Consider the following 144,179-nt stretch of genomic DNA (forward strand, 5'->3'; position numbering starts at 1 on the left):
AGTCAGTGGCAAAACTCCCATTGACTTCAGTGGGGTCAGGGTATCAACCAATACCTCTACACCCACACTAAAGCCAGTTATCTGAATGGAGGAAATAGCTCAAAAAGTTGAATTGAAAATAAGTATTGCTCTATTGTTTGAAAGACTCTGATGCACGCTGGCAGGCTTTTTATTAAAAACAACAACAACAAAACTAAAAATTCAGCTCAGCTTCATGTACTTTTTATTTATACTTTCCCATTGTTGCTGCTGAACAATTTATGGGTAAACATGGGAATTTTCACACTGGATTAGACTAGTCTAGTATCCTGCCTCAAACAGAGGTAAGCATCACATGCTTCAGAGAAAGGTACAAGAAGTCCTATAATGGGACTATTATGTAAAAATCTGCCCAGGAGGAAAGTTCGTCTGAACCCCTGGTTAGCTTATGCCACAAAGCAGGAGGGTTGATGTCCCTTATAATTTTTTATCATGATGTGAGTGTTCATATTGTCCATATAAATCAGTGTTTTTCAAAATTTGTTAATTTGCAGACCCCTAAAAATTTTTGAATGGAGGTGAAGACCCCTTTGGAAATGACTCCATGGGATCATGTCTTCCCGAAATGAGGCTGTTAGGCATTACCATGGTTACATCAATACATAAATAATAATTAATAGTAATAAATAATAAATACTATCTTGTGGCAGTAAATTCCACATGTTAATTATGTACAGTGTAATAATCCTTTGAGCAGTTTTGAATTTGTTGCCTTAAATTTCATTGTATGTCCCTTTGCCCTTATAAGAAAGATAAAAAGGTCTGCCCAAAAGATCTCCTGTATGTCATATTAATTATTTTATGTATCTTGGTCATGTATACTCTTATTCATCTTTTCTCTGATTAGTCTTAATCTTTCATCCTCTCTACATATGGAAGACGAAATAGGGTAACCAGACCTGGACCCATTGTTCAAACGGAGGATATACAAATAACCTATACAATGGCATTATATTCTTTCAGTTTTAATTTTCTGTGTAATTAGAAGCTTTCCTCTTCAGTAATTAGCTTTCCAGCTGATTCATTCAATGATGTCATAATCCAATGTTCCTGATATCAGAATTCAGTACAAGGAAAGAAGTCCTGACATCAGGAGCCCTATAGTGGCATTACTGAAGGAAGAGAACTCTGGGTATGAAAGAGAGAGCTTCCATTTACACACACACTTTTTGGAAAGTAGCAATAACAGGACAGGAAATAGAGGAAAAAACAAATGACAGTTTAATAGAGGTTCAGTGAAATATATATTCCTTAAATGTGTATTATTAACTTATTTAGAGGCTATAAACTATAATGAATATAAAGAATAATCCTGGGCCCTTCTCTTTTCTCACTATAGCTTAATGATAAGAGCAGCTATATACCTACTTGTTAGCCCTATATATATGAACGCGGCTTCGTCAAATTAGCTTTATTAAGAAGATGCAAATCATAAAACCCTTGTAGTTTTTGTCCTGCTTTAGACTTGTACTGACTGGGAGGGTGAAGTGGAGTTAAATGCATATTGTCAGTGTATTTTATCTCGATACAGATGAAGGCAGATAGAAATCCTAGTGGTTGAACTACTGAGGCAATATAGGTGGATAAACCAGTGTGCAACAGTAGACTCTGGGAGCTGGAGTTTCATTTCTGACATACTCTGTTAACATACAGGAAACACGTTTTTTTTGGTGTCACCAATATTCCTTCCCCAGACTGCACGTTTACAGTGCCAGGTTAACGTTACCTGTTTCCTAAATAAAAACAAAGAAATGATACAAAGTAATCTTGAAGCATCAGAAAAAAAAAACATTAGTCCAGTGTTTATGGTTTTGAAAGGAGATCCAGTGGGCCTTACTCAAGTCTTTCTTCACTTTGAGTTTTGCCTGTGAAAGGACTGCAGACGTCTTAATATGGAACAGAATGTTGCAGCGCAATGACATCTATTAGTATCATTTCCAGTTCACCTAGTTATATTAGGCCAAGGGCCGTATTGATGTTTCCTTGCTATTCAGAGAGATGATGGAAAGTGCTGATTGCCTACAGTATCTCCAGGCAGTGAAAAAAAAAAATCCTCAAAAAGCAGTGCTAAATTTGTGCCAGGACTGAGTCCCAGCACCTCTAGATTTGGCAGTTCATAGCCCTGCACCCATGGGTTTGCTGCATCAGGTCTGAATGTAAAAACATTTCTTGAGTCCTGGCACCTACTGTAATTGTTTGAGCCCTTGCACCTCTTTCCGTACAAATTAAGCACTGTCAAAAAACTTGGTGAAATATTACAATCTAGCCCCCGGGTATCCAACTAACCTGATTTTAAATAAATATACTATAATATACTATAATAAGGCCTCTCCTGTAAGTCTCAGAATTAGAGTCCCAACAGTCAGTTTCATAAGAATGGGAAAGTACCTGGAAAAGATGAATAGTGTACCAGGTACTTTTGAAGAGCTCCAATAGCAACCCCACTATTTCCATCTTGAAAAGGGTTCTGGACACAATTAATAGCACACCTGACCCACAAGACAAACTTGCGCTTGCCATGAGAGAGTGGGAAAACTTGTTTACCAGAACACATCTCGTGACTACACCAGTCCCGGACTGTCTCTATGCTAAAAACAAAACCAAACAAAACCCGATTTTTAAAATACTATTTCAAACATTGGGCCGTATAATAGTCTATTGTCTACTTTCCAATCAAGTCACTTACCAGCGTAAGGTATCTATTGATGCTAGATGTATAGATAATAAATATTTGTTCCAAGGTTTTTTCCACCGTTATGCAGTCGCCCCGCACCTGCAGTTAAGAGTTCTTAGAGTTCTTAATTCTAACATAATGATAAATATCCCTTTCGCCGTTCACTGTTTTTTAAAAAAATCTTGAACAATCATTATTTTATTACGTGCTTTTTTTTTTTTTTTTTTTTTGTAAATTGCAGCTACACTCAGGAGTTCTTTTGAAGCCCCCTCCCTCTTTACTTTTCTAAGCTTTTTTTTTAAAAGGCCATTTACGTTATGATTAAATACCGTCTTGGATAAGCAGAACGAAAGTCGTTAATCTATATAGATCTTCAAAGAATCAATATATTCTGAACTTTTGTAGGATTTGTTACACTCCATTTTGTTACAGTAGGCGAGCTCGTCTGGGTCTGGGCACATGTGTTTCTCCCCCTCCCCCTAAGAGTGAAAATAAAGTAAAAGGTCTTTCATGGTAAACAAAACCAGCTTATTCTCCACATAGAACACATGAATAGCTGGAAAAAAACTTACAATAAATGGTGCATTTTTTTCTCTGCTGGGTATAGCATTCAAGATCAGTCCAGTATTCAAGAAGCAGTCCATTTTTTGCTCAGCAAGAGAGTTTAGAAAAGAAGCGTGGGGTCTATTCAAGGATCTTTTCCCCCTTCACAATTGCTGGGCTTTATGAAACCTATCTTCCATGCCTTGTCAGAGTTTTTCTGGGGACCAATTAGTGCTTTGTTGCAAGGCTTCTTTGCTGAATCTTTGAGCAGCAAGAAAAAGCTCTCTTGAGTCTCCCCTTATTTTGACTATTTCAGTCATTACTCAGTGTAATAATTAATATGACAACTGGACGCTGAAGTTTGTATAGAAACACCTCGGCTGCAGGAGAGAGCGTGCAGTGGGTGGTAACAAGCTACAGATCAGACCGAGAAGCCACACACACAAAAAAGAGAAAGGAATGAATGAAAAGAAAGAAAGAGAAGGAATAAAGATAAATAAATAGTTGGCACAACCCGAAGAAACATAAAACAGACTGGAAAGAAAAAACACAATCAGGAGGGAGGGGGGACAGAGAGAGGTTAACTTATTTTGAAACAGTTTTCTGGATCAGACACTATGTGCATCTAGTTTCCAAATTTTGTTAGTCTCATAACATAGAAAAGAGAGATTTCTTATGATCGGTCATGTTTAAGGCGTATTTCTATACACGTTGGAGGTGTAGTTTAAGATTCCTTTTAGTAACAGTTTAACCCTATGGAAGGAGGTTTGCTGGCTTTGAGCTTTAAAGAACTGGCCATGCCAAACCACGTTAGAGGCTAATGCCCCATACTGCAGGTTTCAAGAGTCCTCTCCTGTAAAAACTGCCAGAAGAGGAATAAAGTGTATGCACTCTGCTCGTTTAAAGTAAGGAACGACAAGGATGTTTGAGTCTAGGGCCGTTATTGGGATCTTCTAGGAATATTTACTGGAACGGACCCTTCTCCACTTCAGAGACATTTCTTGAGCTGCCAATTAAAAAAAGTCTCCGTGTTTCTTGAACCATTAGGGCATAATAAATAATTAGAGGTTTTAAGCATATTAGATACAGCTCATGCTAATGAGCTACATCAGATATCATGCTAACCTGAAGTGACAGTTTGCATATAAGGCGGGGGGGGGGGGGAGCACTACAACTTTTTTCTAGTCTTCTCTCCTATGAAACCACAAGCACTGTGGATGTCTGCATTGCAGTTTTTCAACAACCCTCCCTTTTAATTTTGTTTTAATTTTTGCAAATTTGGGGGTGTTTTTAGTTCATAAAACCGCGTTATTATATCACAAACATCCAGCTCCCCCCGCAATCGCCATGTGTGGTATGTAAGGACATGAAGTGCAAGGTTGCTCACTGAAGGCACCGAGGTGAGGATGAGACATGCCATTAGATATTATTGCCTGTGCGTTTTCCTTTCTCCTGGCTTGAAAATATTGCAACTTCTTCTTGATCCGTCAGTTCCCAGTCACGCTTGAAGTCACTGGCACAAAACAGCTGGGGGTGGGGGGCTATATTCAGCCCCTGATTTCGTTGCCCTCCCACTACACACACACTCTCTCTCTCTCCACATTTCCGAGGACATGGAAAAGGGTAGGGGCAGTTTGCCGAATTAGCTGAGGTCAGTCGTGTGTCTCCATTGTGTGGCCACGTGTCCCGTGTCCATCAGGAGCTCCCGAAGTCCAAAGCAGCCCGACTCCTTGCCGCACAGAACGGGAGCATAAATCAATCCCCCAGGTTCTCCCTGTTATTCCCCAGATGTCAGCGACTGATGCGGAAATATTTACTCTCCCTGCAGGTTGGAAGCAACTGTGCACAAACTAACACTTAACCTCTGTACCTTGGGCTGAGTTCAGTCCAGCTGAGAGCTCGTTAACCCTTCCCTATGTGAAGGTCACGCTATACTCCCTTTCAGCACGATGTAGGTGAATAATGGGTGGAAGGGGTTTATTTCAAGGTACAGGATTCTATTGGGTCTCAACCTGTACTCAGGTAAAACTGCCCTTGAAGTCAGTGGGAGGAGTTTTGCCTGGCCCCACTGTATGTATGTGTGCAAAATGGTTTGTGGTGATGGCCTATTATACATTCATATAGAATAGGAGTTATATTGCCACACTTAACCTTAGATATAAGGGGCCAATTCCATGCCCATCTATGGCACCGCCTCAGCAATCAGTAATGGCGTTAATGAGGAATAAATCATACATTTGCCCCTTGAGTGGGTCCGTTGACGCCAATGGAATTGCACAATGAGTGACTTTGGCTCACTGGTTCTAATTCACCTTTAAAAGGCTGATACTTTAGTTAAGATGAAGCCCTATGCAAGCTCGAAGGAGGAAGGCAGGCAGGCAGGTTCCTTTAGCTCCTAGGGTACTGTGGTTGTCCAGGGGAGGGCATCTTCTCAGCATTTCAGATGCGCCGATAGAGCATGTGTTTTATAACTTCCTCAACAGCTAATGATCTTTGCCTGCTCTGAGCATTGCATTGATTCGTCTTCTTAGTCAGGTTGTTTAAAACGATTACATCTCTTTAAAAGAGAGTCATCAGTAAGTGGTAAAGACAGAATAATGTGTGTATTGACCAAATACCTGGAGAGAGACAGCGCTAAGACGTTGCTATGCACCAATCTCTCCGTTTATTGACTCAATTAACTAGAGTGGAGAGAGGGGCAGGTGCTGATCCAGGTGCCGAGGAACTGAAATTCCCTGTAGTAACTGCTAACCTTCCATTGATTAATTGGGTTGCTGGAGTTTGAGCCCCTCCCCCCTCTCTCCAGTTGTAATGATTTTTAAATCTTGAATAAAAAATTCAAATATGCAAAGTCAGTGATCTTGTGTGGACAGAGCGCCACCTACCGACCAGCTGTAGCATTGTGAGAGGCAAAAAGGTAAGTTGACAGAGAAATACTCAGACACTGCTTTTGCAGAGGGCTTATCTTGGGACTGAAACTTGATTCAGATACATGATAGGAATTTCTTCAGTGTTTACTTAGTTTAAAGACTTGGTTTGGCTTGTTCCATCACCTAGTTACTGTAGCAGAGGATGGGACATGCATGATGTAACAGTCTTAAGCTACACTAAATCGGCAAGGAGTTTCCAAGTAAAGGCAGACAGATTATTTGTGGTGGGGAATTAGGAGAGTTTGAACATTTTGGAGGGGAGTCAGCTAAGGAAAGGGGTGGAGTAGTTCTGTGAAGGGTGTCAGGAATTCAGCTGAGGGCCCTTCTCAGAGAACAGCAGGAAGATAGTGGTGTTACATCTCCAAGAAAGGGACTTAGTTTTCTTGGAAGATATTTTAATTTATCTTAATGGAACTTTTCAGAATTTTTTTTTGCCACTAGGGGAATCTTTCTCTCCTTCTCACTGATTCTTCAAACTGTCTGGGATGTATTGAATAGTCAAGGAAAGGGGGAGACTCTTGGAGATTTTGTCAGATATATCCCATGTCCTGCAAGTTGGAGTGATTCCTGGGTAAATTCCTGCCTCCACAAAGGCACTAGGAGGGATCTTTATCCCAAGATAAGGGGGGAGTCTGAAATCCACTACTGTCAAGGGGACCCCCTCCCCTTGATACCTATTACCTGTTTTCTCCTATAAATTGTTTTTTGCGACCATACCACCTTTGAAGGTCCGGCTGACTTAGCAGACAGATAGATCCAGAGGGCTGGTGGCAACAGGCTGATGATACTAATATTATGATTTATATTATGGTAGGTACTAAAGGCCCCAAAGGACACAGAGGCCACTTTATACTAGGTAATAATAATAATTAATAAGTAATAAATAATAAATAATATCTAGTTTTTACATAGAGAGAGTTTTTACTTTTCATCAGTTGATCTCAAAGTGTTTTACAAGGGAGGTCAGTATTATTTTCACCACATGGTATATATACATATACAGCATCTCTGTTTCAAAGAGCTTAGGGTATACATATACAAAATAGACAAAGAGTGGGAGGGGATACAAAAGTAATTACAAAGATTCTGAATGAATGATTTTTAGCCTTACTAGTGCTGTATGGGTAGAATAAGAGGAAGGCCTAAGAAAGAAGGAAAGATAGGATAAGAGAATAGAAGTAGGACAAGACTGAAGGCATACAGGAACACAAAAGAGAAGGAAAGGGACAGGACAAAAGAAGGCAAAGAATCATAGGTGGCTGGTGAAAATATTCTATTTTGGGGCCGAGTCTGCCCCTCACTCACCCTACACTGGTGGATTGTGTCCCATGGACCAGGACTGACTCCCTGCTCGGGCCCGTTGGCTCTCAAGGCCTCAGAAGATGTGTGCATCCACGCACAGTCAGAGACTTCCCTCCTTGACACTCCCCCTTCCTGCCTCTGACACCACTGGAGGTGGTTCCTCAGCATACCCTCTTCTCAGGGACCCCTTCTTCTCCCAAACCCCTCAGGATCTTCCCCTTCCCCAGGATTCCCCATCTTCTCCCCACAATCCCCCCAAGATCTTTCCCCTTCCAAGGGACTCCCTTCCCCTAATCTCCTCAGGATCCTTCCTCCCCTGGTACTCTCCTTTCTCCAAATCACCTCAGGATCTCCCCCAACCCCCAGGATTCCCCTTTTCTTCCATAACAATCCCTTAAGCATTCCCCCTTCAATGGGATTCTCCTCCCCCCCCCCAATCCCTTCAGGATCTTCTCTCTTCCATGGGAATCCCCTTCCCCACAATCTCCTCATGATCCATCCTCCTTTGGGACTCCCTTTCTCTCCCCCACAATCCCCTTAGGATACCCACTCTGCCAAGACTCCTCCTTTCCCTCCACAATCACCTCAGGATCCCTCCTCCCCATGACTTCCTCTTCTCCCCCAACACTCCCCTCAGGATCCCCCGGGATACCTCTTTTCCCCATCATCTCAGGATTTCCCTTGTGCCTGTGCTGACCACAGCTGTGGTGGTATCACATGGTGAGAGGGGCACTCTATTCAACCCTGATCCTGCAGGTTGCTGCCCATTGGTAGAGTCCCACTGTCTTCACTGAGGCTCTTTTTGGGTGCAGGGGCATGTAACAAATTGCAGAATCAGGGCCTCAGATCATTTAGGTATATAGGTCAAAATCAGCGTAATGAAAATGCACCTGAATATTGCTCCTGTTTTCTTGAATAGGGCCCTGGCTCTGCAGCATTCCCTCATCCCCCATTCTCATTCTTTCCCAGCTTGGTCCTGTGCTGTTCTATGCAGATCCCATTACCAATCACAGCCCTCCTCCATGATTCTCTTGTCATATTGATCCATCTCACATAGTCTCTTCTCAGTACTGCAACACCCTCGCACCCTGATACTCCTGTGCCCTTCTTGTCAGCTTTCACAGTTCTCTTCCTATATCCTCTCTTTGTGGCCTTTCTCTATGTTCAGGGTATCTCCCTAGACACACTTGCTTACTAAAGTAGATCCAACTGTAAACAGAAAATGCTGTAAATCCCATGTAATGTCAAACAGTGTCTAATGCTCACACAAGCCAGGGATCATTAATGTATGGATCAGACACTGCTTAAGAAAAGATGAAGCCCTTTGCACAACTAAAATGAACATAGCATACAATATTAACCAAAAGGAAGGGATTTTAATTCAAACCATGCCATCTGTCCATGTTGGTCACAGATAGATACCATATGCTAGAGTGACTAACAAGACACTCCTGGAGAGGCTTGAATTCTGCTGCTCTCTCTGCACACATATGAATTGTTTGAGACTCTGGTGCCAGAATTCGGCAGGGGGTGGAGAGGGGCGTGTAGGGATGACGCCCCCTCTAACCACACACAGCTGGAGAAGGAGAGGGAGGGGGAAAGCGTGAGGAGGGGTTGGACCTGCCTTTCATGCTAAACTTTAAATACCTTTGCACCGCACAGATCTGTCAAACCTAGTAAGGTCAGAAGGCTTTCTCTACAGAGAGAAGAGTGCATTGCAGCCTGAGTATTACTAGCTTTAAAGCCTGGACACAGAGGTTTGCAAAATGAATGGAGATCCTTTTCAGGTAAGTAGTGTGGTATAGGCAGGTGTATCTCGTCTGGCAGGTGAAATGATGCTGCTCTTTGGGGAGGATGGATGGCTTTTGCTCCTCTGATTTTGTACTGTGTATGTGAGACATGGCATATTATTATTCACTTATGGTATGTGAGGAAACAAGGCTACTGTATCAGTAGTTGTGGTGCCCAGTCTGCTCCCTTTTGGACAGTGAATGCACTTTTCTGCTGTAAATTATATTTATATGTGTGCAGTAGTAACAAAAATCAAACAGTAAAACAGAGATGAAGGAGAGCCATTATAGCAACATCATAAGACCACTGCCAATGTATTTATGTATATATGGCAAATAGAATAAGAAAAGTGACCAGAAAGAAACTGGAGATCTAAAAACATGTGTTAGAAGAAGACAGGGCCTATTATGATAGCCAATTTCTTTACTGGTTTTGAGGGATTATTTTATTAAATTCTGGGTTTTTATTGTCTCTTGCTACTTTTTGTAAAGCTCTGATTGTTGCAGCTATTTTGAATCCGTTGCTTCCAAAAGTAGATGACAATCGGCTGAAGCATATGCCATTAAGCTGTGGGCAATATTTTTACTGTAGGGACAAGTGAGAGAAGTAGTCCATGATCAGTGGTATAGGTACATTATTTGGGCCAAATTCTGTACTCATTTGCCCTAGTGCAACTGTATCAAGATCAGAGTGGAACTGCAAAGAAAATGAAAAGGTGCAGCAATTTAAAAACGGAAATTCACAGAAGATCAAGGCAGGGTACAATTTTCAATAGTACTCAAGTGACTTAAAAGTCTAACTCCCATTTTTTTTTTTCAAAAGTGCTTGAGGAGCAGAAGTGTGTGTCTACACTGCAATTAAACACTCCTGGCTAGCAGGGCCGGCTCCAGGTACCAGCTGAGAAAGCTGGTGCTTGGGGCGGCAGATTGTTGGAGGCGGCATTCTGCCCAATCCTAGGGCGGCACGGCCACTTTTTTTGTTGTTCTTGTTCCGCTCTGGCCGCCCTGTAGGGGGCGGCGGCGCGGAGAACCAGAGCGCCCTGCAGGGCAGTCCTCTTCCTTCCCTCCCCGCCGACCAGAGCGGAGCCCTTGCGGCAGGCGGCAGGAGGCGGCGCAGCGGGAGGGGCCGCATGGCAGCGCCCCTGCTGTAGCCCTGGCTACCCCCTTCTCTCTCTCTCTCTCCCACCTGCTTTTCCCCCCGCCGGTCCCCCTGCACCTGTGCTCCAGCCGCGCAGCAGGTTTTTTTTTTTTTTGCTTGGGGCGGCCAAAAAGCCAGAGCCGGCCCTGCTGGCCAGCCTGTGCCAACTGACTTGGGCTGGCGGGGCTGTAAAATTGCAATGTAGACATTTGGGCTCTGGCTGGAGCATAGGCTCTGGGAACCTCTCCCTTGTGGGGTCTTAGAGCTCATGCTGCAGCCTGAATTCAAATATCTGCACTGCAAATTTACAGCCCCACGAGCCCAAGTCATCTGAGTCGGGCCAGCTGCAGGTGTTAGGTTTGTCAATACTGCAACTAAAGTCTCCTTGAAAGTCAATGGGATTTAGGCTCATGAGTGCCTGAGTCACTTTTGAAAATGAAACTTAGACTCCTAAGTCACTTAGGTATGTTTGGAAAAATTGAACTTGTCATGTTTTGAAGTAGGAATATATTTCCATTTATAAATATTCCAACTCTGGAGTTTAGTAACGTTGGGTGAAATCCTGGCCCCAGTGAAGTCAAAGGCAAAACTTCAATTGTGTTCCATAGGGCTGGGATTTTACTCTTCTTTCTTAATTTAATGAACTCTAAAATGTCTGATAATGAATGGCAGATTTCAAAATGAGTCATATTTTTCCTCCGAGATGTGCATTGTGGATCTCCAAATTTTGGAACATCATGTGTACCTGGGTAAATTCCTGCCTCCGCAAAGCATTCAACCTATTGGTATTACACTTTCTTGCAAAATACGTGGGTCCAAACAACAACATGCTGTCTGCATTAGGGGTGGTGGCTTGGTCCAAAATGGTATTTAAGCCAACCATCTTGTTTTTATTTTACTGTCTTAAAAGGACAGAATGGGGAGAAAATTGCTGAACTTAATTTATTCTAGAGCTCTTTTGGATTGTCCTTAGTCTCCACAGATGCAAATAAATTAGGACTGGTTACCTGTGGGGTGTGGTTTTTTTTTTTTTTTTTACACAGGTAACAATAATTTAAGGCTCCAAATGCAAAATCTTCTCCCCAGGACCATCCAGTGGATTTGTGGCATGCTCTTAAGGACTTGATCTCATAAGCCCATGAGGCATATAGACAGTCATTTGTGACAGGTTTAATATAATTCAACTATTATTCATATTAATTAAAGGAAAACAAAGTTGCTGTGCTTAGCTATCTGAGAATTCAAAAGATAGGAAATACTCTTCAACATGAATAAACTGTGCAAAGTATAAGAAAACGAAGTGCTCATACTTACATTAATACACACATTAATATATTTTTAGGAGCATCTTTCCTAATAGGACCCATTGGTGAGAGAGCAATATGGAACATAATTGTTTCACACTTACACCTAGAATGAGGAACAAGCTTTCTAGTTTTCAATCTTTCAGACACTTAATGTGCTTAACTTTATGTATGTGAATGGTTCCACTGAGTTCAGTTAGATGACTCATGTGCACAGAGTTAAGCATGTGCCAAAGTGGGCAACAAAATGGCAGATGAAAATCAGTGTTGATAAATGAAAATCAATAAACATTGGAAAACACAATCCCAACCATACATACAAAATGATGGGGATCTAAGTTAGCTGTTACCACTCAAGAAAGATCTTGGAGTCATTGTGGATAGTTTTTCTGAAAACATCCACTCAATGTGCAGTGGCAGTCAAAAAAAAGCTAACAGAATGTTAGCAACCATGAGGAAAGGGATCAATAATAAGACAGAAAATATCATATTGCCACTCTATAAATTCATGGTATGCCCACATCTTGAAAACTATATACAAATCTGGTCTCCCCATATCAAAGAAAGATATATTAGAATTGGAAAAGGTACACAGAAGGGCAACAAAAATCATTAAGGGTATGGAACAGCTTCCCTATGAGGAGAGATTAAAAAGACTGGAACATTCTGGGTTGGGTGGGTCTCCCTCTCTTTTTGATTTTAAAAACAAACCAAAACTTCAAAAGGTCTCCTTTTCTTCTGAGAGCAGAATGGGAAAACTTTTGAAATCACTAAAGGTTCCATGAAACAGGAAAACAGTTTCCCACCCAGCTGTAATGAGGTTAGACTGAGGGCAGGGGCATAGGCGCCAACTTTCCCCAGCGCCGGTGGGTGCTCGCACCCCCTGGCCCCACCCCAACTCCACCCTTTCCCTGCCCCTGCCCTGCCCCCATTTCAACCCCTTTCCCAAAGTCCCTGCCCTGACTCCGCCCCCTCCCTGCCCCTATTGGACTCCTTCCCCAAATCCCCACCCTGGCCCTGCCTCCTTCCCAAGTGTGCCGCATTTCCCCTCCTCTCCCCTCCCTCCCAGAGCTTGCCATGCAAATCAGCTGTTTCGCAGCACAAGCACAGGGAGCCGGGGGGGGAGGGGGAGTGGGCACGCAGTGCGCCCAGGGGAGGAGGCAGAGCGGAGGCAGAGGTGAGCTGGGATGGGGAGCACCAATTTTTCCTCGTGGGTGCTCCAGCCCCGGAGCACCCATGGAGTCGGCGCCTATGGGCGGGGGGGTCTGGCTGGGGTGCAGGGGTGTGTGTGTGTGTGTGTGAGAGATGTAAAAGGGTAGGAAGGCTCAGAAAGGAGGAGAGAAGCCTTGGCTAGAAGTGGAGCACCCAGCAGCTTCAATTTACTCTTGTTCCAAGGCTTCACTTTTCTGGTTCCCCACCACTTCTTCCTGAGCCAGGGAGCTCTGCCAGTCTCTGGCCTCGCTAGTGAGGCCTTTCCCACAGGTCTCCTCCTGGCCTGGTCTCTAGACTCGCAACTTGTTCCTCCGGGTTAAGGGAGTCCACAGCTGACCTTCCTGGGGCTGAGTTGTGATTGAAGCAGGCTTTTTCCAACCCACCAGAATCCAGGCCCTGGAAACAGCTACCCATCAGAATTTACTATTCGTAGCAGCTTCTGGTACTACACTCAGTTTTTGCTTCCACATCAGTATTAGTGACCTCCAAGCTTTCTCCCATAGGTACCTCCTTCTAACAGATGGGGACCTCCTCTGTCAGATTGAGCTACTCTTCTCTCTCTCTCTCCCCCCCTACACTTAACTTTAGCTGCACCCCCATGCACCCATTTTGTGCCATGGGTAGTTCATGGGGTATCTGAAATATGGATATATGTAACAGGATTTTTAAAAATATAAGATCCGGAATATATACACAAGTATATTACTTCATATGTCAGCATTAATTATAAACAAGCATACTTTTCTTTAAACAAGGGAACATAAGTTCATAGTTTGGGGCTAACTGCACTTCTGACCCCTCTCAATCTCCTTAAAGGCATCCTTTTTCGTTTTAGGCCTCTCGCTATTACCTCTCTATGGGTGGAGACCTCTTCCTCTTTCTCTAGGCTGGATGTGTAGGCTTGCAGACCCCGCAATTCATTGTGATTATCTCAGCAGATCAGATCACAGGCCAACATCTGCACTTTGCCCTTCTCTGCACCTATTCCAGTCTGAATTCATCTCACTTGAACTTGGTTGACTAGAATTGTATATATTATTCCAGATGAGATCTCACCAGTACCTTCTACAACAGCATTTTTTGAGTCTTCTCACATATGAACACTAAAATACAACTTCTATACATAGAGTATCATTTGTATTTTTAAGTGTGCAATTTCTTCAAAAGTGAAATATTTACCTTTACAAAATCTGGCTTCAGTAGGTATGGCTAACAAAGTAATTATCTGATTATTTCATTACATAACTCACTGTTTTTCTTCCATACTTTTGTTAGGGTGTCTTCTGTGGTTTCAACATTGCTACTATCTCCATCTTCCAGATACACTTATACAAACTAATAGTTTATAACTTATACATAATTAAGAACTAACAGTCAAAATTTGGCATTGCATACTTTGAGGATGAGTGCCCCACAGTTATGCCCATCCTGCTGTCTCTTGTGTAGAGGAACTTTTGTTGTCCAAACTTCCAGTTTCTTTATAGAGGAAGGATCTGAAATTCATAACACACATTAACTATCCAACCTCATATGTTGGTTTCATTACTGAGATGACTGGTAAAGATTTCAAAGCCTTGCCCCTTTTCTTAAATGAAGGGTTGTCCAAGAAATAACAAAATATTTAATGTTAAAAAAAACTTTATTGATTTTTAGCAGAACAAAAAGTAAACTTTCCAGAATGAAAACCACCACTGAAATGGATCATATTAGAACTTTCTAGTGCATAAGAAGGGTTTCAAATAAGATAGAGAAGTGTCCTTAGTGAATATGTGGGAAGTAAGATCTATGCATAAGTGATGAAATTAAAAAAAATATAGACCAAAATAACAGCTGAGAAAGGAACTTCTCATTGGAAAAATCAAAAGAAACTGAAGACAGAGTATCAGAGGGGTAGCCATATTAGTCTGGATCTGTAAAAAGCAACAGCGAGTCTGTGGCACCTTTAAGACTAACAGATGTATTGGAGCATAAGCTTTCGTGGGTGAATGCCCACTTCATCAGATGCATGACGAAGTGGGCATTCACCCACGAAAGCTTATGCTCCAATACATCTGTTAGTCTTAAAGGTGCCACAGACTCTCTTGCTTTTGAAGACAGAGTGAATTTATCATACAGGGAAAAATTAAAACTTTAGAAATAAAAATTGAAAATTACAATAACAAAGTGCTATGCTAACACTGAGATGTGATAATTTGAGAGAAGTCCAATTCAGGCAATCAGAATAAAGAGAAGACAAATTTGAGAAATGCTATAAAGCTATTTACAGACATGTTGCACTTATGAAAACTGACAAGGAATTCTTTGAAACATTAAAAAAAACATATGAAAATGATGAATGTTTGTGGGGTGCGTGTGTGTGTAAGTAAACTATTCCACTGAATCAAGTCTCCTAGATCTCAAATCCTCAAGGGTCTGGGCTCTAGGCTACACTATGCCTTTAACACCATACCTTTAACATCATGAGGAGGGGATGCTGATATTAGGTTGACCAGATAGCAAGTATGAAAAATCGGGACAGGTGGTGGGGTGTAATAGGAGACTATATAAAAAAAAGCCCCGAATATCGGGACTGTCCCTATAAAATTGGGACATCTGGTCACCCTAGCTGATATGACCATCCAGAGAGGAACACAAGCCCCTCTGCCCTCCAAATCCTTCTTTGGCAACCACTGCAGGTGGCTCACCCTATTTTCAGCAACCTTTAACCCCTCACTCTCCCAGAGTTTTCCCCTTGCCTGCCACTGTCTGGCAACACAACTCCTCCTGCTTAAACCTTGGCTCATTCATCCTGTCCCCAGTGTTGCCTATCTGCTCCTCTTCCTCCACTCCTTCCATCCCCTTTACCCTCCTCTGTTTGTTTGGCTGCTGCACAAATTCTGCCCATCCTTCCCCCATCCAATTTGCCTCCTTTCCCTCCCTCCCGCTTCCACCCCGGTACCTTTGTTTTCAACAAGTAGCAAATTCTGAGGGCAGTTAAGGGCAAAATGAGCACAAGGGATTCAGAAGATGTCACTGCGATGCTCAAACTGCTGGAGCAATGACATGCTCCGGAACATCAAGGTAGCTAATTCTGCTGGGTTAGCCAATGTAGTTAATTTTGACACAATAGCTCTCTTGTAATTCTCTTCTGCAGGCTATCTCCCTTCTCTCTCTTGGAGTCACTTAACAGCTGGGTTCGATTAAGTTAAGACAGTAGCTACCTGATGACTGAGACTCCTCTGGCTAATCTACTGCTCCCTTGAATACCTGTTTCCTTAAAGGAGCCTGTCCAGTCTTCACTACCCCTAAAAGGCACAGCCTACCCTCACCACAGTATACTCCTTCCCACAAGTTCATGTACCACCAGTGTTACATAAACCACAGTTTGGGAACCCCTGGTCTATTGCAACATGTCTGAGGTATAAAGACCTGCACACTGCAAAACAATTTTACCAATTTCCAAGAGTAGAAAAGCCTCGGTCCTTGGTTTGTGTTTGTGTTTTTTTTTTTTTTTTTTTAAAAGACTTGATTCAACACATTAAAGTTAAGGGCCAAAGGGAATTTATTAGGGTTTGAGTACATGGTTGAAGTCACATGATCTAAAACAATCAGTTTTTATAGCTACTGTGCAGGTTTTGCACCTCTGATTCTATACCATGCCAACTCACAACTTCCTCCTTTGTTCCTTCCTTCCTGTCCTCCTTCCTTAGACATATTAATCTGAGCCTATTACGGAGATCTGTACAGGGTTCTAAATATTATTTTAATTGCACTGTTGCCTGGAGTTGAAAATGTTTTAGAACACAGCCTTTTAAAGTTAAATGCCCTCTCCACTTGCCTGATGTTTGTGTAATGGATTTGTTTTTTCCCAAGAAAAGCTGACTTGCATACAGAACATCAAACTCATCTGGTGCTAATAGTTTAGAATTGTTTTCTCATTGTTAAAATTTTTCCTCATTAAATCGCGCAGAATATTGACATTTTTCTTACACAAGTGCTTCTTGTGTGAATGGCTTTCATTAGTCTGCTGCCATACTGTCTACTACTGCTGTTTCCCTCAGGCTTCACAAGCAAGTAGAGTTGGAAGGGGTCAGTATTTGTATGAGAAGGCTCCAGAAAACACACATGTTGTGGGAAGTGGTGTTGATGATTCAATAGATGGCAATCTTTCCTTTACGCTGTAGTCTTTTAGCCTGTCTCTCTACACATGGTTTTTACCCACACCTCCCCAAACCATCCAGACCCAGACCCCTCAATCACATGCTTATTTGCGCTTTGATCCCATGCTCATTTGCGCAACTGGGGGATGAGTTAAAGCTGGAACAGTTTGCCCTGGTACTGGTATTTTTCACATCCCATCCTAAACTATTACCTAATGTTGTTTGTTTGCTATGAAACAGCTGCTGGTTTACCCCCTAATGCTGTGGTGAAGTGACCTCTCTATATCCCTTACTTACCATGGAATAGTGTCGTAATCTAAAGTTAGTTAATGATTGTAAGGTGTTTTGAAAGCCTCATCCGAAAGGTGCTATATTATTTGTATTACTGTAGCACCTAGCAGCCCCAGTCCTGGACCAGGACCCCACTGTGCTGGGCACCATACAAACACAGAACAAAAAGACAGTCCCTGCTCCAAATAGCTTACAATCTATACCCACCCCTTTGCCCTCTGGAGACTCCCCATACTGGGAGAATCCTCTTTGTGCCATTTGAGCATTCCGAAGGGAGCGGCACCTGGCAGAAAATGTTCCCTCAGCCTCTGGTGATCAGTGCACAGTCTAACACAAGTACAAAAGCTGGTCTGGAGAAGTAACAATATTTTATTTTTAAAATGAACATTGTTCTGTGTATCACTGCACCAGAAAATATTGTCCCTCATGAGGCCTTCCCTTTTGACTTCAGGGGCAGTGTTGGAGGCCCAAGGAAAGCCAGATTCCCTTGCTGAACCAAAGGCTGCAGACTCTGTCTTTGCTATTAGCAAGGCCTCTATCCTGGCATTGTTTTTTCTCTTACACCGAACTCTCATTGATTTTTAGTAGAAGCTCTGCATGAGGAAAGATCTCTGGAGATGACCCCGAAAATACAGCTCTGAAGAATATCTTAGAGAGAAATGGAAGGGATGGTCTAGTGAATCAGGTGCTAGTCTGAGACTCCTGGGTTTATTTCCCTGCTCAGTCACAGGCTTCTTGTGTGTGCCCTTGAGCATGTCACTTAGTGTCAGATTTTTCCAAAGGCATTTAGGCACCTAAAGATACAGATAGGCACTTGGTTAGGTGCTTTCAAAAATCTCACTAAGTTAAGTGCTGAACTCCTATTTGATTTAAATACCTTTGAGGGTCTGGGCCTCTGTGCTTCAATTTCCCCCCTGTAAAATCAGGATAATATTACTTTCCTACCTCAGAGGCATTTTGTGAGGACAAATACATTAAAGATTGTGAGGTGCAATCTCCCCATGGTAATGGGGGCAAGGCACACCTTAGCTAGTGCATAGCAGAAATTGTGCTTAATTGTTTGAGGAAGAAAACTTAATATGTTATGAATGAATATAAATGAAAGCATATTTTACCATCTGTCACTATTCATTCAGCCTTTCATTGACTTTTTACATTTGCTGCACCATGTCTTTAATTTTGGTACCCACCCTGGGTGAAAGTCATCTCTGAAGTGCTATTTTGAGGGTGTAAGTGGTGCCTAGTCCTTGTGATGGCTCTATGCACTGCATGTGCATGTGTGTATGTAGTTCTGCTGAATCCAAAGGGGATGATTTAATGAAAGGAAAATCTAAAAGAAAGTCTTTTCACAATATATAAGAAAAAGAACGTTAAATCCTCAAGTGTGCATGAAGTGAGCTTGGTGTGTCTGAAAGGTGAAGTGGGACATTGTTGGGGACTTAATGACACCAATCGTGGTACTTCCTTGAAGGGGTGGCTCATCCTCAGCATATATCAGAGTAGCCACAATGCTGTTCTAATTTACATGAGCAGAAGCAGCTCCCTATGCTAACCCGGGATGGGAAGAGTACACTTTGGCTCTGCCATGGCACACCCCCTATGCTGGGGTAATGCTCAGATGTCTATTTAAGGCAGCAGTAAGTCCACTTTGAGTCGCTGGAGGAGGGCAAAGAGGACTTACTGCAGAGCAGAATAGGGCCCTACCTGTATAACTGAATTTAAAAGAGTTTGTTTATCTTTCAGGAGACTATGTACATTGAAGAAAACTCATATAAAAATGATATGATCTCTTTGATTTTCTCGCTGAAAGAAAAGGTTGGGGCGTTGGCTAAAGTTCTGCGCATATTTGAGGTAAATATTTTGCTTTTCTCGGTCTTTAAAATGTCAGGACTTTCAATGCTACCCCCTGTTTTCACATGATCCTGACTTAAGGGCTGGGGGCTGTTTCTTTTCTGGGATCAAATTTTCCTTGTTTAGTTTCAGCTGAGAGATGACTTTTTAAAAAAAAGACCCTCAAAACCAACTCTTCAATCACTTTTTAACTTGTGCAAGGGTTAAAAAAAAATCTGCTCCCCCCCCATTCTTAGAAAACGATTTAGCAAACAAAATATGTACCCTAGAAGTGGTTGCATTTGACGTGCCTGTGGATGTCTCCCTATATTTCATATCTATGAATGTATAGAGATTATAATAGGGCCTGATTCTTCACTTCCTTGCACCCTGTGTAGTCACTGAGTGCAGACTCTGTGTAAAATGTTATCGGATCAGAATGGCAGCATTTTACATCCACTTTGCACAGGTGTTTAGAGCTACACAAGATGTGAGGCAGTTGAGAATTGGGCCCAGGATATGTAAAAGCACTTTGGGATCCTCTGAGAAGAAAGGAGCTGCATTGCTGTTAAAACGTCATCCACACACATTTCCCCAAATGTCATGGACAATGTTTAAAAAAGCCCATGGAATTCGTGACACCTTTGACAGCCTTAGTTGTGACACAAGGGCTGTGGACATAATCCCAAGCAAATCCACTGGTTTCTTTGGTTTTTAGAACTTGAAACAATTGTTTCATATTATTCAAGCAATTGTTTAGGCAGATTACTGTAATGAACTGCAGACTACATATTTTCTATTAGAAAATTGAATTGACTGGTAAATGAAAGGGTACTGTAGTGGCATAGTACAAATGGAAACAAAACATGTCCCAAGACATCTTCAATTCATTAAGTGGAAGGGGCGTACATAGCTACAGAGCTAGTGTCAGTCTGTGGTTAGCAGTATGGCCCTTTGACGGTATTTCCACTTCTTAGGGACATGCACGTCTGAGGGGTTGTTTACACATATGGTTAACTCCATGTGTGGACATTCTCACAGAGATACAGTGACTCTGCACTGCTCCCAGGTGCCCATCTCAGCACACTTTGCCATGCTCCAGTTGATCCCTTCCATATTCCCGTCCTGTGGTAAGAATGGTAACAAGAGAATGATCAGCATGATCTTATATGAGGAAAGACTTGAGTCTGGAAGGGGGTGAGGCTATAATCAGCACTCTTCCCTCTCCCCTTCCCACCAAGGCCATGACCATTGAATACCAGAGAGACACAGTCTGGACAGAGGGGATTTGACAATGTCCGAGATGGGGGACATGATGACATTTACACTCGGCCTACCCAGCCCCCACTTTCAATTGGAAAACCTGCTCCTTTGGCTGAACTCCATTCTTTTCACCCCTTCCACCGGATGAAACAGAGGGATGAAAATGGCTTTGGTATTCAGGTTAGAAATGGCTCTGTTGGTCACATCTGTTTGACTCAATTGAGGGTGTACAGGGGACATATTTTCTTACTGGGGAGCCTGTCTGCAGGCACCATGTCTGGCCTGGTGGTGGTCCCTGGGCCCTTCTCAATGGAGACTGCACATGGAAGAAATCTATGGATTTCTGGTTGTCTATGAGCATGTTTAAGCCTCATTAATCTGTTCAAAACTATGCCACATTTGTGCATGAAATAGGACGGGGGGAAGCCAACACAAAGGCTACAAAATATGGTTCAAATGAAATTGTTCCGTGGAACAGAGTCTGCATTCTATGAGTCTGTTGCCTACTAAAGCCAAGCCCAGCCCCCCACAGAGTTCTTCATATTGTGGTTCGAGGACCAGTGTGACGCATTTGGAGCAGCTCTGTAATAATTTGACGACTACTGTGTGTTGGCCTGGCTGTAAGCATGTTTTCTGTGTGGCTATAGTGGGTTAAATCAACAGGAGAGAGAGTGGGGGGGGGGGGAGGGAGGGGAGGAGGGGAACAAACAGGAAAGAAAAGGATAACTCCCAAGAGTTTGTGGAGAGTGATAGCTTTGACATTGACCCTTATCTATTAGCTGTGGTGATTTTTGTCTCCTCTTCAGCCAACCTACAAAACCAGTTTGGACCAGGACAGGAAAAGGCCAACTGTCACAAGCTGATTAGCCCCTTTGAGAGGGAGCAGGGTTCAGTGCATCTCTGATTACCTGCTGGGCTTAAGGGAAGGCACCTGGGGGCTGTAATACTTTGGTCTAATTTTGGTTGTTGCGATTAGTGCATGGGTGCTGGTGGCCTGTGATATACAGAAGGTCAGGCTAGATGATGTGGCGGTCCCTTCTGGCCTTAAATTTTGTTTCACCTGGACCTTATAAAGGGAAAGACACCAGCAAGGAAAGGGCTGCCTGCTGACCCCTTCAGGCATAACATTAAAGAGACTGATTGGGGAGAAAAGGAAGAGAGTGAACCTGGCAAGAGGTAGCCAGACTCCTGAGCTTGAGAAGCTTGTCTCCAGGCGAGTCCTGAGAAGCATCTGGGGACAGGTGGCAGGATGTATAATATTAAGAAATGTGTTTTTTAATCATAAGAAGTCATAGAATTGTAGGGCTAGAAGGGGCCTGGAGAGATCATCTAATCCCTTTCTCCTGCACTGAGACAGGATGAAATAAACCTAGACCCCATTCCTGACAGGTGTTCCTTCTAACCTGTTCTTAATCTCCAATGGTGGGGATTGCACAACCTCCCTTGATAACCTGTTCCAGTACTTATCTGTTCTTCTACAGTTTTTCTTAATAGCTGACCTAAATCTTCCTTGCTGCAGATTAAGCAAATTATTTCTTGGCCTGCTTTCATTGGACATGGAGAACTGATCACCATCCTCTTTATAACAGCCTATAGCATGTAGGAAGACTGTTATCAGATCCCTGCTCAAGACAAATAAAACTGGACACGTGGAAACCTTTCCTCATAGGTCAGGTTTTCTCAACCTTTTATCATTTCTGTTGCTTTCCTCTGGATTCTCGCCAATTTGTTCACATTTCGTAAACTGTGGTGCCCAGAGCTGGACACAGTAGTCCAGCTGAGGCCTCACCAGTGTTGTGTGGAGCAGAAGAACTACCTCCTGTGGTCTACCCATGACATACCTGTTGATATACACCAGAATATTAACCTATTTTGCAACTACTTCACATTGTTGGCTCATGTTCCATGTGTGATCCATTATAACCCCCAGATCCTTTTCTGCAGTACAACTAGCTAGACAGTTATTTCCCACTTTGTAGTTTGTGCATTTGATTTCCTCCCCCCCCCCCCCCCACGCAAGTGCAATAATTTACACTTGTCTTTACTGAATTTCATCTTGTTGATTTCTCCAATTCTCCAGTTTATCCAGGTTACTTTGGAGACTAATTCTGTCCTCTGAAGTGCTTGCAAACCCTCCCAGTTGATGTCATCCACAAATTGTATGAGTATACTCTCCACTCCATTATCCAAGTCTTTAATGAAAATATTGACTAGTACTGGACCGAGGACAGATCACTGTAGGACCCAACTATGTATGTCCTCCCAGTTTGACAGCAAACCATTAATAATTACTCTTTGATTATGGTTTTTCAACCAGTTGGGCACCCACTTTACCATAATTTCATCCAGACCACAGGTCCCTCATTTAGAGAAGAGCTTGTTCCAGGGAGAGGGAGCAGTCAGCAGGCATCTGGGGAAAGGTGGCAGGGAACATAATATGCTGAGACAAGACATTTGTCTCCAAAAGGAGAGTCTGGAGAGAGCTCACCTGGCCACAAAGTTGGTGGGGGAAGTGGGATATTTAAGCATTGACCAATATGGCTTAAAACAGTTCAAGGAAGAAGCGCTCAGGAATGGGTGAACTGGAAGAATTTTAAGGTGAGAGAGCTATTTTTGCTGAACATAAGTTTAGAATAGGGTAAACTTTTCTGTTTTTGGGGGGGAAGGAATATGTGAGATTGTATTAATAAATAAGGCTGGCTTGGGCACAAACACAGGTAAGCCTGTTGTAATTCTTATATGGAGTCTGTAGTGCCCTGGCCACCACCTGCCTCTACTTCCCCTTCATCAGGGCCTTTAAGAATTCACAAAGTTGCTAGTCACTTTCTCAGCCCCAAATTCTTTAATTCACTCTCCACCAAGTTGGCAACAAAGCTTGTCAAAAACAGAACAAAGTCCAGAACAATCATCCATTGCAGAGCCACACAATCTCCTCTTAGGCTTCCGTAGCTTACTGGCAGGCTTCCTACCTCTGGTAGTCTCAGATACTTCTCTCAGTCACACTCTTCCCTTGCAGCTTCCTGCTGCCTTTTATATTTTAACGACCTGATTTTTCTCTGAGTCATTCATCTTGTAATCAGGGCTGGCTTGGCCCCAGGCTTTCTAGCCCACGGGCCAAGCCACCCTGTTATAGAGTCCCTAATCGGGGGTAGGAAGGGACACTGCAGAGCCACACTTTGTCAGAAGGATGAATGGCAGGGCAGGCATGTCCTATTATAGCCATGAACACAGCATATCAAAAGATCTTTGGCATGTTTAAAAAGAAACATTGCCTCAAGAGAGGGGAAAATTGTTTGGGGGAACCAGACTGCAACCCAGGCACCTGCTGGAGGTGTCAGAGGAATTAGGCCTGCCTAGGTTACTGGCAGGGGGTGGTAAAGCCATTAGGTAACACCAGCATTAGTGTAGATGATAGTTTTAAAATCTATTTTCTCAAAGCTTTGTTCCTACAGTTAAACAAATGAGACTTTGGTTTTAAGAAGGTGGCTTAGCCACTGTATACCCCACTGGCCAGATTCCTGAAGGGAAGAGCTACAGAGGCTGATCCTATTCAAACCTACTTGGTAAGCATGGTTGATACACAGGGTACTGAAGCCCAGAGCCCAGTCTAGGAATAGGAATATTGCAGAATTTCACCCCAGGGGAGGAAAGGGCATGAGGCCTGACACCTGAGGGGATGTTCTCAGAGCAACCCAAAAGGGGCTAGAGGTGCAGCTAGCCCTGCAACTGTGACACCAAGTTTAAGGGAATCTCAATGTGCTTTTGGGGGTGCACTATATTTATTGTATACAAAGAGCCCTCAAGGTCATGTCTGTGACTGAGGGACTGTCCATAGGTGCTGTTGTGTAATTCTGTGCTTTGAAACTGAGCTCTTGTTTTAGTACAATTCCCACTTGTCTCCAGAAGTGCACTGCACCCCTCCTATTGATAGGAATTGGTGTTTTATCTGCTAGAATGTTACCACCAGAGTTGAATCATTTCTATGGTAACTGCTTTGATGTGTTTGACTGCTTTAAATTCAAACCACGATTGGGTAGATCTGTTTTTGTCTTATGTTTATTCCTGATTTATATTCTTTCAATCAGTTTTCAGAGTCAGGTCTGTGACCCTGAGAAGTGCAATCAGCTGACATGGATAACCATTCTGGTCCACACCAAAGGATGGGGTACAAGGGCAGGGTGACCATGTATCCCTTTAAACTAGGAATCTCTCTCGGTTTTCAGCAACAGGCGTCGAGCCACGTTTTTAGAAGTGCTCAGCACGCACAACTGGGACCAGATTTTCCAAGAGAGTTCGCTCCCATTTAAGACCATCAGAAGACCTCAAGACATGGAGTGCAAGTGGGATGCTGAGCTCTCTTGAATATCTAGCTCTAGTGTTTTGTCCCATGCTTTGTAAGTTGTGGGACAAAACGTCAGGGCCAGATGGAACACTAGAATGGTGCCCTGAAGGAGTCATCAACCAGCTGAGCTGATGAACCAGGCAGCGGGCTGGCTGAGTGCATGTGTTCCTCAAGCATCATTTAGGACCCAGCCCCACCACTGTTTGCTACCCGGCTCTACGTCCACCCCCCAGAAGGCTTCCCAGTGAGCCCCCCAACCCATCCTCCCCTGCAGGGTGAGCCAAATCCTCATGGAGTCAGAGGCTCATTCTTAAACTGAGCTGTGACTCCAGCTCCACCGTTATAAGCAAGTGGTTACAAACCTATCCTGAGCCAGATTCGATGTATCCACCATCCCTACCCCAGAGGTGAGTACCAGACCATGGCAGTCCATTTGGGGGATGAAAGGAAGCCTGTTTCCCTGTCCTTATTTACTACAGTCCAAATCTAGTCTCCATTAAAGTAAAAGGGAGTATTTCCCTTAACTTCAATAAGCAGTGGATTGGTGATGAGATTATGCCTGTAAGAACTGTTATTCGCCAGAATGTTTGTGGAAAGAGAAGTGCTGCAAATGTGCATGCAAATCTTCTTCAGGAACTGATATGGCTTCCATTAGTGTAACATCAGAGCAGTTCACAATCTTTAATGTCCTCATAACACTGCTGTATTTTCCAGAAGGGGAAAGGAACTGAGGCACAGAAAGAGAGATTAAGTGACTTTTCCAAGATCACACAGGAAATCTCTGGCAGAGAACAGAGTCCAGACTTCCTGTGTCCTAGGCTAGCATCCTAACCACTGGACCATTCCTCTTCTGTGACACCCATGTGTCTGTTCTCAAGTACTCATGTCTCTCTCTCTTGGAAGTTGGGATCTGAAAGCTGTTTGTGGGTTTGGGAGTCAACCAGTCAGGTAGCAGAAGTAGTACCTTGTGAATAAGGTGACCAATCACATACCATCAATAGCAGCTGATTCTGCCAGCCTTAGTCATGGTGAATAAGTATTCATCCTGTTTTACTGATCTTAATGGGATTATGTGCAAAGCAAGGTACTGCCCATTGTAAGTAAGGGTGGCAGAATCTGCTTTTATGCTGTAAAGAAACATGTAGGATGTCACTAGTGGCTTTGACCACATGAATGATTTTACAGTATGGTAGACCCCCCCCCCCCCCCCCCAAAAAAAAAATCCCTGTGCAGAAAACCATGGATGGATTAAACACTGGCCATGTGAGGTAAGGAAAATCCTGCCCAGAGCCAGATGGATTAAAACACTTACCAGTAAAACAATTAAAAAAAAAATAATAATAAATGCTGACAGACCTGGTCGTCAGCAGGTTTGAACCTGGGTCTCTGGAACTTAGTGCATGAGCTAAAAGCCATATGCCTGTTAGCTAAGGCTGTAGGGAAGACTCATTAATTGCTTTCTCTCTCTCTGTGGTCTCGATGCCACTAGCTGGGACAGAACACCACATCCAGGAGGTGTGTGGGTTACAATATGATGCAAATTGTTACCTCGCTTTCAAATAGGAATCACTCTGATTTTGTTGCATAATGTTCTTTTCAAATAGCAGAACTTTGCCCTAAGGGCCAGGCTCTGATAGCCTTGCTTGCGCAGTGCAGCACCTTTGATTTACATGGCTGTACGCCTGCAGTAAGTTGTTACATCATGTGAGTAAAGATACTTGAACCTGGCCCAGAAGTAAATGGTAACATTGAGTCAGACCCTTTACCTTCTGAGCCAACAAAGATGACTGTGGTAATTTTTTTTTCTGTTTAGGGAGCTGACTTTGTGTTCAACAAATAATGACCACTTTGAAGTTTATCTCTTTGACCATCATGAATGTATTGGGCTTTTGCTGAATTTTGGATGTTTTCCAAAACAAGAGGAAAAGCATACAGGTTACGCAGGCACAGGCATGTTTTGCAAAGCAAAATTTGTCCCTAGAATTTAACTCAGTACATTAGTGGGATAAATAAGACCTCTCCCCCTTCAGTGCACACACAACTCCCTATGTATACCTATTTCCACTACAACATGCACCAGCTATAAACCCTTCCTTTGCTGCCCTGATTTGGACACTGCGGAGGGGTCATTTCATGTCTTTTAACTTCAAGACAGAAAGCACTGTTATGTACTGGGATAGCGCTAACGAGAGCTGTGCAAATTATTGAGGTTTTTTCCCCCAAAAAAATTTAAAAAAAAAGGGGGGAGGGTTCCTCAGTGATACAAAAGATGAAAAAATATTAATTTCTGGTAAGATGAAATGTTTCATTTCAATGTTGGGCATTTTTAATTGCTTTTTCATTTTATTAAAAGCAAAGGACATTTGGAAATACTATTCACAAAACCACAGGAGGACGAGGTAGGCTCAGTTGTGACCTTGCCCTAGGTCCTGAGCAAGGGGCAGTGGATAGTTCCTTTCTCTCAGGAGCAGACAAGGAACCAGACTGTGACTCAAAGGGCACATCTTCACTACCCGCCAGATCTGGCGGGTAGCAATCAATGTATTGGGGATCGACTTATCACGTCTAGTGAAGATGCGATAAAATTGATCCCTGATCGCTCTGCCGTCGACTCTGGAAATCCACTACGGCAAGAGGCGGAAACGGAGTCGACGGCGGCACGGCAGCGGTCGACTTGCCGCCGTCCTCACAGCCAGGTAAGTCGACCTAAAATATGCAACTTCAGCTTCGCTATTCACGTAGCTGAAGTTGCGTATCTTAGGTTAACCCCCCCCCTCCCCCCGTAGTGTAGACCTAGCCAAAGTAACTATCTGGTTCCTGGTTCTGCCTTGCTCCAAGGGGAGAGAAATCTGCACTAGCCTTACACAGAAGGCAGATTACTTCCCAGGACATGCCGGCTCAGTTTAGCTGGCTGCCACATGAATGGGCCGGGCAGTATAGAGAAGGGGCAGAGCCCTGTGTGCTTTGTACAAAGCTGCATGTTTCATGGTCATTTAATTTGTATTTAATACATTCAGCAAACTGATCTCATGGGCTTTGGCACTTAGACACTGCTGTGATAAGTGCCTGAGAACAGAGGTTCTCAAGATAGTTGTCACAACTCCCAAGAGGTGTCAGGAGGTTGTGACCACTCTGCCCTTCCCCCACTACTGAATGGAAGGGGTCCTGGCAGATCTCAGCTAGACAAGAGGGGTGTCATGGCGGGGTGGGGGTGAGGTCCCAGTATGGGAAAGGGGGTTGCAGTATAGAGACAATTGAGAATCCATGCCTTAAACAAACAGAGCCTAAATGAACTCTCCCTGACCTAAAAGAAAGTCTCTCTCCATTGACTTTGAGGAAGATATTCAAAGGCACTGGGCTCCTAACTCCCATTGACTTTCAATGGGAATCAACTGCTTAACTGTCATGTGTGGTTTTTTGAAAACCTTCCCTTTTAATGGGACTCAAATCTTGCCCACAGTTAGCCAGGGGTAAAAACTGCAGCACAAAATTGTATATAAAGTTGGTAAGACAGAGCATGGAAATGTTCACTCTGAGAGTTTTTACTCCGTGTTTGCCTGAAAATTCAGTAGTTATGCAGCCACATTGTAGGAATGTTGTGATAGGTCTGAGGTGGCTTAGTGACAAAGGCCATGGAAACAAGCTACAGATGGATTTTTATAGCTGTCTTTGGTTTTTAAGCATCGAGTACAGGGGCACGTAGCTCACAGAGGGAAGACACAAATGCACTGTTGGAAACAGTAGCCTAGAACTATCACTCCCCCTTAAGGCTTCCTAATATATTTGTGAAAAACACATGTGAAAATGTAACCTCTTCAATGGTCTTTTAACAAAAGACTTGTTAATGATGGGCCAACATCTACCAGTGACACCTGCAGTATTGCCAATTCCAATCATTCAAAAATCATGAGACTGATTTCCTCCCCCTCCCCCAAATCATGACTTTGTCTTCAAAATCATGAGACTTTAAAAAATCATAAATGTTGGGTTCTTTTCATTTGATGGTTTTGAACCCTTAGGCTACACCTGGGTCATGTTTTCAGGCTTTTTTTTTTTTTCTGCTACCATGAGACTAGATGCTTGCACTTTTTTTTTTTTTTTTTTTTTTCCCCCTCTCTCTGCAAAACAATAACTCTGAGACTCAGGCTAAAATAATGGGAACTGGCACCCCCACTGAAGACTGGAGGGTTACATAGCGCAAACTGAGAGCGATCATTGACCCTAATGGTGAAATCTGTTACCTCGTGATAATGATGAACTTTATAAATGGCAAGTGTGGTGCCTTTAAATAGATGCAAGGCAGACAGCTATATGCTTACAAGCATCTCTGCACCTGAGCAATTCTGACAGGGGACTCACTCGGGCTGAAGCCTCTTTCAGTTGGCCAAATAGTCACAAAGGTGCTGCAAAGGAGCCATAAATCCCCCTATGGAAGGCCTCTATGCAGCAGGTTTTCCACAGCAGGCTGAAGGCAGGAGGAGGGCCTGCTGAGGTAGGAGGGGGACTGGCCAGGATGTGCCCACCCCCTGGGGGATTCTGCACAGATGCAATAGGCGAGAGGAGCAATTGCAGTAAGGGAACAAGTTAAAGAAATAATACACCCCAGGAGGTGTGTTGTGGTGGTTGTTTGTTTTTTGCCTTCTGGTTTCTGAGCTTTTAGAGGACACTCATGTCGCATTTACAAGCATTCATCTGCAACCAGGAGGGCTAGAAACATACCTAAAAAAAAAACCCCACTAAACCCCAAATTCTCCTTTTGGCTCCAGGAGCTGGACCTTTAAGTAAAACATCAAATATCATGAGACTAACACTAAAATTGCAAGAACTGGCAACACAGACTGCATCCTACTGAGTGCTGAATCATATAAAATAGAATTACAATACCATCGGTAGACACCAGGTGGAGAAGTTGTACCAAAATGAAATTGGGTGCTGACTAGAAACTCAAGTAACAGAGCTGCTGTAAATATCTTGAAGTGAAGATGTTTATTACCAATACAAAACATCTGAAAACATAATTAGGCAAAACTATCAATTGGGAGGGGTCAATTTCTGTGACTGAATTTCTGTTTCTAAAACAGTGATTGTAACTTACATTTATATGGCTCCAAAGGGATCCCAAAGCACTCTTTACAAAATGACAACAATATATATTTATATAATAGACACATAATTTTCTTTGCCCATTGCTGAGATGCAGGCATCTCTTGAATGAAAGGCAAAAATTGTTTGAGAGCATATAACACTACATCCTAGAGTCTATTGTTTTGCATTATACAAGATTTTTAGGACAGGAAGTGAAGAATGCCCTCCACAGAGCTCTTCTTCAACTGGGGAAGCTTGTCTCTTTCACCAACAGAAGTTGGTCCAATAAAAGATATTACCTCCCCCAACTCTTCTTACTCAAACCTGGGGCCAACATGGTTACAACAACTATTGAAGAAACTGTCATATAAGGACAGTTTTTCTGTATTGTGTTCCTCTGCGCAAACTACTGCTTGTAATAGAAATGCACATAAGAAATACAGATCAATTCTGTTTACAATGTAATCAGTAAAGGATGTTTTTGTAGTTAAGAGCACTGGTTTTAATAGAAATGAAAATAAAATCGTGTGTGTGTGTGTGATGATCTATATATATCCCATATCATATATATATATATATATATCATCACACACACACATGATTTTATTTTCATTTCTATTAAAACCAGTGCTCTTAACTACAAAAACATCCTTTACTGATTACATTGTAAACAGAATTATATATATATTGCTAAGGATAGGTAAAGTTACATAATTCATGATGGGGATATATACAGTTCAAAAGCTACACATTCAATTCCCGCCCCCTGATGATGGTTTGAAATAAAGGCTTTGCTTTCTGCCTTCAGCTTGTAATTCAGGGTGAATTTTGACCCTGCGTAATTTAAGCACCATGAGCTTTTAATGCAGCAGAATTTCAGATCGTTTGGACCGCATTCACATTCTGCCCCAGATTCTCTGCTATGCCTAGTATCTGCTGGGCATGGAGCAGATTGGTGAAGAGAGGGCTACCAGACAGCTGGCTGCCCCTCTGTGTTTCTGAGGTTGGTTCATGGCTGACCCTGTACACTTTAGGGCCTTGTAGAGCCTGATTTAAACTCTGCCAGGTAAGCGTAATTACTGTTCCCCCTTCCATCACCTCTGAACAGACCGTATGTCAGGAACAGATGGGGAGTGGAGTAGGAGCTGGCTGTGCCAGATTTGCACAAGCCAAGGACTGAAGAATTATCAGATGGCCAAATATGACCAATTTCTGGCCTCTACTCCTGGATCAGTGGAGAAAGGGGAGAGAACCTGGTCTCACTTATACAGATGCAAATTCAGAATAGCTTCTCTGATTTCAGTGGAGTTATTCCAGAATTACATTGGTATAAAGGAGGTGGACATTTGACTTGTATACATCCTCTTTTAGTCTGACCAAAAGAAACCAGCAGGAGTCTCTTCTGCCTCCCCGGTGAACTAGAAACAACCTGCTGTACAACACGATAGCAAATCAATAGGTATTTCCTCTGTATTTGTGCATTTGTGGTGCAGCTGGATGAGTAGAACTTGACAGGACAGGTGACTATAATAAGCAAAATAGCTCCTTTTGCTTTTTACATCAGGCCAGCTTGCACCGGGACCAGTGTGGGTAGATAAAATAGTGAGAAGGTACAAAACAGCCCTCCCACCCTAGTCCTGCATGTTGGCACCAGGTCCCTTTGCATTTCAAGACCCTGCACCCCAGGCCCAAGACTTTCCAAAAGGAGTGAAGCAAGCATAGCAGAGCTGACCTGTCACAGAAGTGGCATGCATGCTGGCTGCCTGCTCCATTGTTTGTTCTCCAAGGTCTCCTGGACAAATCATTGCTGTTTGGCCCCCGTTGTAATCATTTAGAAGATGAAACATACAGGCCAAAGGTGTTAATGCAACCCAGTCACTGTTTAACATTGAACTTTGTTTAACATTGTTTAGGGTTTGGTATGCAGAGACCTCAGCCTGCTTAGCACCATGGCAAACCCACCATTAAACATCCTTTTTAACCTTTTATACAGAAAAGAAGGGGAGAACAGTTAAAGCATTTGAAATGTAAGGCTTTTATTTTAACAGCATCCCTTGTTCCCTTTCCCTTTTTAGAAGGACCCCCCCCCCCACATGTTTGACAGTCTCTTAAATGGTATCAAAGATGGTAATGACTGTCCTCTTGTGGGAGGTGGGGGAAGAGAAGAAGTTAGTTGACATGAGGTGAAGCTGCTGCCGTTGTTAAAGTCTGATCCCATTTCATCTCGGGTGGTGTTTGGGATTCAGCTGGAGTTGGTACAGGTGGTGATGTCATCTGGGTCTCTCTCTCTGGCCCGGTTTGCTTAGGACATCTCTCAGCATCAGGATGATGAAGATCCTGAGTCCCAGAAACAATGGGAGAGGCAGCCATGATCATGAAGCTTACTTGTAGCATACATCTGTTCTTCTCTTTTCCCTCCAAAGTCTCTTTAAGGACCTACAAGGTAATGGAGGGAATAGCCCATCCCTTCATTATTTTGTCCACCAATTAGGCCTAATATCTGACACCAATTTTGATTGATTAATTTTCAGTTCCACATCTTCTATTTTTACCAAGCATGATTTTAACTTAGTCCTTGAGTTTTAGCAGGAGTTTTTTAGACTAAATCAGTTTTTCTTCTACCTTTTGCACCTGTTCCCATCAACATTTATTACTATAGGCTATTGTGACATTTTGTGAACTTTTACATACTTTTTACAGTTAAGCCTACAATGAGGGTAAATTTGTAGTCCCAATTATTACAATATCCCTCTGTCCCTCCCCCCTGCCAATCAGTACAGTCTGTGGGCTTCATTCTCCACTCCCTTGTTCTTTGTTTTGTTATTTATTACAGTAGTATCTAGGACCTTCTCCCCTGTCCCCCAACATGGGCCTATTGTGCTAGTTGCTGTACAACCTCAGAACAACAAGTCCTTGTGCAATCATTTACACCTGTGCACAGTGAACGTAAAATGTTACTGTCAGTGTGAATAGAGCATTCTGGTTTGGTGGCATTTTACCGCCATTTTTGCACAGTTGTCTGTGACTACACAAGGTTCCAGGCAGTGAAGAATAAGGCCTAATGATCCAGATTCTGCCCCTAGTGTAAATCCTCAGTAGTTGCATTGACCTCATTGGATTTATTGTGGATTTACAATGGCCCAGCTGACAGCAAACTACAGCCTGCTGTTTCTGGTCTCTGTCAAAAAAAAATCTAGTTTCAAGTAATTTTAACTTCTAAGTCTTGAGCACTGTAATGATCTCTTACCATCTAGCTAAAAAGCAAATACAAAGTAAGGTCTGTGTGCTCCACAGAACTTTATGGCTCTAAAACAAATTGTCCCTAGGGCTTAGCACAGTTAAACACATTCTCTGCATTCAGACAGCACAACTGGGGAGTATCTTTCAGGAGCAGACGTTGGTGAATGTGCTTTTGAACTTTTCAACTTACTGTACTGGTATTTAGCAAAACAACTTAAGGTAATCAGTGGCTTGCAGACACAGACACAGAAGAGCACCATGCACACTTCTTCCTTTCCTACCAGATTCTGAACTGCCTTTTGTAGCAAGGTGAATGGGGTCATTTCTGTGTTGCTGATGGCCAGCTGCCTCACTGCACTATGCAGCGCAAAGCAAAACCAAGGAGCAGACAGGCCCAAACCTGAATTTTCTCTGTCTTCGTGGGTCTCAGCTTCCTTTTGGGAGGCAGAATTTCATTATGGGCCTCATCCTATAGCAACAATGGCTGCAGTGGGAGTATGTCTGAAGAAGAAATGCAGGCCTAGATCCTACATTTCGAGCTGGTTGACATTTTTTTGTTCAAAGGTTTTCTCAAGTAAACATGGTGCTGCTTCTTTTTTTTTTTTTTTTAAATCAAAATTTCATTGGGAGAGACCCTGCTTTTGACTACATTTTTCTGGTTTTCCTCAAGAAATCAAACCGTGCACATTCTGGGGTTTTGATGAAAACCAGAAGAGTTGTGGAGAAAAATGTGGTCCAAAACAAAAAATGTCTTCAAACTTTTTCCATGGGAGAGAACATTTTCTGACCAGCTCTACCTAAGATTCAGCCACCTCTCAGAGAGAGACAACAGTCCTGCTCACTGAATGGAGACACTGTGAATTGTTTCAAAAACACTTTGGAATGTGTATCTTGAATGTTATTAATCAGATATTGTATCTATTTAGCTTGTTAAGTCAGTGGTTCCCGATGTGCATTTTGTTGTTGGTGCTCCTCTAGTGTCGGACTGGCAAATAGGGGCCTTTTCCTGTGCTGTTTCCTAGGACAGTTGCTGTCTCTTCTCCTTTGTTTTCATTATTTTTTCTCTCTTTTCTCTTTTCCTTCTCATCTGTTTTTTCTTCTGTGATTTCTTTTTTTTGTTAATTTATGTATTTTTTTGGTGGGAGTGGCTTCCTCTTCTTTACTCTTTCCTGTTCTGTCTTGAGTTTTGTTACCCCTTCCAGTTTCCCCATTCACCTGAATGCTACATGCTGTTCTGGGTGGCTTGCAGTGGCACTTTGGAGCCATGCAACATGTGCTTCCAGGGCTGAGCTGAGTGTTGCAGGAACAGAGATGCTTGAGTTTGCAGCAGCTGACACTTGATCTGCTCCCCTGGCTGGCTGCAATGCAGGAGCAAAGAGAGTAGGTAGGCAGGTTTAAAGGAATTGTCCATTGCTTATCCCTACAGTCACAGCAGTAAGCTTGCAGTAGGGTCTGAGGCAAGGAAACTGCATGCACAGAACGAGGGCATATAATGGCTTTTCATTTTCCGCCCCTTGAGATACGGATCACAAGCTACCCCGCTTCTGGCTTTTCCAAACCTCATTTCATTGTCATCGCAAATAACTTAAATGTATTTGTTTATTCTCACTTCTTTATTCTTCATGGGAGGAATTCTTGAATCCTGTGTTGATTCTGAGTAAATGCTCTTCTCCACATAGGCATATTCAGAGCCTGTGTGCAGCTTTTTTACAAAGCCTATGCACCCAACTTAAGCCCTACTTTGAGGGAATTAGTTGTGCGCAGGCCCCGCATTGACTCTGCACAGTGGGTGAGTAGGCGGGGAGGGGGAGAAATTTCAGTTGTATGGGGTGAAATTCACCCCTATACAACTGCTCCATCTGGTGGAGATTATTGTGGTGTAGAGGGCCTTGTATGGACCATTCACCAACAGGTGAATTTCAGCATGCTGTGATTCCACTTACAGCATATAGTATCAAAATTCAACCTATTATCCCTTTCTCATAGGAAAAAAGTATAAACCTGACCCATATTGAGTCCAGACCTTCCCGAGTCAACAAAGATGAGTATGAATTCTTCATAAACCTGGATAGGAGGAATACTCCTCTTCTCACGGATATCATCAAGACTTTGAGAAACGAAATGGGAGTGACTGTTCATGAGCTTTCACGTAAAAAGAAGAAAGATGCTGGTAAGAAAATATTGATTGTGCTAATATTGACTATAAAATTGTTATCTGCCTAAACCACTCAGCCTTTTTGAACTACTTCTGTTCCCTTCAGTAAAGCAATTTTCTGGTTGACCTCTGTACCTGTGTTTCCCCTTCCACCCTTTATAGTCCTGTCTCCCATTCCAAAAAGTTGTAGGCATGCAAATGAACAGTGCCCTTGCTGTTCAAATAGGCTATATTTTCATACACCGCTTTCAGCAATCTACCAAATTCATCTAGTGTTATCTTTTGCTCCTTACACACACACACAAACAATACGAAGAGACCACCCGGGCACAGGCGAGTTCCAAATGACTGCGTTTGCTAAAGATACGCAAACATGCCAAGCCTAGCTACAGGCACACTGCCGCTGTGACCAGGGCCGGCTCCAGGCACCAGCAAAGGATGCAGGTGCCTGGGGCAGCCAATAGAAAGGGGCGGCACTCCGTCTGCTATTGGGGTGGCACATCCGTGTCTTTGGCGGCGGGTCCTTCACTCCCTCTCTTCCTCTTTGGTAGCACTTCAGCGGCAGCTCAATCAGCACTTGGGACGGCAAAAAAGCTGGAGCCTGCCCTGGCTGTGACTGATTTCCAGTGGCTTCTAGAACACAGCAAGCACCATTGGATAGCTCAAAAAGTATTTAAAGGGATATTACACTATTCCGATAAACATTATCTAGATTCAAACTTTTTTTTTTTAATGATGGTCTTTGCTTGACATGCACAATGGCTTTAGTCTTGTCAACCTCCAACAAGTTACGTAAAGCCCAGATTCAGCAAGCTACTTAAGCATATAACTAACTTTAAGCACATGAGTAATTCTATTGAAATCTATGGGACTATTCATGTGTTAAGCACATGATTCATTTTAAACTGCTTTGCTGGAGCAATGCCAGCATGCTCAGCACCTGATTGAATCGAGCCCTTAATGTGCATTTTTGGTAATGAATGCCATCTAGAGAAAGATGGTCTTTCACCTTCCTAAGGAGGGCTTTAGAACAGTGGCCTAGAGACATTTGCGACTGCCTGCCCTTTATGCTCCCTTGATGAAGAACTTGCATCACTTTCCAAAGCTGCCATGTCTTGATCACCCTTTCAGGGGAACAGTCAGGTGAAGACAGGCAATTTGTTAACATTGAAATAGGATAATGCAGATTGTTTGTTTGAATCCACAGTGGAGCTCTTCTTGGTCACCCTTCATAGTAAGGGTCCACTTAGAAATAGTTTATAAAGAGTTAATTACCATAAGAGGCGTTATGATTATCAGCATCTTACAGCTATGGATGGTTTATAAATCCATCAGTAGAAGATATGCCAGATGGTTATAAGCTACCAGTTGACCTATTGGACTCTATAACAATTGACTTACCAGTTCTTAGAACATCTGCTGGTCATTTATTAACTCTTTGTTAAATGGACCCTTCATGCAAAGTGTGATCATCTTCTCAATTGTGTTTAATGCATAAAAGTTGCTGATAAAGGACCAAGTAACAAAATAACGAATGAAGTGTTGATTGTTATGGCTAACTCCAATACTCATCATTGCCACCCTCAAAACACCCTAAAGCTTGATTAATAACAACGAACCAAATCCTGCAGCCCTTACTAAGGCCAATGAGGCACAGTCCAGCATTACACTTGGTGTGAAGCAATGTAACCCGTGGGGAAGTAGAGGGAGAAATTCTGCTTCAAGGAAGTAGATTTCTTCTCTGATTTCCCTGGCAGGGATCTATTACTGCACCCCTTCAGAGTGTGGAAATCGTTTCCCCATCTCTTCCACACTGGTCCTTCTCTGCAGGCTGATCAGCCTCCAATCTCTCTCCATCTCCTTCTGGAGCACTGTGCACCCCTTGGTGGATGGAGGGAGCAGGCTTCCTTCTTCCCTTCTTCAGGCTCAGGGGCAGCAGCTGTGTCTGACCCTTATGCAGGTTGGATGATGAGTGGGGAGGGGAGAGGAAGCCTTCTTGTGCACTTCCTCCCCCACAATGCACCTACATAAGAGTCAGGCACAATCTTGCCCCCATAATCTCACTCAAATCTTTTGGGTCCAATCGTACCCCTCCTCCAAGCCATGAAATCAGGGAGTTTTTTCTACCCATTTCAGTGGGAGCAGGCTCAACCTATTCTCACGCAGGCAAAACTCCCAGCAATGTTGATGGGAGTTTTGCCTTTTTAGGGAACTAGGGCACGATCCTGGGAGGTGCTGAGTACCCTCCATTCTTCTTATTGAAGTCAGTGAGAGTTGAGAGTGCTCAGCACCTCACAGGATTGGGGCCTGGGTAAAGACATGGCCCAGAAGATTCATGTAAAGAAACCACAACACCCACTTTATTAATACCTAAATACCTCTTCAGATACCAGATGTGATTTTAATAGGATTTCAGCTAGGATTGTCTTCAAATGCTTTTGGTCTGGTTCTTCCTCTTCCTTCCTTCCTTGGAACAACATAAAAGGGCATTAATATCTGCCCGAGATAAATCCTGGTAATCCTTTTACCATCTCCTTTGTGCCTGACCCATGACATTACATTTGGGGGAAAGAAACCTCCAACAAATACTCTCTGGGGTCAGTTTCCTCCATACAAGTGACAAGAGAGAAAGGGTTATGCCTGGGCAGGGAGCTATTAGCACTACTGTTGAGATTCCCTCAGAGACTTCTTTCCACTCGGCTTCCTAAGAACTCAGTTCGACTCCTGCCTTTGTCACTCGGGTATCTTTACTGGACACACAGCAGTGCTATGCTGAGCTGATCAGACTCAGATACAGGGTACATCACAGCTCCAAAGTTGCACAGAAACTTCCTCCCTTTCTATACATTACACATCTCATTGCATTTACTATACATTGCAGCGCACATTTTTGGATCGGCTTGGTTACTTTGCAGGAACCAATCTCTGTGCAGCATGCGCTGTCCACATGCTGACCACCATTCGACTTCCTCCTTACCTCCTCTCTATATTCTTAACTTCCCTTGTTATCTAGTTCATAGTAAACAGTCCCTGTGTGTTTCCCCTCTTATCTTAGTTGTCTCGGACATTCTGTCTTCTTAGCCTACTGACCTATTTACTTACTTTATTTTAGCACAAACATTCTGTTTTCAACCTTATGATTAATTTCCTTCCCTAATCTTCTCTTCCAAAAAAAGGGGCCTCCCTCCAGGAGTTCTTTACTCCAGGCCAGGCCTCAGCTACACTTACTATCACAGATGTTCTCTCTTTGTCACGCATCCTCTTTCTGAATTATATTTTCAGAAGAAAGCTACAGACCCTGGAAAGATTTTGCTGAGCAGCAGTGATTAAAGGTTGTGTAGGCACTGATTCGAGCACAGGGTAGAGCTCAAAATGTCAACAACAAAAAGACCACAGGAGAAATCATGGCTCCATTGAAGTCAATAGCAAAAATCCTATTGATTTAATCAGGGCTAGGATTTCACTTCATGTTTCCATGTTCATCAAAAGGTCTTCTTGAGCCAGATTAATCTCTATTGACTTCAGAGCAGCAGAGATTAATTCGATCCCTTCTGATTGAAGGAATGACTGTTTTTGTTTGTTAGTGGAAGCAATTTAACATCAGAGAGAGAGAAGATTAAATGAATCATTTTATTTTTATTTCTTCTGTCCTTGATTCCCTTTTCAGTTTCAATAGCTGCCATTAGTGGAAGGGCCCACCATGAGCTTAAATCTCAGAAGGGTTGTGCCCTAAAAGTCTGACTAAGGCAGGGGCGCTGGAACAATGTGTATAGTGGGGGTGCTGAGAGCCATTGAACCAAACTGTAAATCCTGTATCTGATGGAAACCACTTCAAGCCAGGGGGTGCAGCAGCACCCCTAGTTCTAGCACCTGTGGACTAAGGCTGCTATGTGAGCAAAGCATACACAGGTTCAGAGTGAAATGAGAGACCAAGCTGAAGACATAATGGCTGAATTTGTCCCTTAAACAAATATGACAGTGTTAATAAATAACTAGCATTGCCATGACAATGTCTACGTTGACTTGCCCTTTAAAATCATCACTGATAGATCTTAACATTGGAATCTTAACATCAGAATCTGCTGATTGTTCTTTTTTTAAAATATAAAACTAAACAAAATATCACACACGCACACTAGCAAGCCAACCTCCCCTATGTTGTATGTGGACACAGGCCTTTTTCATTGCCAAGGAAAATATTCTCCTTGTGAGACACATCTGTGTCAAGAAAGAAGCAACTTACTTAAGCTAAGGCAATAGTGCCAATTCCTTACCCATCATCTATAGATGGGATTTGATTTTTGTTTGCTAAGGATTATGGGTTCAGTTCATCTGTGCACTTTACATGAATTCAGTGCAGGGTCACAGGGGGTAGCAAAGGTGGTTTTATTTTATTTCCCTATGTTGCTTCTTGGTGACCAATGTGCCATCTAGGCTAGTGAAATCCTCTTTCCTCAATTGATCTAATTATGACAGGGCTGGGATTTTTATCGGCTTGCGCTTAAATAGTTTTTGTTCATTTTGCCTGATGTATGTTGAGTGCCACTAGGACTTGATCCAGCAAAGCACCTGAGCAATGAAGAGAAGGAAGAATCACAAGAACGATTTAAGGATTGGAAAATACGCTGTACAGTGAGCGCTCTATTTAGGCCAGGTCTACACTGAAAAATTAGATAAACCTAGCTACATCACTCAAGGCTGGGAAAAATTTTGTGCCCTGAGCACCGTAATTAGGTCAACCTAACTCCTGGTATAGACATGGCTAGGTTGATGGAAGGATTCTTGTGTCAGCCTAACTACTGCCTCTCAGAGAGGTGGATTTATTATATTGGACTGAATTTAAAAACTCCTTCTGTCAATGTAGGAAGCATCCAGTGGCTGTAGTGTAGACATACCCAAGGCATATTGAAGAAAAGGCCAAGAGGTGAATTGATCATAGTCTGTAAGTACAGGAAGAAGCCCTTGGATCTTTAGAGGAGTCTTTAATCTAACAGATGAAGGCATAACAAGATTGAATGGATGGAAGTTGAAAGTAGGTGAATTCAAACTAGAAATAAGCTCACACTTTGAACAGTGAGGGTGATTATCAATTGGAATGTGTAGTGGATTGACCATCACTTGAAATCTTTACATCAAGGCTGGATATCTGCCTAAAAAAGTAAGTTCTAGTTCAACCACAGGTTATTGGGATTGATGCAGGAATCACTGAGTGAAATTCTATGGTCTGTGCTATGCCAGAGGTCAGACTAGATGATCACAGTGGTCCCTTCTGGCCTTAAAATCTATGAACCCTGTGCTTAACTTGAAGCATGTTTTGATGCTTTACCAGGTCTGGGGCTTTAGCGTACTGATGATTTTTCATTTGGGCTCAGTTATCATTTTTACTCTTTTTGTTTTGTTTTGTTTTTGTTTTCCCCAAGCTCTCTTAATTGTAGGACAAAAGATATATTTTCCCCTATTCAAGCAATGAATAAAAGATTTAGATCAATAATATAACTGTAGCTTAGCAAATGCTAGCAAAATGTCATCATTCTGAAGGTAACTTTAGCTCTTCGCATGAGCGATGTGCTGAAGTGTTTCATCTGGCCAAATGCCTTTTGTGGAATTAGAGTTATTTGTTGCGAAAACACAGTGCATCTCTTCATGACTCTTTTGGGAAACAAGTTGAGTATTTGCAGACCCCTAGGAGCCCAGGAATAAAAGAATTAAATATTAGTCTATTTCAGTGGCGGGAAACAGAGACAATTTATTGCATTTCTGAGACCGGCTGGAGGCTGAGGTTCTGTAAGAGCCTTGTTTGCTAAACCCTGGGGCAGGCCAAAGCATTTGGATCTGTTTAAAAAGGTCTAAACCTGTGCCTCGAACAGCTATAAATTTAATAGACCTGGCTTTGACCCTCCTCACAATGGTCAGAATGTAGGAGCTCTGCAGAAACTCCTAACTGCTTCCGTTTTGTTGCCCCACATATAAATAGCTTATTAGCATCCTATTAAGCATTTGACCCCATGTTAATTTGGTCACCACTTGGGTGTCCAGTACATGCCCATAAATGCTGCTGTTTCACTTACAGACAAATCAATATTTATTACTGATCAGCCCATGTTCTCTCTTGAAGTCTTCTTCACAGAGGTTCCCTGTTGCAATAGCTTGCTCTGGCAATTCATTAACCGCAGTGCAGACAGCCAGCATGTCTGGTTAACTAGCCCCTGCGAAAACATGTCAGCAAACAAAATATTTGACAAATTCGTTGAGAGCCTAATTTGATTTGATATTTTTAAACTGTTGCTAGCATTGTTGGGGAAGGTCTTTCTGAACTGCATTGCCAGACAATATACCCCAGCAGCTCTCTCACATCACTAATTGCTCTGATTCCTACTGTATGTATAGGGCAGAGGGGCTAAATCCCATGCTGTGCTCAGCACCCTCAATTCCCATCGACTTGGATGCTGAGAACACTAAGCTCTCGACAGAAGACTAATAGGGCCCTGTTCAGCCTTCTGCTGCCACCCCTTTGTACCAGTGAGATCGGTGCAAATGGACCATAGGGCAGGTATAAAGCCTCTCTCATCAGGGATCTCCCCTACTACAGAGCCACTCCGCTAGCTCTGAGCTGAATCCACATGAGCCCCAGGCACAGAGGGTGTTCTGAGGTGGGGGGGGTGAAGTTAGGTCAGAGGAGGGAGCGGAGTAGTGGAAGGCAGTGTGACTAGGGTGGACTTGGGTCCTAGTGATTCTGGGGCCACTGATGCAAGGGTACAAGTTTGGGGAGCCCTGAGGGCTGCTCTAATCTTCAAAAAGCTCCACACTGGCCACGCCAGCAGCTCAAATAAGGGGAAAACAAACCACCTCCCTTCTGTCCCTATGCTGGTTCTAGCCCAGGAATGAATCTGCCCCCTGGTTTGTAAATCACCCGTTTGTCAAACTCTTCGGTAATAAAAGTTTATTGGATACTATTTTTTGTCTAATTCAGCCACATTTGGAACAGCCATTACTTGAACCCAAACCTTTCTAGTTCAGAGGAATACCTCTTCCTCTTCAAAATCCCTAACAGACCATCCTCTCAGCACACGCTGAAATCCATCACAGGGCATAGCAGGCTTCACAGTCACTAGTGGGCCTTCTGCTGTGTTCACATCCGATGAGTTTTAGAGCTTCCCTGGGAATGGCAATATGTTGTTGCAATAATTAATAATGTACATGTAGCTTCACAGTAGCACTTTTCCTCCCAAAATCTCAAAGCACTTTACAGACTGTTGTCACCCCAATTTTACAGATGGGGAAACTGAGGCATGGCATGGTGATGCGATTCACATGAAAGGTCACTGACAGAGCTGGGAACAGAACCCAGGTTTCTTGACCATAAAGCCACTAGCTTAGTTGCCTAAGCAATAGATGTAGAAGATAATGGCATCCTCCAGGGTTGTTGTATGAGGTTAGCCTTTTTTTAGTGTGTATGCTGACAGTGACTTTTGTATCAAGTAAAAACATTATTTCATAACCAAGTCCCATTTGCTTACTTAATCTGAGGGGGTGGAGATTACTGACAGAAACTAGTCAAATATTTCTAAAGAAACAATGGAGCTATGGATAAAAAATAAATCTATCCAGTCGTGAAAGATTTTGATGCTACTTCTGCTGCCATCTAGTGACTAACTTCTTAGGTCTGATTAAAGTTAGTAGCATGGGGCTCCAAAGACCGTTTCTTTCTGCAATACAAAGCCACATTCACTTTCATTAAAGGGGAAAAAAACAAAACAAAAAAACACTGCACTAAAAAGAGTCTGTTTTGATGTTTAGAAACTGTTTGCGGCAGGAATTCTAAAAGCACAAAGACAGTACACAACTCTCACATTAGTGTGCAGAACACTGCCCTGGCACAGATGGACATGTCACGGAAGCATGCCACCCAGTAGTCATAAATGCAGACTGCATTTCTGGGGCCTATGTGAAACAAGCTAGTGGTCTGACTCCAATTCTGATGTGCAGGTGTCCACATTACTTAAACCCTACCCATAAATGCCTTCTTTATTTTCAGTCTCAGCAGAGAGACCACGGGCTGAATAGGCCTGGAGACGGAATGATCCTCTCATTCCTTCGGTGATCCATGCAGCTCAGGGTTGGGGAACATCAGCGGGGCACCGTGGGAGGGATTGCGTTGCAGCTGGCTGTGCACCCTGGAGGATTTATACAGGACTTCTCTTTCCAGAGCTGTTGGTGCAGAACTTTTCGGGCAGCTGAGATTAACTAAAAACCAAAATGTTAAACAAAATAAAATTGATTCACTCAGCAGCAGTGTCCTCGTTAGGGCAGAAAGCAGGGCACGGGAAGCGTTTCAAGGCACTCGCTGGAGGAATGGTGCACCTTTATGACAAGAAAGAGGCTAAATTCATATAAGTCACGGTGCAGTTCAGCTGGAAGAGAGAACACGGAGAGCACTTGGGCTTGAACTCTCCACTTTAAACTCCGGGGCCCTCTGGGATGAGTGACCCCCATTGATATCAATGGCAGTTACTTGTACCCTACATGAAGAGAGTAAGGCGCATCAATGCAGAGTGCGAACCCCATGTGACATCCAAGCTGAGAGCAGTGCTGTTGTCACCACAAGAGCTGTAATGACCCCTCTCCTATTATAGTAGTTGCTCTCAAGAGAGATTTGGGTGCCATTTTCCCCTCTCTGATCCAAATAAAAAGAAATGGAGCCTGATTCTCTATTGCCCTGCACCTCATGTAGTTCTCACATTCATGCAGTGCGAGTACAAGCTGGGTACAAAATACTCTGAAATCAGTGTTGGTAGCTTTTTACACCTACTGTGCACCGATGCAAATGCATACAAGAGTCCCAGGGCAATGGACAATCAGACCTGTTCCTGCTGTTTGAAATGGCTCCTTATGCATTATTGCAATGTCTGCTATTTGATACAACACTAATCAGATGCATCAGAGTGCTGTTTAATTTGTATACTGCTTCATGTCTTAAGCCAGGCAAAGTGGCAGAGATTAGGAATTGAATGAGCTTTTCATGGAACTGATTATTCCATATCTACCTGCTGCAAGGTTTCTTGCCCCTTCCCCTGAAGTGGATGACTCTGGCTATTGTCAAAGACCAGATACTAGACTAGATGGAACTTGAGTCTGATCCAGTCTGGTAATTCCTATGTTCTGATAATTCAAGAAAAATCAATAATCAAGCAATAAATAATAACAATCACAAGCAAACTTAATGCCAGGAGCTGGATTTACTCCAGCTGCTTTGCATTGTTCCAACAATGCAAAACATCCATAAACCCAACTTAACTGGCTCATGAAACTGGGTTTACTGTTGTATTGCATCACTGGTGCAGTGCAACACTTCTGAAAAGTACCAGTGATTCTAGCCTGGTGTTTATCCTACTTTATATTTATATCAAAGAAATGGAAAGAGTTAGATGAGACCCCAAGATAAGCTAAAATGAAAAGAGGCTAATTTGTATTTTCTTTTCTGTTTTTTAGTGCCATGGTTCCCGAGAACTATCCAGGAGCTTGACAGATTTGCCAATCAGATCCTAAGCTATGGAGCTGAACTGGATGCAGACCACCCTGTAAGAAATGAGTCCTACCTTTAAACAAAGAACAACTTTATAGTAATTGGGATTCTCATGTACACGTGTTTTATAGCAGGGTAACTCTAGTGGTCCAGGGAGGCACAAAGGCAGTTCCCATAAATAGGGTTGTTTGAGAGTCAGTCCCTGACATAAATTAGATCAGTCTGGAGGCTGCTCTAACTTGTGCAAATGCCAGCAGCCCCAAGCATTATGGCAGCTGGGGATCTTCAGAGCACACAGTCATCACAGGCACACTCACTTTCTCCCAACTACACATATGCAAAGGATTCTGGGATACGGTGTCTTGATGAACAATTTTTTAGCCACAGAAAGTTGACAATCACCATATTCCAGCATGGGGATATTAAGAGCTTTTTTTCCTTTTATAATGAATGTATAGTTGATTGACACCTACATATTATTTGTTGAATGCCAATGTGGCATTTATGATGCAAGCCCCAATAAAAGAAATGGTCCCTGCTCCAAGGGGCTTGCAATTTAAATAATGAAAGTGCATTTGTTTGTGCTAGTGAGCACATGAATCCTTAAGTGTGTTAAAGACTTTTCTTGATGCAAAAATACTTTCTATCCCCACCCCCTCCCATACAAAAACTTATTTTCATGTCAAAACACATGGAGTTACATGCAGCACAACAAAAATTGCTGCTATTAGTTTAATTGAGACAGGCTGATTATAAATAAATTACACGCAGTGTAGCAAAAATTGCTGCTATTAGTTTAATTGAGATGGGGTGATTAGTCATTCACTACCTATTGCTTAATTCAAAGTCCGTTGTGTATCATGTACAATGATTCATGATATTCAGTGCGGTCATATGAAAAACAGAATGAAAGAAGATGCAATTACTTCAGCAAACTAAATCAATAGCCTTCTCATTTGTTGCACTGGCATACGAGCATGTCATAAAACAATGTTGTTCTTGAAAGCAAAAAAAAAAAAAAAAAAGAAAGAAAACTCAGGTATTGAAATGAATGAAGCATCTCAGTTCTAACTGGTAGAACTCATTAGTTAGTGATCAGTGTCCTCTATGTTCTCATAAAATCAAAGCACAACCAGGCATATGGTATAGTAAGAAAGGATAGTAGAATTTAGGATGCAGCCAGGAGGAAAAACTAGGAGTCACTCAGTCGTCATTTAAGTAGACGTGGGAGTTAAAAATAGGATAAATGTTCTATTATACCATTCTATTCTAGAACATATAACTTTTCAAATCACCTGACCCCTTTTTGTGTATAATACTTTGATCTAATACAACTATGTAGGATATCAGTTGTCCCCAGATCCAGTTTCATCTTGTACTGTGCTGGGGTTAACCAAATTACCATTATTATTTGTATATTGGAGTAGTAGTTGGAGGTCTCAACTGAAATAGGGGTCCCATTGTGCTAAGCACTGTACATACACATAGTGCGAGACAACCCCTGCCCTGAAGAGCTCACAGTCTAAATAGACAAGACAGAGAAAGGACAGAAGTATGCAGCATTGTAGCTGTGTCAGTCCCAGGATATGAGAGAGATGAGGGGGTGAGGAAATCCCTTTTATTCAACCCACTTCTGTTGGTGGGAGAGACAAGTTTTTGAGCTTCCGCAGAGCTCATCTTCAGGTGAGGCCTAATCCTCACTGGCTAGATGAACCTTGTGAGAAATAAGTGTATAAGAGGTGAGCTTTTTAGCTTAAATGTGTGGGGGAGCCATGCATCAGGGTGCACACCCCCAGTGTAGTAATGAGTGAAGCTCTACTCTTTGTGAGCCCCCTGCTGGGCAGCGTGCAGAGAACGGGAGGAGGCAGGACATGAGTAAGGCTGGGAAATTGTTGCTAAATGGATCCTCTTGTCTCTCTCCCACACACCCTCTGGTGGGAGGATGTGAACAGCCTGCATATGCTATTTCAGCAAAGCAGTCATTCAGCCTGGGAAGAATCGGTCTCTGCTTGCGCTTGGCGTCCACCCTGTGGGCTGGGGTCTCAATTTTAGCCTAAGATCACTTTCCTGCTTCCTCTGAATTCAGTGTCAAAGCTCCCAGTGTCTTCAGGGGGAGCAGGATTAAGGCCTGAACCCTGCATTGTTCCCACTAAGCAAGAGGAGTACATTTTAATTGTTTCCTCCTAGGGTTTCAAAGATCCTGTTTACCGGGCCCGCAGAAAGGAGTTTGCTGACATGGCCTACAACTACAGACAGTGAGTGTGCACCACACGGACAAGAGAGACAGCAGTCACACAAGTGAATGCTTCCCAACCTGTCCCTGCCCTTTCATCACAGTAACAACAAATTCTTGTCAGGGATTTCCTTTTTGCTGTTGGCTCCTTCTTTCTTGGCGTGTGTTTAAGTCTTCCTGTAAATGCATTTATCCCAAATTACAGCAAAACAAAAGTAAATTGCTCAAGGCAGACATTCAAATGAGGACATGTCTCCCCCCCCCCCACTCCAGCACCAAGCTTTGTTGTCTAATTGTACAACAGTATCACATGCTACTACAAAGACCAGAGCACTGAATAATGCAGCTTCTGGTATTCTCCATATTAAACAGTGGAGAGGGGGAGAGTGTATATAATTTACATTAAAGGAGCTGCACACACTATTAAAATAATGAATAACGTATGGTCCTCTTGTTAATCCAGTGCTTATTACTCTACTTTTATCATGTCTGATCCAGCTGCATTGAGCAATTTAGGTTCTCGTTTCACAAGCAAAATAAACAAATGAAGCAGATCCACTTCTCTAGGATGGACTTCATTTTGTTTTCTGCTTTTTATTTCTTTTTCTGTTCACGGTCAAATTTGAATGACAATAGGAACTAAAACTCTCCGCCAAAGTCATTCACGCTTTTATATTGTACCTAACGGGCCCAATCCTTCCAGTCAATGGTAAGTCTCTCTTTGACTTCAAAGGATCAGATCATGTCTTTCATGATTTTTAAACCATTATTATTATTTTATTATTTTATTTTATTAATTTTACTTTGGGCCCCACTGTGCAGGCTGATGTACAAACACAGAACAGAAAGACAGTGCCTGCCCCAAAGAGCTTACAATCTAAGTTACAAGACAAAAAGATCCAACTTGCCTGTTTAATTGCTTGAAAGGAGTCAAAGAAATCAGAGAGGAACCTGCTTGCTGGCTAGAAAGTTTGGGTGAGCCTCTATGGCCAGTTTCTGATCTTAGTTACAGAGGTGCATCCCCACTTACAGGAGTACGTGGAATTGCAGCCTTTGTAAATGACAGCAGAATTTGTCCCTTGTTTTGCAGACTTCAACCAAACTTTATATAAAAATAATAGAACAAGTATCAAGAATAGCCATTACCAAACCAGAAACAAGTTAGGAGGATGAGACCCCCAACAGTATTACTAAATTGTCCTTATCGGGAGATAGACCAGGCTGGGATTTTATGTGTTTACTTCGTATTCTATTAGGAGTTCATAAGCGCCATGCTTTCAAATAATAGAATAATAATAGAACAGTGACAAGTTGGCAAAGAAATTTAGCTTTTTTGGATTCTTCACAAAGTGGAAGGGGTACCGTGTAGAACCCTCTGGCACCACCCTGGGCCATCCATCCAGCCACCCAGTAGCTGCACCCTCAGACCTTGAGCCCTGCAGAGATGCCCTGTTGCAGGTTCTGCAGAGGGGTGAGACACAGTTCTATGGAGGCAGCTGAGTTCCCAGCTGTGTAAAAAGGGGCAGATCCAGGCACAGAGGATCCCCAGTGAACTTGGAGCTTGTTGGGGGTGATGGGAAGGTTGGGCCTTTAAAGGGTAACTATGAAATTCAGGTGCCATTACCTCTAAAAATCAGCTACAAGAAGTGGGACAGCCATGTAATGAGCAGATTCACACTCTCTTGTCCTCTTTTCCTTTGATCTCTTCCCCCGCCCGTCGCTTTCCCCTTGCACGTCTTTTCTGCCCATATCTGCTGCTTGTTTGGCTCTCTTCTCTCCTTTTTCTTTTTTCATTTTACTCTTATCCTTCCCCAGCGTGAATTCCTACTTCCCTGCCTTCTCTCTCCCTTGCTTTTGACTCCCTTTTCTCGTGCCTCCTTCCCTCGTCCCTGCCCTCTTGATCTCTGGGACTTTTGATGGATATTTGAAAGTGCGCTAAGCCTCGGCTTCCTTCTCCAGCCCTGTGAAAGTGGCCCAAAGATTAATTAGGACCAGTGAGTGCAGTAGGAACAGCAGTGGTCCCCCAGCATTCTTAATAATTCAAGAGCACATTTAAAGCTCCATAGATCAAGGAGGACTGATGCACACAGGCAGAAAATTACAGAGTTACTGGGGAGCTGCCCCCAGGCCGAAGTTAAAATGAGAGAGTGGGAGGCGGTGGGATATCACTGGAGTTTAACAATGAATCTCTGGGCTTGGAAAGCCCTAGCATTATTCCAGGAGTGCTACTAACCCTATTAAGTTGCTTAAAACCCTTTGATTTTTAAAAGCTGGGGATTCACCTATGGCCCTTTTCTTTATTGCTAAGGAATCTTCCTTCCTCCATTTAATTCCAAGGGAATAGGGAATGCAGGGCCAAAGTCATGGTTCATGGTGCCTATCTCTTGTTAACATCAGCATGAGCTGCATGAACACATGACTGAGGGGGAATTTGACCCGGGGGTTATTCATTTTTAAAAAAAAAATCAAATTTTCCAAAATCTGCATTTAGTGATAATTAGGAACATCTCCACGATACTTAAACCAGTAAGAGCTGTGCATCTTCAGAACTGAAGTTTTCCTGACCACAGTAGGAACGTCAAAAGAAATCAATAGGCGTGAAATGCAACAACCTTCTGCACATCAATAAAGGAAAATCAATGAAATTCAGCAGTCAGTGAATTTTACTAGCAGATCATCATCATCAGCAAAATAAACACGGTTTACTTTTGCGACAGTAGAACCAAAAGGCTGCAACTGAGATCAGGGCCCCATTGTGCCAGGCAGTGAACAAATACAGGGGAAGAGACAGCCTCTGCCCTTAAGAGTGTACAATCTAAATGACAGCATAGCTCAACTGAATTCAGTAGAGTTATCCCAGATGTACACAAATGCGAGTGAAAGGAGGATCAGGCCCCTTGTGCATCACAGTGTTTTCCCTCTTCTCATATACAGCAAGAGAGATTTTTGTCACCCGCACCAACTCCTGTCCAGCTCCGGGTGGGAGTACAAGCACAGATGCCTGTGACACAAGCTGCTTCTTTATATTGCTGGTTTAAGGTGTATGCATTTCACTGTGGATTAAAAATGCTCTTTGCTTTATAGCGGGCAGCCTATTCCTAAAGTGACTTACACAGAGGAAGAAAAGAAAACGTGGGGCACAGTCTTCAGGGAGCTGAAGACTCTCTATCCAACTCATGCTTGCTATGAACACAACCACGTGTTCCCGCTACTGGAAAAATACTGTGGCTACCAGGAGGATAATATTCCACAACTTGAAGATGTTTCAAAATTCTTGCAAAGTATGTTTGTGTTAAAATAGCCCAATAGAAAGGAAGGATGGTCCAGCTGTTAGGGTGTTAGCCTGAGACTTGAGAGCCCTAGGTGAAATTTCCTGCTCTGCCACAGACTTTGTGTGACCTTAGGAAAGTCACTTAGTTACTCCCTGCCTCAGTGCCCCACCTGCGAAATAGGGATAATAGCACTCCCTACCTTACAGGCGTGTGTCAAGGATGAATATATTAAAGAGTGTGAGGCGTAGAGATACTGTGGTGATGGTGGCCATGTAAGTACCTTAGGCAGATAGGGAGTTCTCCACTATTTGGTACCCAAGCTTATAATTAAGAGAGAAAACTGATGTGAAGTTCTGTCCAGTTCCCAGGACCCAAAGGAGAGGCATAAACCAAGTCCAATAGACATTTTAAAATGGAACCTTTTTCTCCCTAAAGCCTGCACTGGATTCCGCTTACGTCCTGTCGCTGGCCTGCTGTCTTCTCGGGATTTCCTGGCTGGTTTGGCATTCAGAGTGTTTCACTCTACACAGTACATCCGCCATGGATCTAAACCAATGTACACACCAGAACCGTAAGTACTTTGGCACTGAAGGGAGACAGGGCTGCATAAGCTGCAGAGGTTAACTATGCAGGTGGGTTAGTAAATAATAACTGCAGTTAATACTATTGTTAATAATTAGGGCCCTACCAAGTTCACGGTCCATTTTGGTCAATTTCACGCTCATGGGATTTAAGAAATCATAAATTTCATGGTTCCAGCTATTTAAATCTGAAATTCCACAGTGTTGTAATTATAGGAGTTGTGGTGAGGTCACAAGGTTATAGTAGGGGGGCTTGTGGTACTGCTACCCTTACTTCTGCGCTGCTGCTGGCGGCAGCACTGCCTTCAGAGCTGGGCGCCTGGCCAACAGCCGCTGCTATCCGGCCACCCAGTTCTGAAGGCAGTGCAGAAGTAAGGGTGGCAAAACCGTGACCCCTGCAACTCCCTTTTAGGTCAGGATCCCCAGTTTGAGAAACGCTGGTCTCCCCTGTGAAATCTGTATAGTATAGGGTAAAAGCACACAAAAGACCAGATTTCACGGCCCATGACACATTTTTCATGGCCATGAACTTGGTAGGGCCCTATTAATAATATACCCATCCTCATGGTAAAGCACTACACTGTACCATACCGAGGTATCCCCATTATATTGTTGCTCTCATCTGAACATTTTAGAAGGGATTTCTTGTCTCCTTAGCGAGAGAGTATAGCTCTGTCTCTGCAAGCTGTCCCTTCCTCTGCTAGCCCTTCTTGAACTGATCAGCTTCACTAACTGACTGTCATAGATCTCTTTTTCTTCCTTCTTGCCACATTTACGTTCTGTTATGCCTTTCTTTCCTCCTTTCATCTTCATCTTTAATTCTCTCTCTCTCCATTTTTCCTTTGATCTTGTTAACTCTACCTTGTGTTTATTTTCTTTCTCCTCTTTCTCTTTTTCTTTAAAATTAATCTGTTCTTTTTTCCATTTCTCCTTTTCCCCCTTATTTCTTTACTTCCTACCCCTCTCTTCACTTCCTCCTCTCCATCCATTTTTCCCTCACATCATTCTTCTTTCTTCCCTCTCTCTTGTTTCTTCTCATTCTAGGTGAAATTTGTTAAACCATTTTGTGCAGTGGGTGTTATCCTCCCACACAGCCCCATGTGCAAATTGAAGGCAAATTCACAGTCCCTCAAGAGCCATTATTCCAGTCCCTGGTCTGCAATAGTGGATGCGAACCTTGTGCTCCCATTTCACGGGGGCTTGGGGCCACTGACACATCATAACTGCAGACCCACTGGCCACCTCCCTGTCCCTAGCCTGCACTACTCCACTTCCCTCCATGCTGATCTATCTGGAGCCCTGCTCTGCTATGCACAACTTACCATGTTCCCCTGCATGTCCATTCTGTAGCTGCCCACCCTCTGCACAGCAGAGTTGTATTGAGCGTCTTCCGCAGCCCCTGTGCTGCCTGGAGAATCTCATCCTCCTCCCTCTTTCCTTGTTCCTTCCTATTCTATTTTTCTCCCCCACCCAATCCTTTATGCCAGGGATATGGCAAAGCTGCACAACCCCTCGCCACTTCCTCTCTGCCTTTCCAACTACCAGCAATCCCTTGCCCAGCTCTCCCTGAAACACATGCTCTGACCATCTGGGAGCTTTAAGCACAAGAATTGCTGCTTTGGCAAACCGCCATATCTGTGGGAGTGTGAAGGAGAGTCTGCCAGCGGGAGGCTGCAGCAGCCCAAGAAGTGAGTGGCACAGGTCAAAGCGGACTTGGCCAGGCAGATTCCAAAGTGCGGCCCCTCAACAGCCTGGTCAGCTTGCTTCCTGTGAGGCCACATGATAAACTAAAGCTGCCCCCTACTCCCACGGCTGAAAAGTCCACATGAGGGTAGCAGCTCCAACACAGCATCTTCTGCAGGGTGAATTCCCTCTGGGCTGCAGGGGCCCAGGGTGGTGCAGGAAGGTATAGTTTACACCTACAGGTGTTGGCTCCGGTGAACCTGGCCCAGGAATTCAAAGAGAGCTATGTTCCTCCTGTGCAAAGGGCTGGCACAAAGCCTCTGCACTTATTTTGTGGGACTTAAGTGGTGCTTAGGTCTTGAGCTGCTTCTCTCTGCAAGGCTGAATATACAGGGTATATTTGACTTAGGGCCAAAATTTGCTTTACTGTTCTCTTCTTCAGCTGTTAGCAGTGATGATTGTTAACAAAATGAAAAGGGAGAAGGGTCCTATGGTTACGGCACAAGCCTAGGGAGATCTGCTCCCAATTCTCTGCTCCGCCACAAAGTGCATGTGTGACCTTGGGCAAATCACTTAGTTTCCCTGGGCCTTAGTGCCTCTTCTGTGAAATATGGGAAACAGCATTTCCCTTCCTCACAGGGCTGTAGTGAGCATAAATTTGTTATAAATTGTGAAAGACCCAGATGGCACAGTGGTGTGGGCTCCAGAAGTGCCTGAGATAGAAATTCCTTTCCCTCTGGATCTTGGGCATTTCTCTCTAATGTGATTTCTCCTCTGTACACATGGAGAGACTCTGACACTAGTGTGTCTACACATGTTTCTGAAATAAAGTTAATTCATACAGCTTATTTTCTCTAGTGATGTTTGCCATGAGCTCCTAGGACATGTACCTCTGTTTGCTGACATTAGCTTTGCTCAGTTTTCCCAGGTAAGTGCATACATTACTCTATCATTGTAACTTAAGATGCCAGACACTGGATAATTCAGAAAATTAGTAAAGGGTTATGGAGCTTTCAACTTCTAGCTTATTGTTTGAAATCTAGTTCAGGTCAGGTGAGTCAGTTTCACATGTAAAAACAAGTATTTATTATCTGTCTCCTGTTCAGCAATCTGTGTGAAAAGGTCTAGTTCTTTATGGACAGGTAAACATAATATTAATTGGCAGCCGAATTGGCAGATTCAACAAAGTTGCTAAGAACTGAATGGGCATAGAAAACACACTCTCCTGTCTCCCGGAAGTGATCCCATCAGTCAGAGTTGAAGCACATTGGCCGATCTGTTATGCAAAGTATGCAATGTGATTTAAAATTTTGCTGTACATATATTTAAGTAGAACCTGTTTTATTTATTGTTTAAAAATTAGACTCAGTTCACGCAAAAAACCCTAATGTATACAAAATATAGATTTCATTTTTGTGTAGTTTTGGTTTTTTAATCCATATCCCTCGTAACAGGCTGATAGTGTTTGCCTAACACCCTCTTAGCAGGTGTTAATCCTGTTTAGAAAGGATTAGATGACATCTGAGTCAGATGACTTGTTACCCCACTCTGATATACAGGAGCTGGAGTGACTTGGGTGGAGAGTAGCTGAGGTGAGGTAAGATTGGAATCCTCAGAGCCGTCAAACCTGGTGGAGAAAATTTGAGCTGCTACTTCGTATTGTATGTTGTTAATTTTTAATTTCTCTGTTAATCACACCAAACCTCAGGAAGGGATTGAGCTTTTGGCTATGTCTTCACTGCACCAAAGGGTGTGTTTGTACATCGAGATAGCTACCCTGTTTCCCCGAAAATAAGACATCCTCCGAAAATAAGGCCTACTTACAGTTTTGCCTCTCGTTGTAATATAAGGCATCCCCCCGGTAATAAGACCTCCCCGATAATAAGGCATCCACCGATAATAAGGCATTTTTCATTTCAGAAAAATAAGACATCCCCTGAAAATAAGACCTAGCACATCTTTGGGAGCAAAAATTAATATAAGACACTGTCTTATTTTCGGGGAAACAGGGTAAGTCAGTGTAAATCCTAGTTGAAACAAGGCACAGATCGTCTTTATCTTGGTGTTGTAAGTGAAGATCAACCCTGTTACTCCCAACCCCCCAAATGTGCACACCCCCACACATCCCTGGGGTTTACCTCAACTAGCTACATCGAGGCAAAAGCAACCTCTGTCTTGTCTCCAGCTAGGGTTTTACATCAAGATGGCCCTCTTTTTTGCAGTGAGGACATAGCCTTTGACTCTGCAGCATGCAGTCTGTGTTTTAGAGCAAGTTAGCTATACACATTCTTGAGTTGGGCTTGTATTTTTTTTCCTGCACTTTGGGTATTTTACACTCATGTGGATGGCTTTGTAATTCATATTCACATTTAGCTCCTGAGATAAGAATATGTTCTTTTCACACTGTGCCCCTAGCTTCTGGAACCATTTCATATGAGCTTATGGGGAAGCACTTTTTAGGTGACAAATCTGAGGAACTGTCCCAGATTGAGGTGCCATTAGAGAAGGTTTTGGAACAAATTGATAAACTAAACAGTAGTAAGTCACCAGGACCAGATGGTATTCACTCCAGAGTTCTGAAGGAACTCAAATATGAAATTGCAGAACTACTAACTGTAGTCTGTAACCTATCATTTAAATCAGCTTCTCCAGTCATTTGGTACAGGATAGCTAATGTGACACCAATTTTTTAAAAGGGCTCCAGAGGTAACTCCAGGCAAACTGAAGCCTGACTTCAGTACCAGGCAAATTGGTTGAAAGTATAATAAAGAACAAAATTGTCAGATGCATAGATGAACATAATTTGTTGGGGAATTGTCAGCATGGTTTTTGTAAAGGGAAATCATGCCTCACCAATTTCTAGAATTCTTTGAGGGGGTCAACAAGCATGTGGACAAGGGGGATCCAGTGGATATAGTGTATTTAGATTTTCAGAAAGGCTTTGACAAGATCCCTCACCGAAGGCGCTTAAGCAAGGTAAGCAGTCATGGGATAAGAGGGAAGGTCCTCTCATGGATTGGTTACTGGTTAAAAGATAAAAAACAAAGGGTAGGAATAAATGGTCAGTTTTCAGAATGGAGAGAGACAAATAGTGGTGTCCCCAAGGGGTCTGTACTTGGCCCAGTCCTATTTAACATATTCATAAATGATCTGGAAAAAGGGGTAAACAGTGAGGTGGCAAAATTTGCAGATGATACAAAACTACTCAAGCTAGTTAAGTCCCAGGCAGCCTGCGAAGAGTTACAAAAGAATCTGTCAAAACTGGGTGACTGGGCAACAAAATGGCAGATGAAATTCACTGTTGATAAATGCAAAGCAATGCACATTGGAAAACATAATCCCAACTATACATATAAAATGATGGGGTCTAAATTAGCTGTTATCACTCAAGAAAGAGATCTTGGAGACATTGTGGATAGTTCTCTAAAAACATCCACTCAATGTGCAGTGGCAGTCAAAAAATCTAACAGAATGTTGGGAATCATTAAGAAAGGGATAGATAATAAGACAGAAAATAACATATTGCCTCTATATAAATCCATGGTATGTCCACATCTTGAATACTGTGTGCAGATGTGGTCACCCCATCTCAAAAAAGATATATTGGTATTGGAAAAGGTTCAGAAAAAGGCAACAAAAATGATTAGGGGTATGGAACGACTGCTCAATGAGGAGAGATTAATAAGACTGGGACTTTTCAGCTTGGAAAAGAAACGACTAAGGGGGGATATGATAGTGGTCTATAAAATCATGACTGGTGTGGAAAAGGTAAATAAGGAAGTGTTATTTACTCCTTCTCATAACACAAGAACTAGGGGCCACCAAATGAAATTAAAAGGCAGCAGGTTTAAAACTAACAAAAGGAATTATTTTTTCACACAGCGCACAGTCAACCTGTGGAACTCCTTGCCAGAGTATATTGTGAAGGCCAAGACTATAGCAGGGTTCAAAAAAGAACTAGATAATTCTTGGAGGTTAGGTCCATCATAACCAGGATGGGCAGTATCAATAACTATTAACCAAGATGGGCAGGAATGATGTCCATAGCCTCTGTTTGCCAGAAGCTAGGAATGGGCGACAGGCGATGAATCACTTGATGATTACCTGTTCTGTTCATTCCCTCTGGGGCACCTGGCATTGGCCACTGTTGGAAGACAGGATACTGGGCTAGATGAACCTTTGGTCTGACCCAGTATGGCCGTTCTTATGTTCACTTTCCATCAGGGTCCACCAGAACAATGATAAATATTTAAAGTATCTGCTTTGTGATTGACTTATCATCTTTTTATTGTAAGGCTCTGCTGATTGCTTACTATCGGCCTGATCCAAACCCTATTGAAGTCAGTGGAAATGGGCTACATGCCAGGTCCAATGGGTCACACCACACAAATGATATTTAGACAGAGCCCCTCATTAACTTCCATAGGGACTTCTGGTTAACAATTTCTGATGCACTAGGGTAAGGTGCTCTGTTAACACTTATGTGTGGTGGTACTAGATGGTAATTAAAAAGTGAACAATGAAATAACGCATATAAGAAGCAATGTTTGCACTAAACAGCTTGAAGAACAATGATTTATTGTTGCAGGAAATTGGACTTGCATCCTTGGGAGCGCCGGATGAATATATTGAGAAACTTGCTACGGTAATTTAATACATTAGGATGGGATTTTGCAAAGCTCTCAGGCCCGGATCTTAAAAAAATTATTTAGGCACCTGATTCCCATGGATTACAATGAGTGAAGTGCCTCAATACCTTTTGAAGATCTGGGGCTGGCCTAATTCTGCTTCCACTGAAGTCAGTGGTGGAATTCCCATTGACTTTAATGGAAGCAGAATTAGGCCAATGATAAGCACTTTGGAAAATCCCACCTGTAAACACTTGCCTTCATGGATAATAAGAATGCTTATCCTATCCGAGCCTTATTGACTTTACAGTTGTGATTAAACATGAAGGGCAAGAGTATAGTTGCTCTAGCTGGACCTTTTCTGGTAAGGAGATACTGCAGTTACTTCATTTCTCCTGCAAATGTGCAGCAAGAGGCAGTTTTGACAGCCGTTCTACCTGCCAAGGACTCTGCTCTTCCACCCTATGATACAAATAACTCCCTCTGATGTCAATGGGAGTTACTCATATCCTACTGTGGGAGAGCTGAGATGCAGAGCTTTATGAACTCCAGCTGAAAGTCAAGCTGTGTTCTTTCTAGCTCAGGTAGCATAAGTAAGTTTGGCAGAATTCCATTTTTATTTATTTTTTTATAAATTTGACTGCTAATATTCATGTTTGTTTTTAAGCATTTTAGACATTTAAATTTTCACAGTTGCACAAAGTTTTGTTTTTTAAACTTTTTCGTTTTTTATCTATTTAAATTTTCACAGATGTGGGAAATAATGAGGGCGGGCAGACAATATTTACTGAATGACAGTAGTAGCCATTAAGATTGAAAAATGTGAAGCTTCAGAACTGTTACAACACAAATTGTTAACATCACATGTCAAAATATACAAAGTAAATATTCTTAAATCAAACTCTAGTAAGTTCTCAGGAAGCATTTTTCTTACTTCACCAATCTGTAAATTTCAATTGTTACCTTTGAAAATATTTTTTCTTTGCTTTGTGCATGTACACTGAAATTGATGTTTACCAACATTTACTGATTAAAAATCTACTCCTTCCAAGGCTATCCATAAGCAATTGTCAGAGTTCTGCTAACAATTTAGTCTCTTTTGCTCTCCCTTGCCTCTGTGATACCTTGGTGCCCTACATGTGAAACAGGAAACATAATTTGTGTCACTAAGGGAAAAAAACTCAACCTCTGTCAATGATTGACAACCTGTATTACAATCCATTTCTCTCTCATGTAGCTTTATTGGCTCTGTTCTGCCAAAAAATATAAAGGCTGTAACAAATAACTATTCTGTCAGGAAAGTAAGCAGATCTAAATACACACATGGCTATTTTGATGGCTTAAGTAGGATGTAAGTGAAACATAGACCTACTGCTGACCCTCTTCAAAGGGGTGAATTTCACTGAACGAGAGCAGATCTGTTCAGTAAAAAGGAACCATTTTAAAACAGTCACTATTTAAACCATAGCTACACTTCTAAATAAAAACGTTCTCTAGCAAAGGTAAGTTCCAAATACTTAAAAATCAGTGCCACACGGTCAGATATTTTTTGCCTAGAGAATCATCTATTTCTGTCTAATTTTGATGTTAGGTCTATTGGTTTACGGTGGAATTTGGACTCTGTAAAGAAGGTGATGCAATAAAGGCCTATGGTGCTGGGCTGCTGTCTTCATTTGGCGAGTTGCAGGTTTGTTGCCAATAACACGTCATAATAGCTACATGATTTGTGTTCTTTTTTTTTTTAATTACGTGTTTCTTATGTAAATGTTACTGTATCTTCACCTAGTACTGTGCATCCAGATTGAATTAAATGGAGTACTATAATTCAATGCAGCCAAATGTTAAGACATACATCTAGAAAGAAAGAATGCAGGCCATACTTACAGGGTAGAGGACTGGGAAATGACTCTGAAAAAGACTTAAGGGGTTCATGGTGGACAGTCAGCTGAACATGAGCTCCCAGTATGATGCTGTGGACAAAAAGGCTAAAGCGATGCTTGGAGTCTTGAATAGGAGTAAGGAGATTATATTACCTCTGTGTTGGGCACTGGTGAAACTGTTAATGCAACGCTGTATTCAGTTCAATTCAAGAAGGATGTCGATAAATTGGGGAGGGTTCAGAGAAGAATCATGAGAATGATTAAAGTATTGTAAAACATGCTTTATAGTAGAGGGTCTCAAAGTGGGGGGCACCGGGGGAACATCTGGGGGCGTAGCAGGACCTGGGCCACCCCCCCCCCAGGAGGGAGTGTCACTCAGCCCCTCCCCACCCCCAGCTCTGCTCTGGTCCTGCCCCCAGCCACATCCCTGACTCCCGGCCCTGCACTTGGCCCCATCCCCAACCTCACTGTGGTTCTGCTCCTGCCCCGCGCCAGCCCCCAGTGTGAGCCTCTAGGCACAGCTCCATTCCTGGTCTGGGGCCAAGGCTGGGAGCAAGGCGAGGAGTGGAGCTGTACCTGGCCGCTGGCCTTTCTGCCGGCCCCCACCGCAGCCCAGCTGTGGCTCTAATCCTGCCCCCTTCCCCAGCCTCGGCCCCTGTCAGTGGCCCCACTCCTGGCCCCAGACCCACCCCCAGCTTGGCCCCAGCCTCGGTCCTCTTACCCCATCTGTGTCTCACCCTTCCTGGAGCTGTGGCCCCGCTCCTGGCTCCAGACCCACCCCCAGCTTGGCCCCAGCTTCAACCCTCTTACCCCATCTGTGTCTCCCCACTCCTGACCCCGGCGGGGGCGTAGAGGGTGCAGACGGGGCAAAGGGGGACATGACTCTGAAAGTTTGGGGACCACTGCTTTACAGTGATAGACTCAAGAAACTCAATCTATTTAGCTTATCAAAGAGATGGTTAAGGGGTGAGTTGACAGTCTTTAAGTATTGACAGGGAGAACAAATATTTGATAGTGGGCTGTTCAATCTAGCAGAGAAAGGTGTAACACAATCCAATGCCTGGAAATTGAAGTTAGACAAATTCAGACTGGAAATACGGCACAAAATTCAACAGTGAAGGTAGTTAACCATTGGAACAACTCACCAAGGACAGTGATGGATTCACCATCATTAGCAACTAGTATATCAAGATTGGATGTTTCTGCTAAATAAATCGGCTCTAATTCAAACAGATTTGGGGAAGTTCCATGGCCTGTGTTAAACGGGAAGGCTGGCCTTAAAATCTATGACTCTATTATTTTGCATAGAAGTCATATTTCATAAATGTATCATTATATTCATTTAGGGCCTGCTTCTCCTCACTTTGAACTCAATGGTCAAATTCCTTTTGTCTTCAATGGGAGGAAGAGCAGGTCCTGAATAACTGAATGTGTGCATGTCTAAATAACATTGTCCTCCTCCGTTATTCAAACAAGACCACTTTTTAATTGAAAGAAATCTCTCATTCTTTCCATGCAGTACTGTTTATCAGATAAGCCTGAAATTCAATCCCTTAACTTGGAGAAGACTGCAGTCCAGAAATACCCCGTCACTGAGTTCCAGCCTGTTTACTATGTTGCTGAAAGTTTTAAAAATGCAAAGGAAAAAGTAAGGTAAAATAATCCTCTCCATTATAGGCAATATCTTACACACACACACACACACACACACATACCTCCCCGAGGCCTTTGTGGACCCCTGCAGTTGAGGAACATGTTCTCTGAATTCTTGAAGTTTAAGACTTCTGGTCTGGCTTTTGAAAGCTTCTCTGAGCTTTTGCTCTGCATAAGGGGACTGTTTGAATGTGTTCTGTCATCCGCTTGATAGCCCTGAAGGCTGAAGTCTTCAGTTTTTCTCAGAAATGATGCTACCCTGCCAATCACATCCTGAGGAAATCCCTGTTAGGGATGAGAGAGTAGTTCAGTCTCTATGCCCAGTCAAGCCTTGGCTTCTTGTAGTTGAGGCTAACAACAAAATCCTTGGGCTATGTTCTCCTTTCATAACAACTATTCTTTTCTGGTTCTGCTCAGTAGCTTCATCTGCTGCTCAAATCTTTCCCCCTTTTATTCCACAATGGAAACCCTTAATAATAAAAATAACTATTATTATTTATGTTACACCTCATGTATCTATTTCCAACTTGGGCTTTACATTGAAATAAGGTTGGGTCACTGCCTGCCTTGTAACCATGGGTTCCTTACAACGCTTTACTGTTGTAGCTTCCAAACTGGGCCACTCACAAAGAGCTACCAGCATGAAGGTCACACCCTGAGTGTGTGTGTGCATATCTACAGCCTTGATCCAACACCTCTGACCCCAGCAACCTGTCAGCAGCACCCCAGTCACACTCTGGCTTCCACCAGTCTTGGTTACTACTTTCAGGGTGACCCCAACACACGTCCAGTTCCAAATTTTCCCCAAAGCATTTATTTTGCACTGTCCAGCCCTCTCCTGGACGGTTCAGATATTAAAGATCCATTGCCCTTGTAAAGGGTCAGTATTCAACAGTTCGCTACTTTAACTGGTTACCAAACTGTTCAATTCAAACACAGCACCGAATTGCTTCAGATTAAAAATAAAACAAGTTTATTAACAAAACAAGATAGGATTTTGAGTGAATTCAAGTATCAGGTACTATGGTTACAAGAGAAATAAAAATAAAACTCTCTTACACTTGATAATAAATAAAATAAAACTTAACAAGCTAGACTTGGTTCAAGGTAAAATCCTCACACATGTTCCCAGCCATGTGGCTGTCCAAATTCTCAGGTTGGGATCTCCCCTCAAAGTCAATGATCTGCTTCTTTTGTCATCTTGGTGAGAAAGAGAGAGATACCTTGGGGTTTCCTGTCCCTTTCTTTTATAGTCCAGTTAACCTTTGAAGTAGATTTTTCTGAGGGTTATCCCTCAAGACAAGGTTTATTCAAATAGTAAAGAAAGTGACATGAAGTCTGGTGGTGAAGGAGACTCCATGTTCTTTCTTCTCACCCGTGTTTGCTGAAATGCTAATTTGCTTTGTCGCCTGCCATCTCCTCTCCCTGCTGTTTTGAGGACCTTGTTTAATACTTATATGTATTACTAAGGTAAACACACATTTCTTTGTTCAGGATACTTCTGCCTGGGCATAACTGTGTGTTTTTGAACATGTACCAATATTATACAGGGGGATTTCATAACTTTACATATGATGTTACTACATGCATTTCACCATGATATTATTGATCAGTGAGTTATTACTTTTCAAATAACACCTCACAAGGCATATTTTGTACAAAAATTATTAGAACAGTGTGTAGGATGTGAATACAAGGGAGATTTTGGTCACAGACTGCCTTAGTTTTTTTAGTCATCATTCTGTGTCTGAGCTAAGGTTTCCTACTTCTAGGGAAGCCCTTGGGACTCTTGCTGAGATCTAGGAGGAACATTCTTTTTCCTAGAATGCTGACACGTGCCCAGAAGGACCTGGACTGATACCAGTGTGGAAGCAGAGAAAAGAACTGACAGAAGGGAACTGCAATGCATGACGGTTGTTAGCAAGAGTCAGGCTTCGTTAGCAAGAGACAGTCTTTGTTAGCAAGAGTCAAGCTAGCTGTGACCCTGATAACCCTGATAACGCGAGATTTGTAGAAGCGAGGATTGTGTGAGGCGGGTGAGAAAGAGTTGTGTAAGAAGTCATTGTGACCTCAGTATAGATAAGGTGTAGAAGACCTTGTGTAGATAAGGTATAGAAACTAATTGTATGTAGGCAAGAGTCAAAACAAGTAAGGAAATGAGATATCAAGATGGCCTATGTATAAACAAAATGCAGCTGTCCCTCATTATTTCTGTAATGAAAGGTATAAATGCTTGCTGTAATTAGTTACCAGAGAGAGACCTGCTTTGCTCTCTCTCCTCTGCACATGTGAGAGTTAATAAAGCTCTGACTTGCTGTACCTAAACAAAATAGTGAGAACTCAGTTTTTCTCCGACACCAGCAACCTTTGTCTTATAGAGTACTGACTAGCCATCACATGAAAATATGTTTAGGCTACGGTTCTGTGCGAAGCGCCACATGAACACAGGGGAGCAGCCCATAAAGAGCTTCGGGTGGGATTGTGGCTTCAGTCACTACTATCATGGCCTGAATTCAATCTGGAGTTTCTTCTTCTTCTTTCATATGGCTTGGATAGATAGCAACGACTACAAATTTATGTCTAGATTTGATTGCCAGCACATTGCCACAGCAGTGAACTGGTGAATGTCCTTCAGGCCCCTGGCAAAAGAACAAAGGGAACATTCAGATATGACATGCTCCATTGTTTGGGCCTGTTGACCACAGCCGCATGCAGTGTTTGCCTTTGGAGCTGGGTTGCCTGGAGAGCATTGCGGAAGCCATGGCCCAGGGAGCGGAGATTGCCACCTGGAAAGGATAGAGGAAAACACCTATGCCCAGAAATATGCATGGCTGAACATAATCATCAACAAATGTTATGTCAATATTCAACTATGAGCCATAACCGTGTGCATTTGTGGGGGTTGGGAATGAACGACTTTCAGGGTGATAGAATAAATTAACACAAGAGTTGCTGCTGTAGAATTTGGCCCAGCTGTACTGCAGAGTACATGAGGCCCTTGGTCTTGGTAGCTTATTACCTAGCCCTTAAGTCTCCCACTTTTTCTCTCTCAAACTTTTGAAGTAACCAGAACTGTAGGTGACTTGAGAAGCACAGACATTTTCCAAGGCAAATTATTAATCTGGTAAAACCTCGGTGAGAGAGCTTTGGCAAATGACAGGTGTTCTGCCACAATTATGGGACCAGATCTTCAGCTCCAGTATATAAGTGCCAGTCCAAGAGGCTGTAAAGCAACCCTAATCCCTCAGCTGAAGACTCCCCTGGCAAGACTGAGGAAAAGGTGTGGCCAGAATGAAACTGCACTCCAGTGATCCCTGACTGGCTTTCCAGCACCTTGGGGGCTGCTCCCAGCTATCAGAAGTTAGACGAGCCCTGAGGTACTCGAATGCATGTCAGGGTCTGCAACCCCAGGGACTGCAAAAGTGGATCAGGGGATCACATTAGTAATAGGAAAATGGGGATTTAAAGTCTGGGAAATTCTGACACCTGCTCACTGGGTTAAATCAGCAGCAGCTAGTATTACTCCTATAATAGCATGGTAAATACTGCATAACGGGGTCTGTTTGAAAAAATGAAGGGTGGTTAATAAATGACGCACCTATCGGAAAGACTCCCAGGTCAGCCTCAAGGATATTGCTAAAGCACTGGAGAATACTGCAGCTGCCTACTCCCGGAGTAGGTCTTCAGTTACTTTACCACATTGGTTTCCCTATCCTTCACATCAATAAAAGTTCCTCCCAACTTAAAGGAGGAGGTTACTTAAAAAGAAACAGTTGTTTTCATAAAAGTTTTTGTCTTTTCTCCTTCAGGAGATTTGCTTCAACAATCCCTCGACCTTTCTCCGTTCGCTACGATCCGTACACCCAGAGAATTGAAGTCTTGGACAATGCAAAGCAGTTGAAGAATTTAGCTGAGTCCATCAGCAGTAAGCAATTGCAGTTTTGTTATAATAGGTTCCTCAAAAGCTAGGACTTGAATGAGGAGAAGTGTTTTTCTCCTGCTGCCATTAAAGACCTGATTCTCACACCAGTGGGAATTTGATCAGGTCCTAAGTATTTCCTTTATGGTGTATAAAAACTGCTTCCTAATTTCACCCATCCCCCAAAGTAGTTTGCCCACTTTATTGTTTGCTTTTTACATTGGAAATACCACATCTTGATGTTCTTCCTTTTGTTGGAGGACTTTGGCAAAGTTTGAAGGACTGGTTGGTGATATCACAGGAGGATGAAACCAGAGTTTGGCTCTCTCTGCCCCCAGTAAGGAAAGGGGGATATTCACAGCCTTAGGCTGTTTGGATTTTCTTTCGTCATTTCAGGATGAGCAGTTCTTTCCAATTGACTGACTGGCCTGCTCAAAGCCAGCATCCCTGATCTTACACAGCATCTATGGCTGATAAAACTCCAGATATAAGGGCTGATCCTGCTGTCCGTACTTAGGCAAAACTTCCATTGAAGTTAATGTGCCCAGTCTATCACCCGCCTCTTTGGTCTCATTCTTTCTGGGCATGAAAATATGGCTGTGCTGTAGTTCCATTGAAATGTATTAAACAGGCTGTAAGACTAACAGGACAAACACTGATTTTTGCTATTTCATATGCAGGTGAGATAGGAACTCTTTGCAGTGCCCTCAAGAAGATAGAATGAAGATTTTCTCAGCGTCCTCTCTTCCAAGAGCTACTGGCTGAAGTGACCATATGCAAATGCCAATAATATTCTAGCTATTTCACATTATCACTCTATTGAATGTGTGAATGTTTAAGATATATATGTATACACACACATATTACTTAATTACTATAGCTTAGCAACAAAAGAGGCTTCTGTGGGTGACTCTGTGCTCTCTTTGGTTGCATATCATAATTCTATTTAAAATTCACCCCAGCCCGGGTGACTATCCACGGCCTGCACATCTCTTCTGTCTGAATCCTGGAGGCTGGCAGAAGAGGGAATCCTTCTCCATTCACCAGCCTGTGGAGTTACTGCAGCCCTGGTACTGCATTGCCCCCATGTCCCAGTGACAACGTGGCAATGGCTAGCAGCAGATTCACCCACCCTGCCACATCCCTCCTACACTCCCATCCCCCGCAGCCTGCAACCATGCCGGGTTCCCCTGGAGAGCAAAGCTCTGTATCCCTAGCTCGTACACAGACTCTACATGTCCTCACAAACCCTGTCCCCTACATAGCAAATTTGCACCTCTTCCACCACACATGGGGCACTCTGCACGGAGAAGAGGCCACAGTTTGCCACCTTAACATGGGGCTTAAGTGGTACCTTGTGTGGGTCCTCTGCACTGGGATGAATTTTGCTGTAAAAGTTTTTGTTCTTCAAAAGTGACTTCAGATTTAGTCAAAGAGTAGATGCTCTGCTGTTACAAGTGGAGAATGTGTTTTCAGTATGTTTCTGACTCATTAGTGAAGATTTCTCCTCCAGTGTTAAAATATTGTGTTCACACCGTGAATGTTTCCCACAGCTCATAATCCAGGGACTAAATTTGCTATGTCACAGATTGGACATTTGAACCATCCTGAGCAAAGCAGAGCAAATCAGTGTTTCCCATTAACAATTTTCCCATACACAAGTTTCAACATGTGATGACAGGTTTCAGAGTGGTAGCCGTAGTTAGTTTAATAGTATCAGCAAAAAGAATGAGGAGTCCTTGTGGCACCTTAGAGACTAACACATTTATTTGAGCATAAGCTTTCGTGGGCTAAAACCCAAATAAATGTATTAGTCTCTAACATGTGATGAGAGGTTCTAAAGCTGCTGTGGGCTTTACAAAACTAATTTAAAAGTCCACAAAATGTAAAACCTATTATTGCACCACTTTTATGTTTACATCTCGAAAAGCAATGGATCTTTCATTCAAACGTTGTCCTTTAAGAGGATACAAACTACAGTTGCCTCTATTATATTTATAGCATATACTAATCTAAGGATACTGGGCCGGATCCAGGTTTTTTGCCACCCCAAGCAAAAAAAAAAAAAAAAGATGGAGTGCCGCCCCTTGAAAAGTGCTGCCCCAAGCACATACTTGGAAGGCTGGTGCCTAGAGCCGGCCCTGTAAGGATACCAGCTGGGACCTTTTTGAATAGAAGTATATTTATACAAAATGGCATCATTTTGGTGCTTTGAAGTATCACTTTTTATCACTGAGTCTTTTATTGTGTGGTAATGTTTGTGCAAACCTTTAATCCCTGGCACTTATTTCAAAAGTGAAAGAAGCCCATGTTCCTTCCCTTCTAGTATAGTGATGCCTCTAAGGTGATTGTGGTCACAAAGGACGATTCCACCACAAGTTTGAAGTCTTTCAAAATAATCTGCTGCTGGCTTTCAAATCTTGTTGTGACTGCTGCTATGAATAACAGAAGAGCAGCATCCATGGTGCTGTTGGGAACACAGGATACATGGTTTCCTTTATACTTAAGTGGAATTATTAAACAACTTTCACATTTTGGGTCTGATTATGTCTCATTTACACAGGTGTAGGCTGGAGTGACTCCAGTTAAATCAATGGAATTACATTGGTGTCAAACTAGTGTTAAGTGAGGGGAGGGAGAGAACTGGCCCCCTCAGGATTTTAGAAATGGATGAAACAAACTGCAACTAGATTTTCTTACTAAAAAAAATAATCTTATGCATTTATTTTTAAATATTTTAAGTTAGCTGCATTTAGAATACTAGTTTTAGTGGATAGCTCAAGAAAGAAATTAAAATTTGTAAAAAATCTTTTAATTTCTCTGCTGTCTGGTAAACATATCATTCTGCTTTGTAAACTAAATGCATGTAAATGTTTAGTAAGCCAGTATTAAAACAAATATTTACAAATATAGAGAGTACTTTTTAAGTGGTGTGTCAGACTAAATAAAAAAACAACTCAATAGTATTTTGCACTTCTGCAGCATCATTCATGGAAGAACATCAAAATGCTTTAAAACCATTAACTAAGAAATCTCAGATCCGTGAAGTATTGCCTGTATTTTACAGTCAGGGAAACTGAGGCATGGAAGGTTATTGGCATGTCCAGGATCTGCTATCGAGCCTGAGATAAAAATTCTGGATCGGCTCTGTCAATTTAGGCTAATATAGTGTTCCCATTATAGTGCTATCCAAGTATTTAGGATACTCAACTATAACTAAACTTCTGACCACCAGTCCCATGCTATAACCTCTTTCTCTCCATACTTCTTCCTTCAGTGCTTCTTGTAGAATAAGCTAAAATATCCATGGTGCCTTCATTCCTGACTAAGGTGATCAAAAAGTTGTGGTGAGACCGCTTTTGCAGTATCCAGTTGCCTCAGATCTCCTTGACCCTTTTCAGCTTGGGTACCAACCTGGTTACGAAACAGAGCCCACCTTAGTTGCATTGATAGAAGATCAGCTGTCCATGCTGATATTATTACAGTAGGTAGCTGCCTTTAATAGAGTTGATCACGATGGTGTTTGTTATTGTAAAGATGGGGAGGGAGACTTGAGATTTTACCTTGCTTGTTGCTGATGGTTTAATCTTAAAGTATACTGCTGCACTTAGCATGTACTGTATTTTTAAGTTATGTCAAAGGTGTATAGATAGAAGACCTGGTTAGCATTTAAATTCATCTAAATGAATAATAGTCATACCATATAAATTCATTATCAATAAAGCTGCAACAATAAATACAATGTAAAAACCACTGTATGAAAAGGATTTCTGCTGAAATGAGTTAGTTGCTTTTGGTTGATTTGTTTGTTTTTCCTAAAAGTGCCTATAGCTAATATGATTGGAGTGGCTTTTCATTCTTCTGTATACCCCGTTTCTTCTAAGCTCCATAAAGTAACACTAATAATGAGTGATATGTGCACATCAAGTAGTGACTAGATGCCGTATATAGTGCATTGTGATATTCTGTATTTTGAAGCATTTACTTTTCATCTTCAGTATGGGGGTTGGGATGTAATTATACATCTTTGAGTAGCGTCTCGTTAGCAGGTTTTTCTGTCTGCACAAATGCACAGTTGAGCCAACACTTACTTTGGTGCCTCACTGCATCCAAACCATTTAACTTCCTTACCATTTATTTTCATTAAATTGCATATGTTCACTGTTACTTTTTATGTCAACAGATTATCATGTTCTTTGCAGAGCTAAATAAATACAGTGTTAAGTACATATTAAGTGTATATTTCAGCAGTATTGGGCAATGTACTGTTTAAAGCGCTGATCCTTGTATATGTCCTAAAAGCAATAGGTGAAAGTTTTGTTTTGTTTTATGCAAATAAAATTGCTAACAATAACCCATTAACCAGATGTGATTTGTGTAACCTGGTTTACTACTATGGAGACATGCTAGCCATTCCATAGCCAAGGCTATGCCACAACTTTCCATTAAGCAAACAGGACCTTCCTGTCTTTAATATGTGCCCTTTAAAATATAAAGCATGGGCATAGCTCCTTTGTGACCTGACTTTCTTTTACTATGGAAACTAATTTAGGGCTCAGTCTTATAGTCTTTTATGCAGGCCATCTCTCGCTGACTTCCAAGGGAATTTTCCTGCAAAAGGACTATGGCCCATGTCCTCAAAGGAATTTGATTTGGAGTTAGGCACCTAACTACCTTAGAGGATCTCAGCCTATGTGTCTGAGACCCAAGTTTCCTTATAAGTTGAAATTGAGGTATTCAAAGAAGGGACTTTGTAAAGACTGTGTCAGCCCCACTAAAAGCTGAGTCCAATGGAAACTTTGACCAGTGTTTGAGTTAAAGCTGCCAAGCCTGGTTGACACAGAAACATAGGATTTTCTTATCATAGATTCTTCAACAAGTGGCCATCACAATGCTGTATAAATGCTGTTCCGGAAATAAAGAAAATAAATAGCTTTGACCAAAAATTCATCTCTTTCAGCGTATACTGAGAATTAGTTAAAGAAAATAAATTTGCAATCTGATATACTGGAGGGAGAGGGAAATGGGACTGTCTACAATATCTCTGGCCAGCACTATAATGAAGTAAACCAAATTGCTTTTGCAAGTAAAGTGAGATGACGGTGATTCAAAGTAGGAATCATATATTCCTATGCTGTTAATTGGAGCAGGAAGGGGGGCGGGAAGGGAATCCTCCTTAATTAATCCTCCTTATTAAATGTGGATCTATATAAAACACCCAGTCAGTGACTTTAAAACAACAAATTTATTTTGGAGCATCCATGTCTCAGGCTAGCAGCTCTCAAGAAGAATGAGCAGATTGCTGCCCCCAGCACCTCCCCTCTCTCTCTCTCTCTCTCTCTCACACACACACTCTGCTTCTTAACTCCTGATATAGTATCTGCAGATGCCCTAAAATGGATGTAACCGGACAGATTTCCTAGTGCACACAAATCATCCATTTTCATGTTCAAATGACCAGTTGGATGCAGGTATAATCACATGTAATCACAAGCAGCAAACGGGTGACTGCACACAAAAAATACGTATTCAAATGTGCAAGCTGGACCTGAGTCAAACCCCAGTGGATTACTCTACTATGTGCAGGTATCTGAGTGCCTATGTGTGGGAGACTCAGGAGGAGTCTGGGTGAGGACTGCAGGACCAGACCTTTTAGAAAATGTAGCCTATTTGGGGAGCTATGGCTTCAGATATTGACCATTGAGGTTAGAAGTTATTTCCCTCTTAGCTGTAAGCTGTTGCAAGTTTGTCTGTATAATAATGAGATCTGGTACATTTTGTCCCTGTAAGGAGACCTGGAACTATAATATTTGTCACATGACTAGTCCAGTTGTGGTAGGCAACTACAAATACAGTGTAAGAGACACAACCTGCCATTAAGAGCTTACAGTCTAACCACCTGGAATTAATGTTACATAGGACGGTGTGGAATCAAGACCATGGAATTATTTCTTGCCCTGGTCTTACATTGAGGCACCCCTAAAACACAGACACATGTTACAAAAGTTCAGCCATTCTTCTCTGAAATGTCACACATGTCACTGTTAATGCAGTGGTGCTTTCTTTTAATGCCTCACAGAGTGATTTTTGGGGAAGCTGGGTTCAGAGCATGGATTGCAACGTTTGTATTAATGTTATAGCCAGTAACTCTGTACCCTTAACATTATTTGATCAAATACTTAACTATACCTGTAGCTATATAGTTAAAATGTATACAGTCTATATTTATCGTATAGAGACAATGTGGGTGAGGTAATGTCTTTTAATATCTGAAGAAGATCTCTGTGGAGCTAGAAAGCTCCTCTCTCTCCCCAACAGAAATTGGTCCAATAAAAGATATTACCCTCACTCACCTTGTCTCTGTAATACCATGGGACCAACACCTACAACACCACTGCAGGCAATATTTGTAGTATAGTCAGACAAATAATGTAATTCATCTTGGCACTGATTTCACGCCTAGCCTAGTCCAAAGCCCACTGAAATCAGTGTAAAGACTCTCACCTAAGTCAGTGGGCTTTGGAACAGCCAGTCATGGTTACAATTAAACATATGGGCCATATTTTAAAAATACATTTACCGGGGGCAAATAATAGAAGTTTATGGTATAAAAGGAAGCATTTACCTGATCACAGTTTTCATCAGCTATATTTTAATCCTGGCGGTTTCGCTTATGCAATACGATTGCAAATTAATTTACCCGATGTACGTTTTGCAGTTATGACATTTGTATAAGACTTCATTGGATAACTTTGCATTTAATAACGTATTATAGGGTATAACTCATGTGCTTAACACGTTTCAAAACTGGTGGGGCTGTCAGCCAGAAACCCACGGAAGCGGTTCGAATTTGTTCTTTTGCGCCTCAAGCAAATCAGAGGTGCCTTCACTCCAGTAAATACTTCGCTGTTTTTTTCCTCTATGTGTCACTAACCCTTCAGAGCTCCGTTGGTAGTTTCCATTGCTAGCTTTTAGCCTAGCCTGCTGGAGCTCAAAAAGGGAATGAGCTGGTGAACCGCAGCCTAGGGGCTTCCGCATTCAGCTCAACAAAATGGCACCAGGACGAGCAAAAGGAGAAGTGGTTTGTCCCTGTTAGGTTGACTGATGCTGTTGCTACTTTATAACCACGAAGATTGGGCGAGAAGGACGAGATTGTCCTTGTTTAGTTTCAGCCCTGCATTACCTGAGTCTGAAGCTGGAGGTTGAGTATCCATTCGCTGGCAATTTTGTATTTCTTAATATGGTTTTGATTTATTTTATTTTATTTTGCAAGAGGAAAAAAATCCCAAGCAAATGGATGTTGCCGGACATTTTAACCTAATGATTTTGTAAGTGCTTGAATGAGAGTACAGGTGGTTGTATGGCAAATATTAATATTTACACCGTTTACCGTCCAGATTTAAAAGTAGCATATAAGGAGGTTGTTATCTTCAGAGAGACTCAATCCCCAGCCTGACTTGACTGGCTTTCCACTCTGGGAAGGTTGTTATTAGGTTTACGTCGATAAAATTGTATTCTTTCCTATCTCGATCTGAACCTCTGCACTGTGTCACAGCAGATTTGGGTGTGATAAATTCGTGTCTTTGCTGATTTCTTTTTATATATTAGAGTATATAGTAGGATTATATAGTATATCTATAGATTATAGAGCGACATGATACATGTTTATATAGATGGCATTCTAGTTTATATTACCAGCTAATCACACTTTTAGTTGCTGGTTTCAAAAAGTCACCAAGGAATTTCAGTTCCAGAAAATGTGGATTCTGGGAGTCTTGTTCTTTGTTAAATACCTGGTTTTAATTTCACTGTGGATGTAAATAATGCCGAATGCGGATTCCTACTGTACTCCCACTGAAAGCAAATCAGCTGACAACCTCGGATCTCCGTGGATAATACTTGGAACTGCATAGGACTGTCTGTTTCCTCGTGGCTAGCTCAGAAACAATCGAAGCTCAGAAGACTCGTGTTAATTACAAATAGGTGAAAAACCTCACTATTTCGGCGCTAAATTTCTGCCTATGACTAGTTATTACTTTTGCGGGAAGGTGTTTCACTCTGGATCCTTATTCCCAAGCGACCAGCCAAAATCAGAACCAAACTGACCGAGTTAGCCAACAAACTACCCTAGAAATCCAGGCAGTTAAGAGTTTGGACATTACAAGGGATCCAGGAGCAGGGTTGCTGCTTCTGGTCAAGACAGGAGAGTTTCAGCACCTGGGACAGCGGCCATCCCTGCCCTCATCTGACCCACAGGGAAGAAGGGGAATTGGGGGGGCTTATAGTAAATCATGTGTCGTTGTAGCATTCTTCCTGGAATCAAGGGAGGATGATTTTATAAAGCTGTAGAGCGTTTGGTGGTACATCTGTATAGAATAATTTCTATACAACAATGTTTAATTATGTACTCTTGTTATTCAGTGACAGTTTGGCCCAAAGGTTTGTCCAGTAAAATTGTATCACTGAGACGTTAGCCTCGACTGCTAAAAAAAATGAGAGTTAAACTGGTAATGTGTGCGTTTGATTATGTTATATTTCGCTGGGCTAAAATGTAGCAGCTTGGCGTAGCTCTGGCAATCGAAATACAGCTTTAAAAGCTGGGAAATGAACTGATAGCAACACAAAGGTGTGTGTCCATGTCCCAAATTGCAGAGTGATGGGAGGAAGAGTACCCCAAAAAATCGAAGAATGAAAACAAAACCTAAAATGCCACGGACTTGAAATTGGTTTAAAAATCACGAACTGTACTAGTGGAAATGCTGGCAGAATTTAATTCCGGATCCATAAACACAGCCACACCCGGGACAATAGTTTTCTGGAAACCTTAGTTTTGTATATAGAATGCGCATACAGATTAACAGTCATCGTTCACCGAAATCAATAAAATGGAACAAGTGTCCTGCGTCTCTGGAGTTGCATGCACTTTATAGTCATTGATCATCTAGTAGATGTCCATCATTAATCCGGAGCCATGTGTTCCCAAGAGATAGGGCTTGAATTATCTACCAGAGCTGAATTCGTTTGCTAGGTAGCGTTAATCTGAGTGAAATTCAAAATACTGTTACAATAGAAACCAGCCCCTTGGAACAATATGGGTTTTTCCCCAGGGCGAAGTATGCAAAGAGCCCCTATTTGAGTGGCAGGTTGGGGGGAAAGGCTATTGAAAGTAAAATGTAAATCTGAAACAAAGTTTAAAGAGGACTGCGAGATCCCGGACACCTTGCAAAAATCACAGGCTGTTGTTGACTGGCATATCTTCTACTTCATTGCTTTAAAAAAAACCCACCGATTTATAACATTCTTAAACTAACCGGTTGGAAATAATCATATTGCACGACATAGGTTTAGGCATAGCTAATAACATTCTCTACGTGACAATATTTAAAGTAACGCTTAACACTCACAGCTGACATTGCAGCGGGGTTTAAACAGGGCTGGAAATCCATCGAGAGTTACTAGATTGAACAGCTGTCCCTTTCCAGGTCATTCTAATTTCCTCCCCTCTCCTCCCTGCGGCTGGCGGGGACTGTTCCTCCTGGAAATAAAATGTAAAGGTTTCTTTGTGATCAGCTGTTCCCCAAATCGAAGACCTTGAAAAGAGAAATTCTACTTCCACCTTCTGAATTACCTGTATAATTGAACGCTTTAGGTAGAATACGGACCAGTCCAATAGTGGGAATTCAGCTATAGAAAGAAGATTTTTCCAGTTAGACAATAAACGCAAAGAAAGACAGAGAGAGGTGTGTGTGTGTGGGGCGGGGGGGGGGGGGATACTTTTTTTCCACGCACAAAGCATGGAAGCTCAGATTCAGAGATGTAAACCGAATCCAGATTTCAATTGGCCTCTTAACAAAAGATATTTATTTCTAAAACGGTAAAAAGATGCAACACTGCGGAAAATAAAGACACTTTCAAATAGAGCAGCAGGATCCTGCTTTGAAATTACCATGAGAAGGGGGGTTATTTTAGTCTCCTGCGTACTGTGTCCGCAGCGCATTTCCATTGATCTCCCTGGGGCGGGCACTATAAATGGTCCTCACTCACTGCTGGGCTCCCCCAGTGTCAGACCCACCGGGAATCCTACCTCCACCCCAAACCCGTCTCGCACTGTAAGGACGCCGGGGAGGGTTTTGTCCCACAGCCCTTAGCAGCGGGTGTATAGTCCCCGTAGCTGCCTATGACCGATCTCCGCTGGGGCTCTCACTGAACAAGGCGAGGCCAAGGGCTGGTTCTCTGAAACTCGGCGCCTGTAGGCGGTGTGAGCTAAACTCCCTCTGCACAGGTGGATCTGGATTTCCTGAGCCGGTTTACAATGAAGACCGATGCTGCGGGCGCCCCAGGCAGGAGAGCAAGCCTCCAAGAAGATGCGGAGAAGGAAACTCCGGCCACAGAATCCCTAGGTAAGGGAGAGGGCCTGGTCTGGGAGGAAGAGGAAGGAAGAGCCACCCTGATCCTGACCTTCACCCTCCGGAATGCTAGAAAGGCCGGGCTCTCCAAGACAGTCAAAGTCTTCCAGGTACAAACCTCCCCATCCCAGCCTCTCTCCTAATCCTCGCCCTCCACAGCATCCTCCTGCCCTGCCTCTCGCCTCATCCCCTTCTGTGCTCCATCGGAGCCCCCTGCCTCTGTCCCCTAACCTTCCCCTCTCTTCTCACATGCTTGTACCTTCCCTCAGATTCTGCTCGGCCTGACCCCGTCTAGCCTCTGCACGTGTCCCCCTCTTATGGGCCAGCTGCCTCATCCCACTTCCTAGACTCTCAGCTCTTCTGTTCCCCTGTATGTTAGCACCACCTCTCTGCTCAAAGGGGTTGGCTGGGGCTCTCCTGGCTGAAGGGGGATGCCAGGGGCACTTTGAAATGAGGATGGAGGGTTAGAGGGATGGGAACAGCTGTTTAGAGGAACCATCTTGCTGTATGGGGGTATTTGTCCAACGTAAGCAGCCCGCCCTGCCCTCTCCCATTCTCTGATTATGATGCCTTCAGGTGGAGAACGATTCTAGGGTGAAGAGCCCTCAGCCAATGTGACCCTCTGGCTGTTATGATGCTGTGGATTCTCTCAGCAGATTCTATGCAAACTATCTGAAGGCAGGATCCGGAGTGAAAGAACTGCTCATCTCCCACAGTAAAACACACACGCAATGGATAGTTAATTTTAGGCGTAAGAAAAATTGGTGTTGACATTTCTTGTAAAGCTTTATCCAGTTATCTTTTAAAAGACATATTACAGCTGCAGTTAAAGCGAGCTGTCTTTCAATGAATGACACTAATGATTTTAGATTTCTCACCACGTGGACTTTTGTCTTTTGCAGACTTTTGAAGCTGGAATCCATCACCTTGAAACCAGGCAAGCCAAAAAATCCAAGAACACTACTGATGACCTCGAATTTTTTGTCAAATGTGAAGTTCATAATTCTGATGTCAGTGTCCTTATAAACTCCTTAAAGAAAGTGGCAGAAGATGTGAAAACTATCAGAGAAGAGAGAGGTATACAATGTGTGGAACCTGTACCCTAATGGCTAAGTCCCCTCCTCCCACAAATGCGTCTAATTGTATTTAAATTATTCATTAGGTCCAGAGTTTCCAGTTTATGCATGTGACGTTAGGCCTCCTATCCTGCAATGTGATGTTCCTGAGCAGATCCCATATTCATGCATAGCTCCAATGACCTCACAGAGGTCAGCCTTCCTAAAACACATCCCGGCATTGGGGTCCACCTGTTTTTCATGCATCTTCTGTTTCTAGATGATTCTGAAAATATAGCACATCAAAATATGCAACAGATTTTATCAATGTCATATTCTCCATAGTACTTCTATGCATTTTGTCTCTGTGTGTCAACATGTAGTAGTTATTATATTTTATATGAAATAGAAAATATTCAGGAAAGCTGATGTTCTATAAACAAGAAGGGCTATTATTATTATTTATTAGAATACAGAGTGTTCTCTTCTTTTTAAATTTCTAAAGGACAGGATATTCCTTCTGTATTATTACTGGTTCTCTTAGAAGAAAAACAGCCTTCTCACCAGCCAGCCTGAAATTAACAGTGGTCTGCGATCTAAATAGCCTTTGCCAGAGAACAGGGGCTCAGCCCCTTGTGGTAATTCTTATGTTCATTGGCTGGTGAAGAGTGAATGATTTATGATCAAAACCTGAGGAAACGATAGAGAATACAGGTATATGGGCTTCATGCATGTGCATAACACTCATTTATGCTAATACAAACTACATTTTTTAGTTCAAGTATGAATAAGCATAGACTTAAACACATGCATAAGTGCATTACTGAATCAGAGCCTTAGCCCAGTTCAGAAAAGCACTTACACACATGTTTATCTTTAAGCAAGTAGTTAAGATTCATTGACAACAATGGAATTTAAACATAGGCTTTGCTGAATGGGGACCTTATTGTCGGGAGCATATACTGGATGCAGTGAACTGTACATAGTAACACCTTTTTAATCAAATGCCACTTGGGACAGAGAAAACAATTCTGAAAATGGGGGTTGTATAAAGTGAGGTGTTATTGAGGGAGAAAATATGGGCCAGAGAGAGAAATGATAATGATAACACAGCTTTTCTTCAGCTTTACTGACATTATCCGTTGGGGGAGGGGGGCAGAGGTTGGATTTTTTTAATCCATTGATTTAATAATCTATTTTCAGCATTCAAAGTCTGATTTAGGAAAGCACTTGAGCACATGTTTAACTTTAAAAAATGTGAGTTGCTAGTGAGAAGTCTTGCAGAAATGAATTTTAAGGGGGGATTTTAACGTGACAAGGCAGGTTACTGAGTGAATAGGAACAAGGAAGGTGTTCCCATGAATGTGGAACTGTGAATGGGAGAATGAAACAAATGGGGCACCTCAGCTGGAAGCTTGGATGGAGGGCAGGGAGCAAGTAGGGAGCAGCAGAAGATGAGAGCAGAGATGTAGAGAGCTTGAATACAAAGATAAGAAGCTTGAATTTGCTGGGAAAGGTGAGCGAAAACCGGAGTGGCATGGTCAGAGAAATGAGTAGAGATAGTTATTATAGCACTGTTCTCAATGAACGGAGGGGAGAGAGGTTTGCTTCTGTCTTAAACTGTGATTTCATGTTGCTTAGCTCATGCAATTGACATGCAACCCATCATTAAGGCAGTCTCCTTTTTGTAAAGACAATTATTTGTCATGCAGTCATGAACTCAGAGCTCAATCCTGCAACATGCTGAGTTCTCTGGTCCTGAACCAGAAAAGCACATGCTGTCCCATTAAAATCAATCAGAATACTCACAGATTAAAAAAGTAAGAATGTGCATATGTGTTTGCAGGATTGGGGACCTTGATAACCTCAGCTGCACTTGCAAATAATCATGTCTGCAATTATTTGTTCCATAACATTTTAGATGCAAAAAAGAGAGTGTTGGTTAAGGCCACACTGAACTTCAAGCATCCTGACTAAATGCAAGAATATCACCCTTTACAAAAGCAAATGTCCAACTGACTATAAATGGAGCTTGCCTGAGTGGGGAAAACTAAGTAGGGCCCTCAGGGTTTGGGTCACTGTGAACAGTGACATTGTTTGTAATTTTTCAACTCATTTTTAGTTCACCATTTGTAACGTGGGGGTGTAAGATATTCCTCCTATAAAGCAGAGGTGGTTATTCTCAGTAGTTTGTTTTTATTCTGTCTCTTCCCAAGCCTGTACTGAACCTATACCATTTAAATGTACCATTTTTTGCTGTCTCCAACAGTCCCATGGTTTCCAAAGAAAATACGAGACCTTGACAAGTGCCACCATCTGATCGCCAAGTATGAACCTGATTTGGACCATGATCATCCTGTAAGTTTAAGGTCATCATTAGTCTACCTTTGAAACTATTTAAATACATTGGTTAGTTCTGCTGTCCAGATGAAGCACAATAGAAAGAATTCTCTGTAAAACTATCCTCCGAAACAATTCTGTGCCCGACGTTTGTCTTTTAAAGAGGGGATTTACAATGGACATCAGTGAACTAGGAATGAATGAAGTACCCTAATAATAAAAAATCTTATAGACCTGTTGTATTAATTTATATGGAATAAATAGGCCCAAAGAGCTAAGTGTTAACATGATCCTGTCGCTGTCCAACATTAAGCAGTGTCAAACAAGGTCTGGTGTTTAGTATACAGAGATCTCAGTCTGCTTAGTATCATGGCAAACATGCCATTAAAATAGTTTTAACCCTTTAATAAAGATACAGGAGAAAAAAAGGAAAAACACTTAAAAAATTTGAAAGGTAAAGTATTAAGTAAGGTTTTCCTTTTAACAGTATCCCTTGTTCTCTTTCCCTTTAGCTGTAGAGTGTCTTTAGAAGGAAAATCCCCCTTGTCTGACAGTGTCTTAGATGGTAATAATTGTCCTTTTATGGGGAAAGGGAAAAAAGTTAGTTGAGATGGGCTGGAGTTGTTGTTAGTGCCATTGATGTTGAAATCGGATGCTGTTTCCTAGAAGACACAACAAGACAAGCACGCACAAAAGGGGAAAGTAGAGAATAGCAAAGATAGAAAATGCAATATTTGTCCCTGGTGTTGACTCTCACATGCAGTATCACTGTTTGAAAAACACTGGCACAGCACACGGTCTTATTAGGCTCTCTGAGGTGTGGCAAACCTGTACAGCATCAGGCTGTTTAAGGCATTGCTTTTATTTGCCTTTTTGGTCACAGGCTTACAGCAGTGTGCAAAATATAGTCTTGGCCAGCTAAGTCAGACTCTTGTTAGACAAAAGAAAAAAGGAGAGGGATAGGAAAGAGAAGACATAAAGTGGGGAAGGAAAAAGACACAAGAAGGGGCAAGGTGGAGAACAGTCTCACATCCCAGGTGGGGTTTGGGATTCAGTCTCTGTCAGTGGAGGTGGTGATGTCATCTGGGTCCTTCTCTCTGGCCCAGTCTGGTAAGAACCGTCTCTCAGGATCAGTACAAGGAAAGCCCAAAAGTATTACAGGAGATTCAGGGTCCCAGGAAACAGTGGGGATGGCAGCCATGATGGTAAAGCTTACTCTTTCGGGTTCTCCCATTTTTCAGTTAGCCAGCATGCTCCTAATTTCCCCCCACAACATCTCTTTTTGAGGGAGTGATGGGCAGAATCCCCTCATTATTTTGTTCACCAACTAAGCCTAATTTCTGACACAGCTATTTTGGTTAATTAATGTCCAGATCCACACTTCTCTTGCTTACCAGCCATGATCTTAATATAATCCTTGAGTTATATCAGTGGCCTTTTTTTTTTTTTTTCTTTTTTTTTTGAGGGGGAGGAGGCGGTTACTTCAGTCTTTCTGGCTCCCTTTTGCACCTTTCCCTGTCAACATTTATCATTATATGTGATTGGAACATTTTGTAAACTTTCATTCACTTTCCCACAGTTGAGCTTGCAATTAAGGTACATTTGTAGGCCCAATTATTACAACAAGTCCCCATTCAGAAATGCACTTAAGCACACGTTTAACTTTAAGTACATGGTTAAGTGCATCCCTGTTCAGGAAAGGCCTTTAGCACGTGATCAGGTCTCACTTTCTAGACAAGAAACCTCTCGTTCATTTGCCACCCCCAAATTACAACATATTAACCATGTGCTCAGCTGGTCTAACATAACAATGTGTTCCTGTGCCCCAACCTTCTGCATCTTGCCTTATTTTAGGTCTTGATCCTATGGTCTTTACATCTATTGGTAACTTTACACATGTGAGCAGTCCCATTGAAAGAGATAATAATACTTCCCTGGCTCACAGAGATTATAACATGCTCTCAGAGTCAAATTCTTCCCTCAGCTAAATGTGCACAACTCTCATTGACTACAGTCGTATTCATGATCATAACCCTAAAGGAAAAGTTTGGCCCTTAAAATGAAAAATGGTTCCAATAAATGTTGAATATTTTACAGTAATAAATATTTGCACAGTGATACCGATCAGCTCTGCTTTATTAGTTGTGTTAATATGGAGCCAGAATTTAGATATGATTCTTATTATATCAAAAGTAATGTAAACCTGAAAGGGATTTGATTTCACATGTTTTTAATATTTATTGAATAATTGGAAAGACCTGACTGGAAGAGCTGGATTTCTATTAAAACATAAGGAAAAAGAAAACCCAAATGTAAATTTGCCCCCTTTTGAGCAAAATATCATATGTCCATCTCTAAATGTCTCATAATTAAAAATGGCTATCATGACCTTCCCTTTCCTAGGTGCACACTTTGTTCAGCACTGGTGTTTCTGTTTTGTTAGTACAGGCTTTCCGCCCCCCCCATCCCTCAGCTTCCTGTCACGACCCTTGCCAGTGATAAGCGGAAGATCCTGTCTGCTTTTTCCTAACTCTATTTTGCGGGCCTTGCAGATCTCTTCAAAACCCACCAACTAACGACACTTCTGACTTTTATGTGTGGAAAAACTACTCAACTTTTATTTAACCAAATTAAACATAACAATAGCTTTCAGTAACCCTTCTACTTACTCCCAGAAGGAAAGCCTGAGCTTATGAGAGTCTGGTGGTGCTTCCCTTCCTGACCACAGTCCAGCTTCCCGCCCTCCTCCACGATCCAGCTCCCTTTCCCCATAGCAACGAACCTATGATCATTCAAATTCAACCCCCAAAAGTTCCAAATGAGCAGACTAATGGAACTTCCGTTCAGGAGTCCTGTGTTTCGGGTCACCAGATGACAGAACAAGGAGTAATGGTCTCAAGTTGCAATGGGGGAGGTTTAGGTTGGATATTCAGAAAAACTTTTTCACTAGGAGGGTGGTGAAGCGCTGGAATGGGTTACTTAGGGAGGTGGTGGAATCTCCTTCCTTAGAGGTTTTTAAGGCCCGGCTTGACAAAGCCCTGGCTGGGATGATTTAGTTGGGGATTGGTCCTGCTTTGAGCAGGGTGTTGGGCTAGATGACCTCCTGAGGTCCCCTCCAACCCTGATGTTCTATGACTCTATGATTCTATAAGTTCTTTTGGTCTTTGTCCAGAGACACATGTCATCTTACAATTTCACTTAACAACCCGTATCCTATAGCAACGTCTCCTAGCATACAATTTCACATCAACATAGTCCCTTTTCACAATGGCTAAGCAGAAAATCAATGGCATGAGCTTAGTTTCTAACTCTCCCACTTAAATTGTGCCTTTCATTCTGTATAATGATCACTACTCAAACCTACTATAGCTTCATGCTTAGCTGTGACCAAAGTACGCTACATTCCTGTTTAGGAACAGGTCCAAAGTCAGTGAGATTTCATGGGTGTAACTAAGTGCAGAATTTGGCTCACTCTGTAATATTCCCATGATTCCTTGCCACAAAGAGAGTGCAATAGAAGAAACAATCAAATTCAGGCCTGTTAGTTTTGAATGTTTCTGTCAGCAAATCCATTCAAGCCCATCACTGTCCTGATGTAAGAGTGATGCTAAATTATTTCCCAATTTAGGGCTACACTGACCCAGAGTACAGGAAACGGAGAGCCTTCTTTACAGACCTGGCCTTCAACTACAGAGAGTAAGTGCAGCACCACTGGAAAACTGCTTGTTCTAAATCAGTTTCACTCACATTTTGTGTGCTCTCGCAGTAAGTAGTCTGATTTTGTTCACCTGTAAGCAGCTTTATGGTTGATGTAACTTAATCCTAGGCCAATGGTCTGTGGTGCCATCTGTTGGAAAACTGAGTTAATCACAGAAACACACATCCCATACAAATCAGGAACATTTCAGAATACAATGAAAATTAATTTAATATTTAACTTCAGGGCTGCCTTCACACCTCACTTAGCTCTGCATAATTTCATTTAATTCTAGGGTGCAAATGGTCTCTACATGATTCTTTCATTTAAATTATAGGATGAGAGTATCTTCCTTCCAGGATTTGGCATGTACCTTAATAAACCTGTCAGGTAGACAAGGACTTGTGCATGTCCTACAGAAAAAAAAAAGATGGACTTATCCTCAAATGAACAATTTACACTTTCTTGCCTTTCTGTGTAAAAACACATGGGAGTGGAAGAGAAGTCTGGGGGCTTGTTCTTGTGGACACTGAAATTCATTCTATGCACCTTGAGCTGTGAGCCACATGGTGCCCAAGAACTCAAGAGAAACCCTGAACCTTGGGAGATTTCTGCTTAATGACAGCCACCATACATTGTGGCTAGTCAGCCAGTTCCCTCACTAGTATTGTGAATTATCTCCTTCTCTGATGGTAGATACAACTACAGAGGGGAAGTTAATGCTGAAATATGCACAATATACCTATAAACCCACTTGATGTATAATTGTTGATGGTCTTCCAGCAGCTAAGCAATTGGAACGGGAAATAATACAGCATTGCTTCCTCTACATTCCATCAAGTGGTCCATCCTTTACAGTATTTCACTGTTTGCACCATCCCTGGGGATTTGGTGGAGCCTAGGACACCTGGGTCATAAAACCCTTTAGAATCCTTCAGGATGATTATTTATTATTTGTAATTATTTTAGTATGGCAAATAGTCCTGAGGCATATAAAGAAAATTATACTTGAAACTAGAACTCAAGTCAGCTACATAATTTTTTCTCTCTCTCTCTTTAAAGAGGAGACCCTTTGCCTCGAGTTGAGTACACTGTCCAGGAGACTGCTACTTGGTGAGTATATTTTTCATATCCTGCCCCATGACAAGTCACGGGGTGATTCCACTGAAACCCAAGGGAATTTCAGAGGTGCAAGAAGTGCACAACAGTGCCCTATATTTTCAAATAATATTTGACATCTCTCATTTTAATTGATGTATTAATTATCCCTTCTTGTTATTCATTTTGCAGAATTCTGTTCTCCCCATGCAAGTGTAACTCCTGGTGTTGCTAAGAGGAGTTACATACCTGCACTGAGGGGTGAATAGACCTCTGAATCTATTTCCAGGTTACATTAAGTGGTGAGAATACAACAAAAGGCTCAGGGTTGGTGCACCTAAGTGAGGGGGGCTTTCTGCTACATTTGTGGCCCCTCTTTCTGCCCCCACCCAGTTTCCAAGGTAGCAGAGGCAAATTTGATCCCTGGCAGGTTGGAACAACCTCAGGGCTGCTCTAAATTGCACTGGCTAAGGGGCTGTTACATCCCCTGTGATGTTGGTAGGAGGTGTGGAGCTTAGGACCAAAGCAGCACAAAGCAGACTTAGTAGGGATGTGGATCTAGCCCTCAGAGTTCTGGTTCAGTTAAAAGACACTAAAAAGTTTGGCTACTTAACCATACTATCCAGAACTCTTGAAAATCTGCAAAATTTGTCTGGAAAACTCAGGAGAACAAGTGCTTTTTTAAGATTTCTTTTGCTTCTGGTTGGGCTGGAAATAAAACGAAACTGTTTCTCGCAAGGTATTTTTGGCAGCTCCTGTCTTGACCAGAACCTGGAAGCGTGTAAGACTGAAAAATGATCAAATACATGTTAACTGAGCATTTCAGAATCTTTAAAAGAGATTGGTCCCAAGCCAGAAAATTCAGATCTGGATCCAGATCTGGATTTGAGTCTGTGGTTTTTGTTTGGTTCCTTATAAACATAGGGGCCTGAAATCATGTTACTGGTCTCTGCCAGAGAGAGGATGCTGGACTAGCTGAACCACTGGTCAGTCCAGCATGGCAATTCCTATGTCCTTAACTTAAAATTGAACATTATCTGGTTCATGTTCTACTTAGGGGCTAGTGTGAAAAAAGAAGAGAGAAGGGGAGAAAGAATAATCCAGTGGGGAAAAAAAGGGTGAAGATGGAGCAAAAAGTGAAAAGCCATGTGAAAGTGGGAAGGATGAGAAAAATCAGTGTAGTCAAATGTATATACATATACACACACACCATTTTTCCATCTGAATTTTTCTCTTCTCCTCTTTCCTCCCCTATATATGCTAGAACCGATGCAAAGGTGTGCTCTTAATATATACATGCTGAGATAGATAGTAGTGCAAGGGAGTGCATCTATCTAGCAATTTATGGGGTGAGGGATGTTTCTAATCCCAGTGCACAGCACAGGTTTCCCTTTACGTTAAAAATGTTCCTTTTTAAGTTGACTCACTCTCTGAATAAACATGGTCTTAACTTACAATAAAAAAGCTTCATGATCTCAGATGAACCCAGGGCAAGCCACACTAGAGAAAGTCACTTTTCACACCAGTGCAGCCCATTTCCCCTGGTGTTTTCCTCATTGTAGCTATCCCAGTGCAAAAACCCCAGTGGGATTTGCAACAAAAAAATAATGCAAGAAATTCATTAAACCTAGAAGACATTTGCCAACTTCAGAAATGGATGAAGGTTTCGGAAGAAAGGGGAATTTTGATTTCTTGTCCACCTCCTTCCATCTTCCCTAGCTGCCTTTCAAAAATCACACTATATAGCAATAATTATTGTTATGGGTTACTTGTTTTACAAGAATGTCTTGTGGTCCCACTTGAGATCAGGGCCCCACTGTGCTAAGTACTGCATGTACACATAGTTGAAGATTGTACACTCTTCTGGGTAGGGACTATCTAAATGGACAAGACAGACAAAAGGTGGGAGAAAGGAAAAATTATTATCCCCATTTTACAGATGGGAAAGTGAGAAATTAGACAATTAGCCCAAGGTCTTACAGGGCACAGCCAGGAATTGAGCCTAGATCTCCCAAGTCCCCAACCAGCACCTCAGCAACAAGGTCATCCTTCCTCTCTGAAAGAGTGTTTTATTTTAAATAAAATCCATTGGGCCTTAGAATTTGCAAAATGAGCACCGGATAACTACCAAGGAACATCATATCCTACTCATCCAACTTCTATTATTTTCACAAGCTAGATTTTCAAATAACCTTTGAAAAGTAGTAACATGCCTTTCAAGTCCTTAGCATCATGTGCATGACGGCTCTCACCAGCCAACAATATTGGCATGTTCTGGTGTGTGGGAATGTTGTATTTAAGAAAATTAAATTTTGTGTTCTTTCCTGTTTTTCCCCTTTTTCTGCCAACCTCCATCACGGCAGCCATTCTCCATCTAGAACTATTCCCACAGTGGTAAATGGAACAGGCCTTTCGGGGGTATCTATCTATCTCCTCAACACAGTTAGCCCCAGCAACCCAAATTCCAAAATTAGATCTCACAGTTGTTACTGTAGCTCCCTAGGGCTGTGTGCTGAGGTCAGCTGCATTACAACACAACTTAATATGGATACAGGGAAACCAAAGGGGAAATTTTTTAACATGCTGTGAAGTCCCTTGATGTTAGCTCTGAAGAGCTGTTGGATGCCTTTAGTTTGTAGCAACATGTGTATAAAAATGAAAACAAGAGCAGAAATCTCAGCTTCCAAAAACAGGGCTTGGACAATCTATGTTGTCAGGCATAGTTATTGCAGAGGCATAAACGGAACGGTCATGGGAGCAAATGGGGAGATGTTTACTGGGAAGAAGTTGCCCAGGAAAAGGGAGAACAGAGGACAAAGATATTGAGACATATGTCATGTGACAATAGTAAAGGCAGACAGTCACCTTCTTCTAACAGAGAACAAGGAACTTGATTAGAATAAGGAAACAGCATTATCCCTAAAGCTGTCCCAGCTGTCTTTCCCACTGCTTCACTGTCAAGATTCTGCCTAGAATCTTTCACAGCCCTCACCTGTCATTTTAAAGAAACAGCACACATATGCTCTCAGCATGCGTGCATTTACAGTGCACTTAATTTACAACACTATTCAGATCAAGGTTCAGTTTTAGAAATCCAGATTTTTACTAGCTTTTAGTATTTACAAAGAATATTCCGTTTTAAAATAGTTATCACCTTCCTCCTCCCACACTAAATAGGGCCTGATCCAACTCCACTAAAGTTAGTAAGAATCATTTCACTGCCTGTAATGGGAGTTGGATCAGACCCTACATTTCTCAGGTGTATCCTTAGTGTTCTGAATACATTTTATCTAGGGGAGGTACTAGAGATGGTCAGGAAATAATTTTCATCTTACAAAATGTTTTTGATGAAAATCAAATTGTCATTGATTTTTGGCCACATGAGGTCAGACCAATGGTCTGTTTAGCCCAATATCCTGTCGTCTGATAGTGGCCAGTGCCAGATGCTTCAGAGGGAATGAACGGAACAGGGTAATTCTGAGCAGTGGCGTAGCCAGGTGGAGGGAACAGGGGGAGAATAAAAAAAAAAGGCGCCACCCACTGCAGCGCTTTTACTGACGGGGCGGTGCTTTTACTCACCCGGCGGCGCTCCGGGTCTTCAGCAGCACCTCAGCGGTGGGACCTTCACTCGCTCCACGGGTCTTCGGCAGCATTTCCTTCAGTGCCGCCGAAGACACCCAGAGCGAGTGAGGGTCCGCCGCTGAGGTGCCGCCGAAGACCTGGAGTGCCGCCGGGTGAGTAAAAATTAAAAAGGGGCCAAGATGCTCAGTGGGGGAGCTGCCACTGCCCCGCTCCCCCCCAGCTATGCTACTGATTCTGAGTGATCCATTGCCTCTCACCCAGTTCCAGCTTCTGGCAGTCAGAGGTTTAAGGACACTCAGAGTATGGGGTTCTGTCCCTGACTATCTTGGCTAATAGCTATTGTAGGACCTATTCTCTATGAACTTATCTAGTTCTTTTTTGAATGCAGTTATGAGAACATAAGAATGGCCATACTGGGTCAGACTAATGGTATGTTTTTAGCATTTTGTCTAAAACCTACCACTGAGTGCGTATAGATATATATTTCTCTTTCTCAGTAACTGAAATTGTTCAGCTTATAATTTAAAAATGTACCCTGTTTCCCCGAAAATAAGACATCCTCCGAAAATAAGGCCTACTTACAGTTTTGCCTCTCGTTGTAATATAAGGCATCCCCCCGATAATAAGACCTCCCCGATAATAAGGCATCCACCGATAATAAGGCATTTTTCATTTCTGAAAAATAAGACATCCCCTGAAAATAAGACCTAGCGCATCTTTGGGAGCAAAAATTAATATAAGACACTGTCTTATTTTCGGGGAAACAGGGTAGGGGTTTTTTGTTTTTAAAAAATTGGTTTTCAGGTTTTTTATTAATATCCCCTCAAATTTTGAGAAAAACAGATTTTTTTTTCAAACATTTTCATTGATTCAAAAAGCCATTTTCTGTGGGAAAAAATGTTTGGAAGGACCATTTTCTACTTTCTCTAGCAACTCCAGCACTCTTCTGTGTCCCAGGGAATTTTAAAAACCCATCCCAGTCATCTAAGGGTGGCGCATCTTTCCACAAACCATTGATCACACAGGGAAGTGACTACAGCCTAGCTCAGGATGGACTTTCTCCGCTTTCCCCCTCGTGGTCTGGGGTCTTTGAAGGCAATCCAAAGAATGAGAAGAGAAGGAAGTGCAGAAGGAAGGAGAGGAGCACATGTTTCTGAGCTCACCAGCGGCGCCGCCTGGGCAGCTCTGAAACTCTCTGTGGAGGGGTTTGGTGTTAGGAGGTTCCGCCTTCAAAGCAGGTTAACATTTCCTCTGCCTCTGACAGCTGACTAGGGAGCGGCTTTCCACGGCTTTCAAACCTAGAAAAGCTGAGCACTGAAGCAGTGGGAATTTTGCCTGTGTAAGGACTGCAGAATTGAGCCCTATGTGTACACAGTTCTGTTGTCCTGTCACTGAATTGTAGCCACCTCTGGCTGCAACACTGCAGCTGGGCAGTGCAGATCAATAATGCACAACAGCTGAGAATACTAAATGAAGCCCACTGTTTCTTCTCTCTATGGTCTAAGAATAAAATATGATATTTTTTTATTTGCAGTGCTTCTAATTTTCTAAAAAAAGGAAACTGTTTGCAGTAAAAGCATATGTAATACTAAACTTAGTTCTAGAGCAACCCGTACAATTAATTTTAAACTTGTCTCTATTGTAAGTGTAAACACAATTTTAAATTTTCTAATAGGGAAGTATTGGTCTATTTTTAAAAAAAATTTAAAAGTTTTGTACAGTATATTTAAAGTAAAGTAAGCATATTTAAAAGTCTGTAATTTCTGTTTTCTAACTCAGCCCCTTTCTACTTGGTTTGTAAGCAGAATTCATAGGAACATAGGCCTGGAAGGGATCTGCTGGGTCAAGCCCAGTCCCGTGCTGTCACAGGAAACCACAGCATATAATTCCATTCATAAATTTATCAAGCGCCACCTTAAAACGAGTTAGGGTGTTTGGCCCCCACAACTGCTACTGGGATGCTGTTCCAGAACCTCACCCTCTGATGGGTAAAAACTTTCATTTAATTTCCAGCCTGTTGTTCATGGTCAGTTTATACACAGTTGTTCTTGTACCAACATTGTCCATTAGCTTCAATAGCTGTTCTCCTTCCATGGGGCTTACCCCCCAATGCATTTATAGAGAGCAGTCAGATTCCCCCTCAGCCTTTGTTTTGCTAGGCTAAAGAGGCCAAGCTCTCCTTGTCTCCTCTCACATGTTAGGCTCTCCATTCCCGATCATCCTCGCAGTTCTTCTCTGCACTTGTTCCAGTTTGCATTAATCTTTCTTGAACACAGGTGACCAGAAGTCCCACCCCCTGGTGATAACTAGAGGTAAAGCAGCCTCAACACAGGGAATGTCCCTTTGCTGCTGATCGTAGGCTTCCGAAGGCAGGATCACAAACTCTTCTGCAGGGCTTCGCCTTGTCTTCTCAGAGTGTGGACTGCAGTCTGAGGGGCTGCTATAGGATCAGGTTCCTCTGCTTATCCCCCCACTCTGCACTCTGCTCTTCCCACCCTTCTTGTTAGGGTGGGGATGGCCAGCACTGGCCCTTCAGCATCGTTGGTCCCTACAGCTAGAGCGGGCTGAATACAGGGCTCCCAAATATTCATTTGAATTTCCAGCTGCTTAGTTCATCCTTATTCATGTGCTCTGTACAATGGTTTGGAGAACGCCTGCTCCTTGTACAAATAGCTGCATTCACATGTGAACCGAGGTATTTATGCCCACACAAGATATATTCATTCTTTTTATGTTATTCCCCATTTCTGTCAACCAACCAGGGAGTAAGAATAAACCATATGGAGAAGAAAGGGGCCAAAAAATGGCTCCTCCCATGTCAAAGTATCTTGGCAACAACTTCTTTCTCTGTGGGGCTTCTGTCCTCCATGTCTCCTCCTCCAAGCCCTATACTAAAAGGCCATTATCTAGTGGCTTCTCCTCTTCTAGGCTGATGGTGATAATTATGCAGACAAATGGTGCTGAAAGAGACGTGGCTACAAAATACACGGTGGGCCAAAGCCTCATCCACACAATTAGATAAAATTCATTGACTGTGTCTATTTACACTGGCTGAGGCCGTGGTCCCTGGACTTTAAAGTTTGTTTTGTTTTAAAACAAAATGACCAATATTAGTCCCATAGAGAAAAGGGACAGGGCATCCAGCATCTTATCAAGACACAAACTTGCCCAAAGTTGAAGAAGAATATTTGGACCTGGAGTTTTGGGTCACATTCATTTCTAGTCTCCTATCCTGCCTAAGCTTTGGTGCTAGTATTAACAGTAAAGTCACTCTTTGAAGTAAGTATGTCCAGATTCTTCCCACAAGTCTAGATAAGACTGTACAGAGAGCAATCTTGGACTGATGCGCTGCTTTTCACCCTATACAATACCATTAAAGTCAATGGTATTCTATGGGAAATAAGTTAGGGCAAAATCTGGCCTCTTATTCTCCTAAACTTTTCCTGTCTTCTCTGTGGAGATGGAGCTCATGCAGCTTTTACAATACTGACAACAGCTCATGCAGCTTTTACAATACTGACAACAGCCACTGTCTACGTCTGTTTCTTTTTTTCCCAATTACACCCACGCTAACATAAGAAGTTTATGTGATGGAATGACACCCTTACAAGATACTGGCTATCACCTCCATAGCAACAATAGCAGCAAAAAACGTACAATACAAAAACAAGAGAAAGTCATTTTCTTTAGTCAGTATTTCCAAGAATGATCTCAATTTTCATAAAATACTGTTTATACACTTGTTAGAACCCCAGAGCTGGGTGTGAATAAATATAACCATTTCTATAAGCTTCCCTGCCATCACTTTAGTGCTTGTTTATTTTGCAATAGCTAAATATATTTTGAAAGTGGGGCCTTTAAAATGAAATAATAAAATACATGAGAAGGGCCCAAACCAAAGCCCTAGATTCCATGCACTGCCAACTAATTTTATATAATTGTATATAGCACCTTTTATTACAATAAGCTAAACACCTCCAAAATTTGAGGTAATGGACATCTCCATCTTGCATTCAGAGCTGCCTGGGTGGTATCTTGCACCTATTACCCCCCCCAGTCCCTGTCCCGATTTTTCACACTTGCCCTCTGGTCACTCTACCCTGATGCAAGAAAGCACTGAAGCATATCCTTCACTTTATGCACATACTTCATGCTTTCCTGAATAGGGAACTCTGGGTGCCCGTTTACAGTTGAACAGTTCATGGGGTTCCACACAGGCACCAAGATCTGCCTGGGCAGAGTCAAGTGCAAGATCGAGGCCCATATCTGGTTCCTCATTTTGTGCCCAACTCCTGGAAAAATCCTACCCTGCAGCCTCCATCCAGGCTTCAGCTTCAGAGCATCATTTTTTCTGAGCTCAGCTTGGTGTTAGATACCCTCTCTGCCCTGCCTGTGTGAATAGCTCTGGTTCTGAAGCCAGGGAGAGGAGGTGCTGCTCCTAGTAAAGGACATGAACTAAGGGTTGTTGTTCTTTCAGGAGGGAAGTCTACAGGAAGCTGAGCAGCCTCTATCCTACCCACGCCTGTAAGCAGTACCTGGATGCCTTTCAGCAGCTGGAGAAATGCTGTGGATACCAAGAGGATAGTATACCTCAGCTTCAGGATGTCTCCAGATTTTTAAAAGGCAAGACATTACAGTCCACTGTATTTTAGCACTCCCTAGGTTGGGAATCTACAATGATGTGTGATGGAAAGAGGTGTTGATGGTAGACCCCCATTCTGAATGAACTGGGCGTGAAGATCTGTTTGCTAATAACAAGGAGAGGGGGTTAGGAATAGATACAATATTGAGAGGGTGCAAGCTCAAGTTAGTCTGTCAGCAGACGTTTGAGTGACAGAGGACACAGTGGAGATTGAGATCCTGTGTTACTAACCCCCCGGATAGATTCAGTTCCAAGACAGGGTGTGCCTTTTCGACAAATCGGCTTGCCAAATTAACTGTAATCTGGAGTAGCCAAGGAATGGCTGCAGTAAAAGAAAACACCCTCCTTGCTGCTCTCCCAGCAATAGGAAGGGTGCCAGACGCAGGCCAAAGACAGTTGCTAAAGTATGGCAAAATAAATATATAAATGGTAGATTTAACTTAAAATACATTAAGTTTAAATTGGATGTTTATCAAATCAAGTGAACCTCTCAATCGGCCAATAAACAGATGCAAGACAAATTGGCTTAACCTACGGCTGAAGAGATTTCCAGTACATTGTCATTTTAATTAGAGACTAAGGTATATTGGGCCAGATCCTTGTGTTGATCCAGAAGCACAAAGGGAATGGACAGCTACATTGCTAGTGCAGCCAGAAATTCCCCAGATGTAGAGACATCCTTCAGAGATGTAAATTGGAATGGCCAGGACTATGTCATCCACCCATCCAACCCCAGGAATAGTAGGCATTCCTGGGTGGGCTGAGGACATTGCCAGGGCTAGGAGGAGGTGGAACTGGAGCACAATGCCCTCCAGCAATTCCAAGATGGCAAAGCAGTCCTTGAGATTTGCTGTTGCTGAAGGCTGCTCTACATTATGCTGGGAGCCTGTGGTTGGGTTAAGGATAAGGAGAGTGGAAAGATGCCTGAGAGGCAACCTCCCACATCCCAGATATTCATGAGTTGAACACTGCTCAGTTGGGCCTAGGGATCTGGCCCATTAGCTTGTTCACTAACAGAATGTGAGAAATAACTAAGAATATTGTAGGTTTCCTTTAAGTTTCCTTGCTGGATCATGGGGACAATGGACTAATTCTGATATCACTTACACTGGTGATACACAAGTATAACTCCATTGTCTTCAGTTGGGGTTATTCCTGATTTACACTAGTGAACATGTGGTCAGAATCAGGTTCATAATACACATTGTTTTTCTTAACACACCGTTGTTGTTACCTTCATGTCCTAATCCTGCCACTGCCTCTGCTCAGGTGGCTTCTTCCAGACCCCTACTGATCACAGCCAGTGTCTAGAAGATGTCTTGGACCAGGTCACTTGTCTTTTTCTTATCATTTGCCTCTCACCAGAGGTCAGAGGCTGTTTCCCTTTGAAAACATGCCGCAGTGAAATTGTCCTGAAAAAAAGTGTAAGACTTGAAAATGCCTTAGCTAAGGGAAGTTTATTCAATATAAGAAAAAAGAGAATCACTTAAAATAATAATGGATCACAACATTCCCAATCCCAACTAAGGGAATATCATGCCTCACTGTGTAGGTAAAATGACATTTTGTTTTATTGATTACCGTTCATTTTGGAAAATCCTACACAGTGGGTTCAACCATGTCTTTCCTTGACTCGCTGAGCCAAACCTCCAGGCTTCGCCCATCACCCAGCTCCTTCTCTGTTCTCTCTTCCTTTTCTGCTCCATTGAGCCTCTCCTTGGTGTACATGGCAACCATATCTGCCCCTGACCAATTTAGGGCTTGTTTTAGTATTCTCCCTCCCCCCTTCCATTCTACCCACCCTGCACTCACTATAATATTGGAGCAGCTCTGGATGGTGGCGAGGAATTGGATATGTTTCTTCTCTGTGTGTTTTACTGCCAGCAGTCAGCAGGGAGCTTTAGCTTTGTAAATAGGTCTTAGGATACTGCTCTGAATGTGACTGATATTGGTATTTTTTTATCAGTCCTAGCTCACTTCAGAAGGGATAACAGAAGCGGGGAGATTAGGGCAAAGTAAGGATCTACTGGTGCGCACTCTTTGTATGTGTACAGTTAGATTTTGTTTAGAGATGTCTGTGGCTATTCACATCTGCTCTAGATTGTGGTCCTAAGTTATTTCCATGTGTCATCATGCAAGTTGTTCTGGGCAAAAGTATGATAAAAAAAATCATCAGTTAGAAAACTCTGCAAATATCTATCGGGGGAGGGAAATTCAGAGTGTTCCACAAACCAGTGTTGTTTATGGCTGGACTCATATAGTGGTGGATAAGATACTTGGGTCCAGACTGAATCAATATCCATCGATACTGCCTTGTCACCAATAATTCTAACTTTAAATTCTCCTTATCACACAGCGTTCCTCTTAGGGCATTGTGAGAGTTGCAGTTACTGTCAGATCCCTTTGGCACAAACTCACTCTAAGTCAGAGTCTAATGGTACCATTGCAAGATCTGCAGCAGCTGCAACAGCCAGTCCAATGTCAGTGAGCCATCTTGTGAGATTAGGGTGCATAAGGCGTACCTCTTATTTACAAATACCTTGGGTGGAATCCAGCCCGTGTTGTGGATGGCGAAGAGCTGCACTTCCCCAGAGGAGCTCTAGGTGGCATTGTGTCTCCCAGAATTCCATAGCATGAGGTGGGGACACGCCAGCCACTATATCCTATACTGAGAGGCAGTGTGCAGTTCCTTCCAGCTGTAGGTGGAGCTGTGGTCATGTGCAATGCTAGTCCTGCGCAGTCCCAGTGCTATAGCCAGGGCCTAAATGCCACGACAGGTCTCTGAATAGCTGGTGTAGGTTCTCCCAGTTCCTCCTGATACCCTTGCACAGGCAGGTAGTCCAAGTACAATCTAAACTCTTAGGCTAGGTCTACACTACGGGGGGGGAGGATCCGACCTAAGATACGCAACTTCAGCTATGTGAATAGCGTAGCTGAAGTTGCATATTTTAGGTCGACTTACCTGGCTGTGAGGATGGCGGCGAGTCGACCGCTGCCACTCTGCCGTCGACTACGCTTCCACCTCTTGCCGCGGTGGATTTCCGGAGTAGACGGCAGAGAGATCAGGGATCGATTTTATCGCGTCTTCACTAGACGCGATAAGTCGATCCCCAATAGATTGATTGCTACCCGCCGATCCGGCGGGTAGTGAAGACGTGCCCTTAGATTCACATGTACTTACTACTGTGTAGCTTACATGATGCATCTTACACATTGTCTTTGAATCTGGCTCAACAAATCATAGAAATTCAAGATGGAAAAGACCTTTCCTCCAGGTCATCATCCTGCCAGGGAAAGAGTGTTCCCTGCTTTGTCCAGTCTGACTTCAAATATCTCTAGGGATGGGGCTTCTACCTCTTCCCCCGGAAGATTGTCTTTATATGAGAAAGAGAACTAGTGACCAAACAGACTGAGACCAAATATGCTGGAAGAAACATAAAACATTTTGCGTGAACAGCTTGGTTTCTGTGGGAAACATTTCTGTTTAAACAAATTAGGAAAGCAAGTACAAAGCCATTTCTGTCCTTTTATTTTTTTAGTTGCACGCAATAAAAGTAATTAAAATGAGAGCTGAAACAGTATTTATGAAAGCAGGGAATGCAACACAGATTTGGAATATGGGGCTTCAAAAAGATTATCATCTACTCTTCTTAAATCACGGCAGTTTTACATGATGCTTTTTAAACACATAGAAAACATGGGCTTTGCCAAAGGGGGCTTATAGTTTAAACTTAGACAAATAAAACACAAAGGTGCAAGATCAGATGGAAAAATGGGAGCTGACAGCTCTGAAAAGAATGTTAAAATGAAAATGTAGAAAGGCTAAGGGCCAAATTACCCATAATGAGTAACCCTACCTGTTACATACCTTGTAGGGGTCCCATGTAAATTCAGTTGCTGCTGCACCCCAATGATTTCAACAGACTGCAACAATCAAAAAATACACTCTCCAAAAATGTATGGCAGTGTGCTGCCAGTGTGAATCCAGTTTCTGCTTTTGAATCATGCATACAAAATAAATGAAACACAACATAATACCATACGGTAACTTGACTACTTGAAGTTGATTGTGTCATAAAAGGCCCATGCAGGACCATAGGAATTGCCAGACTAGCTTAGACCTGAGGTCCATCTAGTTCAGGGCCGTGTCTCTGACAGTAGCCAGCACCGGCTTCTTCAGAGGAAGGTGTAAGAATCCTGCAGTAGGTAGTTACAGGCTAATGTATAACCAGGGAATATACCTGCTGAGCCGCCAACAGCTGAAAGTTGCCTTGTGCCCTGAATCAAGAGGGTGTGCATACCATCCAAAACTCTTGTTTATTTCTGACATTTATTATTACAAGAGAAGAAAGCTGACAGTGGTTAGGGCAGTGGGCTGGGACCTGGGAGATCCAGCTTCCATTTCCTGCTGTACCACAGCTTTCCTCTGTGGACAAGTCACTTAACCTCTCGGTGCTTCAATTCCCATCCGTAAAATGTGGATTATATCCCTGCCCTTCTTCACAGAGGTGTTAGAAAGATAAATACACGAAGGATTGTGAGGCACTCAGATACCAAGGTAATAGAGCCCATATTAGTATAGTACCTAAAATAGACAGACATTTTCCTTATCCATCTGTACAAGAAAGTTCTGAGACTAAATGCAAAGGAAATTTCAAACTGCTTGGATGGTGTGGAGTTATGTTCACAGTAGATTTTCCTGCTGGGTTGTTTTCTTTTGCAGAAAGAACAGGCTTTCAGCTGAGACCAGCTGCAGGGCTGCTATCGCCTCGTGACTTCCTTGCCAGCCTGGCATTTCGTGTCTTTCAGAGCACACAGTATATAAGGCATTCCTCTTCCCCTATGCATTCCCCAGAACCGTAAGTAGGATGATATGGCACAATCCAGTGGTTCTCAGTCTGTGAGCCTTTTGTGGTGGTGGTGGTGGTGGTTGTACTAATTTAGATGGAATACAGGGGCTCAAAGAGTCAAGGGTGTTAATGTAACCCAGTCATTGTCCAACATTCTCAGTGTTAAACAAGGTCTTTGATATATAGAGACCTCAGTCTGCTTAGTACCATGGCAAAAACACCATAAAACATCCTTTAAACCTTTTATTAAAGATACCGAAAAGAAGGAAAAAGTTAAAGCATTTGAAATGTAAAGTATTAAGTAAGGCTTTCACTTTAACAACATCCCTCCCTCATTCCCTTTCCCTTTGGCTGAAGAGAGTTTCTAGAAGGAAAAGTCCCTTTGTTTGACAGGTTTTGAGATGGGAATAACTGTTGTTTGGGGAGAAGAGAAGTTAGTTGAGATGGGCTGGAGCTGGTCTTGTAGCTGTTGTTAAAGTCCAATCCCATTTCCTAGAAGACAAAACAAGACGCACACGCACAAAATGGGAAAGAAGGGAACAGCAAAGATGGAAAATAGCAGCTTTTGTCTCTGAGGTTGAGTATCGCTTGCAACCTCATTGCTGTAAAAACACAGGCACAGCACACAGTCTTACCAGCAACTCTGAGACCTGACAAACTCATATCACCAGGCTGTTTAGAGCACTGTTTTTAGCTCCCTCTCTGGTCACAGGCTTACAGCAGTGTTAAAAAAATGCAGCCTTGCCTGGCTAAGCCAGACTCTTCTCAGACAGAAGGAAAAAGGAGAGAGATAGGAAAGAGAAGAAATAAGGTAGGGAAGGAAAAGAACAAAGGGGGTGTGCAGGGGAAACCAAGTCTCACATGGCAGGTGGTGTTTGGGATTCAGCCAGAGCTAGTGGGGGAGAGGATGAGGTATGCCCCATTCTCTCTGGACCAGTCTGGTCAGGACACCTCTTAGGATAGAGGCCCAAGGTTCCAGGAGATGGTGAGGGTGGCAGCCATGATGGTGAACCTTGCTTCTTCCTTTTCTCTCATCTTATATCAGCCAGTGTCGCAGCCCATTAGCTTTTCCCCCAAGGTGTGTCTCAGTGGCGGATTAATAATTTTGCCGCCCCTAGGCCGGGAAATAATTGCTGCCCTGGCCCCGCCCCGACTCTGCTCTTTTCCCGCCCCCATTCCAACCCCCTCCCCAAAGTCCTTGCCCCAACTCTGCCCCCTCCCTTCCCCTATTGGATCCCTTCCCCAAATCCCCGCCCCCAACCCCGCCTCTTCCCCCAGCGCGTGGTGTTCCCCCTCCTCCCCACTCCCTCCCTGCCCCGCGAAACAGCTGTTTTGTGGCGCAAGCGCTGGAAGGGGAGAGAAACAGGACGCCACGGCAAGTTTGCAGAGGAGGCGGAGGTGAGCTGGATCGGGGGGCGGGGCATGGAGGGGAGCTTCCGCCCCTGAAAATTTGCCACCCTAGGCCTAGGCCTTGTTGGCCTAGGCAATAATACGGCACTGGTGTGTCTCTCTCTCTTTTTTTAAGGACCCCAAAAGGGAGTGATGGGCAGAATGAGCCCATTCCCTCATTATTTGGTCTAGAAATTAGGCCTAATTTCCAAAACACCAGTTTTGATTCATGAATTTTCAGACCCCAGGCTTTTCTTGTTTACCAGGCGTGATTTTAACACAATCCTTGAGTTCTATCAAGAGGCTCTTTTTGTCTGAACTAATTCTGTTCTGTTTTTTTCACTTGTGCTAATTTTTATAAACAACCTTATACGACAGTCTGAGTTGTACTTTGGTTACCTTTTGTCCATCAACCTGTGTTGTTATCATAGGTTATTGTGACATTTTAAGACCTTTCAGTCACTTTTTACAGTTGAGCTCGCAATTAGGATAAATTTGTAGGCCCAATTACCACAACATGGTCCACGGAGTGAAATAATTTGAGAAGCAAGCAGAGGTGGAAGTGGTCCATGAGAGGGGGAGTCTGTTTCTTTTTCCTTCTTTTGTCTGGAGAAGGAAAAGACTGGGAAGAATCTGGTTTAATCTGTTCATTCTTATTGTGTTGACCATTTGTTGAACTCTGAGAAGATGTTTGGCCGCTTCCATGACACAGGAAATGTGAACCCAGCCATGAGAAGCTTACAATGTAAATTAGACACAGCCTCTTGGCTTGATTTTGAACACCCATCAATCTCATTGAAGTTACTGGGAGATGCGGTTGCTCAGCACCTTTGAAGATGAGTCCACAAGGGCCAAATTCAGAGTTGACATAATTGGGGAGGGACATTGGGGAGTAAGTTACACATTGGTAAGAGTGGATGAAAGTGAGTATAACTTACACATTGAGCCTGCCCTGCCTTATCTTACATCCTCTTCTTGGTTGCTTTGCTTGCTATGAGCCCACGCTTCTGCCTCTCCAAGTCCCACACCAGTTGCACACCCTTTCCACACCAGTTCCACACCCTTTCCACACCAGTTGCACACCCTTTCCAAACCAGCATTTGCACCACTTCTCAGTTTGGCTTATGGTGTGCAGTTTGAAATTGAGTTCATACACAGATTATATGTACAAGAGGCACTGGATAAAAGGCTGGCCTTTTCTGTAGTTGTGGCCTGGTTTTTGGAGGAGCTGCTGAGCACCCACAGGTATGAATGAAGTCAATGGGAGCTGTGGCCATTGGAGTTCTGTTTTCATGATGTATGTTCAGGGCTTGGCAAGGTTATCAATGAAAGGCTGCATGGAAAAAGTCAATTTTGGGGAGATCCATCCATGTAAAGAAGGAGGTATCTGAGCAAATTACTGGAGCCGGGGAGTTCTAAGTCATAGCATGGAAGAAGGCTTAAAGACAAGAGTAGGAAGATAACACAGAGCTGGACAGGTAGGAGGCTTGGAAAGAGCACAGACAACTGGATAGGAGAAAATGAAAGCAGAGACCTAGAGTCAAATACTCAGCTGGCATCTGTCTGACTCCAGTGGTATCCTTATATATGTCCCCAATGGAGCTTCACTGAATTATGCCAGCTGAGAATCTAGCCCATGTGAAATTGCTGTGCAAAGAGCAGGAGAAAGAATAGCAGTGAAACAGCAGCTATGCCCTGCTTAGAATTGCACTTGGGGGGATTTTCACATAAAACAAGCTTTATTACATGAGAAAAGTGATTTGTTTTCCAGGGACTGCTGCCACGAATTGTTGGGTCATGTTCCCATGTTAGCAGACAAAGAATTTGCACAGTTCTCGCAGGTAAGGAACCTTGTCTGTAATTCCAGTAGCAATGAGTACAAGGGACTAGATATGATTTGTTATTTTAATTTTGAAGGTTTGATTCTCCCCCATTTATGCCTGTATAGGGTGGTGGTGGTGTTTGTACTCTCTTGCATTGGGGGTGCCAGCTACACCTTAGAGGAAATATACCCCAGGGCAGGGCAGGCAGTGTCACCTAGGGGAGGTAAGCACCAGGGCAGGGCAGAGCAGGCAGTGTCTCCTAGGGGAGATAAGAACCAAGGCAGAAATAAGAAGAGGGAAGCTTCAGTTGCAATGGAGACCCCCTAAGCACTGCCTGCCTGAGAATGAATAGGCTCTTCTCTTAGGTACCCATCATACTGCATGGGAACTCGCATCTCTGGGTTTCACAGGCAGGAGCCATCATAATTTAGGTTGATCCTGTCCCTGCATTTTCATTTCAATCTACCAGGGTACTTTTATCTTGTTTATAAATGGCCATATTCTGACACCATTACTCATATTGATTAGAGCTTTACCTCATGAGCAGTCTCCTTAAAGTAAACGGGACTTACATGTGGAGTAAGCTGTTACTCCATATAAAAGTATCAGAATCTGGCCCAAAGTGGATTTAGTGCTGCTGAAAACCTGTGTTCTGTGGCTAATTAGGGAACTGCAATCTCTAGGGATTGCCAGTCTGTTCTCTAATTAAACACAGAACAGGTACAGCATGGGAAAAAGCAGCACAAGCTTCCCCTACCCTGCATTGTTAATGTGCCTCAAACTTGAACTGGTGGGAGCCTCCCAGGGATGAGAAGGTTGCTCGTGCAGTCCCCATCAGTCTTTGCCCTCTACTGAGACTGCCAACAGAAGTGTCAGTATTTTTGTGATATAGACGCCTGTCCAGTAGTTCTGGAAAGAGATCACCAGTTGGTTTCATGTCACGGAGCCTGGGGTCAGGAATCAGAGTCAAGTTGGTTTCATGTCACGGAGCCAAGGGTCGGAGCCAGAGTCAGGAATCAGAGTCAATTACCTGGAGTGAAGAAAGGCTTGGGCAAGGCTGGAGTCAAGGCAGAACCAGGGCTGGGAACAAGCAGGAGCTATCACATGGTCATCAGTTTTGGTCATTACCATATTCGAACCAGTGAATCATATAATATTCTAATGCCCTGTGACTGCCCTGCCCTGGGGGGGGGAACACTCCCTTTTGCTTGATACTAGAAATAAAGAACCATTAAAAGATGTAAAAATAAGGGGCTATAGTAATTTCAGAACCACCAGGTTTTGTTGTTGTTTGCTCTGCTCTGTTATGGAAGAGCGAACACAGGCTCACAAAAGCTCACTGATTGAAGTGAATGACATCAAGTGTTTTTCATGGCTGAATTCCTGTCATGGAAATTCTTCTTGATTTCATCCACTATGTGAAAATTAACGGTAAAAATGCCCTTGTTTTGTTTTTGTTACTATGACACTGTATCCAGGGCTTGAACTGTAAGGAGGCTCCGGAGAATTGCAGTTCCCACTGTTAAAATAATGTAATTAGCTTAATGGGGAGCATACAAGGGAGTAGACAGATTCTTGCTGTCAACTCTGCTGCTGAAAAGTTCAGTAGTGCTCTTTTGAAGTGCCAATAGGCCCAATCCAGCTCTCACTGAAGTTGATGGGAGTCTTTCCATTGTCTTTAATGGCAGTTTTAACAGGCTCAAATTGCCATTGGGCTGGTAGAACTATAAAGTAACTTGTATCTCAAGCAATTCTGGAGGTGTATTATGCTCAGATTACCAAGGTCTATTCGATTCTATTCTATTTTATACCCATGTTCACCACTGTAGTATCTTCCAGTAGTCCATCAAGCCATGTGACTACACATCTGTCACATGTTGTTTGTTCTCTCCTCCTCTCCCCAGAGGGAGAAGTGTGAGTAGTGGAGTGTCTTTTCTTGGTAGCATATGTCTTTTAAAATATATATATATATATACACCTGTTACTCGGTGTTTGTTCGAGAAGACAGGACAAAGAAATGCACCCTGCCCTTGGATCGGAAAGTGGTGAGGTTTGTGCTGTACCTTTGCTCTTGGGGGAATTCATTCCACAGATTGGGATTGCTCTGGAGAAAGATCTGTCTCTTGCACAGACACGCTTGACTCAGATTGTCCAGAATTCCACTGCACCGGGGAGCCTAGTTGTTGCCCGCAGACTTTTAGATGGTCTTGTACATACCCTGGGCCCAGGCCACGGAGTACCTTGAAGGTAAGGACTGAGACCATAAATTTGATTCTAAATTCTATGTGATAGGGACATAGGCGGTCATAGCCAGTGGTCAGAGCAGGAGTCATGCCCAATGATCAGAGCAAGAGTCAAGTCTAAGTCATTAGAACAGACGTCCGTAGCCAAGGATCAGAGTCCAGGGCCAGACCCAAGGGTCACAGCCAGAGTCAGTAGCCAGAGCCTAGGGTCAGCGATCAGAGCCAAGTGTCAGAGCCGGAGTCAGAGGTCAGGAATTGGAGTCAAGGATCAGAACTGGATTACCTGGAGTGATGAAGGGCTTGGGCAAGGCTGGAGTCAAGGCAGGAGCAGGGCTGGGGACAAGCAGGAGCTATCACAGCCATGGGCAAATGCTTTGAGCAGCCGCTGAACTGCTGCTGCAGCTGGGCTTAAGAGCCAGCCTGCTGACTCTGCAAACCAGTTGGGCAGTGTAGTCAGTCAGCCTAACACCAGCAAGCTGCGCTCGTTAGGTTGCCCAGAGACTTGCTGTGCTGCAAGCCCTGCTTCCATACTGGCAATGCTGCATGTCCTGATTCCTGACAGAGGGAAGGACAGGTGTGATGTGCTTGTGGTAGCCTGCATTGCTGAGGAGACACTGTTGCATTCTGAACTAGTTGGAGCTTCTTAAACACAGAAGGCTTCATGGCCAGGTATATCGCAGTGCTGTAGTCTAGCTGAGAGGTGACGAAGGCATGAATAACTGAGGGCAGGTCTTCACTCACTAGAATGGGACGGAGTTTTCTAACCAAGTGGAGCTGATAGATAGCATTCCTCACAGATGCTGCTATATGAGAGCTCAGCGAGGCATCCAAGAGTAGTTCTAAACTACAACTGAATCGACCAATTATGGCTGTTTATCTTCCACCAACAGGGACTGCACCGTAGCTACAAGCTCTTCACAATACTTTCCTCTGCCCACCAACATCACCTCCATCTTGCTCAGGTTCAGCTTCAGCCAGCTGATCTCCATCCAAGAGCTGAGCTCATCCAAGCACTGGGATGGATCTCTTGATGGCAGTAGTGTGGTCACATGTGGTGAAGGATAGGTAGAGCTGTGTCTCATTTGCATATTGCTGGATCTTGAGTCCACGCCATCTGACCCATTTATCTAGAGGTTATGTGTAGATTTAACATGAAAGAAGCAGCAGCAGAGCTTCCTTGCCCATTGGAGTTCTGACTGTACGACGTGTCTGGCATGAGGCATGTTACTTCCTTACTCACACAGATTCTTTGTAGTGAGAGCCATTTCTGCTACTCTCACTCCTTCAATCAGAAAACACAATCGAGTTTGCAGGGTCACATCATTGATACAGGACAGAAGGAGTGAACTTTTTCAATCTCAGATAAGGTTTGGTTCAAGTTTTGGGTTATTTTTGTGGTGCTAAGGGGACGGCGGTTCTTTTTTATCCAAACCACTTCACTCATTTTCACCTGTAACATGCTGCTGAATTCTTTTCTGTACAGTCAGGGTTGAAGATGGAGAGTTCCAGAATGGGCCTTGTAGATGAGGGGGAAAGAGGAACAGTTAGGAAGAGAGGAGAAGGAAAGAATAGGGGAGACAGTAAAGAGGCAGGAAGAGTACCAGAGAACAGGAAAGTATCAGGGAATCCAGAAATGTAGATAGGGAGACAGAGAGGGCAAGGGGGAAGCAATTGAAAAGGCAAGGCTGGGTGGGTAGGCTGGCAGTTGGGCATCAAGGACAGTGAGTGGAGCTGGCATAGGAGCTAGAAAGGGGTCTGGCAGGTGGGAAAGAGACTATTTGTATGTTGCCAGGCCATGCAATGGGAGAAGCTGGAGGTGTCATCCAGCCATATAGACCTTAGTCTCGTAACAAGATTTCTTTGTTGTTTAGGGAGAGAGCGTACGTGCCTTGGGTCAAAACTAGGCTAAGAGCTGGTCAACATTAGGCCAAGAACTACATGCAATTAAACAGTTTTAATGATCAACAAATCTGGTTCCTTCTGCTGTGTAGATGGGGCCAGAGAGACAAAGGTAGCCTGGAAACCCCTGTAGGACATATTGGTTGACAAATAGCAATGACTATTTCATGTTAGAAATGAGATAGTACTCCTCTATGTCTGTCTTTCTCTTGTTGGCTAAACAATAACACAAGTATAACATTGTCTACTTGCTTTAGGCTATTGGACTGGCTTCTCTTGGATCATCTGATGTTGAGATTGAAAAACTGGCAACAGTAAGTATAGATTACACTTTAACATCAGAGATAAAATACAAGGGCCCTGATTTTGAGAAAATACTGAGTGTTCACTTTCAGGTGTCTCAAGTTGGGTACCCAAAATGGAGGCATCACAAAAGTTGTCTCTGAACTGTATCTCCAGATCAGGAAAGGGCAGAAGCATGTGCTCAAGTCCATCCTTCTTCAGGAAAGCAGATAAGCACATGTGTAACTTTAAGCAAGTGTTTAATTATTTTCCTGAATCTGAATGTCTTCCTGAATCAGGGTCTTCATTCAGTTTCAGTCACAGAAAAGTCACCAGTCACTTCCAGCTTCACATCACCCCAACTACTAGGTCAGATTACTTGCATCCTACTATTAAATTAAACCAGCATTGAAAAAGAGTTTATTTTTGTGTGAGCACAAACCAGCAACTAGCTGTGATGATCCACAGTTGCAAACACTAGAACTATCAAAAGCCTGACTCAGCTGACCCAAGCTCTGAGACTTGCTGCTGTGGGTCTATTTTTGAAGTATAGCTGCACCCTGGGTCATTCTTTTGGGAATACCTACCATTTCATGCAACCTGGCCTATTCCAAAGGCACATACTTGTTCATCAGGATGACTTTTGAGCGCCAGGAGTAAATCACCTGTGTCGGGGTGAACTACCAGTCTACGGAAAGCTCTATCAGAGGCAGAGGAATCCTTCCAACCCTCCCTTATACAAGCAGCTCCTGCAGCCCCTCCTGCCCCTCTCTGATGAGTCCACATATATCTTTGCAAACCCTGCAGTTCTCAGTCTCTTTGTTGCAGACCAGGAGAGGGTCACCAATAATAGCCATGGGGTTGTGAGCCTGTCTAATGATCCCTTTCTCCAGTCACCTATTGGAGAAGATTTGCTCAGCCACGTATTCCAAGATGCAGATTGAGAGCAAAGTGCCCCATAAACCTTTTAAACCCCATTCCACCTTCCTATCCCTCAGGATCCAACCAAAGAGATCCTATACTAAAAAGATGAGGAATGGGAAAAGATCCCCATTAGAAAATAAAAAGGACCTAGATGATTAGAACATCACAAATGGAGTATTATCATTTGAAATGTGGGTAAAGTAGTTAGAAGAGAAAACCCCTAAGGAACAACAATCCTGGGTGTTGTTTCTTTGTTTGCCTGTTTGTTGTTTGGGGTTTTTTAATTGTAAATGTCCTTGCAAATAACAAGTCAGAGAACTATATCAAAGAAACCAAGATATATAGGTAGATTAGTCTCATACTCTTTTGTGAAGTATCAGCAACTCTTTAAGTGGAGTGCTGTAAACAAATCACATAGGGCTTGATTGAAACTTAGGGCTCAGTCCTGTGTAACAGGAAGTGCATAGTTGAATGCCCCAGAAGGGGGCCTGAGATGAATTGTGACACAGAGCCACATTGGGAATATGAATGATTCCTTCCTTCCCTGTTGTTTCTTGTTCTTGGGGCAGGTTATAGGTTCCACCCCTCCCTGCCCTTCTGCTGGAGAAAGGTAGGCCCTGCTTCCTCCCTCCCCCAGCTTCCCCATGTCTGCAACCGCAATGTGGGAAGTGTTAACAAGGTTGCAGAGGGGGAAAGTGTCCTAATTCCCTTACTTTCCTGAGCAGGTCTGTAGGGCTGGGTCATAATCCAGAACTTAATGTGCAACTACTTCAATTTGCAAGGGCAGCCAAAAGATATTTGTCCTTGTTGTCTGTTGTAATGTGATAAAGATGGAATGGACTTAATTTTAAAGTGGATGTTGGTGCTAAGGGATGGATAATTTCAAATTTCTGCTAATAGTGCCAGAATGGAGGGGAGGGGACCTTTCCTATGTCATTTTGCTCAAGTAGTAGATAAATTTAAATATATAAATATGTAAATATATACATATGTAAGGATATTTTCTTAAAATATACAAACTTAATGCTTAAAGATAACTAGAAATTAAGAAAAGTAATAAGGAGAAAAGAAACAAAAGAAAGATAGGGCACAAGTCAAGTAAACAAAAAGAGAGGTGATTATTAGATTAGTTTATGGTTCTCACAAACTGATTAGTTGTTCTTGGTTATCAGCTCTATTGGTTTACTATTGAGTTTGGTCTCTGCAAACAAAATGGATCCATCAAAGCTTATGGGGCAGGACTCCTTTCATCTTACGGGGAGCTTGTGGTAAGTAAAATGTATTTATTATTGACTGATTCCTATGATCCATTTTCTAACGTTTGTGGGAAAAGTTAATGAATGTTTTCTGACATCAAAATATTCTGAGGATCATTTTAAAAAACACTTGATCACCCCGTTTAGCACCTTACTCCTCCACTCCTCCCACCCTAGAGAAATTCAGATATTCCCTTCTCTCCTACAACAGCCATCACAAATGTGAATAGAAAAATTATAGCGTTGTCTGTCTTCCAACTAAATAGCCAACATAGCCATGAAAACTAACTATACTCGTGAACTAATAGACTGTCTCCTTATGGTACCTTCCCCAGTACAAGCTTGGTCTCTCTCAGCATATGCACAATGTGCCCAGCCATTTGATGGCATCAGTAGTAACCAGGTAGAGAGCCGGTAGCCCGCCCTCAAAAGAAGTCAGTGAGCACTTGTCAAGGATATGCGACAGACTGAAGTTGACTGCAGCTGTATCGCAGGTCATTAGAAAAACCCGATTTAAAGAGCTTAGTTGCACAGTTGCCCTGTCCTGTTCAAAACTGGATGAGATTACTAGGGCCCTACCAATTTCAGGGCCATGAAAAATGCATCACGGACCATGAAATAAGCCCTTCCCTGTGAAATCCGATGCCCCCTTGTTCCTAGGAGCACCCCAGCAAAGGGGACTCCTTGCTTGGCTGGGCAGGGAAGGGACAGGACTTGTCCATCTCCTGCACAGCTGCTCTGCGGGGGGAGACTAGACCCACCTCTGGGTGCCTTTCCCTGCTGCAGGAAGCGCTCTGGGACTGGGCAGTAGCCCCAGAGGTTCCTGCAGCTGGAGGAGACTTGTGGAGTTGTGTCTGATCTTCCCTGTGCTGCTGGGAGCGCCTGAGCAAAGGGGGCTCCTAGCTCCGGCAGGCCAGGGGAGGGACAGGTCTTGTCGATCCCCTGCACAGATACTCTGTGGGGGAGGCAGAACTCAGACCCACCTCCACCTCCAGGAATCTCCTGCAGCTGCAGGAAGCTCTGCGGTTGCTGCACAGAAGTGAGGGTGGCAATCCTATGACACCCCCTACAACAGGTTTGCAACCCCCACCCCTACAATCCCTTTTTGGGTCGGGACCCCCACGGTTACAACACCGTGAAATTTCAGAGTTAAACATCTGAAAACATGAAATTTACCAATTTTCAAATCCCATGGTCGTGAAATTGACCATAATGGACCGTGAATTTGGTAGAGACGACCACAGATGCCTTGGCAGAGCAAAACCTGGCAGACAGAAGCATGGTTGTCCAACATTAAGCTAGTGTAGCTGCCTGTTGTTCACTAGAGGGCAGTGAGTCTTCTGGGATTGGTGTGCTCCTACCTCCTGCAAACCAAACTGCAGGGTTCAGTTTCCAAACGGAATGGTGCATGGTTTGGAGAACTTTCCCTTATGGTCTGCAGGGAAAGCTTCCCTCATTAACACTAGTATAGAAGTATGTGTGTCTTTGTTACAATGTGGTATTGTGATCTTGTGCATGACCATTTTTTAAAACTGTATTATAGAGGTACAGCACCTATACATATAATACTGGACTTTCTCGCTTTGAACCAAAAGATCAACGTGCATCTCCACTAATTATGCTCAATTACCATATATTTGGTTTAGACTTATACCTGTTCTAGGATAAAGTCTGCAGGCTACTTGTATTTTCTTAAACTTCCCTCTGCCGTCACCATGTGCATTGTCAACAAATATAAAGTTTATAGCTGATTTTATTTATCTTCTAAAACCTGTCAGATCCATTATCAAAACTGAATATGGAGCAAGGCTCAACATTTGTTTTAATCCCCTTATATGTCTGAATACTTTATAGCTTTAAATCTAATTTATTTCAACATTAAGCAGGGTAATAAAGAATACTGGTGCTCATGTCTCCAAATACGTATGTTTTGAGGCACCTAGGTTAAAGTTCAGAAGCTCAGCAAAGGTTAACTAGTAGTTTTTCAGCATGGCCTCTAGTGATTTTGACAGAGCTTTGAATCTCCTTTAAGTGATTAATCACAATAGAGGAATCCAGTCAAGTCCTAAGGCTAAGTCTGTGGTGAGAGAAACTGAGTTAGTATACGACCTTGGTTGTAAAGGCTAAAGTTACATCTGCCATTTAACTGAATGTAGAAGGCAAGCAATTTGTATTGCTGCTTAATTTTCCCATTAAGAGCTGTAGAATCATTCGGAGATGTTTTAACTCCTTCCCTGCGAACTGCTGCCACTTCATTTTAAAATGAACCGCTTCCATTCAACCATTCTATTCTATTTTCTCAAGGTTCTCATTCGCGCTCATCACCGTAGTCTCCGAGTGCCTTCCAATATCTCATTAAGTAACTCGACTAACATCTGTGTGTGTTCTCTCATTCTCTATATCCCAGGGGGATATTTTTAAAATAAACATGTTGCTATGTATTTATGTTACAGAAGGCAAGGCCAAAGAGATGCACCTTGCTCTTGGGGTGAAAGGTGGTGAGGTTTATGATGGCCCTTAATACCTGGCATGGAGGGGATCATTCCACAGTCTCAAACCAGCCCCTAAGAGAGTTCTAGCTTCAGCAATCTCTACCCTTATTGTAGAGAATTCTGTTGTGTCAAAGAAGTGGAGTTTCTCAAGTCAGCACATTGAGCTGAAAATCCCATGCAGTATCACTACCTCTTGCAATTTTATCACTAGTGTCATGATATTTGATGGTGTTCTTCAAGCCACAGAACATGAATTAACGAGAATCTCAGCTGCTTTTATTTTTAAATGAAAGTTTCTAGGTGCTTCTAGTCATAGTCAGAAACAGAGCACACAGAGCCTTTTTCATGGGATTTGCGTTCTTCCTATAGCAAAAGTGGCTGAAACCAGCAGTGTAAAACACACCTCCAAACGTTTCTGAATCTTTAGAAAATGGCTATGTAAGTGTGTAGGCACGTGTGGCTGTCCCTCACTGTCAATCTCTGAGGGTGGCCCCTCCTCTTTGCTGTCACGCACCTGGAATGACAGTCGGTACAAAAGAGAAATTAGCTTAAAGAGAAATTTGTCTCTAGGTCTTAACCCTCAGGCAGGGCAGAGCTGTGAATAGTCTATGAGCCCAGGCCCTCAAGCAGGGTGGGGCACCACACAGTCTAGGGCTCGGGAAGGGGGTGAGCACCACACAGTTTAGCATCCTAGCTCAGCAGATGGTAGAACAACACAGGTCTTCTGGCCTATGGTGTGGAGGCTGCCACCTCAGGGGTGAGATGGCAGGGGTAGGGGGACGCAGGCCCACCTGACTCCACCACATCCCAGCCCAGGGCCCTAACAGTGGCAGAGTGATCCAGCCACAACATGCTGACCTAGAGTCAGCCAGCAATGTAGCCAGACAGTAGTCGACTGCCCATGGCTACTACCTGAACCCTGGGGTCATGCTCCGTCTCCCCAGGGTACTGCCAGTGGCAAGCCCAGCAGCTTCTCAGTGTCAGCCAGGTCTGGCAGCTCTGGCAGCTCGGGAGAGTCCTCAGACCAGAAGTCTTCTGCGGTCTCCTGCATCAGCAGTGGGGAGAACATGTCCATCTCCCTTGGTGGCTGCAACCCAATTGAGCTGCAGGGTCCACTGTTTATACTTCCTGTTCCTCTCCCACCCCTCTGCTTCCGGTGTGGTGAGTGTGGCTTTCCTGGTTCTGCCCACTAGGGGGCATCTGGCCATCCCTCGCTGTCAATCTCCAAGGGTGGCCACACCTCTTTGCTACAGGTTGGTTGTGCAACAGGCTAAGTGGAACTGGAGAAAGAGGATAAGATGTCAGGAAGAACATACACTGGTGTGAGACTAGAGGCTCAGGAATGCAGGCATGAGGATTGTTCCTGAGCGTGGTTTGAAGACAAACAGCCATGCCTCAGAACATAAAGGTGGCCTCTCAATATGTTTAATAGAGCTTTGTTTCTTTCATCGCCATGAGCTTGTTGCATAATTTATTGCTAATTAAATAAGTTAATGGGACTTTAAAAATAAAACGTGAGGATTGTGAGATGAAGGGACAGCTGTGTTACTGAAACCAGGAGCTTCACCCGCAGCTCATTTGCTTGGGAGAGACCTGCATAGTCAAAGACTTCCTAGCACTTTTTAGCATTTAGAAAGAAATTTCAAATCATTATCTGATAAGAGGCAAGTGACTCAAAACTAGATGGTTAGCTCAAAATCAGAGATAATGTCATCAATCTCTGAATGATAGAGAGCCAGATTCTGCCATCCTTACCCACTTTGGTAAAAGGGATTATTGTTATGATATTTTTTCTGTCAACTCCCTATCTAGTATTTATACCTATGACTTGCATTTGCCTTCTTTATTAACATTTCAGAATAAATGTTTAAATAGCTTCACACCCTGAATTTGATTCTAGAAAAGGGTTACGGTATGCCCACCCTGCATTGTTGCAATGAATGAAACATCTTCTTTTCCATGTGTGTTGTATTAGTGAAAAATTATGAAAATAAACTTCAAACTGTAAATGTAGTATCCTAATCATAATTTATCTTGCCCCATCCCGAATGCACTTTAGAATCTTAATCAGTACAGGTTTCAGAGTAGAAGCCATGTTAGTCTGTATCCGCAAAAAGAACAGGAGTACTTGTGGCACCTTAGAGACTAACAAATTTATTAGAGCATAAGCTTTCGTGGAGTGGGCTGTAGTCCACGAAAGCTTATGCTCTAATAAATTTGTTAGTCTCTAAGGTGCCACAAGTACTCCTGTTCTTTAATCAGTACAGTGGATGTTTATTTTGTTACGTCTTTATGCACAAATTCTAACCTTTTGTGTTGTTTTTTGTTTTTAAAGTATGCTTTATCAAACAAGCCTGAGCACAAACCGTTTGATCCCGAACTGACTGCAGTTCATCCGTATCAGGATCAGACCTTCCAACCTGTCTATTTTGTAGCAGAAAATTTTGAAGATGCCAAGGCCAAACTCCAGTGAGTCTGCCATTGATGCACATTCTTTTCATAGAGACAAATACATTGAGCCAAATGCTAATCTCCAATGCACAGGAGGCACTACTACACCCTGCCCGATCTGGTAGCTGAGCTAAGGTTAGAAGCTGGGCTCCATTTACAGTATCAAGGTAGATACATCATCATTCCATAAAATATGGTGGCTGACTCAGAATACACATGATCTGCACATTTTTTTAATAAATAAAAGTACACCTCTACACTGATATAACGGGACCTGATATAACACGAATTAGGATAAAGCAGCACTGCGGCAGATCAAAGCAAGTTCGATATAACGCGGTTTCACCTATAACGCGGTAAGATTTTTTGGCTCCCGAGGACAGCGTTATATCAGGGTAGAGGTGTACTGCTTTTTAAAAGTAATAGTTGCATATAAGACTCCATCTACATACTTATCCAGCCCCCAGCCCCAACATCCAAAAGATGCCTTACTCACATTTGTCCTCGCACCATCTCTCTGAGGTAGGTTCTGCTGCTGAGAGGTAGAGAAATTAAATGACTTTCCCAAAGTCACACAGGAAGTTTGTGGCAATCAGGAATTGAAGCTAGATCTCTTGTAGCCCTGTCAAAGGGCTTTACTATAAGGCCATAGGCGCTGACTCCGTGGGTGCTCTTGGGCTGGAGCACCCAAGGAAAATTAATAGTGGGTGCTCAGCACCCACCAGTGGGCTCCTCCTCCATCTCCCCTCCCCCAGTGTCTCCCACCAGCAGCAGGCCCCACCAATCAGCTCCTCCCCCACTCCTCCCAGCGCCTCCCACCTACCCTGATCAGCTGTTTGACGGCATGTGGGGAGGCAAGAAGAGGTGGGGGGCGGGGCTGGGTGATGCATGCCCCAGATGCCAGGAAGTGGAAGGGGCGAGGGGCCAGGAGCAGATGGGGCGGGACCAGCCAGCCCCTCCTCCGGCTGCCAGGATGCCGTTCTGCAGCATGGCGGTCCGGCGTTGGCACTGCCTGACATAGCCTGTTCAGCCTGGCTGGGGCGACAGCTTCCGCTCCCTGCCTGGGCTCGGGTGCCAGGGACCGGGGGTGAGCGAGCCAGAGCCTCCCTCCACCTGGCACGTTTCCGGCTTGCTCAGCCATGGTCCCCAGCAGCCGAGCCCGGGAAGGCTCTCTCAGGCAGAGCAGCGACCAGCAGGGGTGGCATTGGAATGGCTCCCTCCCACTCCCTGCCCGAGCTCCCTCCTGCCAGGAATGTGCCATGGGGGGGGGCAGGTGCAGAGGGATGACAGAGTGCCCCCCCAAACACACACAGGTAACGTGTGTTGGGGAAACCACTGTGACCCAGGCTGGGCATGGGGGAGGGTCACCAGGGGGGATGACATGTGACTGGTCACGGGACTGCCTCTTTAGATCGCGCCCCTCCCACCCCCACCCCCCCGCCATGGGGAGGTACCAATTGTCTATGAGGTGCCCTTGGGGGAGGGGGTGGAACAGGGGTGGAAAGAGGCAGGGTGGGACCTTAGGGGAAGGGGCGGGGCCTGGGATGGAGTGGAGGTCAAGCACCCCCCGGGAAATGAGGAAGTTGGCGCCTAGAAGGCCATCCTTCTGTCCCAAATGTGTAAGCACAAGGGAACAGAATTAAAATTCACAGTCAACCTAAGTTCTGGCATAACATTAGAGTGCAACCTAGGTAACATTCTTATAAAACAGGGTGTGTCGGGCGCGGGGGGGAGGATATAATTTCCTAGATTTTTTTTAAAAGGTAATAAAAAATCCTATTGTGTAACAATGCCCTCCCCCGCTTTTAGCAGTGTTTGAACACTGAACCATCAGCACATTAGCTGGCAGGAGGAGAAGGCAGCTATTAGTTGTAGGGGTGGGTAAGAGGCTGCTGGGGACATGTGATGGGTCAGGGTGGGGAATTCTTCAAGGAGAGCCCACTCCAGCTCTCTTTCCCTCAACCTCCTGAAGACGCTGTCTTTTCCAGGGGTTCCCGGTGTACAGTCTTCTATTGAGGTAGTAGCAGCAATTTAGGCTTCACCTTAGGTTACAGTGTTCAGTTATTTTCATACTCTGCCAAAATGTTGCTGACAACTCACCTGACTGAAGAAAAATGGTGATTTTTCAAAAGTGTAAATCTCTGTCAAACCTGAAGAGACTGTTATGGAGCAATGAAAAGGCAATTCTCTGGCCTCAGGGCTTTATCCAGTCCAAATTTCAAAAGCCTACTGCAATGGAGGTTTTGCAGCATCTCAAAAAAGAAAAGCTTCACAAGAATCCTTCATGGTGGAAGGTGTTAGGTAACCTAAATGTAGGGATTGCTTCCAGCTCCCCCAGTAATTATATAAATTCCAAATGGAAACATTGACATAAATGACATAAATGACTGCTATTGACGTAAAACAGGAGTAACATAGTGGTAAATAAGGCCCTACAGGTTTTACGTTTAGGGTTTTGTCTGCAGGTTCAAATGTCATTTACCTATCTCTTATCTTCTCCCCCCTCCCCAATAGAAAATATGCTCTGAAGATCAAGAAGCCTTTTTCTCTTCACTATGATCCATTCACCTGCAGCATAGAGGTTCTGAATACACCTCAGAAAATCAAGAACACGCTCAGTCAAATGAAAGAGGAGCTGAAAAACCTCTGCTTTGCCCTTGAAAACATTTCTTAAAAGCCAGTCTTAGCTGGTGCTGAAATGTGTACAAATAACCCGAGAACTTACTGATTTCTAGTGGTGAAACTACGTATCTGAAGATCCTAACTCATGAGTAGCTGAGTCAGTCTGATCACCTCACTGAGTCAAGCTACACAATCTTAGCACATTCATAACTTATTATAGTATGTTTCAGTGACAACAAAATCTTCTACTTTTGATAGACGATATAAGCTAGTATTGAGTGGAGTATATTTATCTACTGCGTTATACTGATATATAGACACCCATGCCATTTTTCTAGGGCTATCTCATTGAATGACACAACTTTTCAGACATGTGACTTTTGTTTGCCAGTTAAATGACCCCAAACTATCCGGGCTGATAACTGCTTGAAAATATCATCTATATATTTTTGGAGCTCAGTTCTGCAAACAGTTACTAAGACATATAATACTGGCTACCATGCATAGTCCCCTCAATATGCGCTGTAGAAAATGTTTGTAGGATCAGGCCTTGAACTTGTACATGGTATTTATTTGCGACTGTCACTTCATTTAACAGCCTTCATATACTGGTAGGTAATTTAGTGCCATTCACAGGGTCCCAAAGTATGCTATGGATTTACTTTCCTGTATTTCTCTCTCTCTCTCTCTCTCTCTCACACACACACACACACACACACACACACACACACACATTTTCTTTATAGCCATTTGTTTCATTACATCTTGTAGTAATTTATCTGTCTGCTTCTTGCCAATTGGGGCATAGGCAAAAATGTTTGATGACTAATAATAAATCATTTTTGAATAAATCAAGTTTTTTAAAAACAAAATATTATGTTCATCAAGCTAGTTATTTTGCTTTGTAGCCTGAACCATGTGTTCAAGGAAGAATAGGTGGAGGATAATGCCAGAGAGGAAGAGCTATCAAAATATTTTCGATAGCTGGACTCTGCAGGCCATAGGGTCTCGTTTGTGAATTCCCTCTGAGAGATGGAATTTGGATTTTAGACTTGAGTTTGGCTGGAGCTCAGAGTAGACCTATATTTGGAAGAAATGGCTTTGTTTTGTCCAAAGCCTCACACTTGCCTTGGAGGGACTCCAGGGCCGCCCACACACCCTTGTCTTTTCCAGTTCCTGGAGCAGTGAGAGAAAAAGAAATAACTTAGGGCCAGCTTCTCCTGCCTTTACACATGCTTATTAGTGCCTTACTTCTCAAGTAAGGCCATTGATTGCAGTGGAACTACTCAGGGAGTAGGGTACTGCTCCCTGAATAACGGTGGCAGAATCTAGTCCTGAGCTGATTTTGGTGTTTTTAACAACACACTATTTTGATAAAATGCAGACTTAATGGCAATTGGCCAGATTCATCCCTGGTGTAACTTCATCAACTCCTATGGAGTTCCAACAGTGATTAATTGGACTCATGATTTCAGGGGTAAACTGCTCTTTCCATAAGAGGCAAAACTTGCTGTCCTTACGCAAGTTCTAGGTCAGGGTCTCATATGATCCAGCAAAGGCTGTTCCAAAAGCAGCACTGATCACACTTGCTTAAGGACTAAATTCTTTAACCCTTATTTGGTGTAAGGACGGAGGAAGAACTGCAGGGTTTGACCCAAAATGATGTGGATCAATTGCGTTGCTCTTACAATAGCTGCTGTTTCATCATCATAAAATAACCATGAAAAAGCTAGCATATGGTGCCAGATGGGGGTGATAGAGGCTAGCAGCAGACAATATTAAACAGAAAAATATATATATATATATAGTTCACATTTGAGTTGTTTCATGTTAATCTGTCATAGGGTGACTTGAAAGCCAAATAAAACATGCCTTGTGACTTGAAACTGAACTATTGATGAACTCCCTGTGGTGGATATTTTGCTTATGCTGATAAACTTGTTTTTCCTAGATTGGTTGCATGTAAAACAAAACAGTGTATTTTATTAAATCTGTATTTGGGAAGTCATTACTTTTTTTTTCTTAGCCAACTCCATCCCCTACCCATATTGACCCCTCTGAAGTCTCCAGGTGCCTGATTGCTTCCTTGTGGACTTACAAGGAGCTCCCAGCATGGCCACTCCATAGGCTTTTGTGGACTTGGCAAGGCAGAGAGAGGAGTCCTAAGTTACCTCAAGTCTTCATGAAACTGGGCCATGTTTCTCCCCATTTCTCACCTCACCCTCCTCTTTCCCCCATTGAGGATCTGTATTTCATTGCAAGGCAAAGCTCTCACAGTCCAGTGGGATACCTCTATTTCTCAATCACTTTCCTCTGAGACATCTTCATTCTTTACACTGGGGTGAAGATGTGTTATGGACTGAACCTCCATCCTGACATGACCAATAAAAGCAACCAAGGAGCAGGAGAAAATCAAGACCCTTCCCCCATGAGTAGAAAGTATCACATCCTCAATAGTCCCACTCCCTACTGACCCAGGAGGAAAGAAGCAAACTCACATGATAAATTCCCAAAGGATCCTAAAACACATAATGAACTGATGTCTAGACATAATCAAAGGGGTCACTTAACCCACCACTGAAATGCAGCCACCTCCAAGATTCCCCTCAAGAGTGAATTTTTATAACTGTTTAATAGCTAACTGAAGCACTACACAGCAAGTTAAGATAGGAAGCAAAGATAAAGGGCCAGATTCTCAGCCCTCAATCCAGTAGCCTTGCACTACTCAGGAAGTACAAAGGGAGTGAAAACTTCACCTAAGTCCCCTTCTGGAGATTCATGGGCTAGTCTCCAGCAGGCATAGAGGCAAGCTATACACCTCCCTCACCACATTACCAGTGCAGGAGGCATGTCACAGGGGATGGGGCAGGGTATGATTGGAGCACAATGTGCATTAGCAGTCCCCAGCTGGTGTCTGGGGGTGTTTTCTGGTCTATATTGCTATTAAATTTATATTAATCTAGGATAAAAGAGGAGGAAACAATATCACAATATATATTTCGCTAAGTGGTGGGAAGTGCGCCTTTAAGTAGCCAAAGCAAGCCCCTTCTTCCCTTCCATTGCTGCAACCCAGTTCTACAGCACTGTTCATTGGGATATTATTGTAGAAGCATGCATCACATGGAACATACCACAAAAGACTGCAATGACCAGGCAAGGTAAAGTGAGGAAAAACCTCTTCCAGTTTAGAAGCTAAAACTGAAGCTGAACTAGCTGGTTTAAATCAGTTTGGAATACCACTGGAAATTAAAGGACCTGAGCCTGCTACCACCGAAGTCATGAGGCCAGAGCTTCAGCTGACTTAAAGCAGTGGGGACCTTTGACTTTAGTAACGCTACACTGATTTATAGTACACGTGGTGCTGCAGCAATAGAAAAAATCCCATTGAGTGCACTGGGGCATAATCAGGATCAGAATTCAATAAAGAAGTCATTTACAGTAATGTCAAATCACAACACTTAGTGACATGGCTCTATATTTATTAATAGATAATAACTCAGTTGCATGGATTTAATTGAGGTTCATCGAGCGCTATGGATAGGACCACTTTAAATACACTGAAATAAATAGACAGCAAACGAATTCATAGAGGGTCAGTAGCTGTTAAGGTGGCAATTAAACAGTGTTGTGTTTCAAGAATGTCTTGAGATGACACAGTTAAGCAACACTTTCTCTTTTGCACAACAAGAGTATTAAAATCTTTCTCAACCAATTTTTTTTTAAATATGTTGTTTTTAAGTGTTTCCTGAATTGATCCCAGAACTGTTGGGTTTGAAGTGGAACGTGTGTTGGCTGATGGTATGAAATTTGTAAAAAGTGTTTAAGCCTTGTACTTCAACCAGTCAGTTTGGTTCCTACTCTCATGTCAGTTCATATTTCTTGGTTTAAATCTAAGTAAACAAAATGATTTCACTCAACTCTTTTGTCTCTAGTGTCCTACAAATACAAGCTTTGAAACTGAATCTGACCCTTATGTTTTGCTCCCTTATTAAACATTTTGTTAGCTTTAGGGCGTTGGGAAATGGAAGGAGCTGTGTTTGTAACTTATTATCCACTATTGTTTGTTGCAACCTTTTTCTAATTACTTATTTTCTTTCTTTGGCTGATTTTATCCAATGGTTAGCAAAACATGCTTTCAGTTACAAATGTGTTGTCCAGAAATCCTATCAAAATATTAAATGCATAGAACATAAGAACAGCCATGAAGGGTCAGACCAATGGTCCATCTAGCCCGGTATCCTCTCTTCTGATAGTGGCCAGTGTCAGAAGCTTCAGAGGGAATGAACAGAGCAGCACAATTTTGAGTGATCCATCCCATCATGTAGTCCCATCTTCCAGCAGTTGGAGGTTTAGGGACACCCAAAGCTTGGGTTTGCATCCTAGACCATCTTGGCTAAGAGCTATTGAAGGACCTATCCTCCACTAATTTCTATAATACATTTTTAACCCACTGGTCCTTTTGGCCTTCACCACATCCCCTGGCAGTGAGTTACACAGGTTGACTAGGTGGAGTGTGACAAAGTACTTCATTTTGTTTGTTATAAACCCGCTGCCTATTAATTTCATTGGATGACCCTCGATTCTTGTGTTATGCGAAGAAGTAAATAACATTTCGTTATTCGCTTTCTCCACACCATTCATTATTTTATAGACCTCTATCATATCCCCCGTTAGTCGTCTCTTTTCTAAGCTAAATAGTCCCATCTCATTTTAAACTCTCCTCATATAGAAGCTATTCCATACCCCTAATCATTTTTGTTGCCCTTTGCTGTACCTTTTCCAATTCTAATATATGTTTTTTGATATCACTGAGGTTATAATTTATTACTATGGTTTTTATTTCTTATATTGGGTGTAACCTGATTAAACAATGTTTTTTCTACCTGCATAGTTTTTGGTCCATTATCAGATCCTTCATGACTTATCTTGTTTTCATTCAACTGCATTAAGGGAAGATCAAAGTGAATTTCCATGAGGAGGGAATCATCTTTCTGATTCCTTTACACTTGAGTTCTCGGTTGGCCCAGGAGCAGGGATGATAGCATGAAAAGACAGGAACCTTAGAAACCTACAGAGCAGCTCACTATACAGTACTTTGAATGGCAACAACAACAACAAAAAAGGCTCTAAAAACAGCTGCATGATTATCTATTGCAGAGCTAATTGCTGTCCACAATTTTTCTGTTACTCCGTAATTCTCCACAGTTTGGCAAAAGTTCTAGGTATCAATTATCAGTGGTAAGACCTAAAACTTGTTAGGAAGGATTTATGGGCCAGATTTTAGTCTCATTGAAGCCCTAAGGCCATATCAACTGGTATAAAAATGACATAGCTCCATTGGCCTCAATAGAAATACACCAATTTATACCATAGGTACAGAAGGCCTAATCCTGTGCTCCATATTCAGATGCTAACCAAGACCTAAATGGGAAAATCCAGTCAAAGGGCCAGAAAACTGTTGCATTTAACTTATGACATTTCCTTCACATCAGCTCTTTCATTGGGTTGGGGGTGAGAAGAAGGGCATAGAGATTGGGGAGGCAGGATTGGGCGCTCATGTAATGGTAAGGCGAAATGGCCTCAAAAGGCCATTAGGGCTATAGCAGAAGCAAGGAACTTCTTCCCCAGAAACCATCAGGAAATACATGCAGCTGTCACAGTGAGAGGAGAAAAGAAGGTGTGGGCTGCTCCTTGCCTCCCCAACCACTACAGTGCTCCCTGTGTAACTGAGCTGTCATGGGAACCCTAAAAACAGCTTGCTTGATTTCCACCCCCCCCCCCCCAATTCCCACCACTTTCACATCAGTCACTGGGGCAGCATTTGTATGTGCAGGAAATCCCCAGGGAATTGAAGGAAGCTGAAGTAGAGAATGGCCCTGTCCTTCACCCACAGCACATCTGCCCTTGAAGAGGCAGAGCCCAAAACCTGCAAAGGGCCTTCTGTAACGTTTAGAGGGAGGGGGGGATTCAGCTGTTTGTTTGCATCTTCTTCTGTACTGAGAGTCAGGTCACTGGTACCCAGTACTTGTGTGGGTGCCTTCCCCGCCACAGCTACAGCCCTACAGCCCTTAGTCCTGTCTCAGGTAAAATTCTTCTTAATAATGGTTCTATGGCTGGAATGTAGGGCAATATTCTGCTTTCCCCTCTCCACAGAAGCACAATGGGTGAACTGTAAGCAGCGTCCCCCTCAAGAGCCTACAGGGGGAACTCATAGGCAGCCCTAAGGGCTGAGGTTGGAGTGTGATCAATGGGTAAAATTTTACCATTTTTAAAGCTTATGCCCAAATAAAATTGTTAGTCTTTAAAGTGCCACCGGACTCCTCGTTGTATCAATGGGTTTGTTAGCTATATGAATTCAGGGGCCACACAGGCCTGATTCTCCATGCAAGAGGAGAATCAGGCCCACAAGAGGAGAATCAGGCCCTCAACACTTAGGGGGTGGCCTGCAGCAACTATTACAGTCCATTGGCTATACCACAGTTTTGCCACACTGGTAGTTTGTATTGTCTTGGTTAGCAGGGAGGATTCAGCCTCTGATATGCTTCCAGATAGGTCACTCACACGCAGCCATTTTTCCCTGGGTGATTTGACTTCCACCCTTATTGCAATATACCTGTGTACAGTAGTTCAGTGTTATTTATATTTTGTCCACAAGGTGGTAGCATAACATTAATATTTAATGTAAAGACAGCAAGTTTCTTAATTCCAGTCCGGCACCCCCAGAAGCTTTGTGGCATAGTGTCAGACTTTAACAATCAAATAACGTAAGGGAAAAAAGTGAAGTTCAAACAAGAATACCGCAAAGCAGGTAAATATTTCTAAACAAACAGGCATACAGAAACCCACTCCAAACCAAAGAAAAAGGCTACCTGAGAAGCATGAACAACCTGGACTAAAAACATGTCACTGATATGAATCATCTTGGGTTTGCTATTTTGATTTGTTTTGAGAAGTAAGGGGGCAAATATTACTAACTGTTGCTCGTGATGGTTGAAATCAGCTGAGGTGCAGTAGCTGATAATGCTTAGAATCGAACTCAAGAAGACTGGAGGGAGGAAGATGTTGGTAGAGGGTCCGGAGTTGTGGAACTTGTTCCTGCTGTGCTCCACCAGAGCCTAAGTTCACCGACTTTGAAGGCAGTATGCAAGATCCATTCCTTTAGCTAAGTAGTCGCTTGACTAAGGTCGGTTGGGTTGGTTATCAGGGATTGTGGCTATTTCTGCAGTCTTTTGTGGTAGTACAGATTAAAGTGTTCTTTTAAAGTATACAACCCATCCAGATACTATGGTGATCATGGCACAATAAGTCATCAGATAACTAAGTATGGACGTTAGTACTTAACACCATTAATCTGCTATATAATATAGTGAGCATGGTGAACACCTCGTGACGAACCATATTTTCCCATAGTCCACTTAACTTTCTTGGTTCACAAGGTTACAGCCAATTGATTTGGAAGAGTCAATCCCCTATTCCACCAGAAATAAGAGCTTACTGTTCACTGAAATCACCTGGTTTGACCCTCTTACCCAACTGATAGTCTTCTACACAGTGTTGATATCACTATCTACATTACCTGCTGGATCGATGGGGAACGATCGATCCAGCAGGGGTTGATTTATTGCGTCTAGTCTAGACGCGATAAATCGACAACCGAGCACTCCAGTACTCCACCAGGGCGAGAAGCGCAGGCAGAGTCAACAGGAGAGCGTTAGCCATCGACTTACCACAGTGAAGACACCGAAGATCTATGAAGATCTAAGTACATTGACTTCAGCTACGTTATTCACATAGCTGAAGTTATGTCACTTAGATAGATCTCCTCTCCAGCCCTCCCCCAGTGTAGACCAGGCCTATGTTTGAATACCTGAAAACTAATTAAGTTTTTTCACAGCATCTGAGAGATTCTGGTGCTGTCCCAGTTAAGTACAGCATTAACATTTCCTCTCCCATAGCAGCTGGAGATTTTCTTTCTTTAACAGTTATCAAAACCAGAAAGCCTAATCTTGAACTTCTTGGAGTTACTGGAACTACCTGTATGTGTAATGGTTATGTACATGAACAAGGGTTTGTAGGATAGGGCCCATAACGAGGGTTAGTATGCTGCAGATTATAAATACTGCACAAAACCATGTAATTTCTTAGCTTCCCAACGGCATCTCTATATTCTGTAGGTGCCATTTCTGTGTGACCATAATTCTTCATCCATGGCTAGTGTACTGAGTTTGGAGATAAAAACATATAACTTGGAACCTCTTAAAAGGCTTTTATTTGTAGAAACAATCACATAAAATAAAATCATTTAAAAGGAGGTCTTAATTATATTTCTGTTTCCAAACCACACAGCATAATGAGCGTGGAACATGATTACAATAAACTGTTGTTCTGCAAAGCATCATTAATGAAGTTAAGAGCAAAATTTGGGTGTGATCAAATAGTGTGAGCCCATTTTTTATTGCACACTTGGAGTAAACATAAATCTTTCTGAAGATCAGTTGGGGAAATCAGACATATCATATATCATCTTTCTTGTAGGGCGAAATCCTGATCTTATGGAAATCAATAGGAGTTTTGTTATTAACTGTAATAAGATCAGAATTTCATCTTTAAAACTTCACAATGGAAAAGACATTGGATCATGCTATACATTTCTCCGATATATTGAAGAGCCCATTATGAAATATTTGTTCCCCACATAGGTGATGATAGCCTGTAATCAAGTCACCCTTCAACCTTCTCTTTGTTAAGCTAAATAGATTGAGCTTCCCAAGTCTATCACTATAAGGCATGTTTTCTAATCTTAATCATTCTTGTGGCTCTTCTCTGAACCCTCTCCAATTGATTAACATCTTTTTTGCTTGTGGCAGTGGTCACACCAGTGCCAAATATAGAGGTAAAACGTCTTCTCTACTCCTACTCAAGATTCCCCTGTTTAGCCATCCAAGCATCACATCAGCACCACACACTTTTGGCCACAGCATCACACTGGGAGCTCATGTTCAGCTGATTATCCATCATGACCCCCAAATCTTTTCTACATGTCATCGAAGAAATCAGATTTAGAGAGATTTAGGTTTCAAAAAGTACAGAGCACCCACACTCAGAGTCAGACCCCTTTAATTTTGATTTTCCTCAATTTCATTGATTCATAGAGCTTAAGGCCAGAAGCGATCATTAGATCATCTAGTCTGACCTCCTGTATATCATAGGCCCTTAAATTTCACCCAGTTACCCCTGTACCAAGCCCCATAACTTGTGTTTAATGCCTTTAAGTTGTCTCAAGTTGGGCACCTAAGAACTGAGGAATCAAAATTGCTAGTCACTTTTGGAAATGTAGGCCTCAAGATTTTTAATTACCCCTTTCCTGGAGATGCTCATGACCCCTGCAAGGTGTTCAGAAGTACTTCCACTGACTTTAGTGGGGTTTGGATTAGGCCTATAAAACCAGCACAAGCCGCCTTTTCAGGAAGGCTAGGACTACTTGGATCCCATCCTTGAACCATCTGTTTTCTTCACCTCCACCCTTTATACTCAGGTGCCGGTAATGAATCACCTGCTTGCTTCAGTGAATCAATACAATCCACTTAACCTTTCCCCAGCAGGATCAACATCTGCTAACACAATGGAGTGTTTCAAACAAACTCTTCCTGCCTGTTACAGAGAGTAATCAATCTTTACAGGAGAGTATCAGCATCAGAAGTGAGCAGTGCAAAAGGGTCCTCTGCCCCAGAAGAGATCACTTCAATCTCCTAATATAGTAGGCTGCCCTATGCCAGGGTGAGAGTGTTCTTTACAACCAACACAAAATTACAAAAATGCTATAAAAATACACTAACTCAAACAAAATGACAGTATGTGGATTCTCTCACCATGCACCAACACATGTCACAAAACACATTTCCTGTACCAGGCATCTTAATGAAAACAGTCACCATAGGCACAATTTCCACATGTGAAAACCTGAACATTTAAGGCCAGGGGAAATCTAACTCGGCAAAGATTTTCACCTTCGCAAACTAGGCTGAGCACTGATGGTAGCTAATGTTTCTCACAGCACATACTCGTTTAGGCTTGTCACATCTATGCTCATTTATGCCTGGACATTCACTTTGGAACCTTTGCACCTGTAGAGCTCTAGTCTGTCAGCACCCTCACTCTGGATATTACTGCCAGCTTCTCCATTTGTCAGTCTAATACCTGCTTTGCATTCTCCTAGATTAGGGTGACCCTACATCCCGTTTTGGTCGGGACTGTCCCTCTTTTAAGCCCTCTCCTGGCCATCCCAACTTTTTTTTCCAAAAGGAGGCATTTGTCCTGTTTTTCTTGCTGACTTGCTCAGTTAGCAAGAGCAAACAGGACAAATGCCAATTTTTGGAGGAAAAAAGTGGGGTGCGGTACAGAGAGGGTGAGTGGAGATGTCAGCCCCCCGCAGGGGAGAAGCAGGGCTGGGAGTGGGGAGCAGAGTTGTAGCATGCGAGGACCCCCGCAGGCTTCCAGCGACCGGGCAACAGCCTGGTGGGGGCGGGGGCGCACAGGGTTCCAGTGATGGGCAACAACTGGGGAGGAAGGGGCTGGGTTCCAGCGACAGGCAACAGCATGGGGAGGGGCTCTCAGGCGAGCAGCTGGAGGTGTCCTGTTTTCCCTTTGGGAAATATGGTCACCCTATCCTAGATGGAATTGAGATCTTGATACTGAGACAGCAGAAGGGGTTACATGTGTGTTTGGGAACAGAAAGGATATTTTCCTGATCATGTATCTAGTCTGTAAAGAATTTTAGAAATTGGCTTTTATAATCCTGTGTCTCCACTTTTACACTAACTGAGATATTCAACACAACATCTTGTAATGTCAGATATCTCAGAGAAGTGTTCATTCTAGATGCCCTCATCATTGGTCTCGTATTTATCTACTCCTTTTTGTGTTGTGTATTGTTTGTTTTATTGTATTATTGTGGGTGGTTTTTCAATTAAGCTTTCACTGTGTTTTGACTTTGTAGTTATCATGTGGTACAGCAGCCTGAGGTCATTATAAATACATGAATTATTAGTGTAAGGGGGAATTTCCAAAAGGGCTCAGAGTTGGACTAACTCTGCTCCCTTTGAACTCACTGGAGCTTTACCAAAGACTTTACTGGGAGCAGAGTTAGGCCAATGCTGAGTACTATTGAAAAGGCCACCTGGAGATCTTTACAATGTAAGTTCTCAGTTTACTTCTGTTTTTCCTAAGGTCAGAAAACCCAGGAGCCATCCTTGAGCCTCCAGGGAGTCTGGATCTGGACAGTTAAAGGTTTTATTGAGTTTTCATAATAATGCCATTCACCATTTTGTGTATTGAGATTCAGGCATAACTACGACATCATAGGGGCAGCTTACCAGAATTTCCATACTTTGTTTTCTTGGCCTCACCTCCAGTTTAGCAAAGTTTGATGTCTCAGTATTTCATTCGGTTTTTTAAAAAATGTATAAAAATTGCTCCACTAGGATCAATGTGACGCCAACTCTGCCATAGTCCATTCAAGGATCCTTAATGTCCCACAGGTCACTGAAAGGCACTGTGGGGGAGCTTAGTAGAGGAATTTTCTGAGATTTCAGGGAGGCACTAAAGGGGAAGAGAGGCCCTGTGCATCTTGTAAAGTCCAGAGGAACAACAGCGAAGTTGACAGGTTCTGCAAGAATTCCTGTGGCGAACACAAGATGAATAATTAGAGTGCTTCCCAGTCACATGACACATGACAGCAGCTATTTAGGCACCTGGTAGCCTTTGGCTACATTATTCCTAAAAAGTACATCCTGTTGATACATTGCTTAAGGAGCACATAACTGGCTGATAGCAATTTCCAAACAAAGTACAAAGCCAACATGCTATATATAGAATATCTTTGTGTTCCAAATGTGCATCGACATTGATGTTACTAATATTTAAATAATATTTAACCATCAAACCTTCCAAGACTAGTCCATGGCACCAGTCCTTGCCAGACACAACAAAGTAAACAAATTTGGAGTTTCCAAGTCAAGACAGTTTTTAGTTATGACACTCCTTTAACAAAATGCACAATTAGGAAAAAGTCAAAAAAGTGAGATCACCCCTATTTTTAAATAACTCCAAAATGCCTTGCCTGATTTTTCTCAAACTTTCCAAGAAAATTCTAGCCAGGAATAGGAACATGCCTGTGAAATTTCAGGTGGATTGATTTCATCCTGACAAAATTAGGGAGAAATTCAAAGTCAGGCTTATAATGGAAGGCTTTGCGTCAGTCTTAACTATGGAAGAAACAAGTATCACTCCATCTTGTAATATACTCTCAGCAAGAACTAACAATAACTTTGCCTCCGTTACTACAGAGTTGAGCCAAAAAAAGCAGAAAGACACAAGGCCAAAGACAAACCAAAAGACACGACGCAGAGACAGAGGAGAAGACAGACAGTAAAAATCCACCCCACATGAAAACATAGCTCACAGATAAGAAAAGCTGCCTCTGAGAAAGCCTGTTCAGACATTAGGAGATGACTGAAGCACCAGGGGATGGCAAAACTACCTAACCTGACCTGCTGCAGAGAAAAATTGATGGAAACAAGGAGGAGAAATTGGCAGAAAGTGAAGTTTATCACTTTAAAAAAATCATTATCAATTATGACAGTATGCAAAGCAATAAAATACAAAAATGTTGGAGCAGGTCCATACCAAAGGAATTCATTCTATAATTACATGCTAATAAAAAAATGTCAAAACACAATAATAAAGATATTGCGGAGTTATTTGTATTTTGTGAAGCATGCACATCTACGCCACCATAAAAGGGAAAAAAATTATATGCTAGCTGAGTGTGGGGATGACAAGAAAGGGATCATAAAGGAAAGGAAGAGGGAGGAAAGGAAAGAAGGGAAAAGGAATGAAAAATGGTGAAGAGAGAGAGAGCTACATTCAGATGAGGAGACATATTCAGCAAGAAGTTGTGATAAAGAGGCATCCTCATTGTCCTTTGGGATAAAGATAAGAATAACTTGCAGGAATTTCCACCCCAGAGGGCTAGACCTGCAGCTGGCTTTGGTGAAGCTATGCTGATTTTTAACAGCTGAGGATCTGGCCACCAGAGTGCATAATCCCTAATTTCCTTGACAATAAAATGCTCTCAGAAGTGCTCATTGTTGGTCTATGGGAAGTTTTACCATTTTTACCATCTCAGTATCCCACCTTGCATGTAAACTTCAATTTATTTATTTTTCCTGGAGAAGAACCCCAGGCTCCCTCTTCTTCACTCTCACTTAGATCTGAGATTCAAAATATCCAGCAAATTCATCCTGTTACTGTGCATTTCTTTTTCCTCTCACTTTCTTCCCACCATTTCAGCAGCACAGCAAATGCCTTTCCATAGCTCCGTGCCAGGGATTAGACACTAGTATGTACTGGAAACTTAAGGAGCTTCCATGTCTTCTGATCTTTTCCCTACAACTAAATAAATAGCTACCTTTTCTACCCTTGAGAGATCAGCTGCACTGTACACAGACTAAATGTCTATATACAGGTTCTTTCTAACATCCATGATAGAGTATGGTGCACATCCTAGGTCTGGTCCTCCACCCATTGAAAAGACCCCGAATCTAATTTATCAGTGACCTCTGTTCCTTGTCCTCCCTGTCCCTGTTCTTTCACATTTTTCTTTGCTAGAAACTTGAGTGTAAGTCCCATAACCCAAGTCCAGGAAAATGGAGAACAAAATGAGGAGAGGCTAAAAGGACTGCACCTATCACTAACAGCTTTATCCTAACCAATTGCAAACAAAATGAACAAAAGACCAGAGTATTCAGGAAGTGCACACCAGCCTCAGCAACAATCATCTCCCTTTCTCCAATACCCTGCTCCTTTTTCCTTGTTATCACTCATCATCTAATATCAAAATATAAGGAACAACCTTACATTTTTGCATCCTCAGATCACTCACTGAAGTCAATGGAAGCTTGAGTGTGCAAGGAATGCAGGACAGGACCAGATCCGAGGCCAGGACTATGCCTTTTACTTGTTTAAAAAGTGCGGTGCACCTTTAGGTTGACCTGTCCTAGATGAAGAATAATACATAACTAATAAAAACAACATAACCAAATAAATAAAATAAAATAATAACTATGTGGGTGAAACCAGCCAATACTCTGCTCTCAAATGAACTCACACAGAAAAATTAAAAAAGACAAAAACACCCTAGCAGCCAGGGGCAAACACTTCGGACAAAGCAAACACTCCATACTTGTTCTTTTAATACTTGTCCTCATGGGAAACCTACACAATCCCTTCAAAAGGCAAGGCTGGGAACTTAAATTCATAACCCTGCTAGATATCAATAACCATGGACTTAACAGGGACACTGGTTTTATGCTCTTTAAAACAATTTTAACAAACCTTACTGCCGGCTAACCTTTAATTGGCCATTTCAAACCCTTTATGCATAATAATCTAACCCCCAATTGCCCATGTCAAGGGACTACCTCACCCCTTCTGCTTAATCAATCTATCCCAGCTTGTATTTAGTTCAGACACTCTGCTTCCTTCCCCAGATCTGAAGAAGAGAACTGTGTAGCTCCAAGCTTGTACCTTTCACAAACAGAAGTTGGCCAATAAAATATATTACCTCACCTGCCTTGTCGCAAAAATAGTTGTAGTAGTTTTACATTGCACTAAGTCCTGTTCAAACTGTTCAATTTTTCTCCAGATAGGAACAGATGTATTGTAAATTATTATTATTACTTATATTGCTCGTAGGAGCCCGAGTCATAGGCCAGAGGTCCATTGTGCTCACTGCTGTACAAACACAGAACGCAAAGACAATCCCTGCTGTATAGAGCTTATACATGAGGGTGAGATGAGCTGAACTTATATGTGTCCTACATCCTGAATTTCCCCTATTCTGATAGACCTTCACTATTTTCCCTATCACTGATTAGTTTCAGCAGCTCTGGTGAACTGAATTTGATGCCACTGGAATTCTGCAACTGGGTTGATTCCGCTCCTGCTTCTTGGGCAGACAGACAATCAGACAGTGCAATCAGACCAGTTCCAGGAACTGGAAGCTCCCTGAGAAGCTGCTGTTAATCAGTAGCAGCAGGACTGGCCTTACCATGAGGCGAACTGAGGTGTCCACATCAGGTGCCACTAGGACCCAGAGTGTAGAAAACTGTGTCTGCTGCTGGTGCATATGTATTCTCTCTGCTCTAGATACACAGAGATGGTGGAGTGCTGTGCTGGAGGAGGAAGGCACAAGAGACATAACAGGCAGGTAGGAGAAAAGGTGAGAGGAAATAACAGAAAGCAGCAGGAGCTGCAGGGAGAGAGAGAGGACGAGGAGCCTCTTGTGTACCTCTTTAGCACCCCAGAAGTCTGGACTGATTAACACCAGCTTCTCAGGGAGCTTCCTGTTTCCTGTTGCTTCCCTGAGCCAATTTGAGGAGAACAGGCAGTCAACTGAAGTAGTAGGAGCCAGTTAGGCCCTTAAGATGCTGATATCTTCCCTCACTCAGGCCCTGCTACCAGCCTGCTTATTTGTCCCCTTCAATTGAGTGTTGAGAGCCACTATAGCTGGCACAGAACAGCAGTCATGAGTGAAAGAAGAAAACGCCCCTCTGGGGCAGCATTCAGAAAAAGAAAGAAAGCAAAGGAAGCTTTTCTATCTAAGCAGGAAGGAGCTCTCCTGAGATACATAGACACAAATGTTCATGGTGAGATGCCTGATCTTCCAGTTAGTCAGAGTGCAGGTAACCTGGCAGCTACTGCAGCATCCATATCTCATTCTCAAATGGATGTAACCATGCACATTCCTGAAGAAAAGTGTAGATCAGAGAAGAGTGTGGTAGAGGCGCAAGAAACAGCTGCTGCTGAGTTTAGTTCCTTAAGTCTAGATGATCCAGGACTGTGGACCCACTTGAGCAGTAGCCTGAGGGACTTCCTTGTACTGCATGGGCCACAGCAAGAGAAAAACTTCATGTTCCCTAAAGACAATGAAAATAGAAGTTTCCATCCAACACATTACTGGCATGAAATCCCCAATGGTGACAAAGTGGAGAGGCCATGGCTTATGTACTCAAAAACCCAGAATGCTGCATACTGTTTTTGTTGCAAACTCTTCCAGTCTAATGTTCCAGCCACATTGGGTTCTACACGAACAAAGGACTGGAAAAATCTGGCATGCCATGAGAAGGCAGCAAATCACCAGAGAGCATTCCATAGACGGAAAGAGCTTGAGATGAGACTACGGTTAAAGGCCACCATAGATGATCAGCATCTGGAGAAGATTGCATCGGAATCTCTTTACTGGCAAAATGTTCTGAAAAGGCTCATTGCCATTGTGAGAATGCTTGCTACCCAGAACCTAGCACTGCGTGGCACTTCAGATCAGCTGTATGTGCCAAACAATGGAAACTTCCTTAAAATTGTGGAGCTGATGGCTGAGTTTGATGCTGTACTCCAGGAGCATCTAAGAAGAGTCAACACCCAAGAAATGTAAACACACCACTACCTTGGAAAAACAATTCGAAATGAGATCATACAATTACTGGCAACAAAAGTCAAACAGAAGATTGTGGCAGATCTGAAGTCAGCAAGATATTACTCTGTTATTCTAGACTGCACACCTGACATCAGCCATACGGGACAAATGACTTTAATGGTGCATTTTGTAATAACAATAGAGCCTAGTGAAAATGTCCCTGCAATGGGGACTATCAGAGAGCATTTTCTAGAGTTTATTGACATTGATGATACTACAGGACCTGGTATGATGAATGTGCTTTAAAAAGCTGGAGGATATGGGAATTGTGATAGCTGACATGAGAGGTGAGGGCTACTATAATGGTGCCAACATGAGAGGAAAGAACAGAGGAGTGCAGACATGGATCCCAGAGTTAAACCCTCAAGCTTTTTTTGTCCCATGCAGTTCTCATTTATTGATCTTGATGGTCAGTGATGCAGCATCAGCTTCTAGTGAGGCTGCTGAATTTTTTAATGTAATTCAAAGCATCTATGTGTTTTTCTTTGCATCAACTCATCGATGGCAAATTTTGAAGCAACATCTGGGAACATCCTCTCTGACACTGAAACCACTGAGTGCCACACGATGGGAAGGTCGAGTGGAGGCAATAAAGCCTATCAAACACCAAATTGGGAAGATAGATGATGCCATAGTTGCCATTATGGAGGATAATGCTATGACAGGAACTGTTTGTGGGAGAACAGTGGCAAGGGGAAATGGAATCACCAGAAACATACATAACTTCAAATTTCTGTGTGGCTTAGTGTGTGACATGACATACTGTTTGAAATAAATGTTGTAAGCAAGAGACTCAAGGTGTTGACCTTGATATATCTGGAGTAATGGAACAACTGGACAAAGCAAAGTCATACCTACAGTCTTACCGGTCAGATGTGGGATTTCAAAACGTTCTGAAGAGTGCACAGAAGTTTGCAGAGGAACTTCACACTGAAGCTATTTTCCCATCCAAGAATACAAGAGTCACCAAAGAAGAAGACATTTTGATTACGAGGCACGGGATAATCCCATAAGAGACCCCAAACAACAATTCAAAGTTGAATTCTTTAACCAGGTGCTAGATTGTGCAATACAGTCAGTTGAAGAATGTTTCATGCAGCTCAAGGAACTCAGCAGTATATTTGGGATGTTGTATGATATTCCAAAACTCCTCACTATACCTAAAGAAGACCTACACCAGCAATGCAGGGCACTAGAGACAGTGTTGACACATTATGACATGTGCGATATTGATGCGAGTGGTTTAGGAAATGAACTGAAAGCCCTTTCAAGATACATTTAAGCAGGATCAACTCCAAAGGCTGTTCTGGAATATATGTGCACAAATAAGATGACTACCCTCTTTCCACATACTTTTGTTGCTCTGCGCATACTTCTAACACTTCCTGTAACAGTTGCCAGTGGAGAACACAGCTTCTCCAAGCTGAAGTTAATAAAAACACGTCTACGCTCCACAATGACACAGGAGAGGCTGGTCGGCCTTGCAACCATCTCAATAGAGCATGAGCTGGCCCAGACTGGACTTTCAGCAGGCAGCAGTTCAAATCTTTGCAACCAAGAAGGCACAGAAAGCACCACTTTGATTATTCAAACAGATAAAAATGCCAGTGTTTTCTATTCAGACAAGAAAAGTTACATTTGTTGTTCAGGCTTTTGAAAGTTAAGTGTTACTTAAAATTTTTGAACAAGGCATTTTAAGTTGTTAGTTCTCCTTTAATGGGGTAGGTAGCAGAGCAGTACCATGAGAGGAGTAGAACAGGAAGAAGGCAGAATTGAGACCTTTCAAAGTTTTGGCCCTAGCGAGGGGGAATGGGGATGTCATTTGAGCTCCCCGCCTCAGATGCCAAAATGTTGTGGGCCGGCCCTGTGCAGCAGCACCAAATTCAGTGCACTGGAATTGCTGCGAGTAATCAATGGTGACAAAGGTAGCAAGAGTACTGCTACTGGAAATGGGACAAAGCACCAACGTTATCTTTCCTTTTCACAGAAACATACCTCGCTTTATAAAGAATTGCTTAGCAAATATTTTAATACAAGTAACCTCAGCAACGCTGCCAATGCAGGCTCCAAATAGACAGACTTGTTTACAATCTGGACCAGTGCCTTAAATCTTGCCCTGCTTATTCGACAGAAAGTTAACCCCAGAACATGTAGCATCACGGCTGCAGGGAAAATCTCCAGAAAGATAACATCCTAACCTAACTCTCCAACTGAACCTAGGACATTGACCATGTTTTATCACACCAAGTGCCCTTGTAGTCACTCAAAGTAAATAAGCAAACAAAGACGTACAGGTAGAATCACGTAACAACTGGGGTTACTGGGGCTTGCATAGACATTTGGCTCTGCACCAACCCCCTGCCTTAACTTGAATAACTACTGGAAATCTAACTTTGTGCATTATTTTAAGATATTAAATGGATCTTTTCAAATATTTTGGTCATCCCAGCTCAGATGTTATCTTCTCCTTTCCTTTTCTGGTATTGGCTTAAAAAAAAGTATGAAGATGAATGCTGAAGAAAGAAAATTCTGCCAGCAACAGAGTGTTGAACTCTCCTCCAGAGAAATGCTGCCAAAGATCATCAGGTTTCTTGGAAGATGGAGAGCAGGGCTGGTCCATGGAATTTTGATCTTGTTATCCTGGACTGACCAATAGAGAGGTAGGTTAGCCTTTTGTTGAGCCGCTCAACTGATTTTGTGTTGTACCATAAATAGCCACATGGGGGAACTAGAGTGTTACTTGTTGCTATACAGATTATAAGTATAGCATAATACAGCCAAACCACTCCAGAAACAGGGGTCCCTGACAGTCTACAAGTCCCCCGACCCCACACACACATAAATCCTAGAGCTCAATGCTGTAAATATTTATGTGTAAGCTTCTAAGAGAAATAAAGATGTTGTCCTCTTTTACAGCACCTTAAATGGCATGTCAAACTGAATTTCCTTAGGCGGACTTCTCTGCCCATCTTTAAATCACAGGGAAACTAAATTAGCTGGGTTTCTAGTTAAACTTTTGTGGGTCATGAACCTAAAAGTGAAGCATTGACTATATCTGTATAGGCAATTGCCACCAGTATCCCCAGCTACAATGAGTCTCACAGGTATAAATATTAAAAGAATTGAGCCAAGGGTGTGACCTAGAGGAAAAAGGGTGAGTAGAAGGGATATGTTGCTTGTGTAGGCAAAATAGTAGCTAGGGTCTTGATAGCCATTGTAGGGGGTGCACCGAAGCTCTGACATATCCTTGTGCAACTCTTACCTAGGTTGGTGAGCACTCACTCTTAAAAGTAGTCCTGCTGAAGAAGCAGTAATGAGGTGTCACTGCTCTCAGTGCAGCTTATGAACAGAGGAAGAGCTACTTCTTCACTTGAATCCTTCAGAGCAATAGCTATTGTTAAGAAGGCAGAGCAGAAGCAGTCTCAAAACCATCATTCCTCAATAAGGTTGGGAATCAAGTGAATGACTCACCTGATTTTTGGTGAGACCCTCAAATACAGCCCTAACTGTGCTGAAAATACCCAATGGCCTTCCCTTATAGAAAAATCATATAGAAGGTAATAGAAAATGAAAAGTGTACTGTAGGTTTTTTTGAACAATCCAATAGAATTTATTGGAAAATTATATCCCTGTTATGGAATTCTATAAAATTGTTTTTTAAAAAAAACTAGAGAAAGAATATCACTCTATTAAATTCTATATAGTTTTAGAGTAATTTCTCTGGAAATCTATTGGATTCATCACATTAAATTCTTCAGGACTTTCCCTTGTGGATTTTTTCAATGCCAAAGCGAGTGAATTCCTGGAAGTTATGCGTTGTCCTTTTCACTTATACAAGGTGAGAATCCCTCTGGGAACAGAGGCCATGGGCAGCCCCCAGATGGTAAGAATCAAGCGGGATGTATTTCTCCTCAAGAGAATTCTTACAGCTGTTCTAAATGCTGCTGGATACAGGCTCTCTGGTTTGGAGAAATCTAAGGGCAAGAAAATCCTCCTGACAAACCAACCTATGGATTAATTATTGATCTATAAATTATTGAATGAGAGCACCCATTTGGTCTGCTTGGGTGGTGAATAGAAAAAACGGCTTGTTTGTGTGCTGCCTTGTGGCGGAAGCAGCAGCCACATGTGTGTGCAATTTTGAGATATCGCACACTGTGCAAAACAAAGGAGGTGGATAACTTAATGGATTCTCTCCTCACCTATATCGATGGCATCCAAGAGCAGTTCCAGTGTGGTGTGAACTGTGCATGAAGGTAGGGTTGTCTGTGACCTTGGCTTTGCACACTACCTGTATTTAATGATGTGGGAGTTGTTGAAACAGAATGGGAATAGTGAAGATGGCCCAGAAGATCTTGGAATATCAAAACTTGGTGCAGAATGCTCTGACCTTCCACCATCTGAAGCCAGAGAGAGGGAAGTGGTGGAAATCCACTCTGCATATTGTGAAAAGGTTCTTTAAGTAAAGCAAGCATTGTCCACAAAGTCCAAGATACACATTAGCCAGCACCTCTACCTACGGTGTGAACCTTAAATGGAGATGACCTAATAAATGGAGCAGTGTTAACTCTGTATCAGTCAAGTTATCCTTCTAAAATTCCTGCTGGAGACATTGTTTTTTCCATGTTGTCTCATTGTCAGCAAACAGTCTCTTTTACCTGGGTGTTGAGCATCCAGCACACACAGCAGAGAGATTCAGGAATCAGGACTGCACAGTGCACTGCAACAAACTCTGGTTATAAGCTTGGATCCAAGTGTCAAGCATACAAAATGCCTCATATTTCATGAGGAGAGGACTCCTGGGTGGCAGGGATACTGCTATGAACTACTCCTGGCTACTGATTATCAGGGTGAATCAGTGCATAAAACATGGGTTCATCACATACACCAGTTAGCTGAGGGAGAGCAGCAGTATAAGGATGTGAGTGTTAGGAGGAATAAAAAGTCTGCTCTGGATTCTTGTTCTGAACTTGACACCAGTGTACAAGGAAAGTCTCTGTGGGAGAGTTTGGAAGCCTTTGGCTCTTGTCTGGTAGAGCAACAGCAGTTGTAAAATCTCAAGAGACTAAGGCCACCCAAAGCGTGTCAGTTTATCAGCTGGACAGCTTTGGTGCTTCAACAGATGCCAAACCATAAGCATATTGGCAGGGGAAGCAGGAATTGCGGCCAGCACATACAGAATGGATTCTGAGTTTCTTAGTTGCCTGCCCTTCAGAGTGTGCTTAGAGTGCAGGACAGATCTTCATCCCTGACAAGTCTGCTATTCACCACTCCAGTGGCACAAAGAAATCTTACATCTGGATTTAAAAGCTGCAGGAAGATTTCTCCAATACAGAGGAACCCTCATAATACCCAGGAGTCAGGTGGGTCAAAGGATAGTCCAGATCAGTGGTCAGAGTTCACACAAGATGTCAGATAGCCAGGAGATCCAATTCATGGGGAAGATACAGCAAGGCAGCTGGTGGGATCAAGTAAGGCAGCAAGACAGGGTCAGGTGAGGCAGCAAGCTAAGAGTCAAGCAGGCTCCAAGTAGCAACTAGCAGGCAATGGTTTGTTGCTCAGACAAGGCCAGAAAGGAAGCAGGACGTTTATATAAGGTCACCAGCCAATCAGGATCAAGACCAGGAAGCAGGTTGTGGAACCCTTGAAGTTGGCCCACCCAAGTCTGGTTCCCAAGAACCCAGTGGTTCTTGACATCACATCCCCTTGGGGTGCTGGCGGTCTGGGTTTATCTGGGTGTGCCCTGTGGCCGGTGTTGACTTTTTCAGAAGCAAGTACATGATGAGCTGGTTCCCAGATCCACTCCTTGGGCTTGTATCCTTCCCAATCAATGAGGTACCACAACTTCCCTCCTTAGTTAGAGGTATCTTTGTAAGAGCGCAGGTGTTGCAGAATCTGACATCAGCATGAACATCAGACCACAGTTTTGTCCACCAGAAGAATCGGAGTGCCAGGCATATGTTTTTTGTCTGGCTGAAGTGACCCACCCAAGGGACATGGCAGCATAGGTGTAAAGCTTCCAGGTGAAGGCTTTTCTCAGGGGCATAAATATGCCTATAGATATGAAGGAGTCAATCCCTCTGTGTAATTTCAGCCAAGGGTTAGGTAACAGAGGTTAGGTGCTTCTGGGCGAAAAGGTAACCGCAAAGAACAGAATATATGGTTGTTATTAAGTCTGACAGCAATGACCTTCCAAGGAAGTGATATGGCTTCAGGATGTAGGGTTGTTCTACACTGCAGTCCCTAGTATCATTGGCATACTCTTCTTTTCTGGAGAGTGCATCTGCCTTTCCATTCCTAGAGTCAGGGCGGTAAATGACGGTAAAATCAAACCTTGAGAAAAAGAGATCCCAGCATAATGGTCATTGATTCAAGGCTTTAGCAGAATGTAGGAACTCCATATTTTTGAGATCAGCATATATCTGCACAGGGCATCTTGCCCTTTCCAGGTACTGCCTCGAAATTTCAAAAGCTGCCTTGATGGCAAGCAGCTTCTTATCCGAAATCTCATAGCTACATTCAGCAGGGGAGAGCTTTCAAGAGAAATATGTGCAGTGATGGATCTCTTGATCATGACTCTGTCTTTGGGGACACCACCACCACAATAGCAACATCGGAGGCATCAGTTTCCAGGATGAATGGCTGACTGGGGTCAGGGTGCATGAGGGTGGATGCAATGATGAACATCTCCTTCAGGCTTTCGAAAGCATGTTGGGCTTCCAATGTCCAGATGAATTTGGCAGGTATTCAAAGCAAGGCGGTTACTGGAGCCAGAATTTGAGAGTAACCCCATATAAAACACCTATAAAAGTTTGCAATCCCAATGAAGTGTTGGGTTTCCTGAATGTTTCAGGGCATTGTCCAGTTGCAGACCTGTACTGCCTTACAGGAATCCATGTGGACCCCTTCGGGAGACAATATATATCCTAGAAACTCTATGGTAGGTTGCGAAAGATACATTTTTCCAGCTTTGCACGGAGATGTGGACAGTTGGATCAAATGCTTTTTTAGATTCTCATGGATACATTCTTTAAGAGCTACCAGTTCAGGCTCAGACATGGAGTATATACATCAAAATGGTATCTTGGTATCAGGCTGCAAATCTATTGATAAATCATATTAATGGTGAGGGCAGGGGCCAAGGTATCTGCATTTCATTTTTCAAATGCGTCTGAAAATTCTTGGTATCTCTGGGGGGAGAGAAACAGCTGACCCTAGAAGTAAGGAGACTCATTCTGCTGCTCAACCCTGTGCACCCCCCAACATACCTGAAACCCAGGTAGCGTGTATGGCTGGCGATGCCTGGAATCCAGGCTTCAGGGCTAAAAGCCAATTAGTTCAAATGTACTTTGCGCTAAACAACATAATATGCTGCTGCCAGGAGATACTTAGGACATGCCTGTCCAATGAGTGGATTCCAAGTATCACAGGAAAGTATGGGGACTGGATTAGGCTGAACCAAAGGAGTTCACGGTGTTCCCCAATTACTGCTTCCAGAACCACAGTTTCCAGACTTACGGGACCAGAGGCAAACAGTGAGCAGTGTCCAGGTCAGGGGTAGTCTTAGGCTATGGAAACACTGAGTAATTGGGCTACAGTGGCATCCCCTAACCTGGAGTCAGTCAATGCCCACTGAAGTGGAAAAGCTTGTCTGGAGCCCTGAAGTCAGAGTTGTAGCTGGAGCTGTAGGTGAGGGGATGATCTCAAGGAGATGGGGCAGATGCCTAGCAGGGCTTGCTGAGTGGAGTCTCCTATGTTACGCAAGCTCAACTCCCTTAGCTAAGCGTTCAGGGCCATTTCCCCAAACTCTCCTGGTTTGGGACCTTGGCCAGGCAGATGGGTGCCATGTGGCCCATGCTGCCACAGTGAAAACACAAATTCTCTCACCGCCGGCATTCCCATTCAAAAAGCTTCAGCCACGCTCAAGCTGAGTTCACCTGCATGAGAGGTTGAGGTGGAGCCTGGGCATGAAATGGATCCTCCTTCTTCTCATTTTGCAACTTGCTAAGCTGAGTGTCAATCCAAATACCAAGTTCAATGAAGGCGTTGATTCCTCCGGGGGACTCCACGCAGGCCAGTTCATCTTTTACCACATTGCTCAGGCCTAGTTGAAATTGAGGCAGCTGGACTGACTCATTCCAAGCCATATTTCCTGCCTGCTGTTGGAAGCAGGCATATGCAACTCTTCTCATCCAGGAGCCTGATGGAGCCTCTGTAAGGGTGCCTCTGTGGTGCAGGCCTGGTGTGGATCATAGAAAATCATTGCAAAAGCCCCAAGAAGGAGTCCCAACTAGCCAACACAGGATGATCACATTCTAACAGGAGAGAGATCCAGTCTAGGGCTTCACTGGTGAGGAAACTAACAACTGGGACTACCTGGGCCTGGTCAGTCATGTGGACTTGGGGACACAACATAAACAGGAGCCTGCACGGATTCACAAAATGTACTGCGGGTACACTCATGATGCTCTGGTAAAGGCACCATGGGCTCAGATACTGAAGGAGCTGTGAGCTATGGGGCATTCTCCTTTGCATTTCTGTAATCCGTTCCTGAAGGATGTGGGTTTCTACCTGGAACTGGTCCACCATAGCCCGTAGGGCTTGGTTTTCTGCTTGTAAGAGTGTGATTTGCTCCTGAGGATTCGGTGTTCTGGAGGGTGCCAGTGACACTACCCCTGTGGGTTCCATGCCCCCTTTCCTTGGAGAAGGAGCAAGACCAGGTGAGATCGAAGGCTATCTGAGCAAACTCTGATCCCCAGGAGGCAGGCATATCAAAGGGCAGGCCAGATCAGTAGTCAGAGTTCACACAAAGTCTGATAGCTAGAAGATCCAGCCCAACAGGAAGCTAGAGCAAGGCAGCTGGGGGGAGACAGCAAAGCTGAATTGGATGGGGCAGCAAGACAGAGTCAGGCAAGGCAACAAGGCAGGCTCAAGCAGGGTCTGATTAGCAACTAGCGGGCAGTGGCTTGTTGCTCAGACAAGGCCAGAAAGGAAGCAGGAAATTTACATATGGTCACTGACCAATCAAGGTTAAGACCCTGCAAGTAGCAGAAGACTGGAGGGTGGCCCCGCCCACCTCTGTGAATTCCCTAGTAATTTGATCAGCCAATGTGGTGTGACAGCCAATGCTGCTTCTCAAGAACCCAATGAGCCTGGGTTTGAGACTGGGCTTTGATACCAGAGTCCTCACAACTCTATGGTGACTCAGGGATGTCATAACAGCTTCTACACCACTATAAGAGTTTGGCCAAGGGAAAGGAAGTCCATCTGGAGAGGTGGCTTGCCAGCGATCTGCAATGCCAGAATGGTTCTGTGGGGGCCATGGGTACCCAGTGTAATGTAGTGCAACCTTCAGGTTGCTTTACATTGCACTGTACCAGGATCCCCAAGATGAGAGACAGCAGTGGTGGCATAGAGCCACCTTTGCATCCCTTCTGCTGGGCATATTGTGGCCAGGATGACTAAATTCAGCACTTCAGCTCCCTACTTGCAGAGACGTGGTAAAGAAAGACCAAAATATTGTATTAAGTTAACGGTGGGAAGGCATCTAAGCCAGGCAGTAAATACAATAACACAGCGTTACTAGCAGATGTAAATTGATGAAAACACTGTCTAAAGGAAGTGCATTAATTAGTTACCATTTGTAGTACCATAGCACCTAGGAGCCCTAGTCTCAGACCAGGACCCCACTGTGTTAGTCATTGTTTAAACAGAGAACAAACAATCTTCTACTCCAAAAAGCGTTATTCTTCATTCTTCACACCACCATCTACCTGCAAGCAAGAGTTTACTCTGCTATGTAATAGAGGTTACTGTGGCAGTGTTTTGCTTTAGGGTACATCTACACAGTCACTGGGAGGGTGCTTCCCAGTGCAGGAAGACATATATGTTAGCTCTGCTCAAGCTAGCACGCTGAAAATAGCAGTGTGACTGCTGCAGTACAGACAGCAGCTTAGGCTAGTACAAGCCCATTCAACCCTTGGCTCTGTTCTTAGGCAGCTAGCCCAAGCTGTCACCATACCCATGCAGAAGAGAAGAACTACCTGAAGAGGGGTTCCAAAGAGGATGGATCTAGACTGTTCTCAGTGGTAGCAGATGGCAGATGCAAGTTTCATTCCATGCATCTGAAGAAGTGGGTTTTTTACCCAAAAAAGTTTATGTCCAAATAAATCTGTTAGTCTTTAAGGTGCCACGGGACTCCTCATTGTTTTTGTGGATACAGACTAACAGGGCTACCCCTCTGATACTTATCTAGCAAGGTGACACCAGAATGGAAAGAATACAGGCTACCAGACAATGTGGGAAATTCAACATTTATGTAGCATAGTACTTAGGCCAACAATGAAAGTTTTATTTGCTTCTATGGTGAACATATTAGAGACAAGAAAGTTTGATATTGAAGCCTACATGAATTTCCTCAAAACTCCCAAAGGAGTCTTAAAGAAAATCTGGATTTTAATAAAGACATAGAATTGTACATAAGCACAGAAGATAAGCCAGATGCATCATGGGTATCCAGCACTAAATGCAAAATCTGTTTCATACTGACTCTTCTGTATACTCATCAGCTGTAGAAACATCACTAATCTGTGCTTGTGTACTGCTTCCATCCACACATTACAAAATGCAATACTGGAGATAAATCCCTCAAGAATAGCTTCTCTACATTTAACACACTGCATCTGCTTTCTACTTCTCCAAGACCAACAGCTGGATAAAGTTCTTCTCATGTGCAGTAGCAACTTTTTATTGTTAGCCTGAATACTGGCATAACAACAGAGACTAGTCTAAGGATATTGAAATATACATTATTTGTCCACATGTGAACATGCTATGCAGCTCGTAAACATGGCAACTCTCATATTTAAATATTGCGCTAATCCGATTATAAATCTCCCTGATAAGTAAAAATGTGTCTTGCTTGGAAATGTCTTGTCTTTTAATTATTTATTTAATTACATGCCCTTAGTTTTGGCTGTCTGTATCATAGATGTAGGGGTCTTGTTAGGTTTTGTTTTGTTACAAAGCTTAGCTATCGTAGTTCCAAACATACAGCCCATTGATGTCAATGACAGTTTTTCCCTATTCATTTTTGACCCGCTTTTATTTTTAACCTGATAATAGTATGTATTACCAAAGGAGATAAATAGTACACGCTATAGCTCAGTACGGCCCAGTTTAACGCCATTGCCTTCAATGGAGTCACGTATTATTTTATTATTGTTGTTTATTTGAATTGCTTTAGCACCTAGAGGCCTGAGTTCCACCGTGCACTGTACAAACATACCAGAACAATGGTCCCTGCCCTGAAGGGCTCACAATCTAAGTATGAGAGGCGGCGTGAAGGAGGGATGAGAGAGATATGAGGAGAACCAGGAGATGGTAGAGTCAAAAAGGCTGAGGGAGTACAGGACTTCAACAAGGAGCATAGCTGGTGGTGTCAGAAGCAGCCGAGAGGTCAAGGAAGAAGAGGATGGAGTACCAGGTCTGAGTTTTGGCCAGGATACACCAGTGATGAATTTGTTCTATTGCACTTTAAAAGTGCCAATCATTCTCTGAAATGACTACATATAAAAAAGAAAGAAATTAAATAAAATAAAATAATGTATCTACCCTCCATGTGCATTCAGAGACATATCTGTTTGCTTTATTGGCTAAAGTAAGTTTTTTGTTTTCATGCCAGTTAGCCATTGTGATAGACCCAGACCAGTTGGGAACAGCAGAGTAGCAGAAGGGAGATATACTGGCCACTGGATAAGTAGTTTTCTGTTCCCTGAGTGCCAGAGCAGGGGCTGCTCCAGGCTAATAGACCACCTGACTCCAATTAACCTGTTAAGAGTCAGGTGAGGCAGTTAAGCACCTGACTCTAATTAAGGCCCCTCTGATGCTATAAAAGGGCTCACTCCAGTCAAGCCAGGGGGAGCCAGAGGAGAGGAAGTGAGTGTGAGGAGCTGGGAGCAAGAGGCATAAGGAGCTGAGAGTGAGAGGGTGTGCTGCTGGAGGACTGAGGAGCACAAGCATTATCAGACATCAGGAGGCAGGTCTGGTGGTGAGGACAAAGAAGGTGTTGGGAGGAGGCCATAGGGAAGTAGCCCAGGGAGTTGTAGCTGTCATGCAGCTGTTACAGGAGGCACTATAGACAGCTGCAGTCCACTTGGCCCTGGGCTGGAACCTGGAGTAGAGGGTGGGCCCGGGTTCCCCCCATACCTCCCAACTCCTGATCAAACACAAGAGGAATTGACCTGAACTATAGCTTCTACCAGAGGGGAAGGTCTCTGGACTGTTTCCTGACCCACAGGGTGGATCTGTGAAGCGAGCAAATCTGCCAATAAGCGCAGGACCCACCAAGGTAGAGGAGGAACTTTGTCACACCATGTAGAGACCAAAGAGCTATAGGAATGTGTTCTGGAGTCAATTCTGATTCACCTTTCATAATTCAAACGGTTAATAAACACTAACTGCCCCATCATTGTTGCTGGTAGTGCCTGAGACAGAAAGAAAACTACACGATCTTCAGATTCCAGGTTGAATTAGTGGTTCTGGCAGTTAGAAAATCAACCTTTTTACTTAGAAACGGAGCCGATTTCATCTGCAGGTCAGAGAGGGGATGTCTACACTGCAATTATACAGTGCCTTAGCCTGAGCTAAGGACCCCACTTTAATACACTCACCAGCCTTGGGGGGGTTGATATGTTCTAGGAACTTTAGAGACTACAGTATGGCCTGCAGAGTATACTTTTCACCTAGTTTTCAAAAGTGGCCTCTAGTGGTAGGTGCCTTCATTTGTGAGTGTGCCGTTTTTGAAATCTGGGGCTTCGTTTGCAGAAGTGCTGAGCATCCACAATTCCACTTAAAGTTAGTCGGAGTTGTGGGTGCTCAGCACCTATGGAAAATTAGGCAATTACTGTCTCAAGGTGGGCACCAAAACCAGCAGCACCCTAAATTATAGGCCTTTTTTTTTTTTTTTAATTTGGGACTCCATTTGGGACTCTGCAAGACTTCTTGGTTGTGATCAAAGCTTCCTGGTCTCATTCAACATTTTTCAGAGAGGTGACCAACAGCTCATCCTAAAGCTGGTTTTGATTCCAATGATTATGACCTGGAAAAGCTGTTGATCGTTGAGCTAATAATGGTTCAATTTTGCTGTTAATATATAGAGCATGAAATTTCAGCAAAGGAACTTTGCCATCTTGTATTTTCCTGGGCAAGACCTGGTTAGAAAATGCTAAAATAAGAGTAGACAAAGGCTTTTTTACAGTAAGGTGCCCAAAATGTTGACATCAATACAATTCATTCTAAGTGGCCAAATGCTGGCCAAATCTTATATATCAAGTTTTTGCAACCAAGTCAAATCAAATGTTTTTTCTCCATCCACTGAGATAGACACATGGGAAGATCATGTGTTATAATTACTGGGTCATATTCATCCCTAGTGTAAGACCATTGGCCTCATTCTGCTTCTTAGAATAAACTGATCTACATAAATGTAGAAATTTTGGTTGTCAAACATGGGGAAAAAAACTTAGAGTGAGTGAAGGGGGGAAAATTATACAAATGATAGAAAACTAAGTAGACTAAAGTCTATAAGAAAGTTAAATGGAAATCTGCATAGCTGTCTAGAGAAAAGCCCAAGTGGAGACATGATAACTGCCTATAGGGATAGTAGACTATTAGGGGTATTGTTATTAAGGGGAGAGGTAACAATTACTGTCATTATTCAATGATGACACAACAAGATTGGTTTAAGCATCAGCAGGGAAAAAGGTTGGTTTAAGTATCAGGAAAAAGACCTTACAACCATAAGAATTGTTAGTACAGAAAACATCTCCCAGAAGTTGTGGAATCCCCATATTTGGAAATGTTCAAAGTAACAACTAAATCAATCCTGCCCTGATGCAGGGGGATGAATTTCCAACTCAAAACTGCCATCTTATTAAATGTACAG

At 43.0% G+C, this 144,179-nt stretch overlaps 2 protein-coding genes across 2 annotated transcripts; both read left to right on the plus strand.

Annotated features, from left to right (window-relative positions):
• Positions 1–9,156: 9,156 nt before the first annotated feature.
• On the plus strand, positions 9,157–69,011 carry PAH (phenylalanine hydroxylase). The gene is made up of 13 exons (XM_054033257.1): positions 9,157–9,275; positions 19,106–19,213; positions 35,109–35,292; positions 44,767–44,855; positions 46,988–47,055; positions 50,118–50,314; positions 50,741–50,876; positions 53,428–53,497; positions 57,158–57,214; positions 58,789–58,884; positions 60,597–60,730; positions 64,540–64,655; positions 65,330–69,011. The coding sequence occupies exons 1-13, from the start codon at positions 9,255–9,257 to the stop codon at positions 65,371–65,373; spliced, it is 1,320 nt and encodes a 439-aa protein (XP_053889232.1). The 5' UTR covers positions 9,157–9,254; the 3' UTR covers positions 65,374–69,011.
• Positions 69,012–74,961: 5,950 nt separating this feature from the next.
• LOC128829830 (tyrosine 3-monooxygenase-like) lies at positions 74,962–113,752 on the plus strand. The gene is made up of 12 exons (XM_054015250.1): positions 74,962–75,165; positions 75,958–76,132; positions 78,380–78,468; positions 82,079–82,146; positions 83,210–83,260; positions 91,305–91,450; positions 96,193–96,328; positions 99,480–99,549; positions 103,931–103,987; positions 106,052–106,147; positions 110,963–111,096; positions 113,593–113,752. The coding sequence occupies exons 1-12, from the start codon at positions 74,962–74,964 to the stop codon at positions 113,750–113,752; spliced, it is 1,386 nt and encodes a 461-aa protein (XP_053871225.1).
• Positions 113,753–144,179: the final 30,427 nt, after the last annotated feature.

The sequence above is a fragment of the Malaclemys terrapin genome, chromosome 1 (genome assembly GCF_027887155.1).
Source record: "Malaclemys terrapin pileata isolate rMalTer1 chromosome 1, rMalTer1.hap1, whole genome shotgun sequence".
Classification (NCBI taxonomy): Eukaryota; Metazoa; Chordata; order Testudines; family Emydidae; genus Malaclemys; species Malaclemys terrapin.

Excerpts from the sequence above, each read along its gene's own strand:
- PAH (XM_054033257.1), top strand. The coding sequence starts at position 9,255 with ATGAATGGAGATCCTTTTCAG. Across the intron at positions 19,214-35,108 it reads AAGTTCTGCGCATATTTGAG|GAAAAAAGTATAAACCTGAC; the intron begins GTAAATATTTTG and ends CCTTTCTCATAG. Across the intron at positions 47,056-50,117 it reads ATGGCCTACAACTACAGACA|CGGGCAGCCTATTCCTAAAG; the intron begins GTGAGTGTGCAC and ends TTTGCTTTATAG.
- LOC128829830 (XM_054015250.1), top strand. The coding sequence starts at position 74,962 with ATGAAGACCGATGCTGCGGGCGCCCCAGGCAGGAGAGCAAGCCTCCAA. Across the intron at positions 78,469-82,078 it reads ATTTGGACCATGATCATCCT|GGCTACACTGACCCAGAGTA; the intron begins GTAAGTTTAAGG and ends TTCCCAATTTAG. Across the intron at positions 82,147-83,209 it reads CTGGCCTTCAACTACAGAGA|AGGAGACCCTTTGCCTCGAG; the intron begins GTAAGTGCAGCA and ends CTCTCTTTAAAG.